The sequence below is a fragment of the Mastacembelus armatus genome, chromosome 17 (assembly GCF_900324485.2).
Source record: "Mastacembelus armatus chromosome 17, fMasArm1.2, whole genome shotgun sequence".
NCBI lineage: Eukaryota > Metazoa > Chordata > Actinopteri > Synbranchiformes > Mastacembelidae > Mastacembelus > Mastacembelus armatus.
In genome coordinates this window covers 20,785,978-20,927,312 of record NC_046649.1, presented here as the reverse complement: position 1 = coordinate 20,927,312, position 141,335 = coordinate 20,785,978, and the positions used below count along the sequence as shown (strand labels likewise).

The 141,335-nt window shown below is 41.1% G+C and overlaps 13 protein-coding genes and 1 long non-coding RNA gene across 29 annotated transcripts; 4 read left to right on the top strand and 10 right to left on the bottom strand.

The window, feature by feature from the left end:
- Positions 1–250: 250 nt before the first annotated feature.
- Positions 251–3,124, bottom strand: LOC113134578 (acyl-coenzyme A thioesterase 3-like). Its single transcript, XM_026314026.1, has 3 exons — positions 2,668–3,124; positions 2,038–2,225; positions 251–1,213 (listed from the first exon to the last, which is right to left on the bottom strand). Exons 1-3 carry the CDS (start codon positions 3,122–3,124, stop codon positions 605–607), a joined length of 1,254 nt encoding a protein of 417 aa, XP_026169811.1. The 3' UTR covers positions 251–604.
- A 3,043-nt stretch (positions 3,125–6,167) lies between these two features.
- LOC113134589 (acyl-coenzyme A thioesterase 1-like) lies at positions 6,168–7,946 on the bottom strand. The gene is made up of 3 exons (XM_026314037.1): positions 7,384–7,946; positions 6,982–7,184; positions 6,168–6,776 (listed from the first exon to the last, which is right to left on the bottom strand). Exons 1-3 carry the CDS (start codon positions 7,838–7,840, stop codon positions 6,168–6,170), a joined length of 1,269 nt encoding a protein of 422 aa, XP_026169822.1. The 5' UTR covers positions 7,841–7,946.
- A 2,731-nt stretch (positions 7,947–10,677) lies between these two features.
- Positions 10,678–12,636, bottom strand: LOC113134584 (acyl-coenzyme A thioesterase 1-like). The gene is made up of 3 exons (XM_026314031.1): positions 12,074–12,636; positions 11,687–11,874; positions 10,678–11,286 (listed from the first exon to the last, which is right to left on the bottom strand). Exons 1-3 carry the CDS (start codon positions 12,528–12,530, stop codon positions 10,678–10,680), a joined length of 1,254 nt encoding a protein of 417 aa, XP_026169816.1. The 5' UTR covers positions 12,531–12,636.
- A 1,036-nt stretch (positions 12,637–13,672) lies between these two features.
- On the bottom strand, positions 13,673–17,361 carry LOC113134590 (acyl-coenzyme A thioesterase 3-like). Its single transcript, XM_026314038.1, has 3 exons — positions 16,412–17,361; positions 16,065–16,252; positions 13,673–15,502 (listed from the first exon to the last, which is right to left on the bottom strand). The coding sequence occupies exons 1-3, from the start codon at positions 16,866–16,868 to the stop codon at positions 14,912–14,914; spliced, it is 1,236 nt and encodes a 411-aa protein (XP_026169823.1). The 5' UTR covers positions 16,869–17,361; the 3' UTR covers positions 13,673–14,911.
- Positions 17,362–22,304: 4,943 nt separating this feature from the next.
- LOC113134587 (acyl-coenzyme A thioesterase 1-like) lies at positions 22,305–23,823 on the bottom strand. The gene is made up of 2 exons (XM_026314035.2): positions 23,302–23,823; positions 22,305–23,113 (listed from the first exon to the last, which is right to left on the bottom strand). The coding sequence occupies exons 1-2, from the start codon at positions 23,756–23,758 to the stop codon at positions 22,317–22,319; spliced, it is 1,254 nt and encodes a 417-aa protein (XP_026169820.1). The 5' UTR covers positions 23,759–23,823; the 3' UTR covers positions 22,305–22,316.
- Positions 23,824–28,246: 4,423 nt separating this feature from the next.
- LOC113134626 (acyl-coenzyme A thioesterase 1-like) lies at positions 28,247–29,711 on the bottom strand. The gene is made up of 2 exons (XM_026314088.1): positions 29,255–29,711; positions 28,247–29,055 (listed from the first exon to the last, which is right to left on the bottom strand). The coding sequence occupies exons 1-2, from the start codon at positions 29,709–29,711 to the stop codon at positions 28,259–28,261; spliced, it is 1,254 nt and encodes a 417-aa protein (XP_026169873.1). The 3' UTR covers positions 28,247–28,258.
- Positions 29,712–31,778: 2,067 nt separating this feature from the next.
- svilb (supervillin b) lies at positions 31,779–77,258 on the bottom strand. Of its 16 annotated transcripts, XM_026313145.1 has the most exons (42): positions 77,126–77,258; positions 76,023–76,099; positions 75,003–75,064; positions 63,832–63,895; positions 62,832–62,923; positions 62,679–62,736; positions 62,432–62,580; positions 60,920–61,745; positions 56,663–57,919; positions 56,037–56,207; positions 55,810–55,847; positions 55,652–55,716; positions 55,316–55,452; positions 55,038–55,133; positions 53,200–53,488; positions 52,437–52,502; positions 50,515–51,247; positions 48,525–49,026; positions 47,068–47,197; positions 45,824–45,880; positions 44,748–44,825; positions 44,055–44,202; positions 43,511–43,606; positions 43,340–43,420; positions 43,060–43,237; positions 42,710–42,882; positions 42,269–42,424; positions 41,725–41,861; positions 41,113–41,260; positions 40,796–40,941; positions 39,974–40,149; positions 39,624–39,771; positions 39,009–39,288; positions 38,601–38,752; positions 38,234–38,339; positions 37,430–37,637; positions 37,173–37,306; positions 36,747–36,902; positions 36,451–36,594; positions 35,169–35,290; positions 34,858–35,013; positions 31,779–33,399 (listed from the first exon to the last, which is right to left on the bottom strand). In XM_026313145.1, the coding sequence occupies exons 6-42, from the start codon at positions 62,684–62,686 to the stop codon at positions 33,313–33,315; spliced, it is 7,734 nt and encodes a 2,577-aa protein (XP_026168930.1). In that variant the 5' UTR covers positions 62,687–62,736; positions 62,832–62,923; positions 63,832–63,895; positions 75,003–75,064; positions 76,023–76,099; positions 77,126–77,258; the 3' UTR covers positions 31,779–33,312. The 16 variants fall into 16 exon arrangements, with proteins under 16 accessions (XP_026168930.1, XP_026168922.1, XP_026168925.1 ...); XM_026313137.2 differs by lacking the exons at positions 75,003–75,064; positions 76,023–76,099; positions 77,126–77,258 and adding exons at positions 71,547–71,604; positions 74,413–74,550; XM_026313140.1 differs by lacking the exons at positions 75,003–75,064; positions 76,023–76,099; positions 77,126–77,258 and adding exons at positions 34,253–34,274; positions 65,950–66,010.
- A 69-nt stretch (positions 77,259–77,327) lies between these two features.
- LOC113134632 (uncharacterized) lies at positions 77,328–102,728 on the top strand. The gene is made up of 4 exons (XR_003296080.2): positions 77,328–77,432; positions 78,613–78,773; positions 79,793–79,863; positions 100,701–102,728. It is a non-coding gene; the product is annotated as an uncharacterized LOC113134632 (long non-coding RNA).
- jcadb (junctional cadherin 5 associated b) lies at positions 82,254–86,155 on the bottom strand. The gene is made up of 2 exons (XM_026313185.2): positions 82,855–86,155; positions 82,254–82,273 (listed from the first exon to the last, which is right to left on the bottom strand). Exons 1-2 carry the CDS (start codon positions 86,033–86,035, stop codon positions 82,254–82,256), a joined length of 3,201 nt encoding a protein of 1,066 aa, XP_026168970.1. The 5' UTR covers positions 86,036–86,155.
- kcnj9 (potassium inwardly rectifying channel subfamily J member 9) lies at positions 100,664–110,085 on the bottom strand. Its single transcript, XM_026314012.2, has 8 exons — positions 110,004–110,085; positions 108,890–109,275; positions 107,288–107,501; positions 105,681–105,882; positions 104,504–104,696; positions 103,925–104,122; positions 102,448–102,578; positions 100,664–100,963 (listed from the first exon to the last, which is right to left on the bottom strand). Exons 2-8 carry the CDS (start codon positions 109,185–109,187, stop codon positions 100,697–100,699), a joined length of 1,503 nt encoding a protein of 500 aa, XP_026169797.1. The 5' UTR covers positions 109,188–109,275; positions 110,004–110,085; the 3' UTR covers positions 100,664–100,696.
- Positions 110,086–110,835: 750 nt separating this feature from the next.
- Positions 110,836–113,792, top strand: eif3f (eukaryotic translation initiation factor 3, subunit F). The gene is made up of 8 exons (XM_026314071.1): positions 110,836–110,983; positions 111,303–111,373; positions 112,003–112,082; positions 112,170–112,307; positions 112,394–112,485; positions 112,737–112,873; positions 113,085–113,198; positions 113,619–113,792. Exons 1-8 carry the CDS (start codon positions 110,872–110,874, stop codon positions 113,694–113,696), a joined length of 822 nt encoding a protein of 273 aa, XP_026169856.1. The 5' UTR covers positions 110,836–110,871; the 3' UTR covers positions 113,697–113,792.
- Positions 113,793–114,109: 317 nt separating this feature from the next.
- LOC113134625 (MICOS complex subunit MIC26-like) lies at positions 114,110–114,995 on the bottom strand. Its single transcript, XM_026314087.1, is given in 2 exon segments — positions 114,110–114,953; positions 114,955–114,995. Coding segments are annotated over 2 exon segments (639 nt in total). The 5' UTR covers positions 114,984–114,995; the 3' UTR covers positions 114,110–114,343.
- Positions 114,946–117,668, top strand: dnaaf6 (dynein axonemal assembly factor 6). The gene is made up of 6 exons (XM_026314081.2): positions 114,946–115,384; positions 115,750–115,816; positions 115,939–116,044; positions 116,521–116,617; positions 116,977–117,062; positions 117,270–117,668. The coding sequence occupies exons 1-6, from the start codon at positions 115,283–115,285 to the stop codon at positions 117,397–117,399; spliced, it is 588 nt and encodes a 195-aa protein (XP_026169866.1). The 5' UTR covers positions 114,946–115,282; the 3' UTR covers positions 117,400–117,668.
- Positions 117,669–118,550: 882 nt separating this feature from the next.
- Positions 118,551–132,928, top strand: pip4p1a (phosphatidylinositol-4,5-bisphosphate 4-phosphatase 1a). Its single transcript, XM_026314086.1, has 7 exons — positions 118,551–118,738; positions 119,728–119,921; positions 122,818–122,924; positions 124,567–124,672; positions 126,491–126,543; positions 127,798–127,888; positions 130,191–132,928. Exons 1-7 carry the CDS (start codon positions 118,621–118,623, stop codon positions 130,332–130,334), a joined length of 813 nt encoding a protein of 270 aa, XP_026169871.1. The 5' UTR covers positions 118,551–118,620; the 3' UTR covers positions 130,335–132,928.
- Positions 132,929–141,335: the final 8,407 nt, after the last annotated feature.

The window sequence follows — 141,335 nt, the reverse complement described above, 5'->3', positions numbered from 1 at the left end:
GAAAGTTTGACCCAGAGCTCTGTAACTGCTTTATCCAGTGTGTTTTAATAAACGGACTATTTGAAACCATATTTATCGCCTCTGCTTTATTGATCAAACGAACACGTGGAACTGAGGGAGAAAATTGCAGTTCCAACACCAACTTTAAGTAAATCTACTGTGGGGTGAATACACACAGACTCCCTCATTCAGACAGGACACACGAACACGGTGTCATGCACACTCAGAAAAGTTACATCAGTTCACTGCTGTGAATAATGAGAAATGGGTATTTATTTATGTATTAACCATAACATTTGATACCAAAATATTATGCATGTTTTTAATCAGAATCATATATATCATTTTACTTTGAAATGGCAAAAAGAGCAGGTTACTATATTTCAACAGTTTGCATCACCTTTGATAAATTAACTGAAATTCAAAATGAATTAACTTCTGTTTGAGTTACATTTCTACTAGCTGAATGTTCATTAATGTGCACAAAACCACATATTGAAAGTTCTACTCATTACAAAACAAACAAGCATAAACATGATCAACTATTGTTAATTAGCAGCCATGAGACCTTGATCTGTTATTATTTCTCTTATCTTATTTGCATCTATAACTTGGGTTTAGTTTGTGCAGCATCACAGCTCAGGTGAGTTTTGAAGAACTCCTGGATCTTTGACCACAGATGGACTTCAGCTGCAGCATGGGCCCTGGCTTCACCCCCCCACAGCACCACATAGGAAATAACTCCACTAAAACTGGAGGGGCAGTATGGACTATAAGGTGGCTCCATCAAGTGTCCAGCTCCAGGGTACCGCACAGTCTCAAAGTTCTCTTTCCCATGGTGCTTCAGTCTCTCCACCATCTGGTCCATACAAGCCTTGGTGTCCCAGCAGTGGTCGTCCTCTGCTGCCACAAAGAGGAAACGTCCCTTGGCTTGTTCGATGGGGACCAGGCTGCCCTTGTTCTTCTCTGCCAAGGGATTTCCAAGACCGTACTTGATTATGCTAGCTCCAGATTCAGTGTGAATCATCTTATTGGTGTCAAACAGTAAAGGTGGGATGATTTGTTGGTTCTCATAGTACAAAGGAACAAGTGAAACAGCACTGCAGCCATTAATCCACACTGTGGCCTCAACACCTGGTACAAAAGCAGCAAGTGAAAGTGCAATTTCTCCTCCCTTTGATTGTGATACTATGCCAACTCCTTTACTGCCCACCTGAGAAGAGATATATTAGCAAATTAGTGGTGTTATAATATGTTTAATGAAGACTTTTCAGATATTGGGATATAAAGCTGAATCAAGACATTAGTGTAAATAATAGCTAAAATCTCCAAAGTCCCAAGTAATGCACCTTTCAAAAACTTGTAATACCAACATAGTTTTAAAGAAAAAACTGTATAAGATCACATAAGAATAGTAGAGTAGAGCAAGTAGAGCAGGTTGACCATGAACCAAAGGTTTGGTGATTTGATCCTTGGCCTCCCTGGTCCACAGACCAAAGTGTGCTTGGGCAAGACACTGAACCTCAAGTTGCCCCTGGTGGCTGTTCCACCGGTGTATGAATGTGTGAGCGAGTGGGTGAATGGACAAATAGTGTGAAAGTGCTTTGAGTACACTTGAATGTAGAAAAGTGCTATACAAGTATAAGACCATTTACCATTTTGATTACTTTGCCAGTTCTTGTTCTGTTCAAAATGACACTCCAAATTGATCTCCAGCTGATATGTTGCTTGAGCCACCAGAGTTAGACAAAGTTAGTAATGTTCTCATCAAAATCTGCTTTTTGTGTGAACATTTTCTCTCTTTTTATAAATATCCTTCCACTAATGCTGAACAAAACACAAAGAGCCATTTTTTTGTTAAGAGGTTATATCTTTGGAAGATATTCACTTAATATGACAAACTCAAACTGGCAAAGATTTATATGAACACCAGGAAAACGTGAATACAAGAGGAGCATGTTCCAATATTCATCAGGGCAACTAACTTGTGATTTAAGACAAAGCTGAAAGACCCTTTAAAAGCATCAGTGACTTCACCTTTGGTTGTTGTTGTAAAAAATCCACTGCTTCTTTAAAATGGTCCAGATTTGTCTGTTTGACATTGTGAGGTTTGTCAGTGTAAACTGGTACAGCCAGAACCACAAAGCCTTTGTTGGCCAGCAGACTGGCTCTTTTCTCAGATGCAAAGGTGGACACATCCAACACTGCAGGAAACGGACCTTGTCCTGGATCATAAGACATATACAGAGGCAGGACAAAGCATGTGAATCACTTGGAATTAACTGGTTTAGATAGATTTAGATTAAGATAAACTTGATTGGTCCATAAGGGAAATTCCTTGGTCACAGTAGCTCAGTTACATACAGACAAACTTGAAAACTATTAAATAATAAAAATGAAAATATTTAACATGAAATGTGGTCTGATGTTCTTTAGAGCCACTTGTGTCTAATCTGATAACAAACAAAAAATCAAATGTTTTGTCTTTAATCATCACACCCATTAAAAATTCCCAATGCTGCAGGAAAAAAAAGTGAACCCTTGGAGTAAATAGCTGGTCGAACCTCCTTTGGCAGCAGTGACGTTCAGTAGCTCTGGATCAGATGTGCACAATGTTCAGGATGAATTTTTAGCCATTTTACAGAACTGCAGTACAGAATTATTTACCTGGGGGGGTAAACAGGACTCCCTGAAAATTCCTCCCTTTGACAGGAACCCGGCTGACCCCGTTTCCAATCAGAAGCCTCTCATTGGTCACCTCTGCCAACATCCTGTCCTCCCTGCCCTCCTCATGCACAGAGAACTTCACCACATGGGGTTGTAGTGCATTGTCCTTGAAAAAGTACTTGTGTAAGGCGTCTGCCTTCATCGACCACAGCAGACCCATGGGTTCAACCCCAACGTAGCTCCCACTGAGTGAGGGGTCTCTGAGCAAGTCTATTTTCCCGCTCCCATCAGCCCTGTAGGTGGCTGAGGAGCTGAACACCACTCCTTTCTCGTCCATTGATCTGGCTCTCATGGTGACCACCTGCCTCGACCTCAGCCCCTCCACCTTCACCTGAACAGGCTGGTCAAACAAACATCTGGCACTTGGCAGCAGCCTCAGTCTGACTTGGGAGGACATCTTTCCACAGACTACAGATCCTCTCTCCACAGACAACAGATCCTGTCTCCACAGACTACAGATCCTCTCTTCACAGACTACAGATCCTCTCTTCACAGACTTAAAGATCCTCTCTTCACAGACTACAGATCCTCTCTCCACAGACTACAGATCCTCTCTTCACAGACTACAAATCCTCTCTCCACAGACTACAGATCCTCTCTTCACAGACTTTGACTTTTCCTGTGATCGTACCAAAGTCAATGAGAAAGTTACAATTTTTGTAAAATCTGATATGGGATACACATAATCAATGAATCAATTATAAGTTCAATAACTATATCAACACAAACACATTAGAAATAAACTCATACCAATAATTAACTAAACATCCCCATAAGTTTGTCTTTTATATTTTTTCATGTGAACTTACTGTTTTATTGTCTTTGCAATGCTGTTGATGCATGTGTGTTATATGTTCAGTTCAAATCCATGTTTCAGACATACATCAGATACATATTTTAGCAACATTCATATGATACGATGCTCAGACTTTGTTTTCAGGATATAACCATTAACCAGGTTACTACTCAAATTATAAATATTTTCATTTGGATGTGCTGTGCACCCCATGACCTCATATTTGTTCCCCTTTTCTTTGTCTTCCTACATTATTAAAATGCTTTTAAATAAAAAGTTAGGAACAGGCTCATTTCTCTGTAAATACAAAGGAGTTAGTGTGTAATAAACGGTGCAAATGGAGACAAGTCAGAAAAAAGACACTTGACTTACCTGCAGTAAAGCAGTTATTGATCTGAGAGGAAAATGATCAGCTGGATTTTAAAGTCCTCTGTTTGCTTCTCTGCTCCTCCTCTGATGATGCACAGTCCAGTCTACTAAGTATTTTGTCTGAACTCAACCTCAGAGACAGAACGTTCTGTCTGTGCTAACAAAAAAGATGTGTGAGGGTTCAGATGGATCAGTATGTACTTGAACTGTTCCAATGGTCCAACATTGGGATGATGTTTATTTTACTTTCCAATACCATGACAGCACACAGGTCAATATCTTGATCAATAATTAAAATAACAGCTGTTTGATTTTTAACGTACTGAGCATATGGCCATATGGTGAAGTGTATCCTGCAGGAGTGTTTTGAGATGTTTTAGTACATGTTTTATTTTTGCTGTGACTGTAACTGATGTTAACACAATAAATAATGTTGCAGATATAATTATAACAATATATTTCTCGCCTTCATTTCTTTTGATTTCTAATAAGAAAAATACAAGTACAGCAAGAAACATGTCTTGATCGAGTTTGAGAGTCACACTTGTATTACACTTATTTCTGTTACTGACTGATGTGCTGATGTTTTTCTTAATAAACCTAATACTGGTGTTGTCCATAAAATATTAGAAAAAGGTGAAACTCTCCAAAGTCATTAGAATGTGCTTTAAATTGCTTGTTTTGTCAGATCAACAGTTGAAAACCTCAGACATTAACGTCATATGTCAAAGAACAACAGATATTAACATGGAAAAAATTCACCACCTTTTGTTCATTTTATAAATCAATCATGGTCAATATAATTTGACTTTTTGGACAAAATAAAATTACAAAAAAAATGTTTTTAGTCTCAAAGTGAAAAAAAGGGTTCTACAAAGTAATGTCAATTAAATAAAAACATGTAATGTGAAATAAGTGATTGAGCTTTATTTTAGGGACTCCACCCACCCTGCATGCACTTTTATGTCCCTCTTCCCTCTGGAAGGAGGCTGCGGAGCATTCACAGCAGGACTACCAGACTGAAGAACAGTTTTTTCAATAGCTGTGAGACTGATGAAAACTAAATGTTTATGTGAGACTTGCACTGTCTACACAAATGTGTTTACCTGAGCCATGTTTGCACAATAACAAAGCTATAGTTTCTTCTATCTGGTGCTCAGTACCACATGTGCAATATGTGTCCTAGATTTGTCTAATCTTGTATATAGTATTTTATCTTAGTTTCTTATTTAGATAGTACTGTTTATTTATCCTTTGAATCCTTTGAATCTTGAAGCTCTGTGCAGCTGCAAACTTTGTCCAGCAGAGGACGCTCACTAACCTGTGTTTGCCTCAGCTGGGTAAAACCCTCTGATAGTTTAGAAACAAACACAAGAGGGAAGAAATTTAAGAATATTCACCTCTTCATTGTATTTGATTATTTACAAATGTTCATATGTTATTCTACACCATCACGTTTACTCAACATGTCTTTTCAACTTGATAAGCATCAAATGTCTTTCAGTGTTATGGCAGCACATGCCCTGCACATACTGTGCTGCTGTAATACTATGACTTCCCTAGTGTAAGAAATGTTTTAGTACTACACAGAATATGACCTGACAGGGAACAAAGGAACACAGGAGGTATAAATAGACTCAGGACAGAACTAATTAACACAGATGGAGCTGATCTAAACTGATGAACTAACGAGACACAGGAAACTCGAACACCAAAATAAATATCCAACAGGAAATGGAAACCTAGGCTCATAACAGATTGGAAAAATAGGAATGTTGCATGGGCTGTTTGCTTTCATCCACACTCCAGCTTTAAGTAAATCTTCTACTGTGGGGCGAATACACACAGACTCCCTCATTCAGACAGGACACATGAACACGGTGTCATGCACACTCAAAAAAGTTACATCAGTTCACTGCTGTGAATAATGAGAAATGGGTATTTATTTATGTATTAACCATAACATTTGATAGGAAAAATATTATGCATGTTTTTAATCAGAATCATATATATCATTTTACTCTGAAATGGCAAAAAGAGCAGGTTACTATATTTCAACAGTTTGCAAAACCTTTGATAAATTAACTGAAATTCAAAATGAATTAACTTCTGTTTGAGTTACATTTCTACTAGCTGAATGTTCATTAATGTGCACAAAACCACATATTGAAAGTTCTACTCATTACAAAACAAACAAGCATAAACATGATCAACTATAGTTAATTAGCAGCCCTGAGACCTTGAGCTGTGATTATTTCTCTTATCTTATTTGAATCTATAACTTGGGTTTAGTTTGTGCAGCATCACAGCTCAGGTGAGTTTTGAAGAACTCCTGGATCTTTGACCACAGGTGGACTTCAGCTGCAGCATGGGCCCTGGCTTCACCCCCCCACAAGACTACATAGGGTAGGACCCTATGAAAGCTGGAGGTGCAGTATGGACCATATGGTGCCTCCAGCAAGTGTCCAGCTCCAGGGTACCGCACAGTCTCAAAGTTCTCCTTCCCATGGTGCTTCAGTCTCTCCACCATCTGGTCCATGTAAACTTTGCTGTCCAAGCAGAGGTCGTCCTCTGAAGCCACAAAGAGGAAACGTCCCTTGGCTTGTTCAATGGGGACCAGGCTGTCCTTGTTCTTCTCTGCCACAGGATTTTCAAAACCGTACTTCATTATGCTAGCTCCTGATTCAGTGTGAATCAACTTGCTGGTATCAAACAGTAAAGGTGGGAAGATTTGTTGGTTTTTATAGTACAGAGGAACAAGCAAAACAGCACTGCAGCCATTAATCCACACTGTGGCCTCAACACCTGGTACAAAAGCAGTAAGTGAAAGTGCAATTTCTCCTCCCTTTGATTGTGATGCTATGCGAACTCCTTTACTGCCCACCTGAGAAGAAAAATAAATTAGCAAATAAGAGGTGTTATAATATGTTTAAACACAAAATTCAGGAATTTGGCAATTAAAATAAATATAGTTTGTGTTAAAAGGTTGTAATTTCGAAGATATTCAGTTAAAATGTCAAACTCAAACTGAAAAACGTGAAAACATTTATGCAGTGAAAGAGGACTGACCCTTTAAAAGCATAATTTACTTCACACAGCTCATATTTGGTTGTTGTTGTAAATAATCCACAAGCTTCTTTAAAATGGTCCAGATGCATCTGTTTGACATTGTCAGGGTGGTCACTGTAAACTGGTACAGTCAGAACCACAAAGCCTTTGTTGGCCAGCAGACTGGCTCTTTTCTCAGATGCAAAGGTGCAGAGATCCAACACTGCAGGAAATGGACCTTCTCCTGGATCATAAGACATATACAACACGGCAAATTTCTGGAGAGAATCATAGGAAATCTTAGCTCATTACATTGTATGAATCGTTGAATTTAATATTTTGATGCAATGACACTAAACTGTAACAACTACAAACACAGTCATAACTACAGCACTGTATGTTGTACAGACTGTGGTGAAAACATAAAGTACAGAACCATTTACCTGGGGGGGTAAACAGGACTCCCTGAAAATTCTTCCCTTTGACAGGAAGCCGGCTGACCCCGTTTCCAATCAGAAGCCTCTCATTGGTCACCTCTGCCAACATCCTGTCCTCCCTGTCCTCCTCATGTACAGAGAACTTCACCACATGGGGATTTAGTGCACATGGTTTTTGAAACTTTTTGTGCAAGGCATCTGCCTTCATTGACCACAGCAGACCCATGGGTTCAACCCCAACGTAGCTCCCACTGAGTGAGGGGTCTCTGAGCAGGTCTATCTCCCCGCTCCCATCAGCCCTGTAGGTGGCTGAGGAGCCGAACACCACTCCTGTCTCGTCCGTTGATCTGGCTCTCATGGTGACCACCTGCCTCGACCTCAGCCCCTCCACCTTCACCTGAACAGGCTGGTCAAACAAACATCTGGCACTCGGCAGCAGCCTCAGTCTGACTTGGGAGGACATCTCTCCACAGACAACAGATCCTCTCTCCACAGACTACAGATCCTCTCTCCACAGACTACAGATCCTCTCTCCAGAGACTACAGATCCTCTCTTCACAGACTACCGATCCTCTTTTCAGATTACAGATCTTCTCTTCACAGACTACAGATCCTCTTTTCAGACTACAGATCCTCTCTTCACAGACTACAGATCCTCTTTTCAGACTACAGCTCCTCTCTTCACAGACTACAGATCCTCTTTTCAGACTACAGCTCCTCTCTTCACAGATTACAGATCCTCTTTTCAGCCTACAGATCCTCTTTTCAGACTACAGATCCTCTCTTCACAGACTACAGATCCTCTCTTCATAGACTTTGTCCTGTGGACATAACAAAGTCAGTATGTAGTTACACTAATGGGGAATATTTCATAAGTAAACAAAAAAATCAATAAATTGACCATGACTTCAAGAACTATATCACCATTACTAAACAAAATTTAAAAAATAGAACTATACCTCTGATTATCTAAATATCCTTCTGACAATCATATTATATATTTTACTATATTTCTAGTAATAATCTAAACTTTTCATGTGCAGTCATGCAAAACAACAGGCTACACTGCATTATTTGACTATACTGTTGTTGCAATACAGCTGCTCTCGCTGGGATAACAGGATGCAAAAGCTCTGACAAATACAACAGCACCATCCTATTTAAATTTCATCAACAGGTAATAAAGCTTTAAACTGGACCTTGAAATACACAGAAAGCCAATGCAATGAAGTGAGAACCAGAATACTGTGCTCACATGTTTTTTCTGTCAGCAGATGAACAACTGTCTTTTGAACCATCTGTAAACAGTGAAGTAATCATTGATCCAGACGAACTGATAAAGAATTAAAGAATTCTGGATGAGATGTAATGAAGGCATGGATGACCACCTCAAACTCACTTCTTGGGAGTTAGAGCTTTGTGTTATTAACAAGTTTCAGCTGGAAAAAAAACTCAACAATGTGCTGATTTCCTTATCAATTTTAAAAGCAGATTTAAAGATTATGACAAAATGATGACAAAATAAGGCTAATGGACGATACAGACTGCCATGTTGGCCACCCACAATCATTTCTGTTTTATTTTTATTCAAAGTAAGAAAATCTGACTCCATCCATGCTTGTACATCTTTAAGACAATCCAGAAGAACCTGTATGAAGGCTTAACTGCTTGTGTTTAATAGCAGATAGATTTGCAGATCATCTGCAAAACAGCAAAATTTGATGTTAGATTTTTCAAAAATAGACTAGCAAGGTCAAATTTAAAAGAGCCATTTAGGTAAACTCCAAGATTTTTAACATGTGGGTGACAGTAGGATGACAACAGCCCAGATCACTGTTGACACCATCTAAAACCAGAAGAACTTCCAAACATCATAATTTCAGTTTTCTTGCCATTTAAAGGAAGTAAATTTCTGGACATCCATCTATTAATATCATTGAGACAGTCCAATAAAACACAGGTTGAGGCAGTGCCTGGCTTTAGGGGAAGATAAATTTGAAGGTCATCTGCAAAGCGATGAAATGAAATATTAAGCTTAGAGCAGATAGACCCCAATGGCATATAGAGCACACGAAGGGGTGGGCCTAAGACAGAACCCTGGGGGACACCACAGGAGAGGGGGAACCTTCCTTGAGCTGTTGGGGCCCATGTTCACAGAAAAGGTCCTCCCAGATAAATAAGTGTTTACAAGCGCCCGTGTTCACTATAATAATAATTTATGGTCGCAAATGTTGGTTACTAAGCCTAAACAAAGCCCTGGCTGCTTCTAAATTAAAGCTTTTCAATGACTGATGGATCCTAGGCTTTAATAGAGCATTGATGGATAGAATTGCATTTCAATTTTAATTATTTTACCTATAAATAAAAAAATCAATGGTGCTCAAGTTGAAACAAATTAGTTAAAAAAAAGTAAGGTTCCACTGAATTAATGAAAACATGTTGGCATCTAGAAGTTGAGTACTACTCTGATGAGTGGTGAAATGTTTCGACCTAAAAACTAGAAGTCCAGCTGCCATGACTCAACCTCTAGATAATTTCCCCTGGACAACCAAGAATATTCACAGACAACAGTTGGCATGTTTCGCTAGCTGAAATGTTAGCCAGGTGTCCAAACATTAGGTAGGCCTATTATAGTTTAGTTTAAATAGGCACCACTCTGTGCAACAGCTTGACCCTTGTTTTATTAGCATTTCTTTGTTTAATGTTGGAAAATTAAGTATGACAAATCAGTTAATAGTATTTTAATATGCAAGAGAGTAACAGGTACAGGGTAATAGTTGACATTTCAGTAACAGGAACTCAAGATGTACACCGCAGACACTCACTTAAATATTTTATGTTGTGTCAGTTTCTACAAATCCCATATAGGGACTAAATGACAACAATGAATATTAAGTTCTAACCATAATGTCTTTGAATCCAGAAACAAAGTTATCCTGTTTGTCTGTGCTGTACACCTCCACTGTCTGAAAACTATTAAAAACATATCAGTGAATTTTTCCTCACAAAAGCAGGGGTCCATCTGCTGTCAAGAGCAAGCTGCAAAAGAAAGGCAATCAGTCACAGAGTCAACATTTTTTGCACAGTAAATGTGTGCAATAAGTGTGTCTTACCATTAATTTTTTAATATGTATTAAGCCCATGTCAGGTGAGACTGGTCACAACTTTAGAATAATATAATGAAACATCAATTAAATATTAAAATGTTCTACTCATTACAAAACAACCAAGCATGAACCTAATCATTTATTAGCCCTGATATCATGATCTGTTACTATATGTTTCTTATCTTATTTGTATCTATATTTTGACTTTAGTTTGTGCAGCATCACAGCTCAGGTGAGTTCTGAAGAACTCCTGAATCTTTGACCACAGGTGGACTTCAGCTGCAGCATGGGTCCTGGCCCCCCCCCCCCACAGGACTACATGGGGAACGACCCCATGAAAGCTGGAGGTGCAGTATGGACCATATGGCGGCTCCAGCATGTGTCCAGATCCAGGATAACTCATAGTCTCAAAGTTCTCCTTCCCATGGTGCTTCAGTCTCTCCACTATCTGCTCCATGTAAACCTTACTGTTCAAGCAGAGGTCGTCCTCTGAAGCCACAAAGAGGAACCGTCCCTTGGCTTGTTCAATAGGGACCAGGCTGCCCTTGTTCTTCTCTGCCACAGGATTTTCAAGGGTATAATTGATCATGCTAGCTCCCGATTCAGTGAGAATAATCTTGCTCAAGTCAAATGGTATTGGTGGGATGATTTGTTGGTTCTTATAGTACAGAGGAACACCTGCAACAGCACTGCAGCCATTAATCCACACTACAGCTTCAACACCAGGTACAAAAGCAGCAAGTGAAAGTGCAATTTCTCCTCCCTTTGATCGTGATATTATGCCAACTCCTTTACTGCACACCTGAGAAGAATAATAATAAGATAATAAGAAGAAAAATAAGTTAGCAAATTAGAGGTGTTATAATATGCTTAAACATATTTTTTACTTCAGGAATTGGGCTATGAAGGTAAAACAGCGATTTTGTGTTAAAAGATTGTAATTTGGAAGAAATCCACTTAATATGTCAGAGCTAAACTGCTAAACTGTAAATACTGTTTTCAGTTATGTACAGATTGTGTAACCATGTGGTGACGAACGCCAAATGTTTGTCACACATACCTGGCTATTAATCCAATTCTGATTCTGAACCTCAGAAAAACATGTACAGTTGAACAAGACCTGAATCCAACCTTTGATTTAAAACAAACTTGCAAAATTGTGGACTGACCCTTAAAAGCATAATTTACTTCACACAGCTCACCTTTGGTTGTTGTTGTAAAAAATCCACTGCTTCTTTAAAATGATCCAGATGCATCTGTTTGACATTGTCAGGGTGGTCAGTGTAAACTGGTACAGTCAGAACCACAAAGCCTTTGTTGGCCAGCAGACTGGCTCTTTTCTCAGATACAAAGGTGCAGAGATCCAACACTGCAGGAAATGGACCTTCTCCTGGATCATAAGACATATACAACACAGTAAATGTCTATAGAGAATCATAGGAAATCTTAGCTCATTACATTGTATGAATTGTTGAATTTAATATTTTGATGCAATGACACTAAACTGTAACAACTACAAACACAGTCATAACTACAGCACTGTATGTTGTACAGACTGTGGTGAAAACATAAAGTACAGAACCATTTACCTGGGGGGGTAAACAGGACTCCCTGAAAATTCTTCCCTTTGACAGGAAGCCGGCTGACCCCGTTTCCAATCAGAAGCCTCTCATTGGTCACCTCTGCCAACATCCTGTCCTCCCTGTCCTCCTCATGTACAGAGAACTTCACCACATGGGGATTTAGTGCACATGGTTTTTGAAACTTTTTGTGCAAGGCATCTGCCTTCATCGACCACAGCAGACCCATGGGTTCAACCCCAACGTAGCTCCCACTGAGTGAGGGGTCTCTGAGCAGGTCTATCTCCCCGCTCCCATCAGCCCTGTAGGTGGCTGAGGAGCCGAACACCACTCCTTTCTCGTCCGTTGATCTGGCTCTCATGGTGACCACCTGCCTCGACCTCAGCCCCTCCACCTTCACCTGAACAGGCTGGTCAAACAAACATCTGGCACTCGGCAGCAGCCTCAGTCTGACTTGGGAGGACATCTCTCCACAGACAACAGATCCTCTCTCCACAGACTACAGATCCTCTCTCCACAGACTACAGATCCTCTCTCCAGAGACTACAGATCCTCTCTTCACAGACTACCGATCCTCTTTTCAGACTACAGACCCTCTCTTCACAGACTACAGATCCTCTTTTCAGACTACAGATCCTCTCTTCACAGACTACAGATCCTCTTTTCAGACTACAGCTCCTCTCTTCACAGACTACAGATCCTCTTTTCAGACTACAGCTCCTCTCTTCACAGATTACAGATCCTCTTTTCAGCCTACAGATCCTCTTTTCAGACTACAGATCCTCTCTTCACAGACTACAGATCCTCTCTTCACAGACTACAGATCCTCTCTCCATAAACTACAGATCCTCTCTTCACAGACCACAGATCCTCTCTCCACAGACTAAAGATCGTCTCTCTACAGACTAAAGATCCTCTCTTCACAGACTACAGATCCTCTCTTCACAGACTACAGATCCTCTCTCCATAAACTACAGATCCTCTCTCCACAGACCACAGATCCTCTCTCCACAGACTAAAGATCGTCTCTGTCATCCTCTCTTCACAGATTTAGAGTTTGTCCTGTGGACATAGCAAAGTCAACAGGTTAGGTGAATGTTCTGCATAGACAAGCACAAGCAGATAACATAGTGACAATGCTATCATTACAAATGAAAAATTAACAAGCCAAATGTATATCAATACAATCCTAAGCTCATACTCTACTTGACCATACAGGTGCTTGTACAGACTCCATTGTATGAAGAGATCTCACAAATTTTGCGTTATTTTTCAATATTTCTTAATATGTATTGATTTAAAAACTTAGTTCAATGGATGTAACACATATATTTCCAAACGTCTGTGTACAGACTGGTACTGGTCACACCTGTCCATATTAACATATGCAAATGTGCAGTAATAAGCTTTTTGTTTTTAATTAAGGAAGACAAGATAGTGGTTACACTTGCACCCAATTTTAAAATCTTGGAAAAACACAACATAATTCTTTTCTGTGTATAATATATATATTTTATTTTTATAAATATATATTTTAGATATAGCCTAATATGATAAATAAATCCAGTTGGCAATAAATTTGATTCTAAATATATATATTAACACCACTTTTATGGGATGTCACAGAATGGTTAGTTTATTGATTCACTAGGAAACAACAACATAAAAACATTTTTGCATTACAAATCAAATGGTACATTATTTGATAAATGTGACACTTGGGTAATCTCCTAAATGAGCCTTTATGTGAATACAATCTGGATTAAGAGAGAAACTGGTAAATCTGTGCACTGAGCCATGGAAAAAAAAATGACAGGCTACAGGCCCAGTTTCTACTTAAAAGTTTGTGTCAACTTTGTAGTGCAATCGGGTGAATTGATATTGATTGCCTGCAGTAGTTATGAAGTTAAACTATAAAGCCCGAAGTTATAAGTCAAATAATAAAAAATAAAAAGGGTCTATGTGGACAAACAAACAGGCTCAGTGATTGGTCGCTCAGGCACATTTACGCCTCACCGTTCTTCTTTCTGACTGCTGATTGGTCGACTAAACGTGTTTTCTGTCCTAAGATGTATTTTATGATCGACATTGCCTCATTAACAAACATTTAAGAAAGTTAAACTCAGACATGGCTTAGAAACTGACAGCCTGACAGGGTTTATTTAAAAGCTTCATGAGCAGAAGTTCCCCCAGTCATATGTTCCTGATCAGGAACCTTTTGCTAAAGTTATTGATAAACAGGGCTCAGACTGAATTTCAAGAGACAAATTCAACTAATGATGTTCCTATTATGATACAGACAAACGTCTGAAAACATTTCCTTTGTTCACTTAAAATGACTTAAATCATCATAACTGTGCTTAACAAATTTCACACATGAGAAACACTGAATTAGTTTATAGCAGTATATTTGTTTAATGTTCCAAATTTGGAACATCAAGCATGAAGATGATCTTTTAGCAGTTCATTTACACTGTGGGCTATTGAACAGTCAGGAGGTTCTGGGTACAAGTTCCAGTGTGATACAACAGAACATACAGTGTGTTGCATAACTCTACCCTCTTGCCTAATCTATGGATGTACTATAGGTTAGGTTTACCAGACTGTTATTAGAAGGAGGTCATAAGTTAACACATTATTTCTAGAGGTTTTTGGTACAGTTTACACAAAAAGACATGGACTAATCATTGATACTGTGCTACAAGTGTAACTGTTCTATGATCAATAATTAAATAGAGCAAATTTTCAGAATTGTGGATTAGATTGTGATTTCCACTTAATAAATGCAGTGATTTTATCAATGTGTTGTTTGTATCGCTATAGCTACATCTATAACCTGGCTTTATTCTATGCAGCATCACATTTCAAGTGAGTTCTGAGGAAGTCCTGCATCTTCTTCCACATGTGGACTTCAGCTGCAGCATGGGCTCTGGGTTCACCCCCCCACAGGACCGGGAAGCGAATGAGCCCATGTAAAGCGGAGGGGCAGTATGGACCATATGGTGGCTCCAATAAATGACCAGCTTCAGGGTAACACACAGTCTCAAAGTTCTCCTTCCCATGGTGTTTCAGTCTCTCCGCCATCTCGTCCATGTAAGCCTTGCTGTCACAGTTGAGGTCGTCCCCAGAAGCTATAAAGAGGAAGTGTCCCTTGGCTTGTTCAATGGGGACCAGACTGCCCTTGTTCTTCTCTGTCACGGCATCTTCAAGACCATATCTGATTATGCTAGCTCCTGATTCAGTGCGAATTACCTTGTTGAAGTCAAACGGTAATGTTGAGAGAATCTGGCGGTTCTTATAGTACACAGGAACACCCACAATGGAGCTGCAGCCATTAATCCACACTACAGCCTCAATACCTGGTACAAAAGCAGCAAGTGAAAGTGCGATATCAGCTCCCTTTGACCGTGATATTATCCCAACTCCTTTACTGCCCACCTGAGAAGAAAAACATGCTAGTTAGAGGCAATAAAATATGTTTCAACACAGAGTCCAGGAACAAAATCCACAGCACCCCAAATTAATCTTAAATATGTTAGACAGGTTCAGTAATAGTGTGTAAACATGAAAAACAAATCAGGGAGAGATCATTTAGTCAGACTCCACTCTGGGTTTCTGTTTTTCCCCACTACTGTCGCCGATCAAGTTTTTACACTTTTTCAGAAAAGTTCCTCTTTTTTATGCCACGACACTCCCCTGATCAGTTTCTGCTCATTGACTCACCTGTAGCTCATCTCTTTCATTACCACCTGTCTGCTGTGGCAGCAGTCAGCCACAACATTACTGCTGTAGTTTTCTAACCACTGAGTCTTTCGCTGTGTTTACTTTGCCTGATTCCTGGACTCTGCGTTGACTGCTCATACTCTGCTCCTGATTTTTTCTGCATCATCAAACCAAAAAACTTATGTTGCCTATCTGTGACAACTGACCTTTGCTTTAAGACAGAATAAAAAATTGTCAACATGTCCTCTAAAACAATCATTAACTTCACAAAGCTCACCTTTGGTTGTTGTTGTAAAAAATCCACTGCTTCTTTAAAATGGTCCAGATTTGTCTGTTTGACATTGTCAGGGTGGTCACTGTAAACTGGTACAGCCAGAACCACAAAGCCTTTGTTGGACAGCAGACTGGCTCTTTTCTCAGATGCAAAAGTGGACAGATCCAACACTGCAGGAAATGGACCATCTCCTGGATCATAAGACATAAACAACACAGTAAATGTCAATTATTGATCAAATGAAATTCTGGATCTTATATAATATGCATTCTTGATATACAGAATCACTCTTATTATTACACAAAATGTAGTTAGATTGTAGTGAAAACAGAAAGTGCAGAATTATTCACCTGAGGGGGTAAACAGGACTCCCTGAAAATTCCTCCCTTTGACAGGAACCCGGCTGACCCCGTTTCCAATCAGAAGCCTCTCATTGGTCACCTCTGCCAACATCCTGTCCTCCCTGTCCTCCTCATGTACAGAGAACTTCACCACATGGGGTTGTAGTGCGTTGTTCTTGAAAAAGTACTTGTGCAAGGCGTCTGCCTTCAGCGACCACAGCAGACCCATGGGTTCAACCCCAACGTAGCTCCCACTGAGTGAGGGGTCTCTGAGCAGGTCTACCTTCCCGCTCCCATCAGCCCTGTAGGTGGCTGAGGAGCTGAACACCACTCCTTTCTCGTCCATTGATCTGGCTCTCATGGTGACCACCTGACTCGACCTCAGCCCCTCCACCTTCACCTGAACAGGCTGGTCAAACAAACATCTGGCACTTGGCAGCAGCCTCAGTCTGACTTGGGAGGACATCTCTCCACAGGCTACAGATCCTCTCTTCACAGACAACAGATCCTCTCTCCACAGACTACAGATCCTCTCTTCGAAGACTGCAGATCCTCTCTTCAAAGACTACAGATCCTCTATTCACAGACTACAGACCCTCTCTTCACAGACTGCAGATCCTCTTTTCAGACTACAGACCCTCTCTTCACAGACTACAGATCCTCTCTTCACAGACTACAGATCGTCTCTCCACAAACTACAGATCCTCTCTCCACAGACCACAGATCTTCTTTTCATACTACAGACCCTCTCTTCACAGACTACAGATCCTCTCTCCACAGACTACAGATCCTCTCTTCACAGACTGCAGATCGTCTCTCCACAGACTACAGATCCTCTCTCAACAGACCACAGATCTTCTTTTCAGACTACATACCTTCTCTTCACAGACTACAGATCCTCTCTCCACAGACTACAGATCCTCTCTTCACAGACTACAGATCCTCTCTTCACAGACTGCAGATCCTCTTTTCAGACTACAGACCCTCTCTTCACAGACTACAGATCCTCTTTTCAGACTACAGACCCTCTCTTCACAGACTACAGATCCTCTCTCCACAGACTACAGATCCTCTCTTCACAGACTACAGATCCTCTCTCCACAGACTACAGATCCTCTCTTCACAGACTACAGATCCTCTCTTCACAGACTGCAGATCCTCTCTTCACAGACTACAGATCCTCTCTCCACAGACTACAGACCGTCTCTTCACAGACTGCAGATCCTCTTTTCAGACTACAGACCCTCTCTTCACAGACTACAGATCCTCTCTTCACAGACTACAGATCCTCTCAGACTACAGATCCTCTCTCCACAGACTACAGATCCTCTCTTCACAGACTACAGATCGTCTCTTCACAGACTACAGATCCTCTCAAACTACAGATCCTCTCTCCACAGACTACAGATCCTCTCTTCACAGACTACAGATCCTCTCTTCACAGACTGCAGATCGTCTCTCCACAGACTACAGATCCTCTCTCAACAGACCACAGATCTTCTTTTCAGACTACAGACCCTCTCTTCACAGACTACAGATCCTCTCTCCACAGACTACAGATCCTCTCTTCACAGACTACAGATCGTCTCTTCACAGACTGCAGATCCTCTTTTCAGACTACAGACCCTCTCTTCACAGACTACAGATCCTCTCTTCACAGACTGCAGATCCTCTTTTCAGACTACAGACCCTCTCTTCACAGACTACAGATCCTCTCTTCACAGACTACAGATCCTCTCTCCACAGACTACAGATCCTCTCTCCACAGACTACTGATCGTCTCTTCACAGACTACAGATCCTCTCTTCACAGACTACAGATCCTCTCTCCACAGACTGCAGATCCTCTCTTCACAGACTGCAGATCCTCTCTTCACAGAGTACAGACCCTCTCTTCACAGACTACAGATCCTCTCTTCACAGACTACAGATCCTCTCTCCACAGACTACAGATCCTCTTTTCAGACTACAGACCCTCTCTTCACAGACTACAGATCCTCTCTCCACAGATTACAGATCCTCTCTCCACAGACTACAGATCCTCTCTCCACAGACTACAGATCCTCTCTTCACAGACGTAGAGTTTGTCCCGTGACTGTGACAGTAAATATGAAAAAATTAAGTGTCAACACAATAATTACAAGACAAAACAGAAAACACAACTGAAAAGCCAGAATATGTATGAGATGATTAATGTGTAGGTGACTTTGGTGCCAGTTATGTTTCCAAATACAGTAACGATAGTTATCAATCAATCAGTCACGGTGGGAACCGTTAACACCGAGAAAGACCTGACGTCACAGGACTGAGACGAGACTAAAGTTAATGGTATCGTTAACGTAAAAACGTTAACGTAAAAGGCGGAGCTTACGTTGACGTTACCGGATTGTTTTTTTTTTTAACGGCTTGACCATAGTTGACGTTAGTGAACCCAGAGTGTTAGAAACAGGGCGTCTTAAAAAGCTTAAATCAGCCATCGTTGTGCTAGTAGCCAGTTAGCTTAGCCACAGCATAACCTTAGAGTGATGTTACTTCTCCGTTGGAGAGCTAACGTTAGCTAACGTAACGTTAACTGCTGTGGGTAAATCTCAGTCACAAACCACCAAACTTGTCATTTCAAACTCCTTTACTGGTTTAATCGTCTTCCATTCTTCAACTAGCTAGTTCATGTAACACGTTAGTGACTTCTGTTATTTGAGCCACACGACTGACTGATTTATCTCGGCCAAAGTTTACTGACTCTGTATCGACACTGTGCTCGGGTTTTTAGTCGGTGTGACACTTTAAAAATCAGACTTTCTAATGTTCAGTGGTTTAACATTTGGATGGGACAAATGCAGATGTCTCCAGTATTGGGTGGGGGGACATGTCCAACCCGTCCCCCGTATTAAACCCGGTCAGTGTGTAAACGCACCGAATCTGATCCTCTTTCAACCCAAGACTCTGATGCAGGACAAATCAACATGTTTACATGTCACTACATGAATCAAACACTCAGTTCCAATCAGTCACAGACTATTATTGCACTTCTCCAAGAATAAACTGGCTGTTACTGACCTGATTCACCTTTCCTGGTATAAACACTGCTGGTTCCTGTGGATGAAGCTCAGTGCAGCTGCAAACTTTGTCCAGCAGAAGACGCTCACTAACCTGTGTTTGTTTTACACAACTGAGGGAAACACAAAACATCAATGATAGAATATTCACCTCAATAATATATTTAAATCATTGTATTTGATTATTTGCATTTTTATATACATAATATTTCTATGCCACCACATTTACTCAACAGTATGTGTTTGACAACTGCACTTACTTTGCAGATTTTCTTTAAATTGCACATTATAGCACAGTCCCCTTTAAGGCAGAAGATACAAGTGTTTATGTGATTATTTTGCAAGTCTCAAGTCTCTAATGGTTGAGAGTAGCAATCTAGTCTCCTACATGCAGTCCAGACTGCCTAGAAATCTGCACTGATATATCTTAATTATTGCAAACCATGTACTGTATTATAATCACTCCATTATCTATTAATATATACAGTATCAGCACTGATTAGTTGTTTGGTTGATGACTAAACTGGCTATTACTATGTGGTATATGAAAAAAAAAACACACCCCCCTGCCACAAAATCATGTAAATGACTTTATTTACCTGATTTCATTCCAGGTCTGTAATATTGTCTTCAGTGTCATCTAAGAAGTGAACTAAGAATGTATGTCTAGTTTGTGAAATTGACTTATCTGTCTGTTGTTTACAGTTGACTTTCAGCTTATACATTTCCTTAATGTTAATGAGCTGAACAACCTAAAAAAGTCAATTAAAGACTGTTCGCATGTCCCAGAACCGGAGCCCAAACCAAGCCTTTTAAGAACAAGTCTGAAATCAAGTCTCAAGTCACTGTATGTGTGATTTAAGACTTGAGTTAAAATCCCAAGTCTAAATCCAAGACTTTATCTATGGTGTTTATTTATACAAACTGTGCTGCTGCAACACTCTAACTTCCCTTTGGGACTGACCATCTACCTGCCTGTCTATAATCAATAACTAAAAACAGAATTTACAATTTTTTTTAATATTATACCAGAAATGACTTAAAATTACAAAAGATTACAAGACAGCCACTAAAACTATTTGCCAGGCCTGAGTTATAAATGCAATGTTCTATAATAGCATCTATAATTTGGCTTTAGTCTGTGTAGCATCACAGCTCAGGTGAGCTCTTGGAACTCCTGGATCTTCTTCCACAGGTGAACTTCAGCTGTTGTGTGGGCCCTGGACTGACCCCCCCACAGGACTGGTTTGCCTGCAACCCAATGAAAGCTGGACGGGCAGAATGGACCATAAGGTGGCTCCAGCCAGTGTCCAGCTCCAGGGTAACACAGAGACTCAAAGTTCTCTTTCCCATGGCGCTTCAGTCTCTCCACCATCTGGTCCATGTAAGCCTTGCTGTCCCAGTTGAGGTCGTCCTCTGAAGCTATAAAGAGGAAACATCCCTTGGCTTGTTCAGTGGGGACCAGACTGCCCTTGTTCTCCTCTGCCAGGAGATTGTGCACAGCATACTTGACCACGCTAGCCCCTGACTCTCTACTGTGAATAACAGAATAATCTCTACTAAGCAGGATTTAAATCTGTTTCCATGAATCACAACCAGGCCACAGCAACCACGTCCTGGGGGACAGGTTTATTTCTGTTGTGGCAAAATCACCTGAACTTAATATTTAAGTAATGAAAAAAAATTGACATCACAAAGTAGAGACTGTGTAAAACAAGTTATCTTCCAGGGATCTAATATTTAACAAGCCAAATAAGCAGAGGCATCAAATGAAACCTTTCAAAATTGGAAGAACTAGGCAACAGGGTAACAGCCTTATTAAAATAAAAGTATTAGGGTGAGTTTTAGTATATATGCTTCATTGTAGACAAAGCCCCAGTGTACCACTGAAAATGTTTGTCATGTTTTGCTGGATAAAATGTCAGCTACGTGTCCAAACACTGGGTATTGTAGTTTAGTTTCTGGAACAATTGTTATAACAACATTGTTTATTTAGTTAAAAAATGGCATTAAGAATTAAATTAAGCACCACACTGTGCTACAACTTGAGGCTTGTTTTTTTTTACATTTATTTGTTTACATGTTGGAAAATCAAGTTTGCAAACAGCATTTACAGCATTTACAGAGTATAAGCTGAGGCTTCAGTAACAGGCACTCATGATGTACACTGCAAAACTTGGTAATGAGACAAGATGAGATAATTTGGAAGAAATTTTTAAAAAATCTTTAAGTTCAACTTGAATGAAATGTGTCCATATACAAGACCAAAAAAGACCAAATAGAAAATATCAGCTTACACAGTATCTTTCTCAATGAGAGGAAGGACAATTTACTACTACAGGCTAAATAAGTCTCGGGCCACAGGGCCCATATAGAATGAAAGAAATGTGGGTGGTGATTTTATGTGTTTCTGTTAATTTACACAAATCCCAACATTGAATTTGAAATTCTCACCATAACGTTGTTTAATACAGAAACAGGTTTCTTTTATTTGTCTATGCTGTAAACCTCCATAGTTGTCTGAAACGTTCATCACACTGTTACACCAAATGACACAGGTCCTTCTGTTTTCAAGAGTGAGATCCATGTTTGAGATCTCTGCAAAATGCTAAATGCATCTTACTATGTTCATCTTTTAAACATATTCAGCCCATACTAAGTTAAAATGAATCACATAAATAATATTTAAAGGAAAGACATTAAAAGTAATATTATATTGTATAATTATATAATGTATTATATAATATTCAAAGTTCTACCCAAAACAAGAAGCATAAACATGATCTGCTATAATTACTCAGCAGCCGTGTTATCGTGATTTGCTATTATATTTTTATATTTCTCTTATCTTATTTGAATCTATAACTTGGGTTTAGTTTGTGCAGCGTCACAGCTCAGGTGAGTTCTGAAGAACTCCTGGATCTTTGACCACAGGTGGACTTCAGCTTCAGCATGGGCCCTGGCTTCACCCCCCCACAGGACTACATGGTGAACTAGCCTATGAAAGCTGGAGGCGCAGTATGGACTATAAGGTGGCTCTAGCAGGTGTCCAGCTCCAGGGTAACACAGAGTCTCAAAGTTCTCCTTCCCATGGCGCTTCAGTCTCTCCGCCATCTGGTCCATGTAAGCCTTGCTGTCCCAGTTAAGGTCGTCCTCTGAAGCCACAAAGAGGAAACGTCCCTTGGCTTGTTCAATGGGGACCAGGCTGTCCTTGTTCTCCTCTGCCAGGGGATCTCCAAGACCATACTTGATTATGCTAGCTCCTGATTCAGTGGTAATGAGCTTAGTGATGTCAGACCCTAAGGGTGAGATGATTTGATGATTCTGATAATAAAGAGGAACACTTACAACAGCATTGCAGCCATTAATGGACACTACAGCTTTAACACCTGATACAAACGCAGCAAGTGAAAGTGCGATATCACCTCCCTTTGATCGTGCCATTATGCCAACTCCTTTACTGCCCACTTTTGGTTGTTGCTGTAAAAAATCCACTGCTTCATTAAAATGGTCCAGATGTATCTGTTTGACATTGTCAGGGTGGTCAGTGTAAACTGGTACAGTCAGAACCACAAAGCCTTTGTTGGCCAGCAGACTGGCTCTTTTCTCAGACATTAAGGTGCAGAGATCCAACACTGCAGGAAATGGACCTTCTCCTGGATCATAAGACATATACAACACAGTAAATGTCTATAGAGAATCATAGGAAATATTAGCTCATTAAATAATGTGCATCCTTGAAATTCTGATGCAATGACACTAAACTGATACAACTACTACAAACAGTGATAATTACAGTACTGTATGTTGTACAGACTGTGGTGAAAAGTGTAGAATTATTTACCTGGGGGGGTAAACAGGACTCCCTGATAATTCCTCCCTTTGACAGGAACCCGGCTGACCCCGTTTCCAATCAGAAGCCTCTCATTGGTCACCTCTGCCAACATCCTGTCCTCCCTGTCCTCCTCATGCAGAGAGAACTTCACCACATGGGGATTTAGTGCACATGGTTTTTGGAACCTTTTGTGTAAGGCGTCTGCCTTCATCGACCACAGCAGACCCATGGGTTCAACCCCAACGTAGCTCCCACTGAGTGAGGGGTCTCTGAGCAGGTCTATCTCTCCGCTCCCATCAGCCCTGTAGGTGGCTGAGGAGCTGAACACCACTCCTTTCTCGTCCGTTGATCTGGCTCTCATGGTGACCACCTGCCTCGACCTCAGCCCCTCCACCTTCAGCTGAACAGGCTGGTCAAACAAACATCTGGCACTTGGCAGCAGCCTCAGTCTGACTTGGGAGGACATCTCTCCACAGACTGCAGATCCTCTCTTCACAGACTATAGATCCTCTCTCCACAGACTACAGATCCTTTCTCCACTGACTACAGATCCTCTCTTCACAGACTACAGATCCTCTCTTCACAGACTACAGATCCTCTCTCCACAGACTACAGATCCTCTTTTCACAGACTACAGAATGTCTTTTCACAGACTACAGATCCTCTCTCCACAGGCTACAGATCATCCCTTCACAGACTACAGATCCTCTCTTCACAGACTACAGATCCTCTCTTCACAGACTACAGATCCTCTTTTCACAGACTACAGATTCTCTCTCCACAGACTACAGATCCTCTCTCCACAGACTACAGATCCTCTCTCCACAGACTACAGATCCTCTCTCCACAGACCACAGATCCTCTCTCCACAGACTACAGATCCTCTCTTCACAGACTACAGATCCTCTCTTCAGACTTTGACTTTCCCTGTGGACGTACCAAAGTCAATAAGAAAGTTATAGTTTTTGTAAAATGTGATATAGGATACACATAATCAATGAATCAATTATGAGTTCAATAACTATATCAACACTAACACATTAGAAATAAACTCATACCAATAATTAACTAAACATCCCCATAAGTTTTTCTTTTATATTTTTTCATGTGAACTCATGTTTCATGTTTTACTGTCTTTGCAATGCTGTTGATGCATGTGTGTTATATGTTCAGTTCAAATCCATGTTTCAGACATACATCAGATACATATTTTAGCAACATTCATATGATACGATGCTCAGACTTTGTTTTCAGGATATAACCATTAACCAGGTTACTACTCAAATTATAAATATTTTCATTTGGATGTGCTGTGCACCCCATGACCTCATATTTGTTCCCCTTTTCTTTGTCTTCCTACATTATTAAAATGCTTTTAAATAAAAAGTTAGGAACAGGCTCATTTCTCTGTAAATACAAAGGAGTTAGTGTGTAATAAAGGGTGCAAATGGAGACAAGTCAGAAAAAAGACACTTGACTTACCTCCAGTAAAGCAGTTGTTGATCTGAGAGGAAAATGATCAGCTGGGTTTTAAAGTCCTCTGTTTGCTTCTCTGCTCCTCCTCTGATGATGCAGTCTACTAAGTATTTTGTCTGAACTCAACCTCAGAGACAGAACGTTCTGTCTGTGCTAACAAAAAAGATGTGTGAGGGTTCAGATGGATTATTATGTACCTCTGTCTCCACACCACTCCTTTCTCGTCCGTTGATCTGGCTCTCATGGTGACCACCTGCCTCGACCTCAGCCCCTCCACCTTCACCTGAACAGGCTGGTCAAACAAACATCTGGCACTCAGCAGCCTCAGTCTGACTTGGGAGGACATCTCTTCACAGGCTACAGGTCCTCTCTCCACAGACTACAGATCCTCTCTCCACAGACTACAGATCCTCTCTCCACAGACTTACCGATCCTCTCTTCACAGACTACAGATCCTCTCTCCACAGACTACCGATCCTCTCTTCAGAGACTACAGATCCTCTCTCCACAGACTACAGATCCTCTCTCCACAGACTTACAGATCCTCTCTTCACAGACTACAGATCCTCTCTCCACAGACTACAGATCCTCTCTGCACAGACTTACCGATCCTCTCTTCACAGACTACAGATCCTCTCTCCACAGACTACAGATCCTCTCTCCACAGACTTACTGATCCTCTCTTCACAGACTACAGATCCTCTCTCCACAGACTACAGATCCTCTCTCCACAGACTACAGATCCTCTCTCCACAGACTTACCGATCCTCTCTTCACAGACTACAGATCCTCTCTCCACAGACTACAGATCCTCTCTCCACAGACTTACCGATCCTCTCTTCACAGACTACAGATCCTCTCTCCACAGACTACAGATCCTCTCTCCACAGACTACAGATCCTCTCTCCACAGACTACAGATCCTCTCTCCACAGACTTACAGATCCTCTCTTCACAGACTACAGATTTTCTCTCCACAGACTACAGATCCCCTCTCCACAGACTTACCGATCCTCTCTTCACAGACTACAGATCCTCTCTCCACAGACTACAGATCCTCTCTCCACAGACTTACCGATCTTCTCTTCACAGACTACAGATCCTCTCTCTACAGACTACAGATCCTCTCTCCACAGACTTACAGATCCTCTCTTCACAGACTACAGATCCTCTCTCCACAGACTACAGATCCTCTCTCCACAGATTTACCGATCCTCTCTTCCCAGACTACAGATCCTCTCTCCACAGACTACAGATCCTCTCTTCACAGACTTACAGATCCTCTCTCCACAGACTACAGATCCTCTCTCCACAGACTACAGATCGTCTCTCCACAGACTACAGATCCTCTCTCCACAGACTACAGATCCTCTCTCGTGAACTTATAATGACATAATGTCATGTCTTCATCGATGGCCACCAGAATGAATTACGCACTAGTCTGAGAGTGCGGGAGATCCTGGGATGTCCAGAGCTTAATGAAGTGTGAACCTACTGCGTGACTCTATAACGCAGATTCTGAGCAACAAAGAGTTTATTTGTGGGGCATTGGATCGGTGGTGATTCTTGCTGTTGTGTGCGTTCAATCTTCTCCATTATATCCCTGGTTATTGGAGCTATGTTGACCAGTGATGGGAGAATTGGTTCAGGACTGGAATGGTCTGTTCACAGATCATGATGGTTTTCCCTTTATCAGTGATGTTAGAGGAGCTGCCACAAGGCTGTAGTTGCAAATGAAGCATCTGTAGAAATTGGCAAAACCTAGAAATCTTTGAAGTTCCTTGATGGTAGTGGGTTGACGCCAGTCTGTGACTGCTCTAACCTTAGACTTATCCATCTCAACACCTTGATGACTAATGTTATAACCCAGAAAGGACATCTTGTGGACGTGGAATTCACACTTCTCAGCCTTGATATAAAGTTGATTATCCTACAAATGAGAAAGCACTGTGTTCATTATTTTTGTCATGATCCTTTATGGCACCCTGGTTTAGACTCTTATTTTGAAGCCATTTCCTGTTCCCTTGTTTCCTTAACTCTGGCAGCTTGACTTGACTCATTATCCCACTCGTTGATTTCACCTCTGTTTCCCAGGTTCAGTTTTATAAGCCCCAGTCACTCTCTCCTCAGTCTCAGACTGTTGTATGTTATAACATCATGTGTTTTCCCTGGGATTATTTGCCTTTTCTCTAATTTCTTTGTGTACTGTCTTATCTCTGTCCTGTTTTGGTTCATTCTATCTTCAGTATTCTCTGCACCTGTGTCTCCCAAGTCCCCTGTTCACTTTAATACGTTTTAAACAAAGTCTACAACTATGGTTCTGTTGTAGATCTCTGTTTTAAACCATTTATGTATTTGGCTCTGATGCAGGTCATATCAACATGTTTACATGTCACTACATGAACCAAACCAAACAAGATTATCTGTAGTGGCTAAAACACTGAATCGTAATGAGGCAACTGTGTTGAAAATGATTCACTATTTCAAAGCATTTGACAGTCTAGAAGACATCTGTTGGCCAAATCCTTGATACTACATTTAAATCTGAGACTATGAGGAAGAAGTAGTCTAAGTACTACAGAGGACGCTCATAATGTGGTTTTATTCTGTGTAGCATGTGACTGACTAAATACACCTCACCCAGTTAATCAGCAGTGGGTTGGGCAGGCCGACTCCCTCATACATTAAAGTTTGTATTATGAAAACAGGATCTACGACTATGGTTTAGTTGTATATCTTCTATATATTCTTTATTTACATGTCACTACATGAACCAAACACTCAGTTCCAATCAGTCACAGACTATTATTGCACTTCTCCAAGAATAAACTGGTTGTTACTGACCTGATTCACCTTTCCTGGTATAAACACTGCTGGTTCCTTGTGGATGAAGCTCTGTGCAGCTGCAAATTTGGTCAAGCAGAATACCCTCACTACTATAATTTATAATTTGGTTTTATTCTGTGTAGCATGTGACTGACTAAATACACCTCACCCAGTTAATCAACAGTGGGTTGGGCAGGCCGACTCCCTTATTCAGACAGGACACACAAACACAGTTTCATGCACACGGAGAAAAGTTACATCAGGTCACTGCTGTTCTTATACACAAACATAGGTAGGCTATCTGTGATTACTGTTGCACAGAAAGAATGAAATATGAATAATCCAGAAATGGGTATTTATTTATGTATTAACCATAACATTTGATAGCAAAATATTAAGCATGTTTTTAATCAGAATCATATATATCATTTTACTCTGAAATGGCAAAAAGAGCAGGTTACTATATTTCAACAGTTTGCAATTCAAAATGAATTAACTTCTGATTGAGGAACATTTCTACTAGCTGAATGTTCATTAATGTGCACAAAACCAAATATTGAAAGTTCTACTCATTACAAAACAAACAAGCATAAACATGATCAACTATAGTTAATTAGCAGCCCTGAGACCTTGAGCTGTGATTATTTCTCTTATCTTATTTGCATCTATAACTTGGGTTTAGTTTGTGCAGCATCACAGCTCAGGTGAGTTTTGAAGAACTCCTGGATCTTAGACCACAGGTGGACTTCAGCTGCAGCATGGGCCCTGGCTTCACCCCCCCAAAGTACTACATGGCGAATAATCCTATGAAAGCTGGAGGCGCAGTATGGATTATAAGGTGGCTCTAGCAGGTGTCCAGCTCCGGGGTAACACAGAGTCTCAAAGTTCTCCTTCCCATGGCGCTTCAGTCTCTCCGCCATCTGGTCCATGTAAGCCTTGCTGTCCCAGTTAAGGTCGTCCTCTGAAGCCACAAAGAAGAAATGTCCCTTGGCTTGTTCAATGGGGACCAGGCTGTGCTTGTTCTCCTCTGCCAGGGGATTTTCAAGACCGTACTTGAGTATGCTAGCTCCAGATTCAGTGTGAATGATCTTGGTGATGTCAGACCTTAAGGGTGAGATGATTTGATGATTCTGATAATAAAGAGGAACACTTACAACAGCATTGCAGCTATTAATGGACACTACAGCTTTAACACCTGATACAAAAGCAGCAAGTGAAAGTGCGATATCACCTCCCTTTGATCGTGCCATTATGCCAACTCCTGTACTGCCCACTTTTGGTTGTTGTTGTAAAAAATCCACTGCTTCTTTAAAATGGTCCAGATGCATCTGTTTGACATTGTCAGGGTGGTCAATGTAAACTGGTACAGTCAGAACCACAAACCCTCTGTTGGCCAGCAGACTGGCTCTTTTCTCAGACATTAAGGTGCAGAGATCCAACACTGCAGGAAATGGACCTTCTTCTGGATCATAAGACATATACAACACAGTAAATGTCTATAGAGAATCATAGGAAATCTTAGCTCATTACATTGTATGAATTGTTGAATTTAATATTTTGATGTAATGACACTAAACTGTAACAACTACAAACACAGTCATAACTACAGCACTGCATGTTGTACAGACTGTGGTGAAAACATAAAGTACAGAACTATTTACCTGGGGGGGTAAACAGGACTCCCTGAAAATTCTTCCCTTTGACAGGAAGTCGGCTGACCCCGTTTCCAATCAGAAGCCTCTCATTGGTCACCTCTGCCAACATCCTGTCCTCCCTGTCCTCCTCATGCACAGAGAACTTCACCACATGGGGATTTAGTGCACATGGTTTTTGGAACCTTTTGTGTAAGGCGTCTGCCTTCATCGACCACAGCAGACCCATGGGTTCAACCCCAACATAGCTCCCACTGAGTGAGGGGTCTCTGAGCAGGTCTATCTTCCCGCTCCCATCAGCCCTGTAGGTGGCTGAGGAGCTGAACACCACTCCTTTCTCGTCCGTTGATCTGGCTCTCATGGTGACCACCTGCCTCGACCTCAGCCCCTCCACCTTCACCTGAACAGGCTGGTCAAACAAACATCTGGCACTCGGCAGCAGCCTCAGTCTGACTTGGGAGGACATCTTTCCACAGACTACAGATCCTCTCTCCACAGACTACAGATCCTCTCTTCACAGACTACAGATCCTCTCTCCACAGACTACAGATCCTCTCTCCACAGACTACAGATCCTCTCTTCACAGACTACAGATCCTCTCTTCACAGACTACAGATCCTCTCTTCACAGACTACAGATCCTCTCTTCACAGACTACAGATCCTCTCTTCACAGACTACAGATCCTCTCTTCACAGACTGCAGATCCTCTCTTGACAGACTACAGAGCCTCCCTCCACAGACTGCAGATTCTCTCTTCACAGACTACAGATCCTCTCTTCATATATCTAGAGTTTGATCTGTGACAGTAGCAATTTTAACACAACAGTCACACTTTGACAAAACAGAACAAAAATCAGTCAATGTCCATTTTAAACTGTTGAGCACACAGAGGACTAGAGAAAAACAAGAAACTAATTCCTAACTAATTCTGACCTTAACCATAAAACTAAGTTTCAAACAGTCCTATTAAATTCTGAGCATGTCCTTAAAATCACAGAAAAATTCATCCATGCAATGACATGTAGACATGTGCACACACAAACATGTTTGTTTTCAATCTTCATGGAGACTTTACAGTGACTTGCATTTTCTGGACCCTATCCCTATCTTTAACCATAGCCAGTACTAGTCTAACCCTAACCTTAATCTGTTTTTGTGCAGTTTTATCCACAGTTGCCCTCTCCCTCATCCTCTTTCCTCATTTCTCTGGATTTCTCTGAACATCCCCACCCAGAAGCTCCCTTTGGCTGGTTAACTATTGTTTAGTTAGGATATAATGCACAGTGTCCATTCACTCACATCCCATGAAGTTTATACATTACCTGCACTATTGCCTGTGACCCAGTATAAATTATTATTATTAATTAAATTATTGTTTTTAACATGTCTTTCCTGGTTGACTTTTTTTATATAATAAAAATGTGACTTACCTGATGATGAAAATGAATCTGGGTTGTGTTAGAACAAAGTACCAGAGGAACTGCTGTGGGAGGATTCATCTCTTAAACCTTTAATACAGGCTGAGACTCTCTCACAGAAGTTGCATCAGAGATTTTGAGTGAATATTGACAATATTTTCATGAGCCACTGGTTCTAGCATGTCAAAGTTTACATGTCACTGCAGCAGGTTGACCTGTGTCCATTGTGTGGGACAGTGGTGTGCTAATTTGACACCTGTCATATCAGGGCACTTTCAGAAACCAGTCTTCATAACATTAGTACAAATGTTTTTACCGTTTGACATATCAGTACCTCAACATTAAAGATTTTTGTTGCACAATTGTCTGTGGTCCTGACTCATTTCACTGCTCCATGGATCACTTTCATAGATAGCCAAGAGTCCAGAGTACATAAAAAAGCTAAAAAGGTCCAGTCAATAACGGTAAAACAACTCAGCAAATACACAGAACAAATTCTTTACAGACTCAGTTCAATGATAAGCTGAGGCCAGTATAAACCACAGTAGTGCTCATGGGGGGGTACTTTTTGATGAGAGCAGGTCATCTGCTAAGACAGACACACGTACACACAGTGGTGTCTTTTATACACTGACATATTGCATTTCCAACCTTCGTACTCTAAGTACAACCCTAACCCTAACACTAACCCTCTACCTTAACCCTCGACATGGATGACCCTAACCCGGCATAAAGGTTATTTAACCCCAAAACAAACCAGTACTCTAGTCTCAACCATGCAGTCACTTCATTTTGTACTTACCAATGGCAAAAGTATCAGGCAGCCTGAATGCAATGCATCTGCTCCTGGGTTGCCTTATCCCAAACAGCTTTGAATCACATAGAGCAGGGAGAGTTATTGAGATAGAACTACTCCACCTAACCTAACTGGTAATTCTATATCTGGTGCAGCAACCAGTTCTGTTGAACTGTACCAGTGGCACAGTTGTACCTGGTCTCTTCCAAAACCAGATGACCAAAGCCCATCTAGGCCCTGGTTTACTGGTGTTAAACAGGCCCATCGAAGTTAACCCTGTAAAGCCCAAGCCATTAAATAACTGACAGAAAATTCTAATTCTTTGAAACTGGAGCCTTTATTGGTCATTTTGAACAAAAAAAGAAAATCAAATATTAATTTCTGTACATGAGTTTCAATTTGTATCATATGTGATACAATGCAATTTTTTAGTAATTTTGAGGGCTCAAAAACTCATGTATCATATATCATACATTTGGCGTTATAGGGTTAAGTGGCTTAACTGGAAGCTTTCTACATCTGGTGGCATGGGTGTGCACTGAATTACAAGTGCTACTGCTACAGCAGCAGATTTGTTTCTCTTATTCATTAAGAATAAACACATTGCACATTTTGAACCTTTCCTGTCAGTCCCCTCATGGAACAGGTTTTGAATTATTTGTTCTCACTTAAGTCAACATTTAGTTGAGGCAACTCACCCTAAACTATGGACTTTGGCTAGAGACTGTAGATATAGCCTTATTTTCTTTACTGCTGCATTTTTAAAATCAGTAATGCTCAGAGCTAAAACTGATTCTTGATAAAAGGCTGAGATCAGTAAGAACATTTCGTATTTGCTTTTTCTTGTTTTCTATAGAAGTAAAATAAACATTTTTTGTTCTGAACTTGAGCAATCTGACGATGCATGTTTTCACTTTTAGTTAATTTTTTATAACTGTTTTTTGTTTGTGACAATTTATAAACGATACCAGAAAATAACCAGCTCTATCTTCCGGATGCTTCCCTGTGATTTTAAATCAGTGCTTTAATGTATGTAGCAAGAGTGATGGCTTAGGTTGAGCATCATTTTTGATTTATTCACTATGTCTTATATCACAAAGAAAGTCTTTAAAAATGCAGTCTAGAATTTCTGTATATAAACTGTACACAAAAAGCAAGGCACTATACATTCAGAATCATCACGCTGCTGTTTCTCTTCCTGGTAAAATCAAACCTTTAAAGTACGACTCTTCTCTCTGCTATCAGGAGCTCAGTAAGTCACAGTCACTTCAGCAGTTTAACATGGTCGAGCAATGAGTTACCTACATGGCCTGTCAGCATCCAGACACTGCTGACAAAAAAACAAACAAAAAAAAAACTGTCCTCACAACTTCTGATGCAACAGGATTTTTTACATAGATACAAAGTCACAAATGCATCTACACACACATTTACACAAATAAACATTACACATACTTCAACATTATATACAATCGCACACACATACATGAATACACAACCACAGCATGGCACTCTGACACCAAGCATCCTATTGTTCTCCTTCGTAAGTCCATGAGCAGCGACTTTAGTACTGGAAGGTGATACAAACACACCTGATGCACGGTATTTTCTGTTGAACTGTTGGGATGCTTCCATGTGATGACGAAGCTGAGAAGTAAAAACGACTATAAGCGGTCTCATCAATCATGTAGGTTTTCTTCCGATTCAGGTGCTTTTTTTGAGACTTTGAGTGTTTACGCCTAGTGTCCTCACAAGTCATAAATAACACTTGTTAATGTGACAGTTCCTGCATTGTCCATCTCAGCTGTCCACTCTTTCACCACTTCACATGCCATCTCCAATAAAAACTTGCTCAAAACAGTCCTTTGGCTTTCTTTAAGTTCACTTGCTTCCACCCTGGCAGACGTTCATATTCCTCTCTCTTCATTTCCAAAGCTTCCTGCAACAGAGAAACACACATGCAGCTCAACAATCAAAAAAAGATGCAGAGAATTTGACAGGGTCAAATATATTTATAAAAGGAAGGAACTGGTGCTCATGCCTCCGTGTTGTGCTCCGCAGACAGAGTTAGGCAGACTGCAGTGTAGCTGATGGTGACTCACAAGTGCATTTATCTGAACTGAGAGGAAAGAGCCTCGTGTGTGTGTGTGGGAGTGTGAAGAGTGGCAGCATCAGAGAAGTGATAGATGAGGGGGGCGTTTGTGAAGCTGCAGAATTAAATGTCTCAAACTGTATGAATTTGACAAAAGTTTTTAAACACCTAATTTACAACCCCAGTTGTTTATGCTACAGAAGTGAGGGTTGTATGGAAGCCCGTTGCTGCCAAGAGAGAAAGAAATATCAGGAAATAAAAAGAAATATGTCTCTGTAATTGACAATTACTTTATATATGTAAGAAACTTTCAAACCTACTAGTCTTATCAATCCAAGTGACATTTTTTCTCATTTTCTCCATAAAATGTTGCAAGAGAAGTAAAAGATTCACGTTAGAGAGTTTATTTTATAATATTTGATCTATTTTCTCCTAGCAGCAATAGCATCTAAACTTAGTTCTTTTTATGACTCTCTCTACTGTGTGAGGTTGGGCATGCTAAATTCGTTCACAGAGTAAACAGGTTGATATTTTTAGACCTACTACTGCAGCCAAGCACAAAACCTTGCCCCCATCCAGCACCACACTTCAGAGAAAGGAGGTTTTTTTTATCCACAAAAAGAAAAAAACACTGTGCCGATGTGCTTGAGAGAAGAACAGGCTGACTACGCTGCTGAATCACAGGAGAGGCTCTTCTTACCTGAACCCACCTACAACTTGGTCTGCAAAGTGAGAGTTAGATGGAATTAGGATGAATGATGAATGAGGTGTTGTATATAAGACAAATTAAAAATCTGTAAAATCCAACTTAACCATAAGGTGGATTTCTTACAGTGTTATAACTGAATGTTGGAGTTTAATGGCTCCTATAAAAACACTGATGTTTGTTCTTTAACTTAAGAAAAGCTTCTGGAAATATCTTGAATAAAATTAAGCAGGCACAGAAATGCAGAAACTATGAACAAAACAATCAACTCTCCTTCCCTGGAAGCCGACGGATCATTCTATAGTCATAGAGTCGGTAAAGTAAATGTTCAGAATTCAGTTTTATTGAATTGACTGTGACTTTGCAAGTACAGTACAGTACAGTGATTTAATTTTATACAATCAAGTTGATTTTAACTTAAATGTTTCAACAAGTTATAGTTTAAAAGCTGTAGTAACTAAAATAATTATCAATCTTTAACTGTTAATTATTTTTGGCTGCCAATTTCCAGTGAGAATTTTATACAGTGTCATTTGTCAATGAGAAAGGCTCAGTATTTAAATGGCCTCCTGAAATGATCAGTAATGCAGCTTACTGACCTCAAAGTCCTGGTCAGACAGGTAGATCTCCAGGCGGAGAGGGTCGACTCCCTCCGGGAGCGGCCGGGCCTGCAGCTGGGCCAGAGGGAAGATGTTCTGACAGAGCCGGGCTAAGACGTCCTCCACCAGGATGATCTGGTTACACACCTCTGCCTCCTGCAGCCACAAGAAAGAACATGGCAGTCCAAAAGTAGGCGTGTGGACAATTAGTGCGTAAGAGAAAAATCGCAGTGCAAAGAAAGAGGGTGTAGGTGTATATGTGTGGTGCTGTATACACAGTGTCTTTCTAAGTGTGAGCGTGCTTTGGTGACCTTCTCTGTGATCTCAGCCACATCCTCTCTGTGCTCCCAGCTGGGAAACATGTTGGTGAAGGTGAGCGGCTCCAGACCGGCGTGGATCAGATACGACTTCTGAGGCTTCTTCTCGTTTTTCTCTGCAAGAAAACATTGGCACAATAATTCTGATATCAAGTTAAGAAAAGTTCACCGGGTTTGATTAAAATCACAGCACACTGTGCAGCACAATATCCTTTCCTCTCCCAGCTGAATAATAAATCCATGCCGCAGCCAGAGTCCTGACAGGAACTAGCAAGAGAGATCATATTTCTCCTATATTGGCTTCTCTTCATTGGCTCCCTGTAAAATATAGAATAGAATTTAAAATCCTTCTTCTCACATACAAATCCCTTCATAATCAAGCTCCTTCATACCTTAAAGACCTCATAGTACCATATTATCCCAATAGACCACTTCGCTCTCAGAGTGCAGGCCTACTTGTGGTTCCCAGAGTTCTCAAAAGCAGAATGGGAGGCAGAGCCTTTAGCTATCAAGCTCCTCTCCTGTGGAACCAGCTCTCAGCCTGGGTTCAGGAGGCAGACACTCTCTGTACTTTTAAGGCTAGACTTAAAACCTTCCTCTTTGACAAAGCATATAGTTAGGGCTGGCTTCAGGCAACCCTGAACCATCCCTTAGTTAGTTATGCTGCTATAGGCCTAGACTGCCCGAGGACCATCGGTGCACTGAGCTCCCCTACCCTAACCCCCCCCCTTCTCTCCCACCTCATGTATATTCCACCATTGAATGTTACTAACCTTGTGCTCTCTCTCCCCTAGTTTGTGCTCTCTCCCTCCCTCTCTCTCTCTCTCTCTCTCTGTACCTTCTGCAGGTGTCCCTGGTCCTGGAGCTGTTTATCGCTGATGTGCAGTTACTGGTCCCACCAACTTGCAGTGTCTATTTGTTGTTTATTGTTGCTGTTCTTTTCTCTCTGCTCTATCCACTCACCCCAACCGGTCGAGGCAGATGGCCGCCCAGACTGAGCCCGGTTCTGCTGGAGGCTTTGTCTTCCCTTAAAGGGAGTTTTTCCTCTCCACTGTCGCCAAGTGCTTGCTCATAAGGAAATTGTTGGGTTTTTAGTTTTAGTTTTTGTAAAGTGCCTTGAGATGATTTGTATTGTGATTTGGCGCTATACAAATAAAATTGAATTGAATTGAATTGAATAAGATCTAAATCCATCCATGAATTTCGGGGGTTTACTGTATTTAAAACAGCAATCACCTGCCATTCACTGAATAATTTCTCCATCACCTTGTCTTACCTTTGCAGTACTGCAGCACGGTCTCCATTGCACACTTTCTGTCTGAATCCCAGCGGATACGGGCTGAGCCGGTGCACTCGCTGTCCTGAGGCCACCAGCCCTGCCAGAGGTAAACCTCATGGAAGTTATCCACCAGAAACAACGCTGTGGACAAGAGAGAAGAGTTCTACTTTGAATATAAAATAATGTACCTTGGTGTATGTACAATAAAAATCTTTTAAGTGTGAAACCTGCATACTAGCAACTCGTTTTTATTTTGTGTACGTTTTGAGTGTGCACTAATGTGGAGCCCTCACCAGGTTGTGGTACATTGTAAAGATCTTCCTGCAGGAAAGGCAGAGAGCTGACTAAATCTGGAGCTCTGGACAGGTGGAAGAACTCAGTTGCCACAAAATCTCCAGATGTGCTGCTCAGCTGGAAGAGCCGGGGAGTGAAGTTGAATTTTCCTGGATCTGTGAAGAAATTCAGAAATGAACATGTTCACATTTACCTATAACTGTAGCACTTGGGTCCAGAACTGGTTATGACACCGTAAGATGTTTTAAAACACCCACTGGGTGTCTTAATCATATTGACCTAAATCAGACTGTGTTAACTTAAGATACTACTGTACTGTAGAGCATAGTCCTACTTATATCTTTAAGTAAACATTAAATAATGAGATGCATTTGAGAATTTTGGCAGGTATTTTGTAACTTAGAGGACTGTGTCATGTACTGTACCTTGCAACATGCAGTCATAGGCCTTCCTGTCTTTTCTCCCCAAGGCCTCCCAGAAGCCCGGAGGCTCCACTCCCTCATCACACTCATGGATTGTCACCTTACTGCTGCTGTGCAGACCTGCTTCCAAAGGACACCTGAAAACAACAAAACAAGTCAATTCGCTATATGTGGCACTATGCATCATGTTTGGTGATTCATGCTGACCACAAAAGTCACAGTTCCCACTGTGACTACATCTCCCGCCTTATAAAACTCACTGCTCTTTGATCTTGAGTGCGGCCGTGTTGCCCACGCTGCGAGTGTGCAGCTGTGTCTTGCAGCCGTGCCACAGGTAGATGATGGCGTTGTTGATGTTGAGCAGGATCATGGAGGCTCTGGAGCGCAAGCTGCTGCAGTGGCACGCCACCTCCAGCAGGTGGCCCTCCACCGGCACCTCACCCCGAACACAGTACAGACGCCACTCACCTGGACAGGCGCAGGATGAACAATAACATTGAATGAATGTGGTTCATTCATCATATATCATGTGTATGTTTGCATTTTTTCTCGTGCTCACAGAAACCCTGTAAAATAAAGTTTAAAAAAATAAAATAAAACAAAACACACAACCAAACTGAAACTATCTTACTACAATGTGTAAAAACAGTGGCCCATTATGTCTTTTACCTTAATGCCAAAAACCTTTGTAAGAATAAGCAACATTTTAGTCAAATTATGAAGGTATTATTTTGGAAATTATCTCGTATATTCTAATATCAAACTCCAAGGTTTATGCAAAATGCACCAAATGAATATTTTGCAGCAGAATTATTGCCACAGGTGAAATATTGGTCACAAAGTGCAGTGATGACGAAGGACAATTATTTCATTTGCTTAAGTTTCATGATGGCCTCTTTGTGTGCCTGTACATTCACACTGGGTGAAGCAGGAAAAGTAAGATATGGTTTTCAGACCCTATTCATTAAAACAAATCAGTCTGTCTAGTTTAGTCCTTTTCCTTGCTTGGAAGTGAGGAATTCATTTCTAGCCAGTAGAGAAAGAGAAAAAGTGAAAATGATTACTCTGAGTGTTCTCCTCCTCCTCCTCTCTTTTGCCAGCATGAATAATCATCCCCCCATTGAAGCACTGCAGGAAACATGGAGGCTCCTTCCCCTGCTGCACCTGAACCTGTGACACACAAACACATGATTTACTGTCCACTTACCCTCAGAATGGGCACATTAATATTACTGGGAAAGTTAACTCAGAAGATTAGTGAAAAGTTGTTGCACAACACTGAAATGGCTGATGTTGTGATTATTATTGTTCATTGTTATTAATATTATTATTATTGTTTCAAAAACAAGACTTTATTAAGATTAAGATTAAGATTAAGTAAGATTTTACACATATTTGAGATTCAGACTTTCTGTTTTGATCAGCCTGTACCTGTGCCCCTCGCTCCTCGTCCAGCTCCACTGTCATCAGCGCAGACGTTCCCTTCTCGCTGACGGTGGAGTGGCGGCCCTGCCAGAAGAAGTAGCAGCATTTCTCCTTCCCTGGTCCAGTGCTCCTCGCCTCAGGGTTCTGCCTACGACCCACTGAAGCACACATGCACAACAAACAAACATTTTCAATGCTGTAATAATGTTCTTATTGCAGCAGAATTATTACTATAGTTGCTAATCTACCAGGGTATTGTTTTTGAATTTATGTTACTTCTTGTCTAAGGTCACTTGACTTTGGACGTTACATAGTAGTTTAGTTTTGGTATGAATGCAGCTGCTGTGATGTTTCTGCTTTGTAGAGATTTTAATTTGCATCGACACATAAACACTGGAGTCCACAGTGACTGACCTGATGTGCTGATCATGTACTTCCACTTGACCACATAGGCGTCTCCCTCATGGAACTGGCCAATGCTCTGACGTGGGAGGCGGCTGTAGTCGAACTCCAGGATGTGCCAGACATCCACTGACACCGTGCCGATCTCCTGAGTCCTCATGTGGTCCTCGGTCTCCACCAGACCATAGCCACGCCCCACGTTTACCCCCTCCAAAATGGTGGAAATGGACGACTGCAATACGGGCAGCATCAAGGTAGCATCATAAGGCCGGCACCCTCTTCCTGGGGCCTCCTGGGAGAAAGCGGCAAAGACCAGTGGTAGAAATTATGAATAATGAAATAAAAAGATGTGATAGGAAGAATAAGGAACCTCTCGATGCTTCACTATGATGCTTTGTTAAGCCTCTACCCAAAGGAATATGCTCTCTTTTTCCCTGTGCTCTTATTCTTGTTTCAGTCTCAGTGCCCAGTGACAAACTGATCTTGGCACCATTAACTGAGATTTTGTGTGAGTCCAATAAATAAGCAGATGGGACAGCAGAGGAAACATATGGAGAGTCTTTGATCTGTGTGAGCTCTGATGTAATTAACATCTTTATCCTCATACAACAAGCACTGAATTTGCACCTTCTGCTCAGGTATGAGCTCGCCGCCTTCCTTTGGTGTGGGCGACTTTGCTTCAGTCCAGTCCAAGAACTTCTCCTTGAACAAGATTGTCTCATTGTGCTCTGTCAGTCTGCCAAATATTGCCCAGTCAGGACGGCCCTGGCCCTTTCTACAGACACACAGACACAAGGAAAGATGGAAATATTATTTCATTTAACAGTAAGACCGTGCTTAATAAATTATTTGGTGTTGTGAAGCTCAGTTCAATTTAAATTAATTCCTTCAGGGAAATAAATGTACATTCTTTATATTTATATCATTTAACACCATCACCGGTCAGATCACAGAAAATCAATTGCTTGTATTCTCACTTGGGTATGAGTGTGTTGCAGCCTCCGGGGTCCAGAGGGTTGATGTCACAGCAGGTGTAGTCAAATGTGCCGTTCCAGAGGTGCTTGGCGAGCTGGAAGGCCACCTTCCTCTGAGCCAGGACCACCTCTTTGCCGTGCCACACGTAGACCTCGCTACCAAAGTCAAACACCAACACCTGCAGCACACACAGCACAGCAAAAACAATGGACACAATATATTGCACAGCTGTTTTATTTTTAATAAAAATCACACAAACTGGTAACCGATATGCATATTTTCTCTCTGTGCTTGAGCGTATGCACAGGATTTAAATTCAAAGCAATGTACAATAGAAAATATACATAATAATGAAAGACAAAATCATAATTTGCACAACAGAGTGAATAGAGCAGCAGTTAATATAATTCAATAATGTATACAGGGCTCCCTGGTCATAGCCCCTATATAGTTAACACATTTCATTTTGCAGCAGCAGCTGTGCATCGATGGATGTAGGAGATGCTCGCCAAAGCACCTGTTGTTGCTAAGCAACATATTAAAACCAGTGTGCAGAACAGGCAGCTTCTAAAAAATATTTTAATATTCAAATCTGGGTGGATTAGATATAAAATCCATCAGATGCTCTAGTGTATATTTTGTTACATATTAGGAAACAGTGCATGTGTTGATGCTGCAATGCATTATGGTCAAATGGGGTGCTGTCACCAGAAAAATGATTCTTCTCCGAGTAGAATGAGCTAAAGTGTAACTACAAGCAGATCTGATCATTGCTGATGAAAACATGTCTTGGGTGGACACATAACACATGCAGGTTCACTGACCTCTTTGGACGTCAGCAGAGAGCTGCGAGGAACCTTCCCCCACTCATCGTCATCAGGAACCAGTTTGTCATCCTGCAGCCTGAAAATACAGTTGGTTTCCACGATGGCATTTTCGAACTCCTCATCCTCCTCTGGTGGCCCCGCCGCTATGGCACAAACATATATCCCATTTATCAGCGTATTGTCAGCAGGCAGGCATCCTCTCATTTTTAACAGAATAGCTATGCTCAAATTTTAATACAAACTAAAAGTTCTGCAAACAATTCGGAGAGCAACAAACTTAGCTATTCTGTGAGTGTTGAGAGTTCAGTTCTTACCTTGGTACGCCATCTGGCCTCCAAGGATTGCCCAGAACTGCTGGGTATCTGGACCCTGTGGGGTGACTCCTTCCTCAATGGTCAGTACCTGGTTTGCTCTGCAGCCCATGTCCTTCTTTGTCTGGATGAATGTAGCCAAATCTATCGCCTGTACACAAGAAATACCTTAATGCTAATACAGAGAGTGAGTAGTCAGTGTCTCATACCCTTGTACTCATCTTTTCTTGATTAATCTGAGACTGGCTAACTGAGTACCACTTAGCTGGTCAGATATGAAAGACAGAACAAGTTGTGAAGAGACTTTGAATGTTGTTGAGCTGTTTGTGAATAAAATTATAATAAAATGAGTAAACAGCACTGAACCACCAAAACAAATGTTTATTAAAAAGTGTCTAGACAGGTCTCCTCTGGGAAAATGGAGGAGCTTTAGACTTGAAGCATTTGTTTGATGGAAAGCACAGATGGGCCAGTGTGTGCACACAATCTAAATGAAAGGCAGAATCATCAATGAACAGTCTTTGTTCAGATGCCAATGGCCTTGATGTTCTTCATTTCAAACAAAAAACCCTTTAAATCAGGCACAGCCTGTTTTAATACAGGTACAGATCTCACCTTTGCCTTCTCTATGACGTTTGAGAACTCTCCGATCCAGACGAAGCAGTGCTCTGGGGTGACCAACAGAAAACAGTCTCCACTGTTCAGTGAAGACGCTCTCGGCTCTACTAACCTGGTCTGCACGTGGCGACGGCCTGGAGAGAAGAACGTCAGCTTTGTTAATCTGCTAAGGTCCTACTTTCTGTTCCCTCAGAGCATTTTTTTAAAAAATGTAGACAGAAGGTACTTCACAGTTTGACATGACTGTCCTAATAACTATAAAATGAACTACAGCAGCTCCCACTTCCACAAATTATCATGCCAGAGCTAGTTTATCTGTCAATCCCTGCAAAAACTAAGGTGTGAAAACAACAATGTGTTTTCTTGAACGATGATGGCAGGGCTTCCACCCAAACAGAGCTGGGATAGGCTCCAGCAGATCCCCGTGACCCTGGTTAAGGAATAAGTGGGTATAGATGATGGATGGATGGATAATGGCAGGGATCATGTAGAAAAAGTGATCACATTATACAGCTGAGCACAGTCCGAAAGGGGCTTTTACCTTTGATTTGCATCAGCATGATGTTTTTGTATGGGACAGCGCTGTTGTTGGACATCTGCTCTGAGACGTTGACGCTGCGCAGACTCACACTGCTGAAGTTTTCTTTACTGGCCAGACCAGCCAGAGCGGCTTCAGAGTACTCTGAGCTTTTACTCACTGCAGTGACAGAGACATACCTTACAAAATCATGAACCTACAATCAGGGTAGAAAATACAGTAAGAGCTTCATTACACTGTAGTAGTAAACTCTGCTACTGCCATTGAAGTGGGTCATACAAGGCTCAATTCCAATTAGTACTGTTTATACACAGATACAGCATGGAGATACAAACATGACAGAAATGTTAGTGCTGTAATTACTCCTCTGCAGCATGTTTCTGTTTCTGTCTCAGACACACACACACATCGTACGTGAACACACGGTGTCGTCTTTGAACTCACTCTTCTCAGTCGTCATTCTCTTGCTCTCCAGCTGGGCCACGTTCAGTCTCTGCTCCGTGTACTCGTGTCTGATGTCCTCCCTGGCTGCCAGCATCTTCAGAGGGTTTCTGGATGCTGGGACATTCCTGGACGGACGCACTGACCGCTTGTGCTGCACCATAGCTGAAGTCAGCCTGGTGTATGGAGGGAATGGAAAAAGTGATGGAAATGGCTTCATGAGTAATTGAAAAGCTTAACTGCTTAATTAAAACTCTAAAAACACTAGGTGCTGTTATGAGCAGTGGGTAAATCTATCATGAGTCAAGATGTGCCATGAAACCCTCCATTATAAAGACGCTCAATTTTCTTACTTGGGACCCTGAGAACCAAAGATGGTGTCAAAGTCCTCGTTGATCTCGATCCTGGTGGGTATGCGTGGAAATTCAGCAACTCGTCTGTAAAACTTGGAGAAGATCTCGTCATCCAGTTTCATCACTTCCTTCACTGCCTTCTCTGTTACTGTTATGGTGGTTTCCTGCAGACCTGCAACTGAACAACAAAGAAAAACATAAACAAGACAAGATCAGACCATAATGCAGTGAAGAAAAGGAAAACAGGTCAAGAAATTCAGGAAAGGAATTAAAAACCAACCTTTGCTATTCAGACGTCCCAAAAAGCTCTCCAATTTCTCCAGTTTCTTGTCTGATTCCATGTCAGGCCTGGCCTCAATTTCTGTGGATAAACCCACACAACACTGACATAAAACTCTCTTTAACCAACTAAAAACACATAATTTGGCCTGTTCCAGGACCCACGTCTCACCCTCTTGTGGTTTGCTGACAGCAGGTGTGCTGCTCTTGAGTTTGGTGGAAACTGGTGACAGGATGGGACTGATAACTGAGGAGGAGGCTGCCAGGCCTGCAGACACAGATGCCAAAATTTACACGAGGTCAAAAAAACATCAGACTCTTTGGAAAGACTTTGAACTTCCTGTTAGTCCAGGATGTTTTACAGTAATCAAAACAAGTTTTTGAAAACATGATTTTCTAAAATTCCCAGCAATGTCAAAAAAAGAAAATCATCAAACCTCCTACATTTCACAACAAAAACAAGTATATTTTGGTAAAAACTATGCGACGGCTCACAATCACACATTTCTCAGTATTTTTATTAACAAATGAACAGAGCTATATTTTAAATAAGCTAAGATAAGTTTACACAGCACAAAAAGGATTTTTGGTTGCAGCTCATTGTCTGATTCACTCTGCTGGGGTGTATTTTTACAAATAAAATGTACCCAGTGGCATTTATAAATGGCATACAACTCAGTGAGCATTGACATATAACAGCTAGTTTGTGCACTGACCTTTCTTGACCATGCGGGCAGCTACTGTGTATTGGGTGGAGTCATTGGCTGCTCCTTTGCCTTTTGTCCTCCAGGCATCCTCACGAGTCGAAATCATCTGTTTCCTCTCCTCAATGGTCATCTGGGCATCGATCTTCTCTCCAGTCTTCTGCACAGAGGAGAGGAAATCAGACATGTTATCAGGGAATAAGAAGTTAAAGTGCTAAATGTTTGAATAAACTGCAGGATGACACTGTAGGCTTCATTTTCAGCCACGTTGGAGACGTTTTTGCTTAAAGAGCTGCATCAAAACAAACAATAAGATCGTGGAGCCAAAGCAGAAGCTTTTGAACATCACTGCATCTATTAAACAACACTACCAGAACTACATGACTTCTCATTCAGCTTCACTCTAACTTCATGTGACTCCACCGCTCCCATAGAGCAATTCTCCATGCATCAATCCAAGCAGATATAAAACGATTTGATGCATTCAAGCGTGCTAAGTGCATGTCCTTTCTAGACTATATAGTCTACACTACTCCATAGTAGAAGTGATCGCTGTACCCTGATTTGTGCTCATACTGTCCAAACCAAATCAGTCTCAACAATTCAAGAAACAGCAAGAACGCACCCATCCCCTACAAACCAAGCAAGAATGATAAGACTCCAGCGCATGCAGCCCATTCAGGTGTGCCAGGTGCATGTTCTTACCTGACTGTGATGCTCAATATACTGACACTTTTGGCCAAGGGAGATAGGAGGAGAAAAGGTGGAAGAGAACACAGGTTCCTGTAAGATGTAGAGGAGGATGGATATGTGGAAGAAGGATAAGGATGAAACGGAAGGAAAAACAAGGAACATTCAGATAAGGACGAGGGATGGATGCAAAGGAGAGAGGGACAGAAACTGGGAAAGCACCATGTCTGAGTGTTAAACTACTCCCTGTCCTTCAACTTCAAAAGCTAATGCAAAAACTTTGCCCACAAACATTTTTGTGAAATTAATAATAAATTAACTTTATCATTAATTTCATTGTTTTAAAACACACATGCAGAACATACATATGATTTTCAGTGTATCTTTAAGAGATTTAATAAAAAATAATTTGTGGCCCCTAGAGTGTAAACTTGTAATGTTAGTAATAAAGCAGCAAATTACAAAAGCCACTTCCTCTGGCATTTAGCCTGCAGCAGAAAGACAACATAAACTTTAAAGGTGCATTAAGTAATAGCAGGTTTATGGTTTGTGACTATTTTCATGGCTCTTCATCATAGGTCAGTGGTCCCATCTCTCCACAAGCTGTGAGCATTTCAATGAAGCTTCATGACACCACATGAGATGAGCAGAGAGAAAACATGTTTTTTCAACAACTATATCATAATAGAGTAGCGACGCAGTGAACTGGCAGGAAGCCTGTAATGTTTAATGGACTTCCTTGCCCCTAAATATTGGGCAAAAAAAGGTTGGTAGTCAATGATGGTGCAAAGTCTGGAGAGTTTCAAGATATTTATCTTGATGTTGAACCAGATTCAGGCTCAACTACCTCTAGACAGCTTTAGTTTGATGTAGATGGATTACTTAATGCCCCTTTAAAGATGACGCAGCAGAAGTTCAGAAAGCTAAGCCCCAGCAGCTACCAGGGAGCATTACAGAGGGTCAGTAAGGTGCACCCAAGAAAACAAAGAGCAACCTCGCACAGCACCCACACAAAGCTGTAACTGGACTCCACAAGTCCCCCACAAGGCTGACTGGTTTCGTGTTGATGTGCGGCTGCCAGCGGGTCTTACCCACAGCTGCTCAGACACAGACACAGCAGAGGGGTCTTGAACGGCTACCCCTTCTTCCTGAGGGGTTAAAAACAGGGGAAGTGTGTGGTCAGATGGAGGAGGGGGGCAGCCATTGTTTCTTTAATAGGTTTGGGGGTGAGCCTGCCTGGAGGATTACAATCCAGGGTTTGGGCAGGCAGCTTCACCCTGCAGAATACTAATGTGAAATAAAAGACCTGTAGGAAAAAAGCTTTAAATCCTGAAATCAGAGGTTCTTTGAGCTCATAAATGTAACTCTATTTACTGTTTAAACCAATAGAGATGCATTTAAATACATAGTACAAGAGATTGTTGAACATTGCCTTCTGTCAAACAAGCTTTCAAGTGTTGAGGTTTAAGTGAAATTTAGCCTGATGTCTATCCACATCTGAGAGACTATATCCCCAATACTCCTCTAGAGGCCACTCATTCCACTATTCCCCTGTGCCCCTTATGTTTTTTTGTGATTATAGTCTATGCTGCGTTGAGATGGATGACTGCGCTCAAACAACAGATGGGCTAATAAGGGAAAGTGAAAGGAGCACTTAGCTAAAAGAGTGGGAGCTGGCATGGAGGATGAAATGTGTCACTGGTGATTGTTAATATCCCATAATATGTGGAATATCTTTAAGAAATATCTGCATTTTTTTATTCAGGGACATACACACATAACACAAGATCACAGTAAGATCACAACACAGTCCTAGTTGTACTCCAGGAACTACAGGACTATAGGAAAAGTCCAATTTGACTAAATGATGTAATTATTAAGGCGTCAAAGGAAATATTAGAAATTATAACCTGGAAACTGTCTTGCAATCATCTACTTCTGGTTACATTGGAGGTGTATTCATGAGTGAACAGTTCTGTTTACAGTGAATGGGACAGCAACAATGCAACTTTATTGAGAAGTCTTTCAAAAAGATGTTCACAGTTAATCTGTTGACATTTAATTTTACTGTTGGAAACTGTTTGTAGCTGTCACTGTAAGTGAAGTTATCCAGGTAAAAGAACATACTCTACATTGTATGTTTGCATACACAAGCCATTATGTGCTTGTTATAAAGCCCTGCTTTGTTAGAAGATACAACAAAGTAGAGACTGCAGAATGATGCTAATGTTACTAAACTGTGTTTCTGGATGAATATGTTTGTAGTTACAGTGAATGTGAATATGAACGTGTGTGTTATTAACACACACACACACACACTCATGTAGAGACTGACCTTCTTATGGCAGGTCTGCTCTGTCTCCCACTGAGCCTGCTGCTCAGTGGATGCCACTTTAACCACTTCCTGTTTCTTGTTGATCCGGTTCTTCCAGTCCTCCTCACCACTCTTCTTCAGCAGCGCCACTCTGACAGACAAAAATCTATTTTAATGAGGGTCACAGTGGTGCAGTTGGTGCAGTGGTTAGCGCTACTGTTGCACAGAAAAGGGCTGGGGCTAGGTTTGGGCCTGGGGCATTTCCTCCAACCCTCAATAAGACAAGGTATAAATAATAGACGTATGGACAACAGGCAATTAAACTGATTTGATCTTATAACACATCATCTTTTTCATGATAGCTTGTTTGAAATTCTCCACCATAATCATGTTTTTGTTGTAAGTAAAATCTCAACAACCAAGTCTGTTTTTTGCTGAAAAAAACAAAGTAAACATAAAGTGTTCCTTTAACCATCGCTGATCACACAGTGTGATCAAATCACATCACCAGCTGCAGGTGGTGCAGCGTAAAAACAAAGCTACATTGAGCTTCGCTGTTAACTTGTGTCAAAAGTGCTGGCATGAAATTTAATGCCAGTTTTTATGTGGTGTTGTTAGACCAGCAATTGTTTGTTAACATGAAATATAAAGGTAACATTAACGCCTGGTAAAGCTGCAGGCAGTATTCAACTTTAATTCCATTCACAAATCTAAGATCCATTTAGAGGTCGGCCCTCTTACAAGGTGAAAACTGAGGCCAGGCACCAACAAAGACTTTTTGCTGGCTGGTTCAAAAGTCAGTGTCACATAAATGTGCAGTCCCTGCCCTTGTTGCAGTATATTGGTTTTAATCCACCCCTATACATTTTTGAAGGTGGGAGAAATTCATTTTTAGCATCACTGTTTCTCCTCCCAGCCAGAGAGCTCTGTGCACTGAAGAAATCCTCTGAGATTTAGCAGATTCCTCCCTACGCCCTCATTTCTGTCCTGTCCACACTCACACCGCAAAGACGATGACATAGTTTCTTTTACCCCTCAGCCATCCATTATCAGCACCTCTCAAGTAGTCTTTGAAAACCTTTTTCAACAGAGCAGATTTCTCTGACCTGGTTTTTCACATTTGAAGGTTTTTTCAATTATGACCCTGATAAAAATAATGTGAATGGTAATAGTGTGCTACAAAAGCAAATTAGGCCCTTTGATTTTCTTTTTGGATTCCAACAACTGTCACTAAGCTTTAATATTTTGGATTTACATGGCACGAACATAAGCTGAGAATTTTATGTCTGGGGGTCAGTGGTTTTTGCACTGGGAGATTTCAGGTCAGGTCAGGTAGCTAAGGTTTTCTCTCTTGTTTTGCTCTCGTTATTTTTACGTTGTACTATATATGTCTTTTTAAAAAATGTTTCTTTAAACAAATAGGTATAAAGTAAATCAAAACAGAATTAGCATATGCACTAGAAAAAGCCAGCACTCACCGCTCCTTGATGGACATCTGTTTGGTGGACATCCCGTCAGACAGTTGGGCTCCAGACTCCGTGGGGGACAGCAGATCTCCTGAATGGACACTGTGCCTGCTGAAGTCCTCGCTGTGCTCCAGGGGCAGGGACTGGGACTTCACTAGTGCATGGGGAAAAGACTGAGGCTTGGGTGGTGTGTGTGGAGGCACCTGAAGTTTTGATTGAGGCTGGGGGGTGTTGTGTGGGTAAGGTTTGGGGAGAGGCTGGATGAATCCCTGAGGTTTGGGTTGAGTTTGAGAGGACTGGATGAAAGGCTTTGGATACGTTGGTGGGGGCTGGGGCTGGATGTAGGACTGAGGTTTGGGTTGGGTAGGTGGAGGCTGCTGTGTGAAGGGTTTAGGAAGAGTCTGAGGAGGCTGGATGACAGTTTGCTGCTGCTGGCTGCTTGGCACGTGAGACACCGCCCTGGATGACACTTTAGCTATCAGTGGCCGAGGTGGTGCAGGATGGTCAGGCAAATCTGAAAAATAAAAGTAACACAATAAAATCACGTTGGGTGCCATTGGGTGCAATGTTAAGACACTGCTGACGCCAATCTTAAACATGTAAATTATCCCTAAAACGTACAACAAACTTATTGAAGAGTCAAAGGATAACAGTAAGTAACCTGCAAAGTCCTCGAAAGAAGATCAGTAAAATTAGCCAAAGTTAAAAATGGTGTGATTGTGAGAGAAACATTTTTAAGATAAGCTGCTAAATCCTGCAAAATAAATCATGTTTTGTATATACAAACATCCTGACAAAGGCCGATCTTCATGTCCATTTTTACATAGCATGGATCTATGGAGATATCAACATGCGTCTGCACACCATCAATCAACAGATCCATATTAGACTCCCAAAGTCCCCTGTGTATCCACTACTCATCCCTTAAACACATTCATACATGCCCATATGCAGCAGGTTTTGTAGGGAGTCATGTAGTTAAAGACATACAAAGCCTGTTGTTTGTGCTATATTAGGTGTCTATGTATGTACTGTGTCTGGATTAATTACACTGAGGGGACAAAAAGCTGATCCCCACAAGGAAAACCACCATATCTTAGATGTAAAGCTTGTCTTTTGTTAAGGTCAGGGTCAGGCCTGATGTAAAACATGTAGTGAAAATTCCCCAGAGAATTAGTTTAAATCACTGCCTTACACTTCAAGCCCTTCTAGCCTCCTGATACCGCTGTGTAACCGGCTGAGGTTTAGCTCAGATCTATTCATGCAGAACTAAATAAGAGTACAGCCTGCAGACAAGGCTTCCATTGTGTCCTTCTTGCCCTCTACCTGCTCCATGTAAGTACTAGCCAATTGTTCTCCACTCTCTCACTGAGTGCTTTCATCTCTCTGTGTACTATTTGTGTGCATGCATGGGAAAAGGCCACCCCTGGACACATTCTGCATTAGCACATAAAAACGGGTCAGGCCCATTATTCTGTAGCATGGGCACGGCTAGCCCACAGGTGTAAAATGGTGCAAGGGGACCACAGCCCCTTTGTACACCGTGACAGTGAGCACACACAGGGTTGTATTAAAAATGATGTTAGCAAACAAACAGCATGCCAGGAAGGGGCTTCCTTCTCTTAGACAAAGGGAGCTACGAGGCAAATGCATGGTAAAATATGCTAATTAGATTCAGCCTCAGACAGCTCTCTCTCTTCTCTCCGCACACACTCTGTGTAAGCCAAATCAAATACCCCCAGCTGGGACAAGTGTGTGTGTATAGTCGGCAGAAAGCAATCATGCGTGGGAGCACGCTGCATAAGACAATGAGGATAACGAGAACAGACCCATACCTAGACACTGTTTCCTCTTTTTTGGTCACTTCCTTTCGCTCTTTTCTTTTTGTCTACTTCATTTTCACACCCTTATCTCTACCCTCAGCCATTCATTCCATTGTATTAGTCTTCCCCCTATTCCTCTCCATCCCCTTTCTGCTTAAGTCATCAGAGCAGCATCCTACCTGAGATTTCTGCCTGTCTCTGGCTGCTGCTCCTCTCCTCCTGTGGGAAGGAGCTCTGATCAGCTGCAGCCTCTCTCAGGTAGCCTCCTCTTCCTCTTCCCTCTGCTCCCTCTCTACTCTCTTGGGAGTCTCTGTCTGCAGCTCTCCAGCTGGGAAGGGGCTCTGTCTCCCCCCTCCACAAAGAGGGCCCGGCAGAGTGCTGAGGCTGAGGATGATGCTGCTCCTGCCTGCCGTCCCAGTCCCTGTCAGGGGAGTGCAGCTTTCCCTTAATGCTGTCGCCTTGGCTCTCTTCTCTGGCTCCTCCCTGCTGTCTCCCCCTAGCTTTCTCCTCTTGCCACTCCTCCACCTCCTCTCCCTGCTGCCTGAAATCAGCAGAGGATGTGGGAGCAGGAGGTGCCCCCATTCTCTCTCTCCCCACCCCTCCCCTCTCAGGGAGGAGAGGGGAGGAGTTGAGCTCAGGCTCAGGGTGGCCTGGGTCTCCACTCTGGGTCATGGAGAAATACTTCAGTGCCCTCTCCTGGTGACTGTTTGAAGTGCTGGAAGCCTGTTGTTGGGCAGGGATGTAGGGGATGGCGGTGGACTTTCCTGCATGGAGACTGTCATCTTCGCCAATGCTGTTGCTGCCTGGCATCATGGTTACCGTGGTGACAGATGCCTGGGAGGTGGCGGCTGCCACAGAGCGGACCAGAGAGGCTGACAGGGGCTCCAGTTTGATCTCACCCCCATTTTTCAGCTGCAGGAACAGCAGGAATCATGTCAGAAAGAGGAGACTGAGGAAGGAAAGATTAAATAAGATTGAGAGTGAAATCAGAGGTAATCAGAGGACTGATGAACAGATAGATGGATGGAAGAGTAAAGAGGGATGACAAAACAGATAAGAGGTAGGAAAGAAACAGATGGTTGGATGAGAGGAGCAACAATCCAGGCAAATTAGGGAAAAACCAGACCAGTTCAGGTTTGCTAATGAAGCTGCAGCTGTATATCACTTCTGCCATTCACAAAATGCAGAAGGAATCACAATCAACACACTTGAATCATTCACAAACATGGCAGACATACACACACTGATAGCAGTTATCATCTGATACATAAAAGCATCTATGCTATGCCATTCATTTTAAATTTTAGCATCATAAAGCCATTACAGAATGTATGGAGCAGTCATTGGAGCCTCTATAAAAATGAAGATCGTCTTGACTGGGACAGCAAAGCAGGTTCAGGCCTTTAGTGTGTATTGAACTGAGCTTGAAACCTCAAATAGGTTCATAAAATTATGATGTAATACATGTAATACAGACTTAAAGGGATTAAACATGTATTAATATAAGCTTCTATATTAGTGTAGTGTATGAAATGTGAACCAGCTCTTCCTCAAACAGCTCCAGTATTTAGTTTATGGCAAACAAATGCAGCCATCCATAAGATGCTCATCGTCCACCAGACCAACACCCACTGATTTCATTTGCAGTTCAAGGTGTACTGCCCCCCCACACACACACACGTACACATTTTTGCACAGGTAATATCAAGGCCAGATGCATCCACATTCCCTAGATAATCATTTGTGCTAGTTTATTCAGGTTGGGCTGAGCCCTGAATAAAGTAGCATACACTGATTCAAATACCCCATGCAATCAACAAACAAGTCACAGATGCAACTGCTATTAAAAAGCTGCAGAAAACAAACAGGGTGCCATGATTTTTAAGTCAGTGCTGTACTACAAAGTATACATTGAAAACAGTTTGCAGTCATTTCAACCCTAAAATACACACATGGTTGTATTTTTGAACATTATTAAGCGCAGTGTAAGCATCCACTGCCATATCAACACTGGTCCCTGGCCGGACCAGCTAGATCAATCATGAACAGGCTCAGTCAATGCAGCCAATCAGATGCTCTGTACAGTTAGCAGGTGTCTTACATGTTCTCCCTGATTGGCCTCTAAGCTGCCATTACACGTCGCAGAGGTTACAGGTGGCTCAGGTTCCTGTGTGGACATGAGTAACTGACTGTGGTTTACTGCTGAGAACACAATACATCTCAAATTATCTGTTGCCAATGTAGATGGAAAAGTGTCCCATCACCTGGCAACGATATACATAAGAAGAAGATGCAGGTAGTTCTCTCATGATTAAACAACACTGGCTGTGGGCCTCTGCACATCACTGCAAAATAGGCCCTATTTCTGCTCTGCACCTGTGTATCTAGAGGGAATAAATTGTGCGACCTCTGTCCAGTTCATAGCAAACAGAGTCATCAGGCTGCACACAGACCCATATCATTCACCTGCAAAGTATCAAAGGGGAATGGTTGCGCTGCAAAACATTCACTGTTCTCAGTGTAAGTGACCTGGAAGTGAATTGTCTGTAGCTGCTGGGCCTTTTGAAGGGAGATTACGTCTCAGTAACTGCTTAGATGCTGTATTTTGATTTCAGTTGATTTAGAGCTGCTTTTGCACATCTGTTCTAGTGGCTGCTCTCATGGAAAATGTTATACATTTCTACAAATCACTGCTAACTGTTCTTCATCTACTCTAATGTCTATGTAATACCAGGTCTAATAGTTGGTTGCTTATAACTTTTTATAGAATTAGATTTGCTCTTTCATCATTTATTGCTCATATACCATTTATAACATAGTGGCTAATAGACAAAGACACATAACATGAAGTAAAACCTTCGTACCTGCTGCACCTCCCCTTGAGTGATGGGTTGGGTCTGAAAGCGAGCATTGGCCCTGCGGTGGCGTGTATTCCCTCGGACCCCTTCAGCGGTCTTACTGGAAGGCTGAGCGAGGCGGTTGAAGAGAGCCATCTTCTCAGCCAAGCTCAGGGTCGACAGGTCAGGCTCCTCTGCAACAGGGTGCTTGACATCTCCCTCTGCTCCAGGACTTGGAGCGATGGCTGCTTTCTGGTGGTCCTGGGTGTCTTTGTGCTCCTGGACTGCTGAGCCCAGCTGGGAGGAGGGCTGAATGCTGAGGGAAGGAGCGGTGGGGGCAGTGAGTGATGGGTGCCAGTCAGTATTTACAAAAAGCTTCTTTAAGTTTTGCTGAACAAAACATCTGAATCATTATATGAAGTTTTTACTAAACATATAGTCTTATGGTGTCCAAAGCTGATACATGCAAACACTAACCAGGTTCAATAACTTTAATAAGTGTCACATTACGAGCACAGCAACAGTGACATAGTAGATCAATGCACATATGCCACATGATCATATAATGCACTGTTTGCAAGGGTTATGGCAACGTCCCAGCAGTGTGCTAAGTTAAACCTGAGTTGGTAAACAAACTGCGGGACACGTGAACCCAGACATGCAGAGGGCTCTAAACCGCTCAACCTCTGACCTTTCCATACCATGTGGAACCTGTTTCTTCACTGACATTTGTGACCTGCCTGTGACAAACACTGCAGGATTTAATGTAGTAAGAAAGTACTTAATGTGTTATCACGTAAACACTGGCTTCCTTCCCCTATAAGGTGCACACAGCAACACGAGGGGACCGAAATAACAAGGAAAAAAGAGCTGGATGAACAGCACTGCAGCCAGGAGAGGGAGACAGAGAGTAAAATGTCTCTGTGGCACATTGATATTGTTCAGTACAAATATCAAATTAAGTTCATGAGGGGTAAAAGGCGCTGCTCTGTTACAACCTGGCTCTGGCAATGAATTTCACTGGGTGCTCACCTCAAAAAAGCAAACAAACTGTAATTTGTTCCATCATTATTCATTCAGTATTTTTATAAACCAAATAAAAAAGCTACTGACAAATATGAAAAAACTATTTAAGAGAGACAAAGGTTTCTTGTTTTAGCAATACACAGTCAGCACCAATCTTGTTGGTAAAATGCTTTATATTATTAAAGTAGGGCAGCTGGCTGAGTGGTTAGCACTGTTGCCTCACAGCAAGAAAGTCGTGGGTTCGCAACCCGGCCTTTCTGTGTGGAGTTTGCATGTTCTCCCTGTGCTTGTGTGGGTTTTCTCCAGGTACTCTGGTTTCCCCCCACAGTCCAAAAACATGTATGTCAGGTTGATTGGTGACTCTAAATTGCCCATAGGAGTGAGTGTGAGTGTGTGAGGTTGTTTGTCTCTATGTGGCCCTGTGATGGACTGGTGACCTGTCCAGGGTGGACCCCTGCCTTTCACCCAGAGAGAGCTGGGATAGGCTCCAGCTGATCCCTGGGACCCTGGTTAAGGAATAAGGGGGTATAGATGATGGATGGATGGATGGATGGATGGTTTATTAAAGTATTAATTGAAAATGTGTATGTGTAAAATAAAAGTTTGCTTAAAAGGCTTCAGGACTAAATTCAAAAGTCCCTCCTATGTTTTTACCCTTTATCCTTTTGAAACCATGAACAATATGAATATTAAAAATCACTAAACCTGTTTTTCATGCAATCTAAACATTCTATGGGTTAAAGTATATCACAACTACATGCAGTATATACTACTGGGGTACATATATATAGTAAGTAAATAACACATGTACACACATAAAAAGCAGCAACGAGCTGTACCTCATACTAGTCACATTGGTGCTGACTACAGTGGGGCTGGGGACACAGGTTACGGTGCTGTGGGTACCCACTAACTGTGACGATGTGCCAGGATCACTTACAAGTGGAGGAATGGATGGAGAAAAAAAACAGAAAGAAAGAGGAAAACACAAAACATTTGAAAGAGGTGGACAAATGTTTCTGAAGCAAAAAGGGACAGATTGTAAAGAAGAAAGGAACTGAACAGTAAAAATAACATGATAAAAACTACAGCTATAGAAGCCATATATAAGACCTACTTTGATGCACTGACCACCTCCTTGTTGGTGACGGGTTGTGTGTGTGAACGGTCCTGGACTCTTCTGAGACGCCTTTCTACAGCAGAGTTTCGAGAGCGAGGTTTAGGAACAGGTCCCTCTGATGTCCTTTCCAGCTCCTGGAACAATGTGTCATGAAAAATATCTAAGACTCTTTGTGAACACCTCGTTAACATACAGATTTAAAATATGGCACCTAAAACTATACACACAGCAAGTTTCATCTTTGCCTTTTTAGAGCATGAACTTCAAAGCTACTCAATCAAAAATAGTAAAAATATTCATATGATTGGCTTATATACAAAGTGAAAACCATACCCTAAAGAGAGACCTTTTGGCAGCCACACTCATCTTGGCTCTCTCATCAAGCTTCTCTTCATCTACTGAAAATAAGGAGAATCATGTTGAATAGCATCAAGATTATTATGAAATATAAATGGTCAATACTGTTCATGAGTGCAAAAGACTGAAGTTACCTTCAGCATCTTGTAGCTGTGTTGGGCTTAGACGGGACCTGAAGAAAACATTAATATACATGAAGCATCAGCATGTCGACTACATTTTTTTCATTTAAGAATCACTGGATATTGTCATGACCTGAATGTAGGACCATGTTCTGCCACTCAATTCAATGAATAGTTCTTTGTATATGAATTTATTCTGATTAGCTCCAGCAGATAGCCACAGAAAGCCCTTCTTGTACCTATCAGATTCCAAACGCTCTGCAGAGGTGATGGGCTGGGTCCTAAACCTCTCCGACATGCGGCTGTCTCCTGGTGTGATGTAACGTCGAGGCCTCCGAGCACCCCTGTCCCGATCACTGCTGCTAGCTGGATCTACCTCCATTGCTGAGAGATCTACTTTAGTAGTCTCACTTTGGGAGTGATGGGTCAGTTCAGAAAGATTGACGAAGACAACAAAAAGGGAAAAGTAGTTGGTTCTGGTGTTGTTTTTATTAATTAACAGTTCGGGAACCGCACTCAAATTAGGAGAGCACAACCTGTCTGCAACCCAGATGTGAAGAGCCATTACCCAGCGTTAACATGCTGCAACAGCCAACTGCCAAAGGATAACTTGCAAGAACTGATGTGAACTTGAACAAGCATGTTAGGTTAAGTTGAAAAGCAGGTTAGGTTAAGCTCACTAGAATAAACATGATATGGTAGATACCATAACAATACACCTCCCACATTTCATGCCACAGAATGACATTCGATCAGCATTGTTTTCTTGGATCATCAGTAGAATTTTTTATCTGCAAGAGCTCACTAACACAGAGTTAGAAAGTTATTTAGCAATGCAACACAGAGCCCATGCCATTGGACCTACAACTCAGGTTTCCGGTTGGCGTTCTCCAGATAAGAATTTCGCAGTTGTGCTACCGACACCCTGGTGTCCAGAGTGCCCATTTCCCCGTTAGCCATCCCTGATGGAGGGACAGCCTTGGATGCCTCTCTGCTGGCTGCTGTCCTCTCCATGCGATACATAGGAGAATGCTTGCTTACACCTATATCTGACATGGAGCGTGTTCGTATCTTAGGTTTGGGCACTCCGGTCATGTCCATGGGTCTGTGTTTTGAGCCCTTCTGGAGGTAGAAAGCTGAGTCAAATCTCTGCTGCCCTGATGGATCGCGCTGCTGCAAATCTTCATTTGGCTGGACCTCTTGCTTTTTCTGGGAGTCTTGCTGTTGACTTGGAGGCTTTTGTCTTTGGCGTTCGTACTGCTGCCTTTCAGAATCTTGAAATTGTCTTGATTCATCATACTGATGTTGTCTTTGAAGGTCTTGCTGTTGAATTTCAGTACCATGTTGTCTCTTTCTGGATTCATGCTCTCGCTGCTGAATTTGGGGGTCCTGATGGTACACAGGCTCTGTAGATTGATGCTGCCTGGGCTGCTGGTGTACAGTGGTATGGGTAGGCTGCACAGATCTAAATAGATCTTGGCTGTCTTTTCCCCTTTCTCTGATCTTCTCAATATTTCTCTCCCTTCCCCTCTCCCTCGGCCTCTCTATATTCCAGTCTTCCTCCCCTCGACTCGCCCTCCTCTGTTCTGGACTGTAGCTCTGCCACTCCATGTCTTCATGCCGGCCCCTGGAAGTATCATCCACACTCCTTTCCCTTCGGCGAATCTCTGAGGGAAGCACTGCCTTCCTGCTCTTCAGTAAGCCCTCTGTTTGGGCCTCTTCCTTTAGAGCCTGCCTGGCCTCCAATCTGGCCTCCCTGTGAGCTGCATACATTTGCTCAGCATTCGCTCTTCTTCGTGGTTGTACCTCAGGAGGTCCAGGACATTTGGTCGTGGACAGTGGGGCAGGCAGGGCCAAAGAGAGCTGAGAATCCACAGCAGGGCCAGAGTTTAGGTACTCAGGGGCAGATGAAGGTGGGGATATTTGGCTGTGGGCAGGATGGTGGCCTGGGCTAGGCTCAGGCTGGAATACAGTCCTTTGCTGGGTGGGCTCTGAGTGCTGTGATGTACATGGAGCAGTGCTCCCCTGAGTATGGTGTCTGTCTGTCTGGTGCTTGTCTGGACACCACTCAGGGGGCCTCTGGACAGTTTCATCCCTGGGCAATCGGTCTCTTACTCGGATTCTTAGGGAAAGGAACAGATAAAGGGCATAAACCAGGGTTTTTTTCCATGGGACACCAAGGTTGGTAAATGATTAAATAAGCCAGCTGCAGTCTAACCATTGACTGACTACTCACCCAGGTGTCTGACAGGGCAGGCAAACTTAAGACTACAGCTCAAATCTAACCACTGATTTTAGTTCTGCATGCTCTTTGTTAAATTCCCACTAAACATTTTATTCCGGCATGTCACAGATCTCATCAACTCATCAGCTATGTGTGCACCACATGCACCTTGTGAAACATGGCACAAGGTTTATGACATGTGACAATCATGGGACCAGCTTGAGCTCTCAAATCCTACACTAGAATTTCAACAAGGTCAAGCATCAGCACGCACTAGTTTCAACAACTCTCTTTCGGATCTCTCCCTGCCAGAAAAGTAAGCCAACTATTTTCATCAACAACCTTTTGACCCCTGGTAACCAAAGATTGCTCTAATCTTATTGTAGACCACTAAGCCAGACATAATTGATGTACCTCTGCTTTATCTGACATGGCATGAAGGACTTAAACAGTACTTGTGCTACTCGAGTACACACTAATACTAGCTAGTACAGTATAAGCAGCTGATAAGGCCACAAAGGCAGTCGGTGCTGGTGGCATTCACTGGACATTGTGACTGGTAATCTGTTTCTCTCCTTTCAGTGCAAAGTGATATTGATTAAAAAAGCTCCACATCTTAGAAGCTGCATATCTGATGCAGTGACAGAGTCTAGGTCACTGACAGGGTTCAAGACTCAGATGTAATTTCATATGGGTTAATAGGCCAGAATTTGAGGGAGGGTAGGGCTTGTGAGTGCAGCTTTAGCTGGGTGCTGATTCAGTGGGTCTGTGACTGACTGGGTCACAGTGGAGCTGACTAATGTTCACCCCATCAGCTCCAGATCACTAGCACCACTCAAATGTTCATGAATCCCAGGGGAAACTGAGCCACACTAAATTACCAAGAATGTAGGTCCAGGGGGCAGTATTGCTCTGATAGAGTTCTGGGTACATTTACTGAACATCATCCACTATATGTGAGAGAAGAATAAAGTACAATGCACATTCTTCTAGGAGCAAAATACTGGGAGAGCAGAGCTTGTTCCTCAGGGTTTGGCTCAGAGAACAGAAAAATAAATTTAACCAGATTCCAGCTGGATTGAGAGGAGATGGATTTTTGATTGTCACCATTACTCAAATGCCCAGAATACTTTAATGCTGAGCGTTAGTTCTTATCCACAAAAACAGATAAAAATGGGTGTCTGTGGTAAGTGAATAAATGTTGTAAAAGCTGTAAGACTAAATTAGGAATGAAAATGTTAAACCTATTGAGATTCACAAAGCTGAAGCGCTTGTTAAATATGTGACCATGACACCAGTTAAGGGAAACATTACTGTATGAAATCCAACACTGGCCAGTTACTGGAATGAGTTAGCTGCATGTCCACCGAAGACATGATTTCAAAGCACCGTCTTTATTAACTCACCATCTGTTGAATTTTTTAAATGTTCCTGATTATACTCAGGTCCAGTTTACCAAATATTTTTCTAGCTGTTTCTTCAAAAACCCATGTCATATTATATATATAAGAAAAAGGTTTCTGTAATACTGCAAAGGAAATCATGAGCAGTGCATCCCTGCTTAAAACACATGTACCCGGTGGACCATAGGTGTTTGATATGATTTCACACTGACGGCATCCCAAGTGGACAGTACCTTGAAGGCCAGCTGAAGGCTGCCTGAGTGTCACTCTCTGAGTCTGTGCTGAGAGACCAGTCCCTCTTTGACAGGGCAGCCAGGCTACAGGAGGGAAACTTCTAATCATTCTTTGATTGATCAGCACTAATAAGCTGAACCACAACAGGAGTATTTCCTGATGCCACAAGTGGTGAACAGTCTGATTATTGTTTTGAGGGTCCATTTAAAATAACTGTGGTGCACTTTTCACAATTGATATTTTCAACTGAAACTTTGACGATTTAAAATTTTTGCAGAAATATTTTTGCTGGTCTCATCTCTCCATACTGTTCATAACAGCATTATTTATAGGCCTTAGCTCATAGTGTAATAGTGTTTTTGCCTCAATGTCATCAAGTTAAATTCCCTGTTACTTACTTTTCTTGACAAGTGTAATAATCCTTCTTCATGTATCACATTCAACTTTATATTAGAAAGTGACATAAGCTTTTAGCTAATGAACCAAGCTGCTGTTAAATCAGGGTTCTCTCTCAGGGCAAACTGGGACATCATATCCCCCCCGAACACCTCGCCTGTCCTCTTCCCTCTCCCTAGGGCCCTTCCTTGATGAGCTCCCCAGAGCAGCTTTCTGTGTGAAACTGGAGCAGGGTGAGCATGACAGAGCTCAACCCATAGTCTAGAAGGATCTCAACACTTGCACGGTGGTAAAGCAGCAGGCTAGCTAGCTCAGCAGCCATTATCCAGTATACACCCTGAACTGCACTGCATTTTGAAAGGTTTCCACACAAAGACTTTACCATGTTCAAATGTCTGCACACACCAGTGTAGTTATTTTTATTTTTTACATCATGCAAGTATCTTTACTAATTTTATTTCACTAACTTTATAACAATAAAAAGGATGGAGAGAAAGGATTGTGCAGCAGTGCTCCTGCCAGAAATTACTAGCAACAAGTGGATTTATGTGAATATCAGTGAGTCATGTGGTTTCAACACTAAACGTAGTCACAACATCAGATTATTTCATGCTTCATCAGCAACAATATGCAGCAAACAGGACTACTGTACCAAGAATCAATATCATAACCTCTGTGCTGTTACAACTATGACAACCACAGCATTATGTCTGCAAATATGCATAATTCAAAACATAATTCTGAAAATCAGATAGACACAGATTTACATTTTTTTAGAGCCATGTACTGATGTTTATCAAGTAGTATTTCTTCATTTTATCTGTGTTTTGATCATCAATGTTAAAACTGAGTTTTATAAGCTCACCCCTGCCTGTTGAGGATGCTCTGGGCCTGCTGCTCAATGAATAAATCCCCAGGTGAGATGCCGTAGCGAGCGGAGGGAAGGGAGGCACGTCGGGCGGTGCGAGGAGAGCTGGGCACCGCTGTGATGCTGTAGTCCTTGGTGGAGGCAGGGCTTGGCTCCTGGTGGGCCAGGTCTTGTTGGTGGTGGGTTTGGTGTTCTTGTTTGGGTTGGGCTGGATGTTGCTCTTGGGTTCTGGTTCTTAAGTGCTCTTGAGTCCCTCCACGCCGGTAGTTCTCCATGTTCATCGCTCTTTCCCGCTCTGAAAATCTGCTGGGTCTTTCTCGGGTGGGGGGAGAAGCTTGGATGGTGTGGGTGGAGCTGGTGGTGGAAACAGGTGCAGGATCTGGATGAGTCCTCATGTAAACCCTGCCTATTCCAGAGCGGTACGGTGCCCTGGGCTCCTGTCCTGGCTCCTCCATTTCCTGTCTGTCTCTCCTGCCAGCCATTTGTTGGTCAGAGGTATCAGGGTCTCGGCGGGACCGGTAGCGCGGTGTGTAATCAATGTCTGCTTCCTGATCCAGGAGGATGCCATAACGCTCTGACAGCTGGCGACGGCGCTCTGCTTTGTACCGGGCGATGCGTTCAGCCTTGGAACTGAGGCTGGTGGAGTCTGTGGGGCCAGACGTGGATGTAGAGGAGGTGGATAACGTTACTGGGTCAACATAGACCAACACTGGCTCTGTACGGCTGCTGCCACCACCACCACCACCTTTGAACTGAGTTGACCTGTCTGGAGGTGACACCTGCTTCTGGGGGGCCTCCAAATCCTCTCGACTGTAGTGCCTCACTGTGGGAAATAATAGAAAGACTGCATTACTTAACAACAACAACAATCCTTGACAACCATGAAATATGCCACTTGTCACGTGGGAGTTTCTGCAGTTACTAGTTTGTCTCTTCTCACATGTAAACACTGTTCACTTCGATCTCCAAGTCAACACAGTGGATTTTTCTGAAAGTTCAGATAAATCTGACAGTATATTGATTGACCAAGCACATTATTATTATAACAATCACAGAGGTTCTGCTATCCTACAGCTGTGTGGAAAATTTGATACATCATGTTAATAAGAATTTCATTGCTGACATATAAATACTAGATCCCCTCCATCACACATGACACACACGTGACATTATTCTAACAAACCCATCACACGTCTTCATCATATTAGTGTCTTGCAAAATGCAACAACATGCAATGCCTCTCATAAATGTTGGTGTTATACTTCACCAACACAGTTGCATTGAAGCACAGTGCAGCTGCCCAGTGTGGTCACAGATGAGAACTGAGTTACTCTCAAGACTGCAACGTTTCTGAGCAATTTGAAATAGGTCAAATAAATTGACCAACTAATTTTCAACATAACAAATGACATGGTTTACATATAATGACTACGGTTGAATATTTACTGTTATTTCAAGATGAGTCCATGCAGCGTCATATATTTTTGCAGTGCATCGTGCCATGCTTACCCATCACACAAGGCTCACAGGGGTCTGAGGCTCGGGTGTACCGTGGTGGATCCTCCTCCAGCATTCTGTTGGCGACCAAACCACCGGGCACCAGAGTCGGAGGAACGTCATTTTCAATCCCCTCAAGGCGCCGGGCTATCCTCTCCTTCCTGTCAGAGACAACAGGGCAAAAGCGGGCAGCTATTAGGATAAACATATCTTTTTTCAAAATATTCAAATGAAACTATAATGTTGTGAGCTCTGATACCTGTTCATTTCTAAATCGTTTGTGACTTCTCCCTCGAAGTATTTCTTCAACTCTGAAACTGGTTGTTTGAACAGAAAATCTAAATTGAGCATCACAGAAATATAAAAAACAACAAGCTATTTATTTTAATGAGGTATTAAAACTGATGCACACCCTTAGGAAGGGCAGCCAGAAGTCTAGCATCTGTATCTGAAACACTCTTGATCAAGGCGGACTTGTCACCAAAGGAGAGGTCACTCTGAAAACTGAATGAGAAGGCAAAGTCAGAAAAATTAAATGTAATGCAAATTTCATATTAACACACACAAAAAAATGTAATGAAAGAAGTACATTTGACCTTGTTGATATATCATATTCATTTCACCATTTTCCTTAAAATGTGAGCTATAGGAGGATAATTTAGTGCTTTAAAAGTGGTGATATTGAAATTACAGAATGGCAAAACTATGACTGAATAAACCTCATTCACAATGCAAGAAATACTGTTTGTCTTTAGACTATATTCTAGGTTTTCACAACTTCACAACTCTGCCTTTTAAAGAGGTGATAGGAGGTAAAGATGACGCTCAGCTGGTGTCACTTCCAACAGGATACAGCTTAAGAACTAGGTCAACAAGTCCTGGTTCTGCTCCAAGTGGAAACAGTCAATCACTGGCTTCTCTTAATGTCTTTACATGTCAGCATCAGAAGGTCACACAAGATGGGATGAATGAACTCACCTTTTTTTGTAAAGACTTCACAATCACTTACATATAGAAATCTCAAGCTAGTCCTAATGCTAAATTACAGCTACAGCTCCAATGTTGAACAACCAGAGGAACCGCTGTAAACTAAAGCCAAAGAGCGCTCAGTGCCAAGTACGACTAAACGAGGTATTACAGCAATAATACCATGTGAACAAAAAAATGTCTAAAGAGAAGCTGTACCAGGCATGTTCAACTTTTAGTGCTTACTGAGCATGACAAGCTAAAGCACGTCAGTAAATATCCTTAATTATACCCATCTTGGTGAAAAAGGAAAACGGGAAAAATGAAATGTGCTCTCAGAAATGCTACGCCATTTATGTACCTCCACTTTTTGTCTTTGAACTCTACCACGTGACATGTCTTTGTGTTTTGATTGCAAACAATATAAAGACCTTTTCCTTCCTCACCTTAAGGCGTCTGTTGGAAACGAGGCTGAGCTGCAAAGTTTGGCAGGAGCTTTAGATTCAAATCCTACAAAGAAAAAAAGGGGAGAAGGCCTTGAACTACAAAGAAATGATGTGTACACATGCTGGGAGTAATGGGTGTAGTTGTAGTATTTGGAAGTACAGTGTGATATATTATGTCATTGATTTAAACATTAACACAAACTAACGTAACACATCTGTTAAGACAAAATGTCATGTTTAACAGGAGAACAAGCACCATAAAATACCTTTACTAGAGAAGCATTAACCTTGTTAACCTTGTTTTCTGTTCGTAGAGAAAAGAGGCCATGTTCGGACCGACATTAGCACTGAATGTAATCACTGTCACTCATTCATGTCATTAAAAACAATTAGTTGCTACAATAAGCAGGCTCTGGCAAAAAAAAAAGCAAGATCATTAAGCAGAAAGATTACCCTGGTTCAGCATGGCCAACCAAATATGTTCCAACACACATTCCTGGTAGAATAATTTGCAACATCAATGGAGCAATTCTGCTTCTGAGCATGCAAACCATCAAGAGTTCTGATGCCTTCCACAGCTGTATAATCCTGTCCCAGTGTATTAGAAACCGCAGTGCAGGGTTTTGGAGTCTGACAAGGATTTAAACCATGGATGTGTCACTCAAACTGGACCTCCTGAAACTTATTTCATGGTCATTTCAGCAAAACAGTCCACCTGAGTCCCACTCAGGCTACCAGTATAAAACTGTACAGCCTAATGACACTCGATGGTGTCTATAAAACAAGCTTTAGCAAAATCAACTCACATTTTAATGATGAGACACCATTTTATGCCATTTTTAACCTTCTTCAATTATTTAATAGCTATTCGACTAAGTGATTTGTTCTTGTGGTATTTTAAAATCAGGATATAAAGCTAATGAAAGGAAGATAAAAGGTTTATATACAATGAGCTGCAATGAGCCGATTCATTCTGACAGGAAATTTCCATTCTCATTATGAGTCAGTTGTCAGAAAAACATTACTTAGAAAGTTTCCAGATGATAGCTGACCCTGTCACTCTCATGTCACAGCAGCAGCAGCAGCAGCCTGTTGTAAAGTTGTATCCCAGTATAGGAGGCAGATTATGTTACTGCTCCAGATGCCTCCTGAACAACTCTTACAACTTATTTTGGCCACCAACGTCTGTGTGGCAATACAGTGTTGAGGTTTTGGCAGAACAGACAGGATAGATGTGGCAAGATTCATGTCTGATGTAAAAGTTCAGGGGTCTCAGTAACTTGATGAAATTGATGGGTATGTTTTCATCTACAAGTTAGAAATATACATCAGAGAGGCTAGAAATCTGGGTTTTCTAACTGCTGCTGCAATGTGCTCGTTCTAAGGACGCAACACACTGATCCTAGGAGAACATATGGCTGTGGTAACTTTGGTACTCTATTTTCTCACCTAAAACTGATAAAGGTCATAACCTTTAAAGTGTGATTTGTTCTCAAACTACTCAAGATTTTCAAAGCCAGTGGGAATCTTGTAGAAGTCTACATACAAGTATCTGTCTGTTTATCTAAGTCTGCCTTCTCTGATGGAAAGCCCCTTGTGAAAAAGTCAGTCTGGCTTCCCTTGGAAACATCTACAGGTTGTCAACAAGACAAGCAGCACAAACTCAAGGCTGACAGTCCCAAAGTGAACATGATGAGGAGAGAGATTTTCTATAAATATTCAGGTGCAAAATAGACTGCCTGAGTGAACCGGGCCCTCACTAGCACATAACGTGTGGAAAGACCTCAGCAGGCAATGATACGTCACATGGTGTTCGTAAAGCAGGTAAAACATCCGACAAATGGCAACGGGAAAAAGCATACGGCACAAGATAGCACAAAGCAGCACCCACCCGTGGACAGTACAACACTAAATGAGTCTAGTAAAATGCTCTATGACCACCAGAACACACACTAGATTCATTTAAAGCAGCCTGTATTCAAACCAAACCAAACTGTCCTTGACTTCACTAAGGTGCTAAATTGCATTAGCCTAGTGCCCAAAGCACTCTGCAGAGACAAGGATATTCCAGTGGTCATCCCATAACCAGACCAAGACTCCCCCTTCTTTAGGCCTTACCTTGGCCACAGGGCTGCACATGGTTCATCTGGTAACTACAGATCCATGGGTTTCGAAACATGGTTAAGAAGAAGAGATTAATTGCTCGCTGCCAGACTCCCCTCTGGTCACAGCAGTGGTGACAGCAGTGGACACCAGGAGTGAAAGGCTGCTACCGGCAAGCAGACAGGCAGGGATGAAGGTGGTGACACAACCACACACACGGACAAGAACACAGCCACGAGAGAGTGACTGCCCTGCTTCACAGGAAGCTACAGCCTACACGGACTGGCTGTCATACAGTGTGTGTGTGTGTGTGTGTGTGTGTGGATGTGCATGGCTGAGTGTGTGCACGCAAGAGAGATGAGCAAGAGAGAGAGAAAGAGAGAGAGAGACAGCAGGGTGCTAAAGCTGCTCAGAGCCCTAATCAGATTACAAGCAGAAATTAGCCATGATGACAAAAACTCTCAAACAGGATTGGAGGAGGGTGCCTGCAGGGCTGCAGGGGGTGGTATGGGGTTCAGGCCTACTGGAAGTCAGATGGTATTCTTATAACACACACACATCAAGTCTGGCTTCAGCCGAGATGGCCAGGAGCCAACAAAACTCCAACAACTTAAGACAGAAGTTGTATTAATAGTGTGATGTTATCAGGTAGTGTAATATTTCTATTTTTAAATGTATCTGGAGTCCAACAATTCTGTGTACTGCTGGTTTGTATGATTCATTACGGTTGTAAGGCTTTTACTGGAGACCTGGTCTTGAAACCAGTTCAATAACTAAAGAGGGCTCATTAGGCTGTCATATGGAGTGCAGCATTCATATAATGCATTCTTTAGATTTACCACTGTTAAAAAGTATATAGAGACGGATCTCTGTTGTTTCATCTGTGTATCATAATTTGTAACAATCGAACTGTACATACAGGTAAGAAATTTCACACAGACTCTGCCTTTGTCCCCAGTTGACCCGAACCCCTAAGTACAGACATAATCCCACAGAAAGGGTGCAGGCTAAATCTAAAACCCACAAGTCATCACCTCATCACGTCAGGGTTTGTGAGACAGAGAAGAAAATAGAGCATGGTCTCTTGTGATCACTGATCACTTTTGCACGCTGATCCTTTAGTGCAAGGAACCTAAATACAACGGGAGAAAACAGAAAAAGAAACCTTCTTGGGGCATCTACTCTTGATTACAGCTCATCAGTCCATTTCTCCAGTCCTTGTTGTTCCTAACTTTTCAATCTTAACACGCAGACTGTGACACCAGCTGCAAAAAAATTAAACACTGACCTTGAATCACAAAGACAATGGAAGCCAGAGGGTGCACAGTAATGTGGCCTATTCTACTGTTAATGACACTGTCTAAAAAAGAAGTTAAAGCAGCTAGAGTGCTAAGCTTCAGTACACATGTACACACCCACACAGGCATCTGACAAGCTTTAAAGAGCACGTTTAGTCCAAAATGAAAGAAGTTGTGCAATAATGTCTGAATGGTTTAATGTGGTACGCTGCACACACTGGAAAAGACAGCTTGACTTGAGTATGTAAGTATAATACAATAAATTGTCTTTATGGCTGCACTGACCTTTCCAAGGCTTGCACCAAAATGTGTGCATCACCCATAAGGGACACATTTACCAAAGCAAGCATGTGGGTTGTATTGTTTTATTAGAAGCATAATTCTTAAAATGACAGTTTTTTAAAAATCTAAAGTAATTACACGTTTTTACTTGGATTGTGTTGCTGCTCGTGATCTTTGACTTCAGTGTTTATATAAATGTAATCCCCTGAAACCACCCAATGTCAAAAATATGTCAGTATTTCTCTCTATCCACACATTCACACATTTTTTTATCTGAAATGGGAACCAGAGATATATTAGCAGTTTAGTTTATAAACTGCAGGCATCAAAAATATATAATAAACATGGATGCAACATATTTACACCTCTTCCTCCCATTAAAGCTCCTATACTTGAAAACATCAGTACAATACTATACAATTACAGTGTGTTAAGCTTGACCGATGAGGTAATTCTAATCTAAAATATATCTGAACTGCACTGGAGAAGTGACCTCATAATAAAAACCCAGCTCACTGACTCTCGTCACACACCTTTGGACTCTGTCCTAGCGTGCCTGCACACTCACCTCCTCTGTGTGATGCTTTATCTCACCCTTTCACACACAATCTCCCCTCCCATACCCCTAGTCTGCCTCTCTCACTGTAGACGCCCCTAATAAGGCAACATGTGTTGTGAGTGGCTGCTTCAGAGAGAGGTCACCCTGTCAGCCAGCCGGCCTGTGTTTACCAGAGGACGCCTGCACTGCCTTGTTTTCTTTCCCACTCCTTCTCCTTTTCAATCCCTAGATTTGTCATCTTCACCATCTATCTCACTCTTCCTCTCTTTTTCTCTCTTCTACACTGAATTTCAGATGATCATTTAGTATAAATGACTATCTTTCTCTCTTTTTCTTCACTTCCATCGCTCCGTTTTTTCCCTGTTTATTTTGCTGTTGACTCCACCTTTCAGCACCAACTGCTATGTAAACATCCGCAGAAACAAACATGATACGTCCTCCATCAGTCACTCTGTCTAATCAGTTCCACGCCAGTTTACAACATCAAAACAGGCCACATGTCATTCATACGGCTTTTCGTAGAAGTAAACCACATAAAAAATAATCAAAACCATCCAAGTGACTAAACTGAAGCAGACTAAGTTGGTCCAACTGAACTGAGCTCTGGGTTACAAACCTCCGGACTGCCCTGAAAATGATCAGCTCTGGGATGTTTTTATGTCCCTTTCAGAGTCAAATTTCATTGTATTTTTTCCATTCTTATATATGACTGAGTTTGTGTTTCTTCTTGTATTGTAAATGAAAATGCAGAATACTGAAGATCTTGACTCTAATTCAAAACAGCTCATGCTCAAAAGAAGGAGAGAAAACAAAAAACATGAATAAAACTAACGATACAATGAGAATACAGGAGTTGAATTTTAAAAACATGACTAGTTTACTTCTCAGAAGTACTGCCAAGAGTTGTGTGTACATAAATCACATCACTAAAAAGACTTCAGCCTGTTTATTGCTGTGTCCATAATTAACACTCAGCCCCTCAGCTAGGTCAAACAAAAAGCTGTTTCCTGACCCTGACAAGTTACCACTGCTACAAGACGCTCCACGATGAAGCAACCATCTAGGACATTAAACGTCTCCTGTGCTGTTGGGTCGAAGACGAACAGCAATGTGAAATAAATGAATCGCTGCACAAACCAGTCACACACACAAATAAAACTCCCTGTGTGACTCAACATCAAAATATCTCTGAGTAAATCAAACCAAAAGCTGTGAAGCTCAGCAGCACTGTGGAGCATGTTGATTTGACACTTCCATATGATTTGCTGTATCTGCCTGAACGTCACTAAACCTGATGCTTCATGTGATGTACACTATGCCACAATCTGCTGCTGTGCATTGGACTTTTTGTTCTCTCACAGTAAATTTAAGAACAAATACTAAATGGTAAACATGTGTTAAGAGGAAGAGACTCACATCAGTGAACTTGACTGCGTTCGATCAGGATAAATCACAAACAATTTTTTAGAACATATTCTCTGACCATAAAGATTTTTGATGATATGAGTCTTGCTAAAAGACATGAGAATGGACATATGATTTACTTCACTCTTGCACCATTTGTTTTGAGGTGTGTGGACATGTGAAAGCTGGAGGTACCTCTTCCTTCCAAAAAATACTTGTCTGACTTTAATAAGTCTGTTTTCCAGATCTAGTTTGATATGTTTATGAGGCAGATAAAGTTGGGAAAGTTGGGTGCCAAGTATTTTGGCAGTAACTTTACTAATAATCACTCAGTTAGTTGTAATAATGGTTCACTACAATCACATTATTTAAATCAACACTGTGACTTTGTTTGAAATTTTCCAGATGGTATGTTCACCCCTAATTGTATATTCTCATCAGACTCCATGTGATTTTTAAAATTTATGAAAAGTTCAATCGTCAACATTCGTGCAATGTTGACGATTACTTAAAGGTGCAGTAACTAAGGTTTTCCGCATTGTCTGATAAGTCAAGGACATGATGTCTCTCAGTTACACTATCACTTTCCATGACACTTCTTATTCCAGCTTCTCTCCACTGTGTTGTCGGTAAATTATCCCTGTCCGCCACCTAGCCATCGTTACAAGAAGTGTTTCCAAATTGCAAATAGTCATTTCCAACAGCCAGCCATGGAGGAGCTCTCTGCAGCTAGAAGGGGGAAACGCTGGCTGCCAGAGTAAAGAGGCAGTGTTCTTTTCCACGTAGTGGGTCAAAGAAAGAGCAAAAATCAGGGTTAGCATCAGTTTGGCGTTTTGACATGGAGAGTGTTAAAAGAAGCTAAATGGTTCAGATGTGACCAGTCCAGGGTGGACCCCTGCCTTTCACCCAAAGAGAGCTGGGATAGGCTCCAGCAGATCCCTGGGACCCTGGTTAGGAATAAGCAGGTATAGATAATGGATGGATGGATGGTTCAGATGTGCTGTTTTAATAACATTAGTGGCCTTGCCTGGTCATGATGGTACTTTTGTACTGAGTTAATCTCACTTTAATTTGGGAGTAAATTTCAAAAAGCAGTAACCAAACAGTTCGACTGTAGTGACACATTACTCAGCTAACATTACTCAGCTTACACTACCTCTGCACAGTTCATTGCTGTAGCTTTGGGAATGGGAGGGGCAAAATAGAAGTAAATGTGGTTTATGTTGTGAGTTAGTTTTGAGTCTCACTAGACTTTTAACTAAAAAGAAATCTGGCAGAGCACCTAAAGACCCTTTAAGAAGAGGCAGACTATATGCTCCACGTTGGCCAGCCTTTATTAGGACAAACATGTTTTTGTTTAGGTTAGTTTGTACAATTGCACTAATATTCAATGACACACACTAATCTAAACACATATGCAGAAGAAATACATGCTCTAAAATTCATTCTCATGCACATGGGTCAAGTGAGAGCCCTGAGGCAGCAAAGCAGAAACCCTCATCCCTCCTCCTCCTTCCTTAAACATTTACTCTGGCATTCCCTTCTCAGATCCAGGTCTGCGTTCCTCTCTGCTGCCTTCCATCAATGCAGCCTGACACTCAGCACAGAAATCTGCCTGATGTGCTCTTATATGGAGGTCGGTGAGCACAGTGCCCAGTGTTGAGAGGAGGCTTTTAAGAAGTTCTGCAACTGTTAGAGCACGAGAGAGGGAGGGGACGGAAAGCCAGACAGAGACAGAGTCAGAGAAAACGAAGGAGGAGAAAGATCAGGATTTGAAGCCAGAGATGGTTACTTGAGGATTTGGCTGCCCTTTCTTAAAGCTACATCTTCCAGGAACATCTTCACATTATGTAACATGATGAGGTAAATCAAGACCAGACAAAAAAATCTAATAAATGCACATGTTCATTTTGATAAAATATGTAGTTAGCTGTTGTATGTCTGTGTTATTGCAGAGGCCATTTCTGCAGCTTCTCTACTAAAAGAACACAGAACGTTAAGATGGAAGAGAGCAGCTGATATGCAATATAAGCAACAGCTCAAATTATAACCCATATCACAGTATGTACCTGAAACATTAGTTGTCCAGCTATTCATGGGAATGCCAAGTACTGGCCAAAACAAATCCTAAAAGAAAAATCGGACCTTTAAACCTCATTTCGTCATCATTAATCAGATCAACAATAATGTAAATTTATGGAAAAACCAATGCGTAACACAGTTACAAATTTATAGTGGTGAGCATTTCAGTATGTACTGTATGTATATTTATATCTATAGCGAGTATTTTTCATTTCATGGTAGAAGTAACACTATCAAGTCTGCTTACTAAATGTGTAAACTGACCAAACCATGCATTTACCCTCACAGTTATTTGTTTATTAGACACTTTGTTTGAGATCATTTTATAGTTTCTTATTATATGTGTGTTTATATGGCGTTCACACTGTCTTTCTTGTACTTGTTCTTCTGAAATCTGATTTGACTGGATTTCTAATCCACTGAGAAGTCCCATAATGAAATCATTAGATCTGTATGGTGCATAAATAATTCTGAACATCCTTGAGCAGAGGGATGGCCATTATTTGTGACTGATGACAGATGTGACCCACACAGTGTTCATGCTTTCAGAAGGAGCTCATCATGTCAGCAGGCAAGGAGGAGCTTGTGGACAGTTTTCTGCTTTCTGATACACAGGGTGCTGCTGGTGACAGCAGGGACAGTCAGAGACGGTGCTGAGTACAAGCTCCAGTGATGACTGGATATTAAACAGGTTACATACCTGCTGGAGATAAATATAAACCCCAAGAGCTGGGGTCAGTTTGGTCGTAACAGTTTGTCCACTGAACCGGAGCAGGAGCATGTTGAAAGAGTGTAAAAGATAATGCTGATCCCGCAAAGATTTGGAGCTGTTGTTAATATAATTGCTGCACTACATCACCAGGACACTTCACTGTTCTGAGAATTGAATCTTTGCCCTTTCATTTACAAGCCACTTATTCTTACAGCTGTGACAGTCTGTTGCTACCGTCTCCAAGACTGTTCATATAGTTCAGCACTGCCTGATGTGAGAAGCAAAAGAATATGTGATTGTTTTTTAAGGGTGAAACAAACTGAAATTAATTTATAGAGAAGCCTTTAGTTGAATTTTCTGGACAAAAGTTCAACCAAGACTTATCAAGGCATTAGTGCCTTTTTAATGTCAACCTATTTTAACAAAGAATCACTTCACGGTGATGCAGTGGGCAACACTGTCGCCTCACAACGAGAATGTTCTGGGTTTGAATCCTGTTTGACACTGGGGCTTTTCTGTGTGGAGTTTGCAGTTTGTTAGCTCAGTGGGCACACAATGACCAAAATAAGATCATTTTGTTTATTATAGCTTTTATTATAGTATTGTAACCATGACTTTGAGTCTGCCTAATTCTACCGATAGAGCAGAAGAACAGAGGCAAAAAAGAGGGTGACTTCTGTGACGATTGGGTGGGTTAGGGTTGTGATTGGGCTGCTTTTTCTCAGTTCAATCCGGCAGCTCTAACCACTGCTGAGCGATAATACAAACGTGTCTACTTGGAGGTTTGTGCAAGTCCATATTTTTATATCAAGATGAACAGAATCCAGTGGCGGAGGGTCAAGCATGTGGCTGGCCAGTAAACCTGTCAGATCATGCTGATGGGTGCAGCAGGTGCGGAGCACTAAGCAACTGCCGTGTAGTCACACGCTCTCCCCCACACACACAGTCTATAAAAACAAAATTGTGGAGAAATGACACCTGTCCAGTGCGGGAACAACACACCAGCCAAACACAGAGATGACAGATCAGCTGCACACACATACCACCATACAGCCATAATCTCAGGCTTGGAATGCTAATACCCATGTGGTTACTTGAGACAGCACAAAGCAACAAGCAGCAGGCTCGGCTGGGACGCTACATTCAGTCCTGCAGAGGAGAAATTTTAAACTGGACACAAGTAGTGCTGAATTTAGTGCTCAGCAAAGTTCACTTCAGGTACTGAGTAGTTTGGCAAATATAATAATGACTTACAATGAACGACTTTCCCAAACTTGGAAAAACTTTAGACGGTAATATGACTGAATCACTAAGGTATTTGCAAATATGAGATTCTGATTTTGTCTCTGTGAGAACAAGTCATGGTGCTTGTGTTTTAACAGACTTTGCAAGTGCTTTAAACTCTGTCCAGTGGTTTACAAACTAAGGATTTCACTCAGAAATTAGATAAGAAAAACAAAATGAAATTAACATACAATGAGATTAACATTTATTTACTTGGAGCCTCATGGCAGATGCACCTTGTGAAGCTTCTGAGCTGTTAAACACTTACTCTTATGCTATCACAAGTTATATTGCATCTGTACAATCTGCAACTAAGCACCAAGCTACAGATTCTGCATAAAATAATCACCTATTTATTTGTTGACCTAATATATATCAAAGTATGAATGGCTTTATTCTAGGAATGAGAAAACAATACTCACAGCGGTTTAGATCCAAGAATTTAGGACTGAAAGAAACATTTCAAAGGTGAAGCCCATTTATCCTGACTGCAGAATTCAGGGACACAAAACCACCAAACGGTCTGACTAGTTCCTTATTCAGGGCAAAGCAGATGCTGTAGAAGCAGGAGTTGCAGGTGTGAGCAGGTAAACCCAAACACAGGATCTAAAATCGTCCACCATGAAGCAGGTCCAACCTCAGCAGCTGACAAATATAGCCTGGTGCTTTCCCACAAGCTGTGCTGCACCGGCCAAATAAATCAGTCCAGGAACAGCCGAGCAAGAGGAGAAGGGAGAGGAAGAGAATGAGAGGGAGTGGGGTATGCAGGAGAAGGGTGAAGGCGAGGGGGCTGAGGTGAAAGGAGGAGAGAAACTAACACTAACAAAAAACTACACAAGAGCGGTGCTAGTACCGACCAATACTCCTTCTGTAAGTGGTTCTTCAGACTATTCCAAAAGTCAAGATTACGGCTCCTAAACATCCGTTGTCGTGAACCAGGTTTAGGACCCCAGTCTGAAAAAGCTTCGACTGACAGTGAGAGGTGACACAGCACTGCTTCCAAAGGGTTTGGGGAGTGTGGGCCAAAATCGGCATGGTAACCTCATCGCACAGCAACCATGTATGGGCTGAAGAGAGCGGCCTCAATAGAGGGGCATCTGCCATAAATAGCCAGGAAGCAGTGGGCTCCCAGTGCAAGGGGATCGAATCAGGAGCTGCAATCCAGCAGCACATTGTGATGTGCTGGGGCCCCTGCATGACAACACTGGGGCCTTAGAGCACACATCAGTCCCACACTTAATGTATATGTTTTAGTAAGGAAGCACAGCATATAAAACATTACATGTACATGTTATACTTGTTACAGGTACATTTAAATCTGTGCGTTTTAAAGGCCAGCGCTGACAGTTGTTTCACTGATTATCAAATTAAAAGCAAAGAGTGCAGCCTGTTCAGTATCACTTATGATTTAGTGCATCATTACTACGTTTGTTCCCAAAGTACTTACTACAGAAGGGCTGTGAGTGGCACCAAACTGGATTTGTCTTCTATTTATGTGGGGTCGCTCACCTACACAAACACACATGCATGGTACAGTGTAAATATTTGTAAAATTAAGAGGGAAAATGTGAAAAACAATGGGAAAGTTAATGCAACATGCAACAAACTTTATTTGCCATTGCAACTGTCAATGAATTTAACAAAATCCTTAATTACCTGTGTTCTGAAGAAAACATGAAACAACCTTCAAACCGCTGCAATTTAAAACCATTTTTACAGACACAAGGTCATTGCAGTCGGAGTAAAAATCAGCAGTTTATCCAATGACATGTCATTTCTGACACACTGTACTTTCCATGTGAGCACATCCAAATGGGCAAGGTCAACCTCATGGTATATGGCCAAATGAAAACATACATGCTATAAACAGGTTGGTATAAACAGGTTAAAGTATTCACTGTCCTCAGGTCCTACAGCGGACAAGAAGCAGCAAGGACAGGTTAGGACGGTCATTCCTTTTTCTGTTGTTGTTTTTTGTCTCCATCTTGTGGACTTAGCTCACTATAGCAGGATCTGCAGTCCTGGATTCTACTGCAAATGCAACAGCTGCCAGTGTATGTTTAGAAGTGCATTATTATATTCACATTTTCACATCTGATTTCATTTGACATACTTTCATTACAAGAATAACTTTTTGTTTTTTATTTATCTTGTGTAAAATGTATGAATGTCTGATAATACGAATGGCCACATTCATAGATAACTATGAGCTGCTTTAATTATGTATCTCATGTGCTTAAGTCATATTTAGTTTATATTTTTATGCTGTTCCTACCTCAGCAGGCAAAATGTGCACATTACTGGGTCTTTAGAGTTTTACCTCCTCTACAACTTTTGGAGTGTGGTAGAGAGGAGAATGCAGCATGCATGAGGGCTGGGGGAGAAGGGCGACAACTGTCAGTGTCACAGTAAAGGTATGAGCATGCTGGACAGGTGTGCAGTAGCCACAGATATGTTGTTTACTTACCAAGGACTGGCTCAGGTGCTGCAGCAGCTGTGGGTGAGGGACAGCTGAATGGATGGATGGCAGTGAAATGAAGAACACTACATAATCACAGTGGAAAAGGGGAGCAATGGATGACTAAACATTTAGAAAATACACCTCACTATTATAATATTCAATAATCAGTTTATATTTCACTGGCACATAAAATATTTAAATGGTCAATGCTTCAGTCTCACAACAAAGGCGTAACATGAGACACGTTAGTGTAGGTGATGTAGTAAGTGCAGTATTTGCCAGTGGTGGGGGAAGTACTCTTATTAACTGTAAACAAAAGTACTAATACCACACAGTAAAAATAAAAGTCCTGCATTCACAATGTTTCTTAGCAGAAGTTCTTAAAAGGTAAACATGTACACATCCACATGTGACTGCTATTATATTATATTATTATTATATGTATTCTATATTATTGTATTATTAACTTTAATAACTTTAATAACTTTAGACACCTTCACAAGTGGAAAACTGTGGTTAAAGAAATTCTCATGGAATTAACCCCCTGTGTGGTGCAGTGTTCAGGTAGGCGTTATTGGTAATAATCATTAATCAGAATTAATAATAATTAATTGACTTATGCTAACGATAGCTAAGCTAAACTATGCTAACACTTTTCCAGTTGTTTCGTTGCGTGCTGCGCCACACGCATGCGCAGACTGCTGCATTCACGCACCTCACAGGGGGTCCGCAGAGTCAATGAGAAAGTTTTAAGAGCATTTAAAAGTTGAAATTTGTGGTTAATTGTAAGGAATATGGAAAAAATTAGGGTGGTGATGTTAATGACACGTAATAACCCTTACTGCCAGGCTCAGCGGTGATGGCAAAAGCGGACTCCTGTCTGTTAACGCAGCACTTAGACCCATAAAACGTGATTCCTGCTAAATAAAAGTGCAATATTCCCCTGAAATAAATCCCACATACGGAGATGGTCTTAAAAATTTGGACGTTTTGTCAAAGTCAAGATCGGCCGTCAGACCCTCTGGACTGAGGCAGACGCCCCAGATTCAGGTCTGAGACTATAACACAAACAGGAGCGTTTAGTTACTCACGTAGCACAAAAAACTAACCTCTCTGCAGACTTTACACCTGCCGATGCACCGGAACCGCAAATATAACCCGACTATTTTCTTACACAAATTCTAGGATCGATCATTTTTGTGACATCGCATCCCCTTGTCAGCACCCCCGTATCCTGTTAACACAGAGCGACTATCAACACACCGCCCACTCGTGTTACGCGATACTTGAGAAACAAACGCACCCTTCATGCTAAAGCTAACAGACTGTAAAACACTGGAGGCGCCGCAGGACGCGAGTTGGACGCAAAAATATACGATAACTACATAAAATACCCGTCAAATAAAGGACGAGAAGGTCAGCAAGTAGTTATGAAGACTTAAGTTATATTTTTATAACATTGTTTAACCGCTAAGCCTTGTTGGTACTTTGTAGTTTGTTGGTTGTTTCGAAAGTAACTCCGCAGCTTTTGTAGTTAACACTAAAAGTTTGAGAGAGAGAGAGAGAGACAACAGTGGAGATGAAACACGGAGGAAGGAAATGTAAAAAGCTTAAAGGTTTAAAGTAAAAACAAATAAATAAAAAGGATGAGAATAAAGAGAGAAAGATAGAAACTGATTCAGGACCAGCCCAGGAATCACCTGATAGAGAGACATGCAAACTACAAACTCTGCAGAAAAACCTGCCCCCCCCATGATGATACTAATCCAAAACACAAGAGATAATTTAATACAAACACTAACAACCATGTTCATTTATTTTCTTATGTTATCCTATGTTGTGTTACTGCAGTAAAGTGGTCAACATGAATTATTATAATGAGGACACAGGTGCTGGTTAAATGTTAAATTACACATTATGTGGCAAAATTAGACATACAGTCATACACATTGTTTGCATTTGTCTTCATGTCATATATTTAATTAATTAAAGTGCCCTTTTATTTTTGGTAGAATACAGTACCTGTAGGTCTTGAAATACTTTTAAAAAGCACTGAATTCACTGTCCTCTAAGGCATTAAACAACATTAAATATTTTTATTATGTGCATTTTTAGTTAAATGTAGAATTTATATATATTTTTTGTTGTGTTTTTTTGGCTTTAGAGAGGCCTAATAGCTCTGTGAACGACACTATAGTGCAGGAGTGGATTATAAATATTTGTACATATTATTTATAAAACTTTACTTTATTTCACTTAAAATGAATTAATCTTGGAATAGTTAATTCATCCAGCACATTTCTGCATCCAGGTCATGTTATTTAATTAATCATATTCCTAAGTATTAATGTGTTGTATTGCTAATAAGAGCCTTCATTTTCATTTTGATGAATACTAAAGCAATCCTGTATGTAGACCTAATTTCATTGCTTTTCAAATATTTCAAATGTTCACTAGCTCTGTTTTTCAGCATTTCTATCTCAAGCAAATACAAACCTGTTTAAGAGCAAAGTATTGGGAGGAAGGTAAAAAGGGACCTCACTTATATAGGGATTATTAAAATATCACATAATCAGATGTCTCGCTTTCCTTTTAGAAAAAAGATGGTACACAGAGGAATTTGGGCAGCGTCTGAGGATGGATGCCCTCCAAGCCTCAGAGAGCATGCTGGGAGGTTTTTTACAGAGTTCAACTAAAGTATTGTCTTTGCCAACGCTTTGATCCAGCAAGTGGAGCTCAGTGTGACAGCCTGGCAGGGTAATTGGCCTGAAATTGACAGTACACAATTACACACACATACTTGTGCACATATATGCTCTTTTTTCTGTTGCTTAATATTACTTTAAGAATAGAAGCCATCCCCTGAAAGTGAAATATTTGACTAATGGCTGCACTCTTGCTGATGTTGACTAGTCTTTGATTTGCTTCCTCTATCTTTCCTATACAATAATAAACATTGTGGAAGTTGTGTATTCCTCAAACATTCAACAACAAAGATTCTGACAGCAAATAGTTCATGTAGCGTTCCCTTTTAGGAAATTGATCACAAACACAAGTTTCATGCAAAGAGTTTATTTATGAATCAGACTGCAGTTTCATACAACAGTAGCACAATCATATGACTATGGATTATGCTCATATTTATAGATACAAAGATAAAGGCATGTGTTAAAGGAAAAAGAAACAAATGAATGAGTTCTCTTTTGATTTACTCTAAAAATAGCTTTTAAATACTTGGCATAGTTTTGTAAATTAAATTATGAAACATAATGTTTTGCCCACTGGTTTTACTATTGGATTACCAAATGCAAATATATTTTATGAAAAACATTTTTTTTCCTCCTCTCGCTTGCATTTCATGCAAGGAAGAAAAAAAGATGTCAGTGAGTACAAAAAGCACTTAAATCTCATATGAAAATAGAAAATATTACAAGTGTGCATAATTACTTCATGTTGCACATAACCTGCAGTACAAAAAGTCAAATGACACTATGTTCAAGTGTACCCGACATGCCAATTATTGGGGGGCATATGTACTGAAATAGCTATTTCAATGTTGTTTGGGGGCAGTTTACACACAAGACCAAGGCAAGGCCTTTCAGTCTTCAAAATGAATTGAAAATGAGATATGTAAGTAAATATGAGTGTGCCAGCTTGTCCTCCCTGTGATGCTGACTATGGGCTTCTCTTAAAACACTGAATCACATCCTGTACTTTTTATAATTATGCTTTTTATATTAATTGAAATTCACAGTTTTGATTCAATGTTCCTACAGATAAACAGCATGAAGAGCAGAAACTATCCACAATGCTACTGTACCTCTCCAGCCAGAGGGATTTCTGAACAGTAAGTCATTTGCAAAAACCTAAGATATGAAACAGTGCTTAGTACATTGATATTTGGCATTGCCTGGAGTATAATGTAATGTACACATAATAAGGCGACATGATTAATCCAAATTTACAAGAAATGTTGAAAATACAAAAGACAAAGGTTGGAGTTCATAAAATGCTACAACTGTAAAATGCTACATAACAATTAATTGATAATAAATGATTAAGCAGCAATGGATTCCTACAGAGCTGTTGTTGATATGTTACACCAATGCTATGCTGCTGCTGAGGAAAAACCATGTAACTGTAAAGCGTTTACAAGAATTTTTTTTACCATTATTTAGATTTTGAAAGATGATTTCAAATTTATTAAAAACCCTGTATATTTAAAAAATTATGGATGTTTTGCAAATACATGGTTTTTAACCAAAAATAGCATACTACATCATATTCATTAGTGCAACAAGTGTTAGTGACAGCAGAACAATTTACACAAAATGAACACACAACAGAATCAAAGAACAAAAGGAGGAAGGTCGGAGGAGGGGGAAAGGAAAGAAGGGTAGAAGGAAGGAAAGGAAAAAATAAATCCCACTTTTATTTATAAACATGTTTGAGGAGCCAACAACTGAACAATACATGATTTGAATTGGAAGACATAAAAGACAAAAGTAAGACACAGGTCATATCTGACCACCAACACAGAAAAAACAGCTGAGATGAATTTATGTATTAAATATCACAAGGAGCGTCCAACATTGACTCTCTTAGCGTATGAAAAAGCACTATCAAATAGGAAATCATGGCACAATCAAAAGGTTTCCATCACGTCAACACTCACAATGATGAACCCTATCACTCACTGAAACCGCATCGTGTGATCAAGGCACACCACCGGGTCATCCCTTCCTAGTTCCCTCTGTTACATTTTAAAGCACTAGAAAATTGTGTATATTCTCAATATGATACTATACAGACATATGATACTTTCAGCTTGATATAAGCGTGGAGAAATAAAATTCCATGGTTAAATACAAAATATCTCTTAAAATATTTAAAATATACTTTATTTTTTACATTATGCAAACTGATTAACAATTTGATGATAACAAAAATAAATATTCAGTGAAATGTCATCTCTTTCCGATACAGATGTATGAACATAGATATATATCATGAAGTAAAGCACCCACCCCCTGTTAAGCGCCCATATACCCTGACACGATTCCATATCCCTGTAATATGATTTGAGTGACACGTTCACATTATAACTCCTGACAATGGTTCCTACAGGTAGCTCCACTACACCACTGAGCTGTTTGTACAACAATATTGCTCTACATATCTTTTTTATGTTCTATGTCCCTATATCCATCTTTTATGTTTATCAAAGTTGCTGACTACCACTCCAACTCAATCCATGCCTTTATTGCTTCCTGAAATTACCTGGAAATGGGAGCTATACATCAGATTGACCAGGGGACTAAAGATAGACTTCACCTGATCTGACCAGGAAACACACATCTTGTTAAAGAAGGCAACTCTCCCTCTCAAGTGTAGAACCAATGTGTTGTGTAATAGGTTGCTGATCTATCATGTCATGTAGTATAGAGTCACTCTTCATTGAAGAGCTCTATGGGTTATGGTTGCAGCATGTACAAAAGCAATGAGACGGCACAATGTCATTAAATTTTAAAAAAAGAAAGGCTGATTTATCTCATCTGAAAATCAAAACAGTTCTTGAGCCAGAGACAGTGATGTCCAGTTCTAAAACAGCTGTCGCCTCACCACGACAATCAAATATGCAGTTTATTTTGGTGTAGTTTAAATGCAACAGAACAGGTCTGTGAAAAAACCCTTCTATGTCTACGTTAGGTTAAACATAAACGCTTACATTCATATCCTTAACAGCTCGCCCGTAAAGAAACAGATTCGTTCAGTATGCAAAAATGTCTTGACTGTATTCACTAATAATATTTCAGAAGTTCTAGTATGCACGACAGAATTGCATAATGTCTGCCAATGAGAAAAGCATAGGGAGGATAGACTAGAAAGGACAAGCCGCTACAAGAAGACTAACTAGTAGAAACCCTATAAGAAGATGGGCTTGGGAATGGAGGAAAAATGGGTAGTTGGAAGTCAGTTTGGGAAGGCTGGGGAGGGATTCAGGGTGGAAGTTGCCCCCTCAAGTTACAGGGGCACCCCCCTTTGGCAGTGGAACAGCACTCTTAGTAGTCAACGCAGCGCCGAAGGTGAGGGTGTACACAATGCTCTTGTCGGACAAGAAGGCCATTTCAGTGTCAAGATGAGATGAAGGCATTCTAGTAGGCAGCCAGGTCACAGTGTTGGAGCTAAAAACCTCAGATGGAGATGATGGATGTAGTCTTTCTACACTGTCTCCATTTAGTTGGGATCATGGGGTTCTGAGACATAAAGAAGAAAATTATTATTTTTTTAAAAAGTGTTGTTTTTTTTTTTAATCTAGATCTAGCCTTTTGTTATTTTATTAATCTAGTCCAAAGCTGCAAATTCCAGTGACGTATAGTACATGTCAGTGATAAGTAACACGTGAATTAATGTTAGCCAATGTATATACAAATCATAAGTTTGTTGTCTATGTAGCCATATACTTGATTTCTTATCAGGAACTGTAAACACAAGTCATTATTTTACCCACACATTTTATTGGGGAATTATTGGATTCACTGGTCTACAGTCATCCTGAAGTATGCATACAAATCTGTGGACAGCAACATTAAAATTGTATGATCCACTGAACAAATATTTTCAGTAATTGGATTTCATATTTCCTTTTGGATTTGGCAGTCTTGAATCTGTGTAGATCAGAACCACAAGGGAATTACATTTTTTATTGCAATGTTACCCTAGATAATTTTGAAATGTGTTTAAATTTGGAAAGCTGTACACACAGTCCTCTAAGCTTGACTAATGCATTTTTTCACAAGAAGACTCAGTTTCATTTCTGCTAATGTTCTTGTCTTACCTGAGAGAGATGACTGCTCATCTTGCAACACTGTCTCCTCAGAGACCTGCTGAGAATGGGTACCCTCCTGATCATTCCCTGTGTCTCTATGAGGAGATGGGTGGGGCTCCTCCGCCTGTTCGTCTCTGCCCTCCCCCTCTGCCTCCCCAGAGTCAGTACTTCTGATGCTGAGGCGCCTCATCCGATACATAATGTCCACTTCCCTCATCCGAGCTAGGCGCTCAACTGCCACCCGACCTGGAGAAACAGCCAGCTTGTTCTGCAACGCTTCAAATCTGTGAGAGGGGCCCCTGCCCCTCTTCTCCCCTTCCAAGCTAAGAGACAGCCTGCGATCTAGGTTTGGGGGCACTGAAAGTGGCAGTCTATCTGGCGGAAACTCTGGTAAACTTGGGTGGTCTCGCCCCAGATGAGTCCGTAGAACAAGTCTATGCTCTGGGACAGCAAATGGCTTTTTCTCTTGATCCTGCTTCTCATCAGGCATTGTGTTGTCCTGTCTCTCACACTCATTTGTTACCTCAGCTGTGTCTTTGTCTGCACTGCCTTCAGGTGTTTTTCCTGCAATGACTTCTTTCTGTTCTGATTCTACTTCCTTAGTTCCTGCTTCACTAACACTCTGTTCCTCTGTGACTTGGGGGTCTACAGGAACATCACTTGCTGATATTGTGGATGCACTCTCCTCTGTAAACCCACTGATTGGTATGCTCTCAGCAGGATTAACTTCAGTGAAATTTTCCAAGGTTTCTGCCTGAGCATTGTCTGCTTTTTCACCCTTTTCCACATTTTCCTGTGTCAATGAATGCTGCTCACTTGTATGAGCACACAGGTCAGACCCTGACTGATTCAAACTTGAGTCATTTGGTTCCTCTGTTTTTATACCTTCTGCTGGGCTTTCTAATGCAGCGCATTGTTCTGGACTGCCATTTTGATTCACTGAGCTGTCCGAGCTGTTCTCCTCATGAAGTGGAGGCAATGGACCCTGTCTCATCTGATTCTCAAGCTCTCTTTTACAAATAGGGCACTCCTCTTCAGATTCAACATTGATATCTTGAAGTGGCTCTGCGTCATTAGGTTTGGAATTGACGGTGGACGATTTATTGACGTCTGTATGGTCTCTAGATTGACGCAAAGCCTGGCATATGTCCTCATAATCAGGAGGACTGGTAAGTGTGGAGGCATCCTGCATAGGCTGTCTGTCTGCCCACGGCATCTCAGCTGCTGTGGTGTGTGTTGTTGGACTGAAGTCACAAAGTGGTGTCTCAATCGGCTCATCTGGCAGGTCTAGTTTAACTGTCCTGCCATCATTGCTCCGTCTGCGCGAAAGATGCGCAACAACCCTGTATTCTCTAAAGCCTGTCTCTCGAGGTGGAACAGGGAGCTCCTCTCTAAGCTGCTTGCTGAAGGTTACCGATTTTGTTGCAGGCCTGGAGAAGGCGCTCTTGACATCCCTGTATTCTGGGTCAACAGACCAACTTACTGCACTACGCCTAAGGCTGCTGGGCTTGTTGAGAGGTTCGGATGCCAGTCGAATTTTGATACGCTCAGGGATTTGAACAGAGCCATTTGGGACTTTATTGCTGGCAGTGCCCAGCTCCAAGATGTCTTTGTAGGCCTCATTAAGGTCCTCTATGCACTTGTCAACGCTGGGTTGTTTGCTGCTCTGCTGTTGTTGTTGATCCTGGACTTCTTTTTTGATGGTTTCCAGCTCTTTGACAGCATCCCATGTTCGCTGGCTGGCCGGTTTGATTAGGAACTGTTCAAATGCCTCCTGTCCACTGTTTGCTGCTGGTTTGGTCTCCTCCACATTTCCTGAGGGTGGTACTGCTGGCTGCTGAGCTGTGCTCTTGTTCAGCTGGTTGGAGAAGGTGGCGGTCAGGGAGAATGCGCTGTTGCTTGATAGTTTCAGGCTCTTCACTCCCTTTATAGGAAAACTGAAAGCAGTGCCCACAACACCACTGCTGTCAGGAGGGACTTCACTGCTGGCAGGGACAGGGTCTTGTTGTGCTTCCTTGTTTTCAGGGGCAGGTTTTCGCGCCTCCGGGCTAGTTTGTGTCTCCTGGTCTCGATACTGGTTTGCAGGCCAGGATCCAGACAGTTTCAGCTCCTTGTAATGGTTTATCTTAGGGGGTCTACAGGGTACCTTTTTAAACATTTTACTGCTTGCTCTGCTGCTTGTTTTGCTGCTTGCTATGCTACCAGTAAGTGCTTGCAGCTCAGCTTCAGCTGAAGATGTGCTTTGGAGACTTTGGTTTGTTAAATGGCCAGTTTTGTTGTCACTTGGACTGCCCGCAGGGTCTGGTGACTTCTCATTGTTGTTATTCTGATCACGGATTGTCCCAGTGAGCTGTGGAGTAACAGGGACAGACACCAAACAAAAAATTGTCTCACTAAGTCTCTTTTTTAGATTTTTGGATTTGTCTTTTTCTGGTGGTTCTGGTTGTTCCACCTTTTTTACTTCAGTTACAGTTTCTGAAACACTATGGTCAGCCGGCTTGCATGGAGGAGGTGGCGGTTTACCCAAAATAGATGAAGGAAAAAACTGACTACGATTTTGTTCAGAGGCTACACTGTCACTTTTTTTGTTTATTCCCCTGTTGCACCATCGGTTACTGCTGTCGTTGTCATTGAGAGATGTTTTGCGACTGTCAGTATTGAGAGCTGCCCCCTGTTGGGGAGGAAAGGCACTATCATGTGTAGATTGTCCTAAAATCTTAGCGGATGGAATCTCTTTGTTGATGTTACGGATCTTGTCTGAGTCAGTGAGAGAATTTCCGCCAGGCCCTCCTGAGATTTGCTTCACTCTTGAGTCTTCACTGGGTAATTGACGGACATGACCTGGTTGTTCTTCATGTCCAGAATGGACCTGTTTTCGATAGGACGCAACACGATCTCCATAATGTTCTATCCATGAACCACTTGCCTGTCTGGAAAGCCACCTTCCAGGATCTGAGCTGTGCAGCTGCAGAGCTTCTGCCCTCCATCTTAGGTTTGCCATTTCATTGCGGTTGATTGAAACTGCTCTTGGGGGTAGAGCTCTTTTATAAGATGGGGGTGGGATGTAGCCAGGGGGCTCCATTCCAGAGATGGCAGAGTGTTGTGCGAAATAGTCTTGTCTTAGCTCCCCACCCCTAGGATAATAGATAGGCCTGTCTTTTTGTTTGGCACCCTGGTCTATAGCAAGCATTTCTGCGCTACCCCTAGTCTGCTGGTGAATCTCATATGACGGAGGCTTTAAAGGCCTGCTAAACCTGGGCTTTGGTAAAAGTGCAACATGGCTGCTTGGCCCGGCATTCCTACCCCACCGGTCCCTGCCAACAGCACCACTATAGATATACCTACTATAGGGCCCAGAGAAGACAGTGCTGTTTATCCTCTGTTGTCTATCAGGTAGGCTAGGTCTTGATGGAATGAGCTCTCTGCTGTCAATTCCATCAGGTGACAAAACTCTGGGGAGTGACTGAGACTTTGCTTTAGTTCTAGGATGAAAAAAGCCCTCAGGTGTTCTCAGGCGATAATGGTCCCGAGCCCACCTTTCCCCATCCCCATCTGACAGCTGCCTTCCGAGGCCCACAGCAGGTCTCCACTCTTCTGTACCAAGACTTTGGCACTTCCTTTCCCCAGTCACCCTTAGCTGACCAGGGGCTGCATCTGGGTCCCTTAGCCATGAAATTTCCTCCCATAATTGCTGCGCTGCCCTCTCTGCCCTGTGTTCCTCTGCTGTGATCAGGGCCTGTGGCCTCCATGCACCAGCAGAAGCCCTCAGCTCCCTGCCATCAGCATAGTCCAGGAGGATGCTGAAATCCTGGCCTCGTCTTCGCCAGTAGGAAATATCTCTTTCATCATGGCTCAGTGGCTCTGAATAAGTCAAACTAGGAACATCGTAGAACCTATAAAGACAGAGTAGTTTGTTAATGTAGTGTTAATACGACACTTTAAACTGCAATGAAGACACTGTCCAAAAGCAAAACAAAATTAATGAAAAGGAGTATTATAGCAGTTTTTATCAAATATAAGTAATACCACCCTTTTGAAATTTGATAATTGTCAAATATCAGAAGTAACATGTCCATGCCAGTCTCTTGCATGTGTTTTAGCTTTGGCTGTATTGGCTTTCCAATGCAACTTAATCAAGGAGAGCAGTACATATGGGACAGAAGTGCTTGAGTCAGCGGCTCCTGAGTCCCTTAAAGACACCATGAAATTGTGATGCTACTGCAATATGATCTGCATATTAAATTTTGCTGACCTTATCTTTGAAGCTGGTCATCTGGACAGCAACCATGCCTCTTAAAGAAAGTCTAAGTAAAACATTCCATTACATGATCTGACACAAAAGCAAAGGTCCATATTTCCTCCTCTTAAATTGATCACATAACTCAATTAGCAAGATCAACTGTAACCTTTTAAGAAAAACATTATAAACTATGTTTAAAAAATTAAAAGCAGCTTGATCTGCTGTGTTGTAATAAAGCATAGTTCAGAAGAATATGGAAGAAGACTACCTTTTTTGATTTTTGCTAGGGCAAACGTAACATCATAAGCATTCATGTATATTTAAAAATGCTGGAGGAAATTAACATAAAATGTCAATTGTGTGGCGAGTGACTGTTGGCAGGTTTAAATCTGTGGCTCCAATGTAGTGTGCTAAAGCAGTACTGCCTGGAGATAATTTTAGTTATGGATCCATATTTACATCTTAGGTGCAGGATATGACTGCATTGCATATTGCACTGCCAGAACAATTACCTTAGAAATATCATGCTTAATTGGAAGAGATTAAGCGTAAAAATGATAGCGTTCTATTTTTGTGTTAAAGAGGGTCATTTTGTTAAATTATACTGGAATTTTAATTTTCTGATTTTCTCAAGCAATTGTGGGACTTTTCTTGCTGTGGTGGAGCAGCACTGCTGAATGAAGCAGAAAAAACACTGTGAAATCCATGAATATCCCCAGGCCATCAGTCACATTCAAGCATGTTTTAAGCCACCCTGATAACATTCAGTCATAATGGAACAAGGCAGTGTGGGTTTGAGATCCTTGTTGAAATTCAAATGTAACCATCATATCTTTCAAATAAAATAAATCAATAATTGTATTTTCAGAGAGCAGTTCATTCATTCATTCATTCATTCATGTAATTTATGACGCAGCCACATAAGATCATGATTTGCAGTTAGCAGTTCCATAAACAACGAATAAAAATCTAACCATAAAAAATATCACAATATAAGTTTGTGAAATAACCAGTCTAATAAATAATAAGGCAACTTAAAAATAAATGAACTGCAATTACTCCTTTTATGAGCTCCATCTTATATCTGCACTGCACTAAATCACTGTGTTAGTCACTGTACAAAGTCAATGGATCATCCTCAGCAGCATATGCTACTGTATGGCTGAGGGGAGCCGCGCTGAGCACACTTGCCCAGCAACATGCTTACATCACAGAGCACGTGCTGGGCGTGATTCAGTGTGCCAGTGTTTACAGTGGAGTGCTTACGCGCCTGTCTTGAGGCATGTTCGATCTTTCTCAGTTTGCTCACTGTCAAGTGCTGCTGTTTACATCTGCCTACCTGGTGGAGGCTGTGGAGACGATACCAGTGTATGGGTGGGCTCTGCAGAGACACAAGCCACCTCTGTGCAGGCATGCAAACAACTCAAACGAGTGCAAAGGCACCTTTCATAATTCCTCATATCCTAGCATAAGATATGTCAGTGGTGCTGCTGCAGCCACTGTTCTGCAGCTCTGGAAGGAGGGGAAAGGGAAGGGGAGGAAAAAAAAAAGCCCTGCGCAGTGCAGACTCAGTTTTGCATGCAATACCGAAGGGCCCCTGTGAGAAGGAAGGGAGGGGAAAAAAGGGGAAGGTAAAGGGTGTGGGGGATCACAAAAGAGAGGGAAAAAAAACACTCACCCACTATCTGTGGCGAGAGAATCACCCAAGGGCTGAGCGTCACCTAGGATACCAATGCCGGCTTCTTTTCTCCTTTGGTTCCTTTCCCCGCTCTCATCTGTGACGGGGTAACCCTTCACCAGTGCCTGCCTGCTGCCATAAATACCTGTGATAGATGCCCCCCGGTCTGCCTCATACCCGTTCAGTGTGCCCCGACCAGCCCTGTTGTCCACAAGTTCACGCTGACAGTCAGCAGGGCGCTTGTCATAAGGCGTGGCAGACGGAGGGCCGCTCTTGGGCAATTTATATCCATGCGAAATGAGAAGGTCCTCCACACTGTACATGGTGGCGTCTCTCTCACTTCTGGGCAGGAGGGCAAAGGTGGGTGTGTTGCCTTATGCGCAGTGCTGCTGGTGGAAGCTGGAGCACGGTTGCTCAGCAGAGGCCATCACTAAGGAAAGGACAGGGGAGGGAAGAACATGAACAAATTATTTGTGCATGCACCTAAATTTAGACTGTCTTTTTCAACACATTAGCTGATGCCAAATAGCAGATGTTTGTATTAGTGTGTGATATGACATGAGTGTCCTAAATTAAAAATGTACATGTGCTAACAAACACAGTCTTTAGTGCAGATGTGTTGCTGTGTCTCCAAGAGAAACTCTAGGATGTGCAACTAAAGTTGCTGCAGATAATATCTTTTTATTATTACCTTATTGACGTAAAATAGTCCAGTTTAATTGTCTGAACACTTGACACGTCACTCCAAAATCAAGCAATCAGGAAATGAGTAGTCAGCCACACCCTTCGTTCCTCCAAGAGAGTCTAGCACCGTCACCTCACAAGTTCTAAACTGAGCATTGTTCCTGTCCATTAAACCACAGTCTACATAATGATGTCCCAACCCTTTCTCTAGGACAAAACAGTAAAAAATGTGATTCAACCTCGACACAGGCAGGTTAACATGGAAACATTCGAAACATCAATCAGTACATTCACAGCTATTGTTCTCCACACACTCAGAACAGCATTTGGACTACTGCACCAATCTATGCATGTGAACATTAAATGCTGTATTTCCATTAGACAAGAATAACTCTGCATATGTTAACACCTCCAAAGAAATAATTTCACAGCAAAATATGGCTTTAAATGCTTCACCACATCATCAATCCGTGTCAGGTAATTTCAGCCAGTATATTGTTGCTAACTTAATACAGCCGCAAACCTGTATGCCCACCAACAGAGTGGAAAATATAAATTACTTAAAGTAATGTATACTGCCTTTGTCTTTGTGCTGTGTCAGCATGCTCGTAAGGTGCTAGTATTTCTTGTGTCGTAATGGCACCAGGAAAAAATAAACATTTATTACATGTAATTAAAGTGACTCAGCCCCTGATTCATATAATCCAGTTTAACCTTGCAGTTCTAACAACAATATAAAACTGAAGTATAATTTTGGTGTCAAAAAAAAAAGAAAGAAAAACAAAGTCAACTTTAGGTTAATTTTTGTCAAATACTAACACATGTAAACCAAACCAAAACTTTCCAGGCCACCACACCAGATGTGAAACAACTAAATCTGTTCAACAATAAAATAACCAACCTATGATTTTTAAGGTTTCAGCACAAAATGTCTTTACTCTACAAAGCATGTTACACGTGGGTGTTTTAGCTATTTTCATTATTGATTGATCTGTCAGTTAGTGCCTTTATTAATCAATTACTGGAATATGTAATGTCAGAAAATGGTGAAAAAGCCTCACCACATGAAGCTCAGACATGTCATTAGATTGCTTGTCTTGTTCAACCAAGAGGCCGAAGGTTCAATATGAAGAAAAGCAAATTCCCAAATAAGAAGCAGAATTTTTGCATGAAAAAACAATTAATCAAATATTAGAACAGTCAAAGATTATTTTTCTGTTGTTCCACGAATTATCTAATCATCTACACACATTAATTAAATGTATTGCAACAAATAGACAAAATAAGAATAGTTTATGAATGCTAATGTGACAAAGTTCCTCTGCTGTTTGTCTTCTTGTGCGTGTGTGCGCGTGTGCGTGCGTGTGTGTGTGTGTGTGTGTGTGTGCGACCAGCCCAGCCTGTCTGATAAACTAATTAGTGGCAAAAACAGTCTGTCCTGCCTGAAGCTGACAGTAGATGGCTTATAAAACAGTAACACAGTGATCAAAGGCTTTGTACACATTAGCATTTTGGTTAATCATGTTTGGACTTGAACAGTGGTTCACAATTCATTTCTATTATGAAGATGTCACTTAAAGGACAAGCACAATGCTGAATCAGAGACATAAGGGTTAGAGTGGACTTGCATACCACTACTCACTTAAAGTTAAGGTGTTCATACAAAACATATTTACTTATTTATGTTACCTGAAATACAATACACCACCTCTGGTATTGTTCAGTTCCATATTACAGTATAAAACAGGGGTGGGAGTCATGTCACAAGTATCTGAATGTGATCCAAACTTTCCGGATTCATCAGTAGCACCAGAGATAAAACAGACTGAAAATGTTTTACAAGGCTACAGTGAACATCTCAATTATCAGTCATAATAACATTCATAATAACACGTCCGTATGTTCAAATAAATCATTAGATTCCTTTCTGATGTGTTATTACATTATGTTATATTAATACACTAATACTCAGTTCTTTAATGTTTTTGGCTGAAATTAAAGTACAAGGTATTAAACTCACAACTTGTGTTACTGCTAATAGAGTTTAACACTAAGCGGACGTGGACTCCCGCTAACAATTAAAATGGATTAATATTTCATATAGTATATGAAAAGTGCAAAAACATCTCAAAGTGGCACCTCACACTGCTTGTGTTGTTTGACCAACAGTCCAAAACCTAAACATATTTAGTTTTCTTTCATGAATGACAAAGACAAGCAGACAAATCACTGTAGTTGAAAAGATAAAACAAGCAGTTGGCATTTTGTTGTTGACCCCAAACAGTAGCTGCTAAGGTCGACTAAATGACTAATTGGACCACATGGAGTATGAAAACAGTTCCAAAAAACTTTACCTTAGTCAGAAAAACTCTATTAACATCACTGGTGCAAAATATCTAATGGACAATTTCATTTCAATGATTTAGAAAAATTCCCTCTTCTTCTCTTGACCTTAAAGTGACCTTAACATTTCTCACTCCATAACTTTGTCCACCTTGCAGTCAGTTGTCGTCTTTGGCTTTGAAGCATATTTCATACCACATGGTTCACTGTAGGACTTCAGATCAACCTATAGCCTGGAGATAATTAATACTACCCAGATGTATAAGGCTCAGCAGAAAATCTCTACTCTAAGACCACACTGAGTGACCATGTTTTCAAGGACAACACGTGAAAATGGATTAGCCAGTTTGTGAATGTCACTGTAAGTAGACGAGCCTTAGCAGAGCCTGAAATAACACCAACAAATCAGAAAAAAACAGAGCTTCTGATGTATAAGTCCTCCAACTATTTCTGGCTCTTCAAGTGGAGAGAAAAGATAGTGTGGTAAATGCAGCAAAAAAAATCAACTGAAGGGCTTCTTGAATTAGTCAAACGCAGGCACAGTCAGGGGTGGTGAAGATGGGCTTGTATAGGAAAGTAGCTTCCTTTTAACAAAGAGGTTTATCAGAGAAAACCAGAGTGAACAGACACACAGTGGCCCTGTTTTGACAAGGTCACAGCTTCAAGTGATTATGGTTCCATAGCACATGATCCTTATTTTGCATAGCAACAACAAAACTACCATTAATCACCACACAAGTAAATGTTTAAATGCACAAATTGATCTGCTTAGTGACCATTTTCACATTTAGCCAGAGCTAAGAGCAGGGTTTGTTGTAAGGATCGCTGTTGAGGTCATATAGCAGTGAGTTAATTAGTGATGATGATCAAAAGTTCTGCTTTTGTAAAACACACATCAATTTTTAATGTGACGAGCTGTCATTGATAACTTTTCCTGTGCAGCCCTAAAAACACAACTTTAATTTGGAGGCTGACTCTACATTGACTTTAACTTTTGACGTTTTTTGTTTTATTGATCAAAACTCACCCAAGCACACACACACACACACCCCCCTCACCCAGCAGCTGGGGGACGGAGGCCCCTCATGCACAGCCAGGCCTTGCAGACTGCATGCACAGGTAGTGGCCACTGTAACACATCAGCACTAGAAGGCAGCACCACCCTAACTGCTAAGGGAGTGTACCTACATCTTACCTAGTGACAGGGAAAACAGAGCGCCACAGATCAGGCTAATCAGAAAAAACTGCTTATGCAAACTCATTTAAAGCACAAGTTCAGCACGTTTCCTATTCACGGCACTTTGTTAACTAAGTCCATCAGTTTCCCTTCAAAACATCTTCACCGTCATTTCCCCTGGATGATAACTCACTGTATGAAAGAATAATGATGTGAAATAGATCTGTTGTATCACAACACATTGGTATCAATAATATATCACTGTTTAGGGAACAGCTGCCTATGCATAGATACAGTATGACCCACTATAGCCCTGCTATAGCCTGCTGCAGTCTTATATGGCACAGCCTACATTAAAATTGACTGCTATGAAATGATTTTCAGATCACTACCTGCTTCGCCCTGCGCCTACCAGATAAAAACCCTCTACCTGCACGCACTGTAAGTTGAAAATATAGTCAGCGGTTGTTTTGACGATTTTGTTTTGTCCAAATCATAACCCCGCTGCAAATTCTCCCCGAGAAATGCACGCAGCGCAGCGGCGAGCGCACCTCCGCCGCCTCGCCACAGCAGCAGCGGCAGCAGCGGCGGCGGCGGCTCGGGTCTGTCGAAGGGCGAACATTTCGAGGTGTGTGCAAGTTGACGCCCGGTGAACGAGCAGGTTTTGCAGATGCGTCTTCGCCGACTGTGAGTGTTTACCAAGACCCGCTGCCCTGCGCTATCCGGGAGGCTACGTGAGGCACGAAAAAACACACAGCAACCCCTCCCTAGAATTAAGGCAGTGTCGGGAGAGCGGGGAACAGCATGCAGCAAGGATGCCATAACATTGCAAATAGGAATATGGGCGTAGCGGCAGAGATACGCATACCTGGGAAGATGCTTGGCGCGGCCGTCGCAGTTCCCCTGCGCCCAGCTTCAGCTGCTGAGACTGAGAGCACTGCACAGAGCCTGAGCCGAGCATGCCTATTGGTAGGCAGAGACGCGCTGGTTGCTGGCTGCCTGGACTGGGCTCTCCTCACTACAGCTGAGGTGGGGTGGGCTCCTCACATGCAGGCAGCTACAGAGGGATGTCAGAATGGTTTCTTCCAAACTCTTTCTCCCAACTTTGCTTTTTTTCATAGCAACAGTCATTTTTTCATTCATTGTGGCACATTGACTGGAATGATAACTAGAAGCATGTGGTGCTGTGAGCTACATGAAACCCTGAAGGAAACACACCTTATGCATTTCTACAAGAAAATTCAGCCACTGCTTGTGCTTATTTTTTGCTGCATTACTCAATCCGTCTTTCTTTGACAACTGCATGCGTCCCTCTCGCATCTTTTTAAGTTTTAGTTGTGCACTATGGCAGTGAGCAGTACCGCGCCCTTGGTGATGTTGATGACTCGTCACTGTGTGTGTCCCCCCTCCCATCCAATGCCAAGACAGCTTGGCTAATTAAATGTGCTGGGCTCAGGCCTTCCTGTGCCAACTGTGACATGCTGCACTCTGAGGGATCCCTCGTTCGGAGTAGTTCTGGGCAGCACATCCCAGAGATCCACTCACCGTTGGGGAGGTGGTGTAGGATGACCCCAGGACTGCGCCCATTTCACTTTTTTTTTTAACTTTTCAGGCAAGGAGTTTCATTTACGTGCATCTACTTCTGGGAGCTGCTCAGTACAACCAGTGCTGGATGGCGAGTGAGTCCCACCTCTACTGATCAGTTAGAGATGGTAAATATAATGGCAATGGCCACTTTTATGCTGTGCTAGTGATGAATGATGATTGGTTCCTTTTGCTAGGATCAGTCCAGGCTGAAAAAATAAATAAAATTCATTCATCTTGGAAGCAGTGTCCTCCAAGTGCCGAGATGTCTTGACCCAGTGCAGGCCTTATTCTAGGACACCTGGTTGTCAGAGTCAGCTAACCTGAGTGCTCTTAGCTTCGGCTGATTTTCATTCAACATCTTAAATACATAGCTGAATATGCAAACCACGCATGTGCCGCTGTCGACTCACATTTGATCCTCCAGTCAGCCTGACCAGACGGATTGTACTTGGAAGGCATTGGACACTATTGTGATGCAGCACCCTCATGCTGTCGATCTTATGGTTTGATTGGGATTTCAGGCACTTCTCTGCTACAGAAAATGATAATGTGCAGAAAGTTTTGGAATTCAGCTTTTAAGCTTTTCTCAGATGTGTGCATGTGTGACAAAATGAGCTCAGCTCAAGGTTCACCTGTTACGTTGCTCACGCTTTTATAGTGAAATTCTGCTGATGGAGAACATGGAACGTAATTGAAAAGCTCAGAAAAATAGTTAAGTGGTCCTTGAGTTGGCGTTATTCCAAAAATGTTCAAGAATTAACATGACCACTTTGTCATTTTTGCAGTTTGGTAAAACAGGGAGCTTCCTTTGTTAATAATTTCTCACGCTGTCAGGCTGATCTGGACAGTTTTACCCAGGCAAATATATCATGCATGTTACATCCAATAAGGATTTCAGTAAATAGCCAAGTCAGTGCAGTGTTTACTGAGTGATCAGTCTTTAAGTTTGTATTGTTAGAGCCCAGCAGAGGGTGAGATGCCGTCATTTAACACCTATAAAAACTGTAAAGGAGAAAATTCTTGAGGTTTCATGGATCCAAATCCATGATGTCAGATTTATTTATCATCTCCACTTGATGCTTGTTCTTGTTTTCACACTGCAGCCTACAGCACGTGTCATATTATACAGCGTAACTTTTAGTATCTATCAGTGTATAGATATGTTGGTTTTATGTTAGATGTCTGGCCATTTTACGTGCTGCTTGCCAGGCACACACACCAGCTGAACACAGACCGCTGTAGCAACTCTTCTCCTGCTCCCCGTCATACTGTCAAGGCTCTGCCAGTGAGACCCATCTCTATGGTAACATACAGTAACTTATGCCATTTGGTGGATGTTTATGTGCCTTATAGTACTTGAGTTTATTCTTTTTTTTCATACACTTGGCAAAGGTGGATTATGTTACCTTTTATTTAGCACTAATCTAATTCTTTATTAATTATATTAGGGATATTTTCTCCCCAGCACCAAGTTAAAGGACCTGTACATATGCTTTCACTCCACTACATAAATATATTACCAGTACGCATTTGGTTCGAGTCTGAAGGGCTGTGAACATGTACATTTCCTTCAAACATTCCCTGTTATCTTTGCCTTTAAAATGTGCTGTACATTTTGTTTCAGCATTTCTTCCTGAACTTGGAACCAGCAATTAACAAAACAATCTCACCATTCACTACACTGCTTTTCCTGCAAAAGGTGGAGGGAGGGCTGGAGCTGATGCCAGCTGACACTGGGTGAGAGACGCAGTACATCCTGTACAGGTTGCCAGTTTATCACGGGGCCAACACATAGAAGGACAAACACATGCACAGAGCTTTCTTACTGTGAGACGACAGTGCTAACCACAGCCCCACCACGCTGCCCCTGTCTCACCTCAAAGGCTTTTAGTAGATCTTTTAGAGCTCATCTGATGATATTTTTTTAGCAGATGGAATTGGCACAGTTGTCATGAAATAGAAAATTAATTGAAAGCTTAAAAGCTCCAGAACTAAGTGGACTGGAGATTGTTTTGCCAGGAGCTTAACGTTGTCTTTTGCACAGCTGGGTCCTGCTCTTGAGTAAAACTCCTTTTGCTCTGATCAGGACTTGATCATTTTCACTGTTAGTCCTCCATTAGGCCTGGACTTTACTTAGTGATAGTCTGTAGTTTCTATCTGACTGCTGTGGCAGTGTGACATACTGTATATTAATGTTTGGCAGATGGAAAATTACTTTGCCTTTTTCATAGCCTGCTGCATGCTACAGTGGGTGGTCTAACACCTGTATCAGCTCTGCTCTACTTCACATGGCAGGCTGCTTTTAACTGGCTGGAGGCCTTTGCTTCTAATTTACTGCTGCGACTAAAGGGCTCTGAGATATGTCCAAGAAAAAGCCACAAGATAACTGTGGAAGTGAGAAGGCCTTTTTTATTATCAGATGGTGAACTCTGATCAAACACTGTATTTCTATTTACACCTTTTGGAAAGATATGGTTTGGGAATTTGTCAGGCAAAGGCTTTTGGGCTTCACATTACAGACTTTTATGTAGTGATTGAACGTTGATCTTTAATTGTGCTTATTATGAGAGCTACAGGTGAATATCTGAATTCAGATTCAGTTCATTACACATTCAAGAAATGTTGCTGCGTATTTTTCACATAAGGAATTAAAATCAGACTAAGTTGTTCAGGATTTGGCGAAGGCTGGTGGCTTTAAAATGCATGATAGTGGACTATACAGGAAACTGAATTTGGACAAATAAAACCAGCAGGAAATCTCATTAGTGTATGGGACACCCTTAAGGTTTTAGGTACATGATGGTCTCAGTTCAACACTCAGCATTTGAGTAAGTGTTTCCTTTAGCTCTGATTTATTTCTGCTAAAACCTGAAGCAATTCACAGGTGCTTTAGCTGCTAAATGATCCGCTGTGTTTACAGAATACTGACTAATTTTCTGCGTCAGGTGTTTTGTGCTGGACTGGGAGTATGGAGTGGACTTTTTTGAGGTTTTTGTAGGAAAATAACATTGAGAGTGGTGAGACTGAATAAGAACGATAAAGTCGCACACGTAAAATCAGAGCAATGAGCAATGATAAATCCACTCTAGAGCTGAGAGAAACTGTACGATAATTCAGTATGTTTATCAATATAAATGATCATTTTCACGAGTGCTGTCATTTGATTAAGGTATTTATTAGAAGAACATTTCCACCAGGAGCCATAAAGCACATTAACATAATGACTGTCAGTTTGTCTCAGGCTTTACCTGTTTACACAATGATGAACTTTGAAGTGTCCATTTAACTATCAGTGCAGTAGGTTTTACATTGACATTTGAATGTAAATGTCTATATACCTTAACAGCTTTTAATATTTAGTATAACAGTTTTCGTGTGGAAGTTTTTTTTTTTACATTTTCTATTTGGCTTGAAGTGAGTGAAACATTGATTTTGGCTCAGTGGGGATCATGCAAAGCAGCCTCTCATTAAAATCATAATTAGAACTTGGAAATGACACATGGGGTTCAACTCTGGGGTGAACTGAAAATCACTGATAACTATTTAAACTTCCATTTGGCCTTTCACACCCAAAAAATATGTCTGATCTCACACAAGGTGAGGTGAGCGTGAAAGTAACATGTCTGCCGAGGCTGTATGTTTCCAGCATTAGATGAGATTTCTTCTCTGTTCTACTCAAGAGATACATTTACAACTTGTCCTGTTTCATCCTTGTCAGTAACCAAAAACTCCAAAAACTGGCTTATTTAGATGCTAAAAATTGTATTTATGTATGATTTTTGACTTATTTCTATTGAGACAAGATCAAAAATAAGAAAAACTGTCAGTGACCTTCATGACTTCTGTGTCAAGGGCATTCGTTCTTTTCCACCTGAAGGACACTGCTGTGCACCACCGTCGTCCGTTTTTACACAAACATCAAACAAATTCTCTGACGAACCTCATAAAGTGTCCTATCAGTCGTGATGGTCCAGTTCAAACGCACATTAACACACACACAGATAAACACACACACTCTCTGCCCTCTCCCTGTCCCCAGCCCCAGTTGCCTTGGAGACAGCTGAGAGGGGGACCCCATCTCATTACACACCAATAGGGCTGTGCGACTGGCTGGAGGAGGAATTGTGGGATTTTATTATCGCCACCTAGCAGCCAAAATGGAGAAAAACATGTCTTCTTTTTCTTTTTTTTTAAACTGGGATTCTGCCTAGTAACACAATATGCTGACTTCCCCTGGTACTTAGATCCAGCCCTGAATTTCTAATGCTGCACATCTCACTGTGAGGCTTGACATGAGACAAATATAAAAAGTTTAATATTGGAGGACTGTGGATCAGTGGGTAGAGTGTGTTGGCAGTTTGATCCCCAGCTTTTCCAGTCGAGGTGTCCTTGGACAAGACTCTGAACCCTAAGTTGTTCCTGGTGGTTGTTAGTGTGGGTTTGATGGTATGGGCCTAGTATCAATTAATAATGTAAAGATGCTTTTAAAAGCAGTCAAATAGTCGCTTACTAGCTAATCAATCAATTTGCTAGAAGTTAATAAGGAATAAAGAGGAAAAAGTTTCACACAAGGATTATTTCTATATGTAAATATTCATTTTCTATATAGAAACAGTTTACATCTAGAAGCCAGTGTGAAAATAATTTAGGACACACACTGCAGTGTTGTCCTTAACTATAATTCTGAAATACTAGTATTTTCTTGGCATTTGATGCTCTTGAGGGTATGATATATATATAATAAATCTTATTTATTTATTTATTATTACAGCTTTATTACTCTTTGAGCAGTGTTTTATTGGGTGGTAGAGGTGAAGCAAATTTTAACAAATGTATATACTGCTAAGATATTTACTCTTTAATATAAGTTTAACCCTTTATAAGGTGGTTATATAGATTTAACTGATCTGTGAAATGCAGTGACATAAAAGTATAGGTGTCTTAAAACTGTATCCCCCTTTTTCAGAACCAAGTACTTTTCTCTGAATCCTGAGACGTTTGTTGGATTAGACAGTGTGTACGGATGAACACCACACAATGTGAGACAGTTGCTCTGGAATATACTGCAGTTTATTAATTCTAATTGGTGCCTTATAATAAATATTAAAAACATCAAGTAAAAATGGCCACATATATACACAGCAGCAGAAGCAGGGTTAGGGCTGAACTGAGCAGGACACGGTTGTGCTTTTAATTTCTATTTGGCTGGGGACAAAAGATAGATAATCCTTGTGCTACACGTTGTATGTGAAATGAAGCCACAGACACACTCGAGTGTTAACCTGTCTCTATGTTAAAGATTTTAGATATGTACTATTCTGCATAATGTGCTGAGTGAGGTTAGGAATGTCAGCAAATTCATGTTTATTAACAAACATAATACTTTGTGCCTCCTGACGATAAATTGTTTATACTCAGGGCATGGAACCAGCTTTGTTTTCCAATGGCTACAATTCACTGGCCACTGTCACTAGTTTGTCAAATAGTTTTTCTAAATGTTTTCTAGCACCAATTTTTTTTGTGTTTCTTTTTTTTTTTTTTTTAAATTTTAGCATACTACATACATTTGGGCTGGTGTTACTTTTCCACCCTGTTAATACCTGTTTTAATGTACAATAGATCTTAGGACAATCTCTGTATCTAAAGAAACTGGGAGATTACTACAATTCCAGTCTATACCTCAATATCATCTAGTGATATTCATGCACAGGTAAAGTTAAATTATCTATGCACTGTAACTTAAACATGAACTAACCATATATTTCACTTTGCACATACATACATCCTGTCCATAGCTTTTTGCCCAACAAGGCAAATGACTTGTAACTGTTTAACATTCCCCCTTGGGCCACAGGATATACTATTGTTGACCCCACCGAAAGCATAGTATTGTCATTTAAATGTAAATATAGGCAAGGGTGATTGGAGCTAACACAACCATCTGAAAAGAGATAGCACACATAACATATACGTATAACAAAGATCAACATAGAAATCAAGAAATAAACACCTTCATATGGTAACATAAGATATGACATATAGTAAAGAATTGTGGCTAATGAAACTACTCAAGAAAAGATCTGCAAACACTAACCGTCATGTGGTGGTGATATACTAAAGGTCTTTGTAAACATTCTCTGTTCTAGGCCTCTGACTCGGACTGATCGGTGGCGACGCTGCCGTTTAATTCTCCCAGTCCTGTTTGCTCCTGGATATCAGTCATTTCTCCGAGAATGAAGGTCGGCTCTCCTCCTTTGCTGTTGGCCGAGCTGCTGTCTGGCTGCTTGGCCGCCTGGTTGGCCAATGTGGGCTCTTCATCCAGCCTGCTGGAGATTGACCAGTAGAGATGAGCATCAAGTCTAGCTGCAGCCAATGAGAGCTCTCGTGCCGAGCAGGAGGGCGTGTCCACCTTGGCAAGGAGAACATAACAGCTGGTCAAATCACTAAAGCATCGGTTTCAATGTCCAGAAGCCACATTCAAAGACACATTTTGACCATGTCAGCATCATGGCTGTAGTGATCTCTGTTGATCGGTCAGTCCACCACTTTGGCTATGGGAGTGTCATCAAATTTGCCATGAACATTCATTGTCCCCAGAGGTTGACTCAAAAAGACTTTTCCTCTACCAAAACCTTCAGATTGACATTTCCAACTGTACTGCATGGAATTTAGACCAGGAGTTCATGTCCTGCTCAGGAGGAACTGTGATTACTTTGGTGATGACTTTTCTTTAACTAGCATCACCATCAAATATACATATTTGTATATACTAATTAGCAAATGTTGGCATGCTACCATAGTTAACATTACACCTGCTAAACATCAGTGTTTTAGCATTATCATTGTGACTGTGTTAGCGTGCGGATATTAGCATGTAGCTCAAAACATCACTGCCAGGGAACAGCAGCCCAAACAGCACCACTACAATTAATCCATATACCTGACTCATCTATTTCTACAGCTCCAAGTTGTCTTGGGGAAGTTGGTGGCAAATAATCAATAGAAGTGAAACATGATTTGCATATTTTTAATCTGCATTTGAAGCATTTCTTTAAAAAAAGATATTGCATTATGTTTTTTGCTTTATTTCGATTGTGCCTTCCTCTTTAGTTGTGCACGTTTCTATTAAGGCTCATCTCACGAGGGGCATGGCAAACTAGTTTAGGCTATAAAGTGTTACTATGTGGCATCAGTTCATGTAACATACTTGTCCCTACAAGTATAAGCATAAATAATCAGTCAGAGTTCCTACATTTCCCAGCATGCCTTTTAACAACCACAAGAGAATATGAGATGTCAGCTCGTGGTTACATGTGTAGGTGGAGACAGGAATAGGGATAACAGAGCAAGAGCTGTTCCAGTTTTCCTTAGTCAGACGTCATGTATTTACTGTGCATTCGTCTCTGCTGATGCTACTGGCAGAAAGAAGCTCTTGCTCTGTGATTCTGAGGGACTGACACCAAAACCTAAAACCTTTTCATTTTATTGTTCACAAGTTTTGATGCATTTTTTACTAACACACATTACACTGCTATTATCTGAACACAGTGTCATATGGTCTTCGTCCAGACCAAATTTAGAGACTCTAAAAGGCGATACACACCGCCAACAAAATGTATATTATTAGTAAATCTGCTGTTACGCTGAGCTTATCCTTTAAAATAAATTCTAGGAAACAGCTACACAGGCTTTACTTTTTCAGATAGAAAGACTGTGATATATAAATAAACCACTATTGAATTGATTTTATAGATCAAGTATTTGACCCTGATATCAGTGAGTTGCAACAGTTTGATTCCTGTGTCATAATAGACAGCTCACCCAGGCTGCAAAGTCAAACACCAATATTAGTCTTTAGTAAGCCCTTGTCTCACCAGCTTTAAGAGACATTACCTCAAACGTGTGATGAAAGGCTCCGTAGTCAATGTCAAAAAAACCCTCTGCCAGACACATCATTGGGCTGAATCTGTGACCCCACATCACCTCCTCTGCTAGATAGGAGCTCCTCGCCTGACACGTCATCCCTGAACACACACACAAACCAGTGAGTACATAAATTCATGTTACACATCACTCCCAACAACATTTACTCAGCACAGGATTGACTGAGCTTAACTGGCACTAAAAAAACTAAGCAGAAATCAAAGCACCACATCTGAAACTGTAATGCAGAGATAATAAATTTACTCATTCAGTCACAAACAATTTAAGTGGAAAGCTGTCATTATATGAATACTCTCTGCAGCAGAGTTATTAGACTGTCAGCTACTTTTTTGTAACTCTCCATAGCACTCTGAGTAAGGGAATCAATATTTGGAGTAGGCAGAGAGTCCACCTTTACCTCGTGGAGATGCATCATGAATAGCTCTGATACACTGGATTCTTGCCAAACAGAGAGGAACAGTTGAATATATTACCCTCTCAGAATGAAACTGACAAGACGATATGAAGAGGGAATAAAGAAAAAGAGATACACACGGTTCGCCCAAACGCGTGCATATAGCAAATACAGCTAGCTGGCAACTTGTCCCAGCCAGACCAGTTTGGATTTAGTAGTTGTCAGACAGTAAGACAAGTACAAGTCAATGCAGCCAAAAACATTAAATAAACGTTCAAGAAAAAAGACAGAGGTGTTAAGCTGCCTTTAAATATGTAGCTTCTGAGAAGAGCTGTGACCAGACTGTTTTGCTGTGAGTGACTTTCCCAGTGAGTACACTGTAAATCCAGACCTCTTAAAATCTTGATAAGCCTCTAGAGTGTAAGACCTCAAAAACATCCACATGGTCGGTGCCAGTGATTACTATCCAGTTTTGTTCCCACACATTCACTGATCTGTCTAAATATATATATATATATATGTGTGTGTGTGTGTGTGTGTAGTTTCCATGATCACAACATTACAATGTACACTGAGTTGAAGAGCTCTCAAACAGAAATTGTCAATCTAAACTTGGACATCATTGAAGAGGAATTTCATTTTCTAATGGATGGTTTTAGAGGATATGCTTTGTATAAAACAGTGATGGTATTACTGTTATATCAGATGTGCTTTTATGTATTTATAAGATTCATTTCCTAATGCTCAGTTCTTGTTGTTGTAGCAAAACATGCAGTTATAGCATAAGGGCCATTATAATTTTACAGTCAAATTCAATTTTCAAGGTATTATTTCTTATACAATTGAACGAGGATAGTTTTCTTATTTCATAACATGTTTATCATTTTATATAAAAAATACAATAAATAATAAACAGGTATTCCCCTTTGGGATGTACCTGTAAACAGTTAACACTGAGCACTGAAGATGATTTACTGGGGAATGAATGGGTTTTAGTTTTGTTCATAACACCATGTTTAACCCATTCCTTACCAGTGGCCTCCACCATTCCCTCCAGGATAACCACAATCTCAAAGTCCTCCTTCTCCAGTTGGGCTTGCGACATGTCCCAGAAGGGCGAGCGTGCATTGATCTCATGGGAGATCACTAATGGCGAGACCAGGAAGAGGCGATCGTCACCTGTCTCAAAGCCCACGCTGATGTCTGTCTGATCCAGAGGGATAAACTCACCTGGGGGAGACAATAAACTGACAGGTGAGAAAAAGGGAGAAGAAAGAGCTTAGGAGAGAAAATGTGTTTGTACATAATGCCACAAAAATCACCTCGAACAGGAAGGAAGGAAAAACCTCCTGACTGGTTCATATCAGCTAAACTGTAAGCTACTCTACTATTTGTGACTGTCTAAGAGCAGTAAATACAAAACCTGCTTACCTGGAAGCAAAATGATTGTTTTTATAATATTCTGAAAAGATCATTTGTAATTACGTTCCTTTCCACCCCTGAGAGCTGTCACGGTGGCAGCAGTGCTGTGAGCTGTAGTTTTCACAGAGTCACTTTTGGTATTAAATAAAAGAGGAATTAATTATTAAGTGCGTGCTCCGGTAGTCTCACCCTCCTGAGTCTGTTTGGACTTGATGAGTTTGGCTCTCATGTTGGCCCCTACGATGTGGGAGCTACGCAGGTCGCCGACCCTGAACATCAGGCAGAGTTTGTCGTCTCTCAGAGAGATGACTGCGTGTTTAGAGAACACCAGCGTTTCAGCTCGTTTGTTGGGCTGGGAGATCTTCACAAACATACAGCCAACCTGGACAGATGGGAGGGTTTAAACCTTAAAGAGAGATGCTGTCCTTTATTTTTTCCACTAAGGAAAACAGCAGAGGATCAGTGAAAAATGAATGCTTACTTGTTATTCAGTATTCTTAATTAATGTGTCAGCTAAACAGACAAATAGTCCTCATGTACACTACTACAGCTGGAAAACATTCATTATGAGGGCTCCATACAGACCAAGCTTATTCATTTTATCAATAGAGCTATTTTCATTTTTCACTGATTCAAACAGTAGTGACACTTAAATTAACCTCAGTTTCAATCATGTTTTCATAGTAAAACAGCCCACATTTCCATCAGTTGCTAAAATGGCAAGTTTCCACATCTCAAACATGCATAAACATGACTCTGCCTGGGCGTCAGTGTGTGGATTCCTCAGACGAGTGAAAAATCCTGCTCCATCAACACTTTCAAAGGAAATATATGTTTTCAAAAAGAACAGCATCCACAATGAATTAGTGAATTCATTTTTTTGGTTTTGTTTTGTTTTGCTTTTGTCTGTATAGTATTCATACATTCGCTCGTCTCTTGGCTCAAGACAGAAAAAGTAAGTACAGTTTTATTTCATAAAGCTGAACTTACTACATGTACTGTTTTAGCTTGTTGTTTTACTTCTGGTATCACTTAGTCAGGTCCCTTGAATGGCCACAAAGCCAATGTTTTCCACTTTTTATGTTTCTTTAAGCTGCAGCAGGTTCCAGAGTCACTATGACCTTTTTCCAAGTATTCAGTTAACTGTGAAATCATTCTGCACAAATCTTCCTATATGATCATGTGAGTTTAGGTTTTATATCAAAATGCTTAAACTTTGATTTAGTCTAATAGACTCAAAATACTTTGTAAGATCCAGAAAGGGATTCAATTGTCTTCTTTATCAATAATATTAACATTATAGTGTCTCTTCAAAAAATCTAATTATAGTTATTATTGACTAACATGTGCCAGCCATGGTGCTCACCATGAAGGCGTTGACCATTGATCCCAGTATAGCTTGCAGCAGCAGAAGCATTGTGCCCACTGGACACTGGTCAGTGATGACACGGTGGCCGTAGCCAATGGTGGTCTCTGTCTCGATGGAGAAGAGGAAGGCCGAGATGAAGCCATTAACATTGTTGACGCATGGTGTCCAATTCTGATCCTCCAGATGGTCCAAATCACCCCTTGGGAAGAAAAGGAGGAGAATGTGTGAGAAAGGGAAAGGGGGAGGTGACAAAGTGGGTGTCAAGAAGGAAAAATAGACAAGGTGAGAAGATTGATATTTTTAGACCAGGGGTGCAGGAGTATACAGTACGTGTAATGATACAACATATCTCTCCTTCTGCTTTCCAGCTAATTGTTATAATGAATTAGTGGTAATCCGATTCATAACGTTTAGCCTTAATGATTACCCTAACATCCATGCTGTCACTTTTTCTCGATGCAGCAAAAACCTACTTTGTCCGTCGTATATCATCATATACAATATCTGCCGGTTTTTCAGTCTGCACCACTTAGAGTCTGCGGTTTTTCCTTCCAAACACACACTACACAGGCTAATGTCCCTGATTAACACGGCTCCAGCCAGAGAGCTAATTAATGAAAGTGGTGTTCAGTAATTTATATGATCTATGACTTTTATTGACCTGTGTTGGTGACCAAGGAATTGCAGCAACACCGACAGCTCTTTGGCACCACCAAGAGTGGCCTGTAATTGATAAAAAAAAGTCCTGATTTTACGAGAGGAATACGTTAGCTAAATTAGAGCAGGGGATCCAGCAGACACATCTAGTGAAGAGGCAACACATCGTCCTTTAATATATCCTAACAATAATTATTACCGCTCTGTCATCTGCTTCTTTGGCTGCATGTTTTGGCCTCATTGCAAAAATGGCTTGTAACACTCACACACAGTATTATCCTCCATCTTTAATCTGTTAGAAAAGGCTGGGTTATCTTGTGATTATTTAATTAAATGGATGGTTTGACATTTTCAGAAATAAGTATTTGCTTTCTTGCCAAGAGGTAGATAAGAAGATCGATACCACTCTCGCTACATTAATATCACTCTAGTAATATTATATTAATATCATTATAAAAATAAAATCATGTTAATATCACTCTACAGGCAAGAGACTGTTAGCTTAGCTTAGCATAAAGGCAGGAAATAAGGAAACAGTCAAACACAATTTAGGAGTAAAAACATTTTGTAACAAAACTACAATAACCATCTCTTACTTGTAGCATGTTTAATAAATTGCTATGAGAGTGGAATCCATCTGCTTGTCTAAATATCAAGAAGATGAAAATGCATAGCTGGCAAACTCTTCCTTTAAGTACCTGAGAGGAGGAACAGAAAAGAAGATGCAGCTATTTAGGAAAGTCTTGTTTTGGGGAATACACACGTTGCCACAATATCTGAAAGTGACTTTTAATTATTATTGTCATTTTGAGACTTCAGATGATGTTCATTGTCATTGGGAATTAGTCTGAGTAGTGTTCGGTCATACTGAAAATGTTTTGACCCCTACATGGCTCAGGACCAAAGCAGCCCAAATAAAATGTGTGTCCTTCGTTAATGAATCTTACCTGCAGTAGGCTATGAGATACCAGATGGCCCCGAAGAAGAGCCATGTGACAGCATAGGCCATGACAAAGACAAAGAGCGAGCAGCGCCAGTTGAGGTCCACCAGTGTGGTGAAGATGTCAGTCAGGTAGCGGTAGGTTTCCCGCATGTTACCGTGCTGCACATTGCAGCGACCATTCTTCTCGACATAACGCTGCCTCTTACGCCGAGTCCGAGCTGCTGAGAAACAAGGTGATAGGGTGCCAAGTGAAACAAGAGAGGGACAGAGGAGAAGCAACACAATTTGGTTACAGAAGTTAGGATAAGTTATGAGTTGTATATATAAAGCTGAAAATAAGAGCTCTGACTCTTGTGGAAAACCCCTGCAGTCTTGGTTTTGAAAATTTTCTCCAGAAACAAGCATGAAGTCAAGTCTTCATAGGTGTGTGTTGTGTAACCCTGGCTTCCAAGAACCCTTTTCAACCCCCTCAGAAAACTTTAAAATATACGCAGGGTCTGAGTTACCAAATATCTGAAAGAGTTTGCTGTTTGAAGCTTCATTTCAAGTCTGACTGCAGGTTGAATGAAAGCACGTAAAGAGATTGAAGGATAAACAGAGGAACGTGCCAGGGGACAAAACTACTTTAGAGAGAAGCAGTGTGGCTCAGAGTAAAGTCAGGCTAGTGAAGAAGGAATAACAGAAATCAAAACAGGCAGGTGAGGAAGAGAGAGCAAATGAAGTATGATGGGACAACATCATCAAACACTAACAGAAGAAAGGCTTTAGTTACTGTACCGTCCAAAAGGCTATTGATGTTTTTCTTCTTTGTAGAGCCTTTTTACTGTAGATGCACCCTATCAGAGCTGTGATTATGGCATAAGCAGGATGCAAAACAATTGTTTGTGGATTTAAACAAATAAAAATTGGTCTAAAGGAATATTCCAGCCCAAAATACCAGTCTACTTGTCTTTTCTATGATCAGCTTCTGCTGCATGTTCATATTTTAGTTCAAATTTCTAAAAATGTAGGTCCTTGTACGTTTGCTACTTTTTGAGATGGTGACACCAGAACCGTTGAAAGGTTTTCTGTTGCCTAACTTCACTGTAGCTCAACTGTAATAGCAGTGTCCATGCACAAAAACAACATATGCCCAAACAGCCAAAGCGACACAGATTTGCGGTTCTTTAATTAACAGTTTTATCTTTTTTTCAGAAAGATGTATGACAATGAGCAGAGAAACTGGAGCAAACAGAGCAGGGCTACTGGAGAGGCCTAATGAAAAAATATGTGCAAGACAGTTGAAATCGCTGAAGGGTGAAGCACTGCAGCATGGTCAAAATTAGAGGAGATTCACAACTATTGCAAAAGAGATGAGGAGAAAAAAGGAGGTGCACAGGTCCAGTCAATACTACTATTAGAGAAGAAACGATAATGCACATTCCAGAGTCCGTTAATAGCTGCCTGTGTCTGTAGAGGTTAAATGTGCACCAACAGAATCAATAGTTATGTTCTTGCAACCTTCAATCAGCTTTGTCCAGACTTGCAGTGAACAAACAGCAGTTATTTATTTAACCATGTACCAGTCTCGGGACCATCAAGGATAGGAAGTCACACTGTCACTCACCCCATCCAAATCGCCCCCTCTCCTTCTCCACCCCCGGAGTCTTCTTCCTGTGCTGAATGGCTTTGGCCTCCCGCTCAGCCAGCTTGTCCTGGAACGACCTGTTGACCCTGGCCGAGGTTGGAGGGGACGGTGCCGTCTCTGTGGTGACTACGTGACCCAGCTCCTCCGACAGGTTGAAGACTCCCGTGGAGGCGGTGGCCTCAGTGGCCACCTCCACTTCCTCCCCTTCCCCTTTCTCCTCCACGGGGAGTGAAAGGGAGTCAGGGTGGCAGGGTAAGACTGAGTTCTCCAGTGCCATGGCCTCAAGTGTATTAGCGTGTTTTTGAAATCTTCCCTATGGCAGTCCAGTAGCTATTGATTGGACCATTTGTTTGCTTGACTGAAACCTGGAATAGAAAACAACACAGTTACCACATGAAATGATTAAATTAATGAGCAATTCACTGACAAATGATGAAAAGAAACAGAAGCCTTTCACCTCTGTTGCCCCTTTAATTCATCTTGATATATTTGTCCTTTCTACGTTAACAAGGACTGTCTTTTCTGTGTTGCTTCTCCTGATGATTGCACTTCCTGGACTCTACCAGTCATTTCACTCAATTTAAAAGCAAAATGAGTAAAAGACAAGACTTTGACAATTAGATGCTTGTTTCTTGGAAGGAAAGTCTAACCCTGAAGCAGTGTGTCATATGCACATTAGAGCCATTTTCACTGTGTTGCATGTTTCCTAAAATGCCTTAGGGGGTTGTGTGTGTTGTCTATATGTGTGTGTGGACTTACTGGCCAAACTACAGGCCTACTGGGATTTCTTACATAAGCCCCATGTAAGTCCAAGGAACTTGAGTTAAACGTGTATGTGGACATAGAGACATGGTGTGTCTATGAAATATTTGCACAGTAAAATGGAGTCCTCGTCCTGTGTAGCCTGGAATAATGTGCAATAGGTGGATGGACGCAACAAGAGACTGACTGTGACAATCAAGATGACGCACTACGCCTGATGGATGGATCAGAAATAGCTTCTATTATAAGGTGTCTGTTATCCAGGCTACAGAAAGCCAGAGGCTGAGCTTGTGGATTCATGTCATTCAGCTAAGAAACAACAGATTCTTACCTGCTCAGTGAAGCAACTTGTAGATGGAAAGGACCTGGGTTGTGCAGATGTTCTTTCATAAGAAAAACGGATATCTGGTCCGAGAACGAACCGGAGTAGGCAGCCTTGGTCCGATGACACCCATTTCTGGCGTTTACCAGCGACGCAGCATCAGTCCACTCCTGTTCGCTTTTCCAGGAAAACAAAAGACCACCCCGATCCGACCACTCGGTGTTCACAAAGAATAAAAAACGAGCACCCCCATCCGCCGGATGATCGAGGCTAAAAATGAAAACCCCAAGCTGAAACAAGTGATGCGGGTTGATTAGGGCGCTTGTTGGACATGTGTCGGACAGCGGACTTGCGAAATGGTGGCATCAGGATAACCCGGCAGCTCGAAGAGCTCCATCATCTGTGCGTCTGATGGAGTCCGTCAGGTGTGGAGCCACCGAGCGGCGGAGGATGCTGTCATCAGCCCGGCCCCCGGCGGCCCTGCCCGCCTCAGCCTCCTCTCATTTCCACAACAGAGGGGACAACATCTGCACACAGCTCAGAGACAGCCTATTTTCTCCCCCAGTAATAACACAAATAAAGCCTATTTAATTACTGACTGCTAATATTGACGCTCATGGTTTAAATGTATGGTTTTCCTTGCAAAAGCAAATAGATTCCGATGATTTCTGCGATGAAACTATTCATTGCAAACCGTCTGAAAATACTTTTTAGAGTTTTTTTAATATATATTTTAGAAGGCCAACATTATATCATAAATAGTATCAGTGACTTTATTATAATTAGCGTTATAGTCAATAGCCGCTGTTGGCCCTCCAGTCTCCAGGGGGCGCTGTGTGTTTTCAGTGCAGCTGGTAATCAGGCCTCCTTTTCCAAGATGTCGGTGTTCGGGCCAGTGGTGAAAATTCATCCCGTGGTTCTCGCTTCTATCTGCGACTCTTATGAGCGAAGAAATGAAGGGGCGAGTCGTGTGATCGGGACACTGTTGGGTGAGCAGACACTTGGCATGTTTTCTTTCGGTTTGTGTGGACGACTTTGTCTCAGGAGAGGCGATGGATGTTTGCTAGTTTTAGCTTCCGTGCTAACGCACGCTGTAGTCCAGGAGCTAACATCTGGCTAACGTTAGCTAGTCAAACGTCATTATTATTGTTATATTATTGTCCAGAAAGAAGCTAACTGTGACAAATTCTGATGGTTTGTGTGCTGCAATGACATTTAGTCATTAGCCGCTGCTAATGATTCGTTATGACTGTGCTTTAACAGCTGGCTAAATAAAAATGGCTTGTTTGTCACTTTTGTCTTTCTCAGGTACTATTGACAAGCACTCTATTGAGGTGACCAACTGTTTCTCTGTCCCTCACAATGAGTCTGAAGATGAGGTATGGTGTTAAACTCAATTACCCACAGTACCATGTTTACTTATTCTGGTTTAATCCATGGACAGACAGTTTAACTAATTCTGTGAATTAATTAACCACAAAGGGAGATTGTAGTGCTGTAAGAAGCCAAATGGACACAAGCAGTGGATAAGAAATTAAACAACACATCTAACTAAATTAAAACCTAACTGAACATTTTGGATTTGATGTGAGCACCTTTTGCCCTTAAAGCAAAGCAGCATGAATTCTCTCTATAGTTTGGATGGTTTGCCTCAGCTCTCCTGTGGTCAGTGTTCTTTATGAGAGTGTTGATGTTGTGCTGTTGCCTGAAATCTTTGCAGAGTAGTCTATGTTCTGCAAGATAGTGAATTTATTGTTGGACATTTTAAAATAATGTGGAGGATTGTGAGTTGCTCTGCAGGATATTTTGCAATACCCTCAGGCCTTCACATCTTGTTGCTGCAGGATATTTTGTGAGGCAGTGGTAGCCACCATATGCATGAGAATAACAGAATATATGTTGTAGACGAGGTAGTAAAAGAATGTGAACACTGTAGAGCTTTTTATGTTATTTAATATTTTAGACCTTAATGGCTGTTTCATTTTGTGGCCATATATCACATTTTCAGGTGGCTGTTGACATGGAGTTTGCCAAGAACATGTACGAGCTTCACAAGAGGGTTTCACCAACTGAAGTCATCATCGGCTGGTGGGTCAACAGATCAAATTCAGAATTTCAAACACGGAACTGGAAAGAAAACACATTTTCTCACCACTGTAACATCTTTCCTCACAGGTATGCCACAGGCTTTGATATAACCGAACACTCAGTGCTCATTCATGAGTACTACAGCCGAGAGGCCTCCAACCCCATTCACCTGACCGCGGACACAGCACTGCAGAGTGGCAAGATGAACATCCGCGCCTACGTCAGGTTGCCTGATCTTCCTGTCACTGACTGGTTGTGTGACTAACTACAGACCATGTGTGTTTGAATGTGCTTGTGTTGTTGCCTTGCAGTGCACAGATGGGTGTGCCAGGGAAGACAGTTGGTGTGATGTTCACCCCCCTAACTGTCAAGTATATCTACTATGACACTGAGAGGATAGGTGGTAAGAATACAAAGAATGAATGAATGAAAATCATTGTTGGTAAAGAAAAGCTTTCTGACTAAACATATGTGATCTGGAAATTGTACTTTCTCTAGTTTATCATGTAAAAATGTTTTTCAGTTGCATAGTCCTAAGTACATGTCAAGAGAAATATAAATCGTTACTAATAATAACTTTCTAGCCTATTTTTTTCCTGTTTCTTTGCTTTCTGTGATACTGTGAGTAATGCTAACACTCATTCTGTGTTGCAGTGGACCTTCTACAGAGGACACGTTTAGCTCCCACTCGCACCAAAGGTCTGACCTCTGATCTTTCCCAAGTGGCTGGCTCTGCAGCCAGGATACAGGACATGCTGACTACTGTGCTTGCATACATTGAGGATGTACTGGTAAGCATTGAAACTCCTGAGTGATGTGCGACTCAGTCCAGTTGCATGAAGTTCGTTAAGTACCAGGCAAACAGTCCCCAAGATATGCTCAGTGATTAAACATTTCCTGTTGCTATTTGCTTTTCTGGTCCTGCAAATTTATTTCTATCAGTTTATCTTTGCAGAGATGTAATTGAGTTTAATGTTGATGTTGCTGTTCGATCTGTGTCAGTCTGGCAAGGTGACAGCAGATAACAGCGTGGGCCGTTTTCTGATGGATCTGGTCAACAAGGTGCCCACCATCTCAGCCGAGGACTTTGAGAACATGCTTAATTCCAACATTAATGTAAGTGACTTTCAGCTAGAAAACTAAATGGATCTTCATTTCTGATATGAACAACGACGGGTTTTCTAATCACTGCTGGTTGTTTTTCCCTCCTTGCTTTAGTTCATCTCTGTCACCCTTGCATTCATTTTTTCCTTGTTACACCCAGTCTTGTTCCCAGTACCCTGGCACACACACATTCATTATAGGCAGCATTTAATTAGACTTTGTTTTCTTTTAGTGCTCTCCTGGCTCTTCTTGTCTCATGCCAAGCACTTTTTCAGTGTGCATAGTCAACTTAGAGGCATAGCAGTTACATCTATAATCTTAGCCAGTAGTTCTTGACTTCTCTGTCTCTGTAATCCTGTTGTAGAATAGGCGTGCTTTACTGCTGCACTCCTTTCACTGTGATAACTCAATATGCTTTGTTTGCTGTTGCAGGACCTGCTGATGGTGACCTACCTTTCCAACCTAACCCAAGCACAGATTGCTCTGAATGAGAAGCTGGTGCTGCTCTGAGAGTATTTCTTCAAAGTGACTCATATTTAATTTTTTTGTACATGGTTTTTTTGGCAGAGATGAATAAAGGTGTGGGGCAGTCACAAAGTGTTCGTTCCCCTGTGTCCTGATGTCTCCTTTGTGATATTGTAATTACAAATAACACAATTCGCTTTCTCCGCAAAAGGCAAATGAACAGGAAGTGTTGTGTTGCTAATTTAATCTGGCTTTTTGAATTAATGTTCCTGAGCCACATATTAGACAGCTGATATTCACCAATAACTCTACTGTGCTGCCTTCCTGACATCATATTTAGAGGTTTGTTTTTTAGCAGTTGATCGGAGTATTGTTTCAGATGTAGTTCTGTATGGGTTTAATTTAAATGACACGTTTTGATATTGGCATTTAAGACGGTTTAAAAATAAGTCATTTAATATTTTAATGTAAAGCAAGTAATGTTTTATTATCTACATAAATATACATTCACACCAAAAGCACAAGCAGATCTTCAAGTAGCAGTCCTTGTGACAGCCCATGCCCAGCCTGAGATCCATAGGAAGCTTAGTGCAGAAAGAGGACATGAAAAAGTCACCCAGATTACAGTTGCGCAACAAACTGCAAGATCAGGAAAAAGTTGCTATGCAGTTAGTTTTTGTTGCCTGAGATCATCAGGGTTTAGTTTCTGAGCCGGTGCCCTTTGCACCTTCGCTTTGGGTCTTCAGCATGTTCTCCACAGCAGCGTAGCCCTGCACCGTGCAGTCGTACACGGAGTCACTGGTTGTCTTTGCGATGGCGGCAGCCTGCTCCGGGTAGTACAGGGAGGCGCTCACGGTCATCAGGGCCGCTGGGTAGACGAGCTTTTTAATCTTGGAGCCTCTGGCAAGAAACAGTCCCAGGATTCCCGTAAAGCCGATGATTCCTGCCCGAGGATAGAAGTCCTTCGGGGGCTTCTTCAAGTAGCTGTAGGCGTCGTTCCCACACTGAACGACACTTTGAACTTTGGGTTTAACTTTGTCATAGGAGCCCCGACACCAACCCGTGTATGGCTCCACCAACTTCCTGAGGGTGGCGACACTCTGCTCCATCCGACCCGCTTCAGGCTCCACGTACCGAAACTTCTGCTGAGGAGCGGTGTACAGAGACAGTTCGTCCCGGTTCAGAGGGGCGTCTGCCTCTTTCTCTCCGTCACCGGCAGCAGCGGACACGGTGGTCGGCAACAGACTGAAAGTCCCCGGCATTGTAGTACCTGTCACCTTCAACATGAGCACTGCGGGCCATGCATTGACGACGGTGGCCGAGGATGGACATGACTACTCGAAGCGATAATCACGCCTCTTCGGTTTATTGATAAACGCTTTGCAGTGGGTGTTTGTTTAATGTTTAGGTTAATTTTAACTTTGCGGCTCTTGTAATTTCTTTTTTTATTTGCTACATGTTTATTTCTTTACTATACTGGTTTCTGGTCACTGGTTTCCATGGCAGCCCGAAAGCCTGGTCGTCTCCATGGAAACGGAAATGGACGCAACAACAAGGGTTCGGGTAGTGGCGTTTCCCAGTTGATGGTTATTTTAAAGCTTTACGGCAGGTAGCAGTATTTTTAATTCTGGATGGAGTATCTTGAAGTATCATCTGTTCAGAAACTACAGACTCTGTCTGCCTTGTTGTCGACTCAGCAGCACGATGATGATGATGATGATGAAGACAACAAAGTAAGTTATTTGTACACTGAGGTGCACTGATCAAATCAGGCTGTGCAAACTGATTGGTCATTTAAAGTTAGTCTTAATGTGTTCAGTGGTGGAATTACTTCATTATGTAAAGTTAGTATAGTACTTTTTATATGGTACTTATTTCACCATTTGATGTTTCAATTAGATATAAAGTCTCCATATAAAGACTCACAATGAATCGGTTTCTGTAAATTTTGACGAACAGTTTGTTGTAGATTGTTTTTGACACATTTCACTGTGCATTGCTGCCTCATACGGACTGCAGTCTGAACGAGCATTAGTGTTTATTTGAACTGTAAGGTTTAAGGACTCATTTCCTTTTCAACATCTGGTAAACACAACAGAATCCCACAGCTTGTGCAAAGCTGGGACCTGGACACATTGGCCCCCCACCAAAAAAAGATAAGGAAGGTAATGCTTTGTATTATTCCAACATTTCTCCTCAAAATAATTACTCCTAAGTCATTAAAGTGCCACAAAGATGAGGTACAAACTGAATGTGTGTGTTTGTGTATGTTGTGCTTTTTATTTAGTGTCAACTGCGTATGTGAAGAAGAACAGCAAAGATATCTGGAGTGAGGAGGAGGTGGTTGAGGGCTCCCAATATGATGATCTTGCTGACCCACGGCCACAGCCTGAGTAAGGCTACCAAGCAGAAAATGGTTGAATAGAATTTTTCCACTCGTTGCCTTGCTCAGATACTAATTTCTCTGGAGACCAAATTACCCTTTTTTTTTACTTATTGAGTGTATTTGAGCCTTAAAACTAAAAAAGTCAAACTGGAACATTTTAAGGTTGAACTTTTTAATTATACTTTCTAATTTGTAATACTTGCCACTAAATCAACCCAGGTATTTGCAATAGCTTACTTTGTGCTACAAATGAATTTTAAAGAAGCACATAGAAGATAACACTGCCTGCAGAAGAGTATTTGTCACAATTATTTAGGCTATGACATTTTCTACACTTCACTGGCTTCAGTTAACACTTGCCTCTGATTGCTTGTTTCTGTTTTTTTGGTCTTCCCTGCTGATTCTCTCTTGTGGAAAATTATTTTAATTAGATTTATACTGTGCTGTTTGTTTTTGTGTATTAATGCATAAACTTGTGTGCAGGTATGAAATCATCCTGAAACAGACTGTGGGGACAGAAGATTTGTTCTTGGGCTTGAGAGGAAAGGACCCATCCTCCATGTGCTGCGAAGCCATGCTGGTACTGTAACTAAACGACCCCACAATATGCAAAACTTTCTTAGTGAGACATGAAATGTACAAAGATGTGATCAGGTACCAACAACTAGGAAGGATTGTATGATTTGAAGTTTGGGCAGGACTTAGTGGATTCATTTTAAGAAGTTTCAAACTTAGCTATTGCTGATAAAAAAGTATGTTTTTATACAGTAAAAATGTTAAGGGACATAAAATCAAACTGTTACGCAGCATGAATGAGGATAAGTAGGAGAGTGTAACAGTTGATTGAGAGAAACAGATGGACCTAAATAAGGATTTAATATTACAAATCTTACATTATCACTACACTGTGACATTGTCATACTTTTTATCCTTAATTAGGTGAAAATCAAACTACCAAACACTAAAGCAACAGATGTGGTGCTGGATGTAAAAGAAAAGTTCCTTGATCTACGGACACCAAAATAGTAAGAGATACTTCAAAAAATGTTCTCTTTCATTTTTAATCCCCTCAAGACAAAGCAGCTCAGACCTAAACCTCCTGTTTCCAGACATTTCCTTTTAATCAGAGGTCAGAGGTTTAATTGCTGTTTTGTACGGCTCTTAACATCTTCCTCTCTCATATACAGTACTACACACATCCTCTTTAACACTGCCTTCTCTCCTCTCCTCAGCAAACTGGGTCTCCATCTCCCACATCCCATCCATAACCAGGAGGGCAAGGCGCAGTTCTTCAGTGAGAGAGAGGAACTGGAGGTGACTCTACTCCTGAACCGTCCCATGGATTTTATCAACATGCAATAAGGAGGACTGACAACAGTTCATAGGTATTCAGAAGACACAGGTGTGGTTTTAGTGAACATTATATACACTGCCTTGTTAAGTTCTGGTTCTGGTTAAGTATTGGTTAATATAAAACAGGACAGAGAAATGAACAGCCCACCTCTTGTCCATTGTCGGCTGGGATCAGCTCCAGCTCTGTGTCCCTGAATTGGACTAAGCGGTTCAGAGAATGGATGGAGAAATGAACAGTGTAAAACTGGTGTAGTTCCTGAATTTCACTTTTGTGAATATTGAGTTCATGTCATTGTTACATGCATCACCTCTGATTCTATGCATTTTACGATATGGTTTTCTAATAAATATTCATTTTAATATGTGACTGCTTTATTACCTTCTTTACATCTAATGGAACTGATGTATATTTATCTGCAAGGAGGACGTGGTGAAAAAATAATTACCATCATATTAAATCAAACTTTAGTTGTTTAGCACAATTAATATAGGTCATTGCAATATGTCAGCTGGTGGTATGGTTTAGTACAATGATCCTGAAGTATCTGGGGGTTTTTTGCCACATTGGTTTAGGCTTGCTGACAGAATTTAGTGGATTTACAGAGGAAAGGTGTTTATTAATGCTTTTCGTAAAGTCTGCAGGATTTTTAAGTCACTATTTATTCACCTTGTAGGACCAGCATATTTACAGAGGCAATATATATAAACATCCTAGATTCAAATGTACTTAGCACAACTTTAGATTAGTATAAAAGTGGAAGCAAATTAGTCTCAGTTCAAACACGCTTCATTACAAGTTAAGGTTCTGCATAAGGACCTTAATAATAAAAGGCACAGCTATTATCAAGAGAACTTCTCATTATGGAGAACAGCGAAGTTAAGATTATATTATTATTAGATTTTTATCACAGATGCATTAATATAAGCAGCATTTTAATGTTGGGGTTGAATTCTTTTACTTTTATCTGTAAAATAGTTTGTAGCTATAGAATAAAGGAAGTGGGAAGAAAAGCTTTGAGAGTGGACAGAAATGTAACCAGCATTAAGCTACTACATTAACACCTATTAAGGGGAATCTCTGGAGCACCCATGGGTGTGCAGTGCCACACCCCCCGGCACCGTTACCGCAGCAGCGGTGGTGTGGTCATGTGACGCCTGCATTTCCGACACAACAACACCGTATCGGTCTGCATTCACGCTCCCGCGCCCCCTCCACCCCTCGCTCTCGGTATGGCGGACGGCGAGAGGTCCCCGTTACTATCAGATCTGGGAGATGGTGCTCTTGGCAGCGGTAACGGCGGGGTGTCTCCCGGTGCAGCGCCCTACGGGGTGCCCAACAAACCACAGAGTGAGTCTCCACGGTGCTCTCTCCTCCAGCTAGCCCGGCTAGCATTAGCCTCCACTGACTGGGCATTCTGGTTAGCATGCTAGCTAAGCTGTGGTAGTGAATCGGTCTGTGCGGCTGGTGTTTGTGCGGGGTATGGTCTTAAATTCCCGGGTGTTTCTTTGTCAGCTCCTGCTGGGGCTTAGAAGATGCAGCTTTAGCATCACGACGAGAAGCAGAGGTTGAAGGTTATCAGCGCTAGCCACCTAGCTAACGTAGCAACCGTTATGTTTCTTTGATATCCAGCTCTAAAAACCGTCCGCAAAGCGTCGGGTTTTCAGCTCGGTGATATTATCACTAACCCGTGTTTGATTTACGCTCACTAATGAAAACTGCTGCATGTATTTGGACAGCTGAGTGGCGCACACTCTACTTAAAAGCTAACTAGATAAATGTATCAGGACGCTAGTTAACATCCGAGAAACACCTGATTTGATTGACATATGAGAAGGCCATTGTGAAAGCTGCTGCAAGAGAGCGCCGACCAATGAGCACTCAGATGGGGCGGGACTATGGCTCCATGCATATGAGGGAAAAGCAGGAGTTATGGCTCCTGATTGTTCTGCTGTCTTTAAACACTCTGACTCACTGTGGCTGCAGACAGGGTCCTGCCTTTGGCCTCAGACTGCAGGACAGAAGTCTGGCTCGTTCAGTTAAACAACACTGTCTTTGCTTTTCTTTCCAACAAACACTTTGGCTCTTATTTGCTGAAACTCAACTCGCTCAGCATTCCAGGAGGGTTTTCCTTCTAAAGCTCCTTTCAGTTGAACTCGAGACCAAATCCTATTATGTTATTAATCATAAGGTTACTCGTCATGGGTATTGAGGCCTTTTTGTTCCTGCCATTGCACAACTCTTGTGACTGTGTTTTATTAACAGTCCTTCATTTGTCACTGCTTTTACTACTTTTGTATTCATCCATCTTACACTTCTTTGTCTCCCTTCCTATTCAGGCTTCCCTCCGTTCCCCAGCCCAACTCAGCCCTCGGTACTCCTAGGAGAGGATCCTCCTCCGTACTCCCCGCTCACGTCCCCAGAGAGCGGTAGTGCCCCTGTTATCAGCTGCAGGGTGTGTCAGAGCCTGATCTCTGTGGAGGGAAAGATCCACCAGCACGTGGTGAAGTGTGGGGTCTGCAATGAAGCCACGGTAGGTTTCTAGAAAAAACTCTGTAATGCAGTGTAACACAAACATAAAGTCTATTTAGATTTCCTATACACAAATGCTCTTTAAGGGTTATTTCACTCAGTGATGTGTGTTCTAACATATTTTTGTTGTTGTTTATCCACGTAGGAGTGTTGGTTTTATCTAAATTAGGTTCTGAGGTATGTGTCACTAAAATATTTGCCCCCACTGTAGTACAATGAAGGTGCATGGATATTTTGCTTTTTGTGCTGAAAACAATGACAATTCAACAGCATCTCCATACAAACTTGAGATTCCTATTACCCTGGGTAAATCAGAGTTCACTGATATTACATATGAAAATATTCCTTGCTTTTTTTTATTTTTGATTTGTGTTTAAACGTTGTGAAAACGTTTTAAAACTTGAGATGTGCTGTCTGTGTCAGTTTCTACTCTGCACACTGCCCACCAAGTGGAACTGGCAGTAAATCAGCTGGTTAGTTTTGTAGCATAAAGTGGTGCACAATGTCATTTGAATTTATATGTGCACCAAAGAAAGAGGGACTTACTGTAATGGTGGTATAGGTCCTATGATATATAGTAGAGTTATTGGTTTCCGATAAGAATGAAGTGTAAACAAATCACCAGATACACAGTTTGATTTGAATATTTAGTATAAAGTCATTGTTAAACTATTAAAGCTTGTTTATCTTATGCTCTTTTAGGTCTTCTTGGTATTTAAATGTTTTGAAATCCAGTCATCACAGTCTTGTCCCTATAATGCTGCACACACACAAATCTTATATAAGCTATTTGCACATCCATCAGAAAGACAAGATAGAGACTGCAAGCACCGGTAAGTGCTTGATTTGTTGATGCCAGTGGTCAGAATAAATTGTTTTTTGACCTGCCAATGCTATAAACGTTAATAATGGATCAGTGTGACAGGTCAGATGAGTGAGTTTGTAATACTGAGTGAGATTTTTTTGCAGCATAATTGGGGTTAAAGCTTGAAGTTTGGAGCAGATATGGCATTGTGTTGTCAGAAGAATCCAGAAGTTTTGTAACAAATAAAAGATTCACAATAATAGAAACACTAGACAGAACCCAAGGGTCATTTGGGCAACTCTCATTATGTTTATATTGTAATTACACAAGTATCACAAGCAATGTGACAATCAAGTCTGTAACTCTGTCAGTTGCAGCAAGACAACCAACCAACAGAAGCACAGCTGTGTTTTTGCTTTAGTAATTTCTGAAAATATAAACACGTCACGATAAATTTAATTGCCAAGTTTAATTATCTCTGTGGCCACAGGAAAAAAAAAACAAAACACGATGACTGGGACAATTTGACAGTTGTACTGATGATAACACAGCATGTAATTTCCACAGTCATCACTGCCAGATTCACAGTTTGAGGGTGCTCAACAAGTGTGCATCACTAGCTATGCAGATCGGTGTGCAGATGGAAGAAGAAATATGAGATGTGCCCAGATGTATCAGTATGCAATAGGAGGAATTTACAGATGGCAACAGAATATGTAGATGTAAAGAAATATGTGGATTGTTGGCCACAACCATGTAAAACAAACTGTGCAGATTAGGCCCTGATATTAACCTTGTTTATGTCAGGACTGTGCACTCCAGGCACAGAATTCAGCTAATATCTGTGGAACAGGGATGACTATTTTATTGAGGTAAATAGGTTTGGTCTAGTAGGTCCTTGTGTTAATGGGGTTCTCCTCTTCACGTTAGCCCCCCTTTGTAATAAGTTAGACGTATTGTGACATAACAATTTTATGTAGTCCAGTTTCAATTGGACAGTAGTGGAAGGATGACAAGTGTTATAACTAATTGTCAGTAAACAATATTAACAGTTATTTCACTGCTACTGATTGTATTGCACAAACTGTCTGTGACAGTCAAGGGTTGTAATGAGCTGGAACATCTTTTTCTCTGCCAGTCACTTTGTAACAATATGCACCAATTAATTGAATGAGATAACAGTTGTACCTGTGGATTTTTTTCTGACAAGATAAAAGGAATATGTACAGCAGTCATATTAATAACTCACTGACACGAAGCAGTTTAAGAGACACTTGTTATGTTAGTGATCATTCCCATCATTACCCCTCTGCAGTACAAACAAACATTCCACTCCCACAGCAGTTTGAAATGAAATTGATAATGCAACAGGAAATACACAGGACTCAATCTGATCTGGCTAGTCAGAGTTTAATGATGCAGAAAAGAGACCCATCAGCAGGACAGACAGCAGTCTGACAGCTGGATGTTATCTTAAGCCCAGAGGACTGTGTGATTTGTATAGTAGTAAAACACAGATTAAACTTTCCATTCTTACTGCAAGCTCAAACAATGGCCTCAGTATCTGAGTTTGGCTTGTGCTTGGCTTATGTGACCTAGTGAGATGATACAAAGAAGGATGCCCTAATTGTAAAATGCATAGTCCTTCTATGCTAAGACTATAATAGCATAAATATAAATGAGCTATTATGTTGCTGATAATGTGAAGTTTGATACATACTTCCTGGAGTGTCTAGAAAGCCTTGACTGTCCTCTCCCTTTGTATTAAACACATTTTAATTGCACCTGATGCTTCTTGTGTCAGTTCAAACCGTAACTTGCCTATTAACCTCCCATTTCAATGGATGTATAATTTTGTCTATAATTTGCAGAACTCCTGAACTATTAGGGATAACGAAGCACCAACAGAGCCCTTAGCTGTAACTAGTGCACAGCCCTCTCCAGTCTCTCTCCCAGTACCTCACTTCCTCACGTAGTGCTGGTTAATTCTTGTCCGTCAAGAATAATTGGCTTGTTATCTACTCCTATTTTAAAACGTAGTTCTACTGTCTTCTTATCACCTCCTCTTGTGCGTCTCTGTCTCCCTCTGCAGCCCATTAAGAATGCCCCAGCAGGGAAGAAGTATGTTCGCTGCCCCTGCAACTGTCTGCTCATCTGCAAAGTCACTTCCCAGAGGATCGCCTGTCCCCGGCCCTATTGGTGAGAAGACCTTTCTCTACTGTGAAAACTGCAAGAAAACTGTGTGTCTGTGTGAGAGAGAAGCAAAGTAGAGGAAACAAGGTGCAGTGGGAGCAACAGTCTCTCAATTATAGCTGTGCTCCCAGCGCATTTTACATGCAGTGCTCAGCGAACCAGATGAGGAAGTAACAGCCTCATTAGAGCAGCCACATCATGGGTTTCATTTCAGCATGTTATCAGTTTTATGGGAGGTGTGTCTGTATGGGTAATGTACTGTGTGTGCTGTGTCTTACTTCGGGCTATTTTATTCAGGGATGTTGGTTATGGGAGTTGAGATTTAATTTTCATTCTGCACCTAGCAGCTACAAAAAAAATCATAAAATCCATACATGTAGCTATTTAATTATGCACTAAATTTTTGTAGAGTAGCTACCAACCAAATGCACAGTGAGCAGATTCATTCACTATAGAATTAATATCAAGGAGCAGAATCAGTACAGAAGCCTGTTTAATACTGAACAAGTTGGAAAAGTTAAGTTGAAGCATAGTAAGTGTTATGTGGCATTTTTTGATTTCTCCAGTAAAGTTGGTGAAGTTTCTGTTGTCTTCTGTCAGAAAATCGTCTTAACAAAAAGCAATAGAACAACTTTCACAGGTCAAATAGATGCCAGTGTGTTGGGATTATTATCGGCAAAACACAAAGCTGATGTCAGTCACGGCTTTGGCAGCTCATCCGAATGTGGTGCTGCTGCAGCCGAGTGTAATTGCTTAGAAAGATAAGATTCCTTGTTTATGCCCGAAGCATCAAACGTGTAAGAGCAACATTTATATCCTTCCTTTTCCATCCGTTTTCCATCCATTTTCTATCCTTTTTGTCAGCTTTCCTCTGCTATATATATATATATATGTATATTTTAAGCACTACCTTGCAAAATCTCTTATGTGTTTGAAATTCATAATTTATCTGTTAACTTCAGTGCAGATCATAAGCTCAAGGCTAATTAGGGTTTGCATGTTAACTGGAGGCAAAAAAATAATTTCATGAAATGTCCTCATGTCTAAAAAAAAAAAAAAATCCCATAATTTGCCCTTTAAGTGTTTTATGCTTTTTAACAATGTGGTGTCTGAAGTGTGAAATTTCTCCCAGAGATATTTTTACAACGGGTCTAAAATTTTCACATACAAAATAACAGACTTTATCTTTTGTAGTTGACTAGTTTGTTTTCAGCTGTTCCTGAGTCCACTCATGGTTTTGCTACAGTTGACCAAAAGTTAGCCATGCAGTTTAGGCGATGCCCAATATTACTAGGCATATATATACTCTGCATTAAATTGCTCCAGACAGTTTATATGCTCCAGTGTCACTGCTTTGCATTCACACCAGACATGCTGACTAAACCACACACATTTCTGTGGCCCTGTCAGATCGGTGATTGTGAGCTACTGTAGCTGTCTGAGGAGGGTGGATGTGGAAAAGCAGTGTTAGTGCTAATGAGAGCATTGACTGATGATGGATTCCAAAAACTAAAGCTATCATCGCCCTGTCCACACCAGCAGAATGAGACGACTGCTCGCAGCATCAGACACTGATTGCACTACACTGAATAATATCTCAAGTTATTTGTGGTGTGTGGCTGATATGTGCGTCTCTGTCTGCTCACAGTAAGAGGATAATTAATCTGGGTCCAGTTCATCCTGGCCCAGCCAGTCCTGACCCGCAGCCGGCCGGGGCCCGTGTCTCCTGTGGGCACTGCAGCAACACTTTCCTGGTAACACCTTTCACACTCTCTTTTGTTAAAACAACTAATTAATAATTGAAACAATCTGACATTGGTATTTTTGGGAAATATGCTTGTTCGCTTTCTTGCCAAGCATTGGATTAGTAGATTGATACTACTCTTGTGTCTGTACGTCAAATGCAAAGCTGCAGCCAGGAGAAAATTAGCTAAGTAAGCTAATGGGCTGTTAGCTCCACCTTCATTTTTATTGTACAGACAGTGTCAGAGTGTCTGTTCTTATTTCATTCTCAGCAACAAAGTAATGTAACAGCATTTTGCCCTAAAAATTAGCATATTATACTGTATTTTTGATCCTAATAAAATACCCATTGGATTTAGCCTTCTGACTGCATTTTAATTACATTTCATAATTCAATTTATTTAACACTTTGGAAAAGTTTTAGATTTGCGAAAGAGTCATTTACCCTTTGCTCTGTGTAATATGTGTCATCAAATCCTTGTCCCAGTATTTTGAGATACAGTGCTAAACTTCCATAAAGCTAATTCCTGAACAGAGCTGTGGTGAGCAGTCTGATATTCAGATTACTGAAAGTGGCATCAGAGGTATTGGTTCCATTGATCACCCTTATCTCTATGGCAATCAGTAGTAGCTGGAACATCAGTGCAGCAGCTGTTGATCATGTCTGTGGCACAGCTCCCCTCCTCTTCTGCCTCTTTGAATGAGAACCAAGATCCACTGCAAATGTTTTTGAAGAGATTTTCTGTTCCTGAGCAAATTAGCAGAATAACAAAAGAGCTTTGGCCTTTGCTGTTTTGACTTTCAAATGAGGCTTTTATCATCTGTAGGTGAAAAACCTTATGACAGTTTCAGGAGGCCCGCGAGGTGTTTGTTGTGAAACATACTGTAGTGCAGCCAGAAAAGTGAATTACCGAGCAGCCAAAGCATCCTAGCACCAGGCCAAGTAAATGTTGAGTTTCCTGCCTAGATCAATAACCTTCTCAACTTTTTCTGATATATTTTGGCCATTTTGTGCTAAAGGGGAAGTAACATTTTAACTTATTGCTCCTGAACAATGTGTGGGACAGGTAAAAAAGGTTTTGGATATATTGTGAAGGGAGGAGGGTGGCGGTGTCAGACAAAGAAGAATAGAGCTGTAACACAGAGGAGATGGATGGTGCAGGGTGTTTAGCATTCAGCCGGACCTTTCCTACCTGTTTAAAGACAGGGTGACTAAATGAAAATACAAATCTCTGCCCTGGGTGGCGTAGCAGTGATCTCTTTGTCACAGATCTGGCGATAATGTTCTCTGTGTTTCCCATACAGAGTGTTCTATCAGAACAAGAAAAATGTCCAACATGCACAGTATATTCTGCTCTGCAAGGTTTACAAATGTGTCACATCCCAACGTCAGGATAAATTTCAGCACCCTGCGAGAAGACTGTATTTCTTCCTCATTCTTTTGTGTGGCACGCAGCACCTGTTGGCAAGAACTAGGATGGTTGCTTAAAATATGCCATCAATCCTTGCTGCACTGGGCATATTTAAACTAGACCATCTGTAAGGAAATTTCTCCCGCAGTTGTATATTTCCTGCACATAATGTATTTGCAGCCGGAGTAATAGCCCCATCAGTGTCAATGTTTGATCGATTGCTTAAGTTATTTATCAAAAAAAAAATGCTTCATCAGTTACAGTTTTTCTAATGCAGGATTGTTGCTTTTCTCAATTTTATGTTATTACAAATCGAATATTAGCGAGGTTTGTATTGATTAGCAAGTAACAGTCACCTTGCACTGAGGGAAAGCCTCAGAAGTAAAGTTCACCTTTACTGCTTCTTTCTCATTTCAGTGGACAGAGTTCACAGACCGGACGCTGGCCAGGTGCCCACACTGCAGGAAAGTGTAAGTCGCTATGAGCAATTTAGTCACACCACCACCTCATTCTCATTGTACTTTAACATTTTAGATTTATATCCTCGGGCCTTTCACTGAAGCTTTTATTCAGAGAAACTGAACAAAGGATGAGCAGGTAGTGGCTTTAGGCTTATCCTCAAGGACAGGACACACGCTGTGCTTTTCTGGGAATCGAACCCATCACATCTTGTTTTATGTCACGTTGTCTCTGATCAAAAGTGCTGCCTCAGTGTGTTAACGTATCTCATCACACATCACAAAGGTGTTTCTTCGTGTATGTGTGTGTTCAGTATCTCTTGGTCTTCTTTGCTACAAACCACATTCCTATATCACTAAATCCATAAGCGTCTTAACAGGGTGAGCAAAGTTCATTGGACTTTAGGGGCAGGAATTAGCAGCTTAACCAGATGATGCAGGATCAGTTCATGAGTTGCAAATATACAATATATTTCAAATATATAAATATGGAAAATTTGTCTTATTACAGGAGATTAAAGCTTCAAAAAGAGAAGATCTGTTTTTTTCAAAATGTTAAGTTTTCTGCTAACACATCCGTTCAATCGCAACAAGTCCTAGAGAAATTCTTCTTTCCAGCATTGAGCTTCACAAGGTGCTGAAAGACGATGTACTAGTTTATCATTTGTATTCCTGCAGTACACAGGTGTGCCAGTCTTTATGAACAGCTTTAGTTATGAGACTTCAGTCAAATCCAAAATAGCCCCAGAGCCTGGATTGAACCTGGACAGGTGCTGCTTGAAGTTGAATTTCTGCAGGCGTGTTCTCATCCTTCAGGTGTTATTTTAGTCCTGCTCTTCCAAAGAGTGTTTACCGGCTTTGGCAGCTGGACACCAACACCTATACATTCCCAAAATGTATGAACTAAAAATGATTGATGCTGGAGTTTTTTCTGTGCTGGTAAAAGATGTCAGATTCATTTTTAACGCTCAGCCCTTTGTTTAACAGGACTGTTTCACAGAACACAGTTTGACGTATCACAGTTGGAAAAGCACAGGTGTAAATAATGAAATGAATGGTGACTGAATTCCATGTAGCTGTTTCAGGTGTGGGCTCTAGCTGTTGTTTGCTGATTAATCATCACCTGAGTGATCTTAAATGTTATTAGCAAGACTAGATTTTTCTGGCTCTGACAAGTCAAAATGCCTGCTGTGAAAAAGAAATAATTCAATTTAATTAATTTCTTGAGGGATTTAATTTTTGCACTCTTCTCTGTTGGACCTGAAGCTCCTCCATTGGTCAGAGGTATCCCAGGAGGCGGAGCTTGTGGTGTTTTCTACTCTGCTTGCTATTCAGCGTTTCCACCGCCGGACTGATGGTGAGTGCACCTCAAAAGACACTGTGCTGACTGAAGAATGAGACAGAGGGCTCTCGTTTAGTATTAGAGAAACATTATCTATAGCCGACAAGGCATGAAATCACAACAGGCACTGTACAATTATTGTCTCATCTTTTCCTCTCCTTTCTGCTTTTTAATGTTAAACCTTTCAGCTGCAGATAAAACAAAGTCCACAGGAAGAAGCAATATATTACAATCTTCCCCTTTGTTGTCACTTGTTTAACATGGAGGGCGTGCACTTCGCAGTAGCTTTCCAGACTCCATATGACAGGCCTCTATTTGTCAGTGAGATATAGCACAAACACAGCCCTTTAACTGTAAGCAGTGTTCAGGTTGGAACAGCAGCTTCAACATGCACAGAATAACAAAACAGAATATTTCTGCCTAGTTTTGACCTTGTGTTTTGCCTTGTTTTTTCCTTTCCTCCAAATACATCCAGCCTTTCAAGTCTCACATTGCATTTTATATTTTGTTTTTAGTGGTTACTATTATTTGAATAAGAGTGTAAGTATAGAATTTATCAGAATTATACAGTAGGTCACAATTTAATGGATGATTAGTATGAAATGATGAGTGCAAACCTCTAAAAATGAACATGGACAAATAGAACAGATGAAACAGTCGATGTTCTGTTGTACAAACAGCAGAGGGTGCAAGATGAACAGCAAACAGCTCCAGCAGTATCCACACACTGAACACCGAGGACATGCCTTCCAGCAAAGTGCAGACATTAAATATGCTGTATTGACAGCATTGGGTAATGCTGGTGTAGTGGCAATAAATGTCACAACATGGACTCAGGTTGTTTAATTAAAAGGTGGGTTTAATTATAAGACAGGTCCACCATCAGGTGTTTTGACAGTTTAATCTTTTGAGGTGTGCAGTGCATCAATAAACTTAAATGGCAAGACAAGGAGCAGATCAAACTTCATTTCCAGGTTGAATTGAATTATAAATAGACAGCAGTGATTTTTAAATGAAACTTGCTCAGAAATGAGAGTAGTTAAGAAAGCAAATCACTCCAGCAGGACATCTCTGGATGTGTGGTGTGTCCCATCTCAGCGACATGAGCTGAGAGTTAAAACTGCCTGAGAGCTGCCTGTAAAACTTTACAGATCATTTACAGGAGCCAAGGGAAGTATACATTAAGGTTACAAATACTAGATTTTTAGTCACCAGGAGCTTTTTTTTGATAGTGTTGTGATTGTCCTCTTGCTTTCTCTTTAAATTGTAAGTAACGCTGACGAAGGGCATCGACTGTTTTTGTGTTGCCAACTACACAGACTGCACTGCCTGTTACATAAACCAAACCTGATCTGGAGTCTAGTTGTGGACAAAAACCTGCTCAGTGGTTCATTTTAAATAGCATTAACCTGCTGAAGCAGCAGTTTGAAGAAGAAGAAGGAACATTACTTATTGCAGGGATTGATGGTATTCCTCTGCAACAACATGTTGGATCAAATGCCTCTGAAGTCAGTTGCTTTTTTTTTAAAAAAAAGTTTTTATCTCCATTTTAGCTGTCCTCTTTGAGTTCATATTTTCATATTCTCAGAAAATCCCTGTGGGTTTTCTCAAAGTCACTTTTGCCATCTTCGTTAAACAATTTTCTTCTGAGCAGCTGCACACTTAATAGTTGATGGAGAAGCTATTTCCTCTTACTCCTCAGTCACTGTTAAATATTACATACGAGCTCTTCCATCAAAGATTGTGCCTTTGAATCTCTGTCAGTGCAACAGTCTGGTGCAGGTGGATTATTTGTTCACCATAGATGCGTCAACTAGACTAAACTAAATGTTTAGTTTTTGAAGCAGCTATTCTAATAATCCGACATCAAGTTCATTTTAAGTCAAAAGTGCTAAAAATAGATGTTTTTGATTCTCGAATTTTAGAACTTGAAACATTTTCTGACACTGCAACATGTTTAATATCTTTGGGTTTCAGATCAATTAGTTGGACATAAGACAATTTAAGTTCTGATTCTGGAAGTTTAATAGAAAAACAAAGGTAATGGTTAGTTGCAGCCCTGGTTGGATTAAATGAAACTGATGAGTAACCATATTTTAATCTGTGGAGATCCCAGGGTACAAGGCTGGAATAACGTGTGATTTTAAGATATAATTAGAATTTTGGCCTTATCTGTCTGGTTCCTTGCTTTTTGGACTGAGCTGTTTCATTATAATCACAGTAACAAACTCAGAATGTAACTAAAGTTTCCTTAAAAGGTTTTATAAGTGACATTTTAACTTCTGTACGTCCTCTCTGTGTCGCCGTGTCTGTTCAGGCTGGAACATGGGTGAAGGCTCAGACCTACCAGGGGATCTACGCCTCGTGGGCCGTGTTGCTGCTCCTGGTTCTCGTCACCCTGGCTCGGGCCTTCTACTGGGCCTGCATGAGGGTCAGCCAGCCGCTCCAGAACTTCACATAGAGCCCCCTCCAACTCCGCCGCACACTCTTCCGAAGCCGCCAGTGGCAGGAGGAAAGATGGCTTTAAAAAAGAAAAACACAAAAAACAGAATATTTATTTAAATCCAGCTCCAGAAAGAAAACGTTCTTCTCTTCCTCCTCCTGTTTCCCTCCCTTTTAGCCAGATGTGTTTCTAAAACTGGATGGCGGTGGCAGCAACAGCTATATATCTATCGGTAATTATGATGATGCGTATAGCCTAATGTACTGTTTAACTATTCTAATCTCGTGGCCAGTGTGGGATTCATTTAACATTTTAACACTTTTTCTCCTTCTTGTTCCCCCTCGCTGTTTATACGTTTTGGCATGAGTCTGTGGCACATCTGTTGCACTCTCGCAGTTTCTAAAAGGAGGGCTTAAAGCTAAGTCTTAGATGTGGTTATTGCCCTGGTTTCTGTGCAGGGACTCTCCCCTTGCCAATCCTAAATTGATGTTAGGTTTTGTTTTCTAGCATTTAACATTTTTTCAACAGCGAAATTATTTTGTGAAAGCAGTGATGAAGTGAGATGATGCTAACAAATCGATGCCAGTAAAAGATGAGTGGCTGGAGGGACATCAGCCTCTATTTGTGAATCAAGAGATCAAGTAGGTTTTGACGTGTCTGAAAAATTGAATTCAGCACTATGTGAAGGTAGGCTATGATGTGTCTGAACCCGGAGTTTATGCTGAGTGATCCCGTGGGACTGACTTTGATCCAAAGCAGCTTGAAAGCCTTAAAAGGAAGTCTGATAGGAGGATTCAACACAGGCACACACATACATACACAGCCACATGAATGCATACTGACACACAACAAAAGGAGGATGCATTTTCAGAGTTGCAACAGCTCAGAGACCAGTTTGTCCCAGCCTTTCTCTTCAAAGACAGACAGATTTTCTCCAGACTCTGCAGGACAAATTGACATGCAAGTCACTTTGCATGAGTGTTGGATTGTATGTTCTGGTCCTATAAGAGTATAATCACATCTACATTCCCTTTTCTTCAAACTATAGCGAACAGGTTTTTATCTATTATTGCTAATATTCTCCAAATTCAATCTGCATATCGTAAAGAACAAAACAGTGGCATACAGTGGTAGCGCCTGTGTTATGGTTTGACCTCACTTCTTCTTATTCTGCTTGGCTTTCCGAAACGACGTGAAGCATCTAACTGAATGTGACGAGCTATTGGCTCTTAGACATTGACATCTGCATTCTCATATCCACAAAGCCCTCAAAGGAGAGTTTTAGGTTTGTTTTCTGTTTTTCAAACTCCACTACATTTGTCTTGGGGAAGGATAAGAGCAGAATTTTAAGGTGTATGTTTTGTAAGCTGAGTTTGAATACAAAACAAGGTAACCTCAGAAATGCAGTACTTTAGGCTTTTATAGCTTCTGATGGCATCGCTAAATTTCTGGGATGTGCCACTAAATGCGTCAGAGCTCAGATAAGATACTGTGATTGGCGTGGATGCAGCGTATTAAAGCGTTTAAATTCCACTTGGGACCATTTATGGTGGAAAATGTGTCTAGTCTTTGTCGATGAAGACAGAGGCTGGTCTTTAGATTTCTTATTAGTTGTGTCCAGATGGAGCTTTCACCTTAAGGCCTTTTGAAATAAAGAGGAAAGTTCTCACACACAGTCAGAATAGGTCAGTAAGAAACACACACACACACACACACACACACTACATGTCACGTTCACTCTACTTAACTCGGTAGTGAGTTGTCCGTCAGTGGTTCTGAATGTAGTAGCATTTCTTTGGTTATGCGTATTATTTTTGTTTGGTTGTAAATATATTTGTTGTTTATGTACAGTGGAAGTGATTAAGTGAATTATGTTGCACTCCAAGCTCAACACTACTGCTGTGATCTGCGGACGTTTTCTTGTTTTTAAGAAGGTTATTTTTTCAGCTCTTTGCCTGATGCATATTTAATGATTTGATGAGCTACTAACCCATTAAGCCTCAGGACACCCGGTCGTGTCCAAATCTTCACATCAACAGACTCACACCAACAAACATAATGACCAAATTACATTCCCCATTTCTCAAACACACACACACACACACGTGCGCGTCCAGCACCTTATACAGTAGAAAAACACTGCATACACCAAGTAAGAATGAGATGAAGTTACTGTTAGACTCCTAGACCGAAGTGAAGTGGCACACAGGTCATATGGAAGTGTCATGTTATTTATTATACTGTACGTGCTGCAAAATGGGCTGATTTATCATTTATTAAATCCTGGAAATCTGATCTACAGCCTAAGTCTAAAGGTAGGTTTCTACTTTCTTCAAAAAGTCATTTGTTTTGTTTTTTTTCTTTTCTTTTTTTTTTTTAAACAGTGTAACGATTTCCCAGTTTCAGGTTATCGTCAGTACATTCATTTATTAAGAAAAAGATTTTAGGACATTTAGGATGAAAAGACGGCCTTTTTTCCCAGTGAAGTGATCATGTTTTATCTTGGACTGCAAAAGAAATCAATCATGTTAATGCCAATAATCAAGAATCTGGCTGATGCTCTTTTCAGAGTTTGTTTACACACAAATAAAGACATGATGATGTACAAAACGCATGAATCTCAGTTCACTTGACTTTTATCTGTTTTTTTATTTGACAGAGCAATCTGTCCCAATTTAAGGCTGATAGTAGAGGGAATCCTAAATATTAATGTAACAGAACACTCATTTTATGATGCAACATTACTTGAAGGTCAGAGTGTTGCACCATAAATATTTAGAGAAGCTGGGGAGCTGTATGCTGCTTTTGTTCAGCACCTGCTTCAAACTGGGGTTGGCTTTTAACACTAGCTACTCTTTGCTAAATGGATCAGTGTGAAATGACTTGAACTACCCCACAATCACAATCTTTGCATGTACCAGCCAACTTCCCCTGGTGTATGATCTACCCCTGCGTCTAGATTTTTAAGTGTAGTTGCCGGTTTTAAAATGGAAACTCCAATTGTCTAAAGAGTGGATTTAGTGATAAATTTGGCAGCTGAAACCGATGATTAAAGCTGTCATCCGTTCTCTTAACTGGGATAATTCATGCTTATTAAAATGAGTGAAACCAAACCATTCCTCTTTGAACTTGCATGACTCCAGTTTTGAAAGCACTAATTTAAAGCTTTGTGCTGTTCTTTAAAAAAAAAAAAAAAAAGCCTAATTAGTTTTATCTTTTTTTCAGAACAGCACCCTTTGTTATTCCCCTAAAATACTGGAAAGTGGCTCATCTTTTTCTCACACAGCTTGGCCCCTGTTGGCCTCTTGAGTTTCATGCGGATATATTTTTGCCTGGACACAAAGAGATGGAGGGATTAAGGACACTGAGAAACCTTTCAGAAACCACAGCTCCCTGAAGGGCAGCGTGAACCAGGGGAGGCTGAGAGATCGGAGACAGGAGGGGGGAAATGGGGGAAAAGGTAGTAAGGATGACAACTGGCCCCATAACCTTCTGTTCCTAAGTAAGAGGACTTTAGCCTGCTGTAACAACAACACACACACATATACACACACAGGCTCTTTTTCGCATGGACACCCACTCCCACTCAAACTGCTTCATTGTCATTTTATTGACTTCATTTTTCATTCATGATATTATACTGCTTTACGTCCTGAGGGAGCATTGCTGTCTCTACTCTCCACTTCTGTTCTCTCTTTGCCATCTTGATAGTTTTCCCTTGTGAAATACTTCAGTGACAATTCATCTGATGTGGGTCTCATAAAATGGAATAAGGCAGTAAGGAGAACGGAAATCTCATATCATCTAAATCTTTCTCTTCTTATCCGTGTCTTTTTTGGATCATGATGATCACAACGGCATTAATTTTGCCTCGTACAACCACTGAAGTATTACTATATTGTTGTATAGGATTTTGCAGACAATGCTGAGAAACCATTTGCTGATTTTCATTTGGCTAATCCATCACTCTGTTTAATGAAAATTATTTTTCTAACAACATGACTTAAGCCATTGAAAATGAAGCAGTACTATAAATCCAGTACAGAAATGCTAATTACACTTGAATCATCCACATTTCACAAAGCTGCTTTCACTTTGGATGATTTCACTGTGAATCTGATGCCAGAATTGAGCATTAAGAGAAGCTGCAGCCTAATAAACAAAATATGTGACCAAGTATGAGTTTGATCAAAGCTTATCAGTATGGTTGGACTTATAACATTAAGAATGTTTCTTATATGTTTTATCTCTTTATTACTGTACCTCTTTGCTCTGATTAACTACTAATGTGAAGCTTGTATTTATTTTTTCTATATATTTCATAAAACAGTCATTATCCATGCAGTCTGTTTCCTTCCTTTATCATGTTCATTTGTCTGCAGTGTCATCTCTTTATTCCATATTTTTCTGTCACTTCTTTACTTTGAATATCTTTTCATTTGCACAATCCAAAAAAAAAAAAAAAAAAGTTTTTCCACTTTCAGCAGTATGACAAATGTAATTGATGCTGTATGCAATGAACCGCTGACTTGTCTAACAAATCATTTTCTTAGATTTGAGCTGGTATAACACAACTTTCTGGAATTATGATATAATACGAGCAGATCATCACTCCAGAGAGTAGCTGTAGCTCACATGGTCAAGTGGGTTGTCCTTTAATTGTTGCCATATGTCGAAGTGTCCTTCAGTGTCACTGAACCCCAAATTCCTCCCAACTGGGTGATTTGAGCAAATGCATTTTCCAAATGATTGAATTGTAGTGAAATATAATCATGATACAATTAACTACTGAATTATCTCGAATCTCTAGGTTAATATCAGTGTACTTACTTTCCTAAGTGCTCTGTTATGATTTTGTTTTTAATGCAAAGCTACAAATATAAACCAGAGTGCAATATGTGATGCAGCCCAGAGGATGTCCATATAGTCTGCACAGCAAAACAATGTTGACGTCTTTATTGGAAACCATATAAGACCATTTAGATCCAAAACAGATCCTCCTGCGGAGCCTGTCGCACCTGCTGTTAGTAGCCTACACTAGTTTCAATGTAGGAGTTTATGCATGGCAATATTAATATAGATTGCCCACACAAAGTAAAGAGATTAGTAAATATAAGGATTTACACCCACTAACTGCTAATACTGTGTGTGTGTATGTATATATATATATATGTGTAGAATATGTCACTCAGTCATCATCTAAGAGTTGGAACAAGCTTATTCAGCAAATATATAAACACTACAATACTGTGTGACAGAGGGGAATGAAATGATTTGAACCCTGAGGGGAAACAGAGGCAGGTCGAGCTCTGGGCTGTGTTTTTCTGCTGGTTGTTTTAATATCTCACCTGCACAACCTGTCATTCTCTCATTTTTTCAACTTTGATATCGTTAAGGACGTGTAAACTGAGCTCAACCAAATCAAACTAAGCAGTTTTAAGCTGTTCCACAGTCACACACTGTTTCCGAGTGTCGGGTCTCACACACACACACACACACACACACACACACACTGAGCTCCTCTTGCACAGTGTCAGTGAATATTGCAGCAGTGAAAAAGGCAGTGCTGTGCTAAAGCCTTGATCCCTCTTACTTCTAACAGGATTTGACCCTTAAGACCTGGAGCATGACCCTCATCTGCTGCAATACCATCATCCTGTTTAACATACACTCTCACCATTGTCCTCCCCTCTCACACACACACGTACATGGACACATTTCCGGACCTGAAACCACCATCTTCCCACACACACACGCACCCGATGTACTGTATGATGTAACACCGCTTAATTTTACGCATAACACAAAACCTGATGGATCCAGCTGAATGTGAATCGCACACAACTGCTCCTGGCACTACAAAGAAATAAGAGAGAAATAAGGAGATGACAAGGGAAGCAGGATGAGGGAGAGGTGGTGGCGGCGGGGTGGGTTAACTCGCTGCGAGAGGATGATACGATTGAGTGAGTGAGAAAGAGAGAGATGAAGGGAAAAGAGAGGATGAGAAGATGCAGGCAGACGAAGGAGAGGGGAGACTGAGCGAGCAGCTAAGCACCAGATTAAACTCTGGGGTCGTCAGCTGTAAAACAAACAGTCCTTTTAGTGGGGATCAAATCCAGACTTAGCCCCACCACCAACACCCTCCTCATCCTCCTCATCCACCTCATCCTCACACACAAACACACATACCGTTCATCACAGAGGAGATAATGCTGCTCACTGAAGCTGAGAAGTAAAAAAATATAGGATGACAATCGTGGTTGAAAGCAAATTCTCGTCTCAGGGCCCGTTTATGTGTGCCTCTACCTAAATTGCCCCTCAGGGAATGTGAAGTCTTATTATATTTGTTTTTTTATTCCTGCACATCCTCAGTTGGTGATAGACTGGGCTAATATATGTGGCTCTCAAACACTGGAGAGTAAATAAGGCAGAAGAGAGGGTTTTCTTCTTACATTTCTGTGTTTATATTACATCTTTACAGTAATATTCCCCTGACAATCCTGCTCGCCTCAATATTCAGCCCATTTGTTTAAATCTGGCTCTCTGTCATCTGCCTCTGCGTGCCGGCCTGGGCGGCTCCATCAGTCCAACAGCTCAATTTTCAGACTGTCAGCTTTTATACTCACTGTGAAGCCTCTTCCTTTGCTCTGGATGTGTGTTTTGTGTGTATAAGGATATGTTTGTGTCCACGAGCAGCAGCAGCACCATCTTTCATTGTTTGCCGCTGCTTGTTCTTCTATCTTTGCGAGGACCAATCAGTAATGCAAAGTATTTTTAACGTGAAGTAATTGAGCTAAAAAAATTGCAGGGAAATCACAAGTGCAAAGATATATGTGTGTATGTGTGTGTAAGTGTTTGGCTTCAGACTTTCTGCGTGTGACCCAGGGTCCCTGAGCTGCTAAAAGCACAACATTCAACTCAATTAGAGCCATGCATAATTGATATCTGTCTGGGAGAGTATTTGTATTTACACTGGAATTAAAAGCCTCCGGTGTCAGCTATCACATCTGAGGGACGGTAAGTGTGTGTGTGTGTGTGTGTGTGTGTGTGTGTGTGTGTGAGCGAGCAAGGCGGGCATGTATAGGGATGCACATATGTAAAGCGTGGATGGATTGCTTCTCTTTCTGTGGCAGAGAAAAGTAAATCTCTGCTAATCTACATGCAAACACACAACTTTGTTCTAGTTAATGGTGGGAGTAACTTATCATAACCCTCATCTCTCTGAAATCACTTTGTCAAACAGCAGCGTTTTTAACAATAGCACATCTCAAATGTTAAAGGAATCACTCCACACTTGCTGAGAGCCACATGAGCAGATTAATGTTACTCGCCTGTATATAAAAATCATAGAGCACCTGATTAGCTTAAAGCCAGGAATGAAATATACGTGAGGTTTGTTGTGTTGAATAGTGAGTTTTAGAGGCTGTGACACTGTAGGTGGAGTTTATCTTTTCACAGGCTTATTCCAGTCTTTGTGCTATGACAGCTTAACCTGCTGCTGCTGGTTTTATTTTTACAGATGTGATACTAGAATCAATCTTCCCATATTGACTCTGCCCATTTACTTAAATGTTATCTAATCACAACTTAACCTAAATGAAACTGTTTCATGATAAATGCAGTGAACTTCTTTTATTTAAGTTATAGAGGAAATTAAGAAGCACTATTATTAATACCAGCCTACTTTTTATAAACAAAATTTAATTTGATTGGTTGTGTGTTTACTTCAATGATCTGACATAGTTTTTCTTTCACGATCTTGCACCTCTGGATTATTAGCTTATAGAGCAAAGCAACATCTAATATTACAGTGTTCCAAGTTGAGCAGTAATTAAATCTGAGCCTTTTCTTGATATGTTTTAGTTTGCTAATGTTGATTCTAGTATTGTAGCCTGCAGAAATTCACCCTCAGTTTCACTGGAGTGACACAAGTACTTGAGACTAGAGCACTTGAGGGGCTGCCAGCAGGACGTCAGCTTGAGCAAAATGTGTCTCCGCTGCCTCCACCTCTAACAGCCTCCTGAGCCTGTGCGGTAGAGTATTGAAGAGCCTGTTAACCTTGGCCAAAGTCACCACTGTCAAGAGAAAAGCAGCTGTAGTGGAGCAAAGTGTGGTATTGAGTTCATCACCTATTTGATTTAGCGAGAAGAAAACCTGCAGTCACCTTCAGTCTGCTCAATCATATCTTCCCCCTCAGCTCATTCTAATGCGCTTCAGTCCTGATGCAGAAAAAAATATCTTCACCTATTCTCTCACAGTTTGTCTTTCTTCTTTTTCCTTGTTCGTCTTTTCAGGTGGAACCTTTCACCCTCTCACTTGTAATGATGGTCGTCTGAGTGTGTTTTACTGTTGCCCTTTTTCCCTCGGGGTAATAGCAGCAGTCAGCCTGGACTTATAGCTTATAGACAGTGAGTATCACTGCCTCTCAGGTTTCTAAACAGTTCTCTCAACTGTTTTCCAATGGATTAATGTTCTGTGTTCAAGTGAAAAACGTTAGAAATTCTTCCCAAAAAACGGATGTCATTAAATTTCTTGTTTACACTGAAGAAAAGCAGAAAACATTTCAGGAGTTAGTCAAATGTCGATTACTTTTTTTTACGATTACGTTTTCATTTCGTTAATCATGAATCGAGCTGAAACAAAAGGAAAATGAATTAATATATTGATGATCAATTCATCATTTGAGTAATTCTTTAAGGAAAAATGTCAAATATTAGATTTGAATGCCTCACATGTAAGGAGTTTGAGGACTCACTGCCTTTTTAGTCATTTATGATTGTAAACTGAATATTTCTGATAAAAAGGGGAAATTATCAGTCAATTGAGAAAATAATTGTGAGATTATTTGATAATAAAAGTAAAAATGAGATGCAGTCTTTAATTAATTGATTATATTTTTGATCAACTAGTTAATCCTTTAACACAAGAAAACAATCTGGGGATTTTTTTTTATGTTGATAAACTGAGGTTCTTTTAATATCCTTAATCGAGAATCTTCTCAAACTGGATCAGTGTAATCAGCATGAGACCTTTTCTTTACTCTCTAATTCTGGGACGGGGGAGAGAGGGAGGGATGTTTCAGGACAGAGATGGAAGAGGTGGGAGTGTGTGTGTGTGTGTGTGTGTGTGTGTGTGTGTGTAGTTGGAGGTGAGACGAGATAGAGGGTTTAAGATTCGGTCCATCCATCCCTTCAGTCCTCTCAGACTTGAAGAAGGCCGACAGACAAACTGATCCTTGTTGTTCACCTAACGAAGCCGATTCTGCTCCAGTCAAGGTAAAAAGACCAGATGAAATATTATTACACTCAACAGGAGTCTTTAATTATGATTAATTGAGATGATTGAAGGGAAAGTATTGTAACTGATTAATGATTCGTTAAATCAGAGCTGAAAGTTGTTTCTTTGTTGACCATTTGTGCCTGACGGGCTGGTTGTAACATTCAGTGTAATTCAAGTCTCTCAATGGCCTGATGGACACACTTAGATTTGCATGTTCAGGCAATTAGCTGATGCTCTTATCCAGCAGAAAAGCTTTCACTTGCATTTAACCAACAAAACTACCAATAAAAAGGAAAGAGAGGAACATGACTATCAGATCTAAATATATTAATATAGAGATATATATATATATATAGCGTTTTGCTACCGAAGCATGATTGTATTTTTATTCTTTTCCTGTGTTTTAATATGTTTTCTGTTTATGTCTTCTGAAACTTGTCTTTGGCCCGGCTCTTCTAGTTTCCCAATAATGTCCCTTTGACCCTAGAGTGATCATGTGTGGGTGCAGTGCTGCATGGGAGAAGACAATAAAATAAAAGCTAAAGGGGAGACGTCGTTTTTTCAAGATAAGAGGATATTACAATTCGTAGAGGAGGAGAAGAGACATCGCTGAATGGGGGAAAGGGTTATGTGAAATAGTTCTCAAAGAAATGAGTTTTCAGCCTTCCAGGGAAGATGGTGGGTGTCTCTGCTGCTCCGAATTGCCTGGGAAGGTCATTGCATGTGTGGGTGGAAGATGTGTGTGTTCATAGGACCAAATTACAGAAAAATGTAGAAACTACTAAACAGTTTCTGCAGGAAAAATGATATTTTCACTGCACTAAACTCTGATTTGTTCTGATCACAAATCAGCAGTTGCATAAGCAAATGTAATTTCAAGCACATTATGAACTGACAGAGATCTATAAACCCTACATTTCTTTTCAATTACGTTGATATTGATGGAATATGAAGTGTGGGGATTGTCTTTGTTCTGGGTTTAGAGTTGTCGTTAATTTGAGATGTGTGAGGATGATTTAATTTTCTAAGTGATATTGAGGACAGAAGCTACTGGAATCTCCAACATCTGGGCTTTGTTGTGATGGCTAATTTAACCCATGACAGCTAATTAATATTTGGTTTAAGTGTATTTTTTTCTTTGTACTGAAGACGATCATGACGATGATGAAGATACTGACTGACTTTATCTGTTTGTGCTGTGTGTTTTCAGATGGAGTGCAGCTGCAGCTCTTCACTCGGCCACCTCTCGTCACCTTATTGGAGCAGAAGTAAGACTTTGGTTATTTACATGTGTGGGTTGTCATGGATCTGGGAGATTTTTGTAATTTTCTGTAAGAGTTGGATCGGTGCAAAGCAAAGCACTTAACATACAAAGTTTCTGAAGATTTTACACAGTAAGAGACAAAATATATCAATGATAGGTTAGTTTGCTGAGATAAATTAAGAAGGAGGCTGGAGGTGTAACACCACAAACTGTTCTGAAATATGTGTCAAGATGAAAAATCTATAAATATTTGTTTCACTGTGACAAACTTTGTTGGAAATTAACGTGAAGTGAACATAATGATGTTGAAATTGTTTTCTTGCAATGCAGTGATTTGTTTGTGCTCAGGATTGCAAAGCTTAATGGAAGAAATAATTACACATACCATATATTCTCTCTGAATACCCTGGATAATGTTGAAATAACTTCCCAGCAACTTCCTCTGCCAAAAAAAAGTTCAATTTTCCTAAGTTTAC

Coding starts and splice junctions, on each gene's coding strand:
- LOC113134578 (XM_026314026.1), bottom strand. CDS start 3,124: ATGTCCTCCCAAGTCAGACTGAGGCTGCTGCCAAGTGCCAGATGTTTG. Junction 2,226..2,667: donor AGTCCTGTTTACCCCCCCAG/GTAAATAATTCT, acceptor CTTATGATCCAG/GACAAGGTCCGTTTCCTGCA. Junction 1,214..2,037: donor TTTTACAACAACAACCAAAG/GTGAAGTCACTG, acceptor ATCTCTTCTCAG/GTGGGCAGTAAAGGAGTTGG.
- LOC113134589 (XM_026314037.1), bottom strand. CDS start 7,840: ATGTCCTCCCAAGTCAGACTGAGGCTGCTGCCGAGTGCCAGATGTTTG. Junction 7,185..7,383: donor AGTCCTGTTTACCCCCCCAG/GTAAATGGTTCT, acceptor CTTATGATCCAG/GAGAAGGTCCATTTCCTGCA. Junction 6,777..6,981: donor CCAAATATGAGCTGTGTGAA/GTAAATTATGCT, acceptor TTTTCTTCTCAG/GTGGGCAGTAAAGGAGTTCG.
- LOC113134584 (XM_026314031.1), bottom strand. CDS start 12,530: ATGTCCTCCCAAGTCAGACTGAGGCTGCTGCCGAGTGCCAGATGTTTG. Junction 11,875..12,073: donor AGTCCTGTTTACCCCCCCAG/GTAAATGGTTCT, acceptor CTTATGATCCAG/GAGAAGGTCCATTTCCTGCA. Junction 11,287..11,686: donor TTTTACAACAACAACCAAAG/GTGAGCTGTGTG, acceptor TATTCTTCTCAG/GTGTGCAGTAAAGGAGTTGG.
- LOC113134590 (XM_026314038.1), bottom strand. CDS start 16,868: ATGTCCTCCCAAGTCAGACTGAGGCTGCTGCCAAGTGCCAGATGTTTG. Junction 16,253..16,411: donor AGTCCTGTTTACCCCCTCAG/GTGAATAATTCT, acceptor CTTATGATCCAG/GAGATGGTCCATTTCCTGCA. Junction 15,503..16,064: donor TTTTACAACAACAACCAAAG/GTGAGCTTTGTG, acceptor TTTTCTTCTCAG/GTGGGCAGTAAAGGAGTTGG.
- LOC113134587 (XM_026314035.2), bottom strand. CDS start 23,758: ATGTCCTCCCAAGTCAGACTGAGGCTGCTGCCAAGTGCCAGATGTTTG. Junction 23,114..23,301: donor AGTCCTGTTTACCCCCCCAG/GTAAATAATTCT, acceptor CTTATGATCCAG/GAGAAGGTCCATTTCCTGCA.
- LOC113134626 (XM_026314088.1), bottom strand. CDS start 29,711: ATGTCCTCCCAAGTCAGACTGAGGCTGCTGCCGAGTGCCAGATGTTTG. Junction 29,056..29,254: donor AGTCCTGTTTACCCCCCCAG/GTAAATAGTTCT, acceptor CTTATGATCCAG/AAGAAGGTCCATTTCCTGCA.
- svilb (XM_026313133.1), bottom strand. CDS start 66,010: ATGTTTCGAAACCCATGGATCTGTAGTTACCAGATGAACCATGTGCAG. Junction 53,489..55,037: donor ACCAATGTGACTAGTATGAG/GTACAGCTCGTT, acceptor TCCTTCCCTCAG/CATTCAGCCCTCCTCCCAGC. Junction 49,027..50,514: donor GAGACAGGCAGAAATCTCAG/GTAGGATGCTGC, acceptor TTTATTTTTCAG/ATTTGCCTGACCATCCTGCA.
- jcadb (XM_026313185.2), bottom strand. CDS start 86,035: ATGCTTGCTATAGACCAGGGTGCCAAACAAAAAGACAGGCCTATCTAT. Junction 82,274..82,854: donor TGAGCAGTCATCTCTCTCAG/GTAAGACAAGAA, acceptor TTTATGTCTCAG/AACCCCATGATCCCAACTAA.
- kcnj9 (XM_026314012.2), bottom strand. CDS start 109,187: ATGGCACTGGAGAACTCAGTCTTACCCTGCCACCCTGACTCCCTTTCA. Junction 104,697..105,680: donor CAATGGTCAACGCCTTCATG/GTGAGCACCATG, acceptor CCATCTGTCCAG/GTTGGCTGTATGTTTGTGAA. Junction 102,579..103,924: donor GGGAATGGTGGAGGCCACTG/GTAAGGAATGGG, acceptor GTGTGTGTTCAG/GGATGACGTGTCAGGCGAGG.
- eif3f (XM_026314071.1), top strand. CDS start 110,872: ATGTCGGTGTTCGGGCCAGTGGTGAAAATTCATCCCGTGGTTCTCGCT. Junction 112,308..112,393: donor AACATCCGCGCCTACGTCAG/GTTGCCTGATCT, acceptor GTTGCCTTGCAG/TGCACAGATGGGTGTGCCAG. Junction 112,486..112,736: donor TGACACTGAGAGGATAGGTG/GTAAGAATACAA, acceptor TCTGTGTTGCAG/TGGACCTTCTACAGAGGACA.
- dnaaf6 (XM_026314081.2), top strand. CDS start 115,283: ATGGAGTATCTTGAAGTATCATCTGTTCAGAAACTACAGACTCTGTCT. Junction 115,385..115,749: donor ATGATGATGAAGACAACAAA/GTAAGTTATTTG, acceptor TAAACACAACAG/AATCCCACAGCTTGTGCAAA. Junction 116,618..116,976: donor TGTGCTGCGAAGCCATGCTG/GTACTGTAACTA, acceptor ATCCTTAATTAG/GTGAAAATCAAACTACCAAA.
- pip4p1a (XM_026314086.1), top strand. CDS start 118,621: ATGGCGGACGGCGAGAGGTCCCCGTTACTATCAGATCTGGGAGATGGT. Junction 118,739..119,727: donor GGTGCCCAACAAACCACAGA/GTGAGTCTCCAC, acceptor CTTCCTATTCAG/GCTTCCCTCCGTTCCCCAGC. Junction 126,544..127,797: donor TGCCCACACTGCAGGAAAGT/GTAAGTCGCTAT, acceptor TTGGACCTGAAG/CTCCTCCATTGGTCAGAGGT.